General features: G+C 37.3%; 2 long non-coding RNA genes across 4 annotated transcripts, besides 2 other annotated features; one reads left to right on the top strand and one right to left on the bottom strand.

Moving 5' to 3' along the window:
* Window positions 21,436–21,936: an enhancer, noted in NCBI's record as "H3K4me1 hESC enhancer chr10:85461639-85462139 (GRCh37/hg19 assembly coordinates)". NCBI's record gives its function as "activates a minimal SCP1, AML or CMV promoter by ChIP-STARR-seq in naive H9 embryonic stem cells {active_cell/tissue: H9 hESC(naive)}" and the evidence as "EXISTENCE:reporter gene assay evidence [ECO:0000049][PMID:30033119]".
* Window positions 21,937–22,437: an enhancer, noted in NCBI's record as "H3K4me1 hESC enhancer chr10:85461138-85461638 (GRCh37/hg19 assembly coordinates)". NCBI's record gives its function as "activates a minimal SCP1, AML or CMV promoter by ChIP-STARR-seq in naive H9 embryonic stem cells {active_cell/tissue: H9 hESC(naive)}" and the evidence as "EXISTENCE:reporter gene assay evidence [ECO:0000049][PMID:30033119]".
* On the top strand, window positions 46,730–51,413 carry LINC02650 (long intergenic non-protein coding RNA 2650). Its single transcript, NR_134317.1, has 5 exons — window positions 46,730–46,789; window positions 47,145–47,237; window positions 48,374–48,469; window positions 50,580–50,680; window positions 51,254–51,413. It is a non-coding gene; the product is annotated as a long intergenic non-protein coding RNA 2650 (long non-coding RNA).
* A 21,450-nt stretch (window positions 51,414–72,863) lies between these two features.
* Window positions 72,864–139,060, bottom strand: LOC105378396 (uncharacterized). 3 transcript variants are annotated; one of them, NR_172928.1, is made up of 4 exons: window positions 138,984–139,060; window positions 127,483–127,594; window positions 91,279–91,424; window positions 72,864–74,501 (listed from the first exon to the last, which is right to left on the bottom strand). It is a non-coding gene; the product is annotated as an uncharacterized LOC105378396 (long non-coding RNA). The 3 variants fall into 3 exon arrangements; NR_172929.1 differs by lacking the exon at window positions 72,864–74,501 and adding an exon at window positions 91,004–91,184; NR_172930.1 differs by lacking the exons at window positions 72,864–74,501; window positions 91,279–91,424; window positions 127,483–127,594 and adding an exon at window positions 134,907–135,123 and having other exon boundaries at window positions 138,984–139,017.
* Between the last annotated feature and the right edge of the window lie 5,119 nt (window positions 139,061–144,179).

The following is a 144,179-nucleotide window of genomic DNA, read 5'->3' as shown; positions in this document are numbered from 1 at the left end:
GTTATTAAGTATACCGGAGCCTAAATGAATGTACCGGGGACTGGGTAGGGAAGGGGACAAGAGACTGATTTGGACCATGGTTCTAGGACAAAAATAAATGTTTGGGCTCTAAGCCATCCCACATGACAGATGTAGTATTGCCCAAATGACAATATCTGAGAGACTTTGATGAATCCACTTTATTGTTTGATTTCAGGTTTCTAAGAGGAGCTCAATAAATATCTCTTCTTCATCTCCTCTTTTAAGGTCAAGGGAGAAGATAAATTAGTAGATCCTGATTGTAAGATTTTAAACTTTTATGTAATAAACAAAGGTATAAGCCTAACCTGGCATGAGGGATTTTCTGTGATCTCACCCACAGTAAAAGTCAAAGTCCTTAATATAACCTAAGACATCTTACCTGATATTGTCCATATCTCCTTTTTCCTTACCCCTTTAACTCTCTGGCCTCAAATTTTCCTACTGTTTTCCTCCCTTTTTCTACTCTAGCTGTTGTTTCTTCAGTAAGCTGGACATAGGCATGTTTCCAATTGGGGTTTTTGTATCCTTTGCCAAGAACGCGTTTCTCCAGATGGCTCCATGGCTCCCTTCCTTCCTTCTTTTAGCTTATTAATTGAAACCCATTTTTTTCAGACATCTTCCCTCTTCATCCTCCCTAAAAATGGAAAACTCTTTGTTATTTAGCACTATTTCATGCTTTATCTTTTTCTTTTATACACTTATTATATAAAAACTAGAATTCCATATCAGTTTATTCAGGACCAGCTTCATGGACTCATACTTGGTTTTATGCTCTGTTATCACCAACTTGAAATTCTTAATAACTTTGAACTACAGGTCCTGCATTTTCAGTTGGCACTAGGCGTTGTAGATTACATAGTAAGTCGTGAGTCTAATTTTAATATTAGCTGTCTGTCCTTTAAAATATAAGCTACCTGTGGGTTATAATTTTTATCTTTTTTGAGCATGATATGCACATTTGAAAAATATTAGTGTAATCAGTAAATTAATGAGCAGAGCAATGGGCATGGTAGATATAAATTAAGTAGGATTTCTTGCTTTTTTTCACCTTTTTTTGGCTAGGCATGAAAACCAAACATTGTGAGGTCTGAAGAATATGAATTGTAAGTCTTTGCATCACATTTTGGGTCTCTAAAGGTGCAGGCTCAGGGAGTACCTACAGAAGTACCTATAGGGACTTAAGAAGTTCTTGTGCTTTAAAAGCCCATATGCCACTCCAATCTACCCCATGAAGGAAGCTTTCTCACTCCTAGCACTAAGTTCAAAGGTTTAGAATCTGAGATACTGACAGTGGTGGGCTTCCTGGCAAGCCTGGAAGGAAGCTGCTTTCATCCTTTGCTCACTCTCTCTTTTAAATAAAGAATATATGTATACAATTTTTATATATGTACATGAAAATAGATAATATATACACAACATAAAATTTTCCATTTTAACTATTTTTAAGTGTACAATTCAGTGGCATTAAATACATTCCCATTGTTGAGCAACCCTTACCACTAGCCATCTCCAGAACCTATCTTTTTAATTGAAACTCTGTACCCATTAACGATTCTCCATCATCCTCTTCCTCTTGCTCCTGAAAAATACCATTCTATATTTTGTTTCTATAAATTTGACTATTCTAGGGACATCATATGATTGGAATCATATGTGCCCGTTTGAGACTTATTTAACCAAGCATAATGTCTTCAAGGTCTATCCATGGATTTCCTTACTTTTTAAGGATGAATAATATTTCTGTATATGTATATGCCACGTTTCGTTTATCAATTAATCCATCATTCAACCTTAGTGATAGACACTAAGGTTAATTCTACCTTTGGGCCATTATGAATAATGCTGCTATGAATAAGAGTGTATAAATATCTGTTCCAGACCATTCTTACAATGCTTTTGGGTTACATTCAGGTATGGGATTGCAAGATCATATGGTAATTTTACACTTAATTTTGTGAATAACTTCCACACTATTTTCCACAGAAGCTGATCAATTTTACATTTCCACCAATACTATGCAGGCCTTCGATTTCTCTACAATCTCACCAACATTTGTTTTGTTTTATAATAGGCATTCTAATAATGGTTTTGATTTGCATTTCTGTAATGATTAGTAATATTGAGCATCTTTTCATGTGCTTAATAATCATTTCTATATCTTCTTTAAAGAAATTTATATTTAAGATTTTTGTCCATTTTTAAGGCCTGGCGCAGTGGCTCATGACTGTAATCCTAACACTTTGAGAGGCTGAGGTGGGAGGATCACCTGAGGTCAGGAATTCAAGACTGGCCTGGCCAACATGGTGAAATCCCGTCTCTAGTAAAAATACAAAAATTAGCTGTGGGTGTGGTGGCACGTGCCTGTAATCCCAGCTACCTGGGAGGCTGAGGCAAGAGAAATGCTAGAATCCCGGAGGTGGAGGCCGCAGTGAGCCAAGATCACACCACCACACTCCAGCCTGGGTGACAGAGTGAGACTCTGTCTCAAAAAATCCAACATCATTCGTTTGCATGTGGCTATCCAGTTTTCCCAACACCATTTGTTGAAAAGACTGCTCCTTTCCCACTGAATGGTCTTGGAATCTTTGCTGAAAATCATTTGAGTATGTGTGTGTGGGCTGTCTATTCTATTGCCTTGGTCTATGCGTCTGTCTGTCTTTATGTCAGTACCACACTGTTTTGATTATTGTAGCTTAGTAGTAAGTTTTAAAATCAGAAAGTGTGAGGCCTCCGACTTTGTTCTTTTTCAAGATTGTTTTGGCTATTTGTGGTCCCTTGAGAGTTCGTATAAATTTTAGGATAAACTTTTCTATTTCTGCAAAAAAAGTCTGAAATTTTGATAGGGATTGCATTAAATCTGTGAAATGCTTTGGGTAGTATCAACATTTGAAAAATATTAAGTTTTCCAATCCTTGATCATGAGATGTCATTCAACTTATTTGTGCTATATTTAATTATGTTCAGCAGCATTTTGTAGTTTTCAATGTGTAAGTTTTTCGTCACTTCTTTGGTTAAGTTTATTCTTAAGTATTTTGTTCTTTACGATGCCATTGTAAATCAAATTGCTTTCTTAATTTCTTTTTTGGAGTTTTTATTGTTAGTGTATGAAAACAAATAATTTTTGTGAGTAACTTTGCAGAATTATTTTATTTAGTTTTAGCAGTTGTGTGGGTATGAACAGAGATAACTACTTAATCTTTTCCAAATTTGATGCCTTTTATTTCTTATTTCCTTTGCCTAATTGCCCTGGCAGTACTACATTGAATAGAAGTGGTAAAAACAGGCATTTATTTTGTTCTCTTTGTTTCACCTTTCCCACCATTACAGTCTTGTGACATATGACTGGATATGACTGGAAATATCCTGTCATTTAACAAACCTAGTGCTTTACTAAGTGTCTTGGTTCTAGGTCCATAGTTTTGTGGGTCTCAGATAAATATGGGATAATCTTATCTATCTTGTTGATACATTAAAAAGTGAGACTCAGATGTGAGATTGGAGTGATTTAGATTTGTTCAAGGATCTAACTCATTGTAGCAAATTCTGAGATTTAACTCATTATAACAAATTCTTATAAATTGCCAAATTTATAAGAAAATGTGTTTAACTTTGGATTTTTATTTCACTAGAAACCTGATAATTAGCATATTGAATATTGCCTATTTTTCTGGACTAATTTAAATGCCTTCTATTGAATTTGGGCCATGCTCCTATGAGGTATTCACTGTGATGCCTGTTGATAAACTCATTTGGACAATACATCTAGGTATAATTTTAGCTGTAAAATAGAAAAAGACATGAATTATTGTTCTGGGGCACATGGGTCCTTGGAGTAAACTTACTTAATTTTTGGCTCTAAGTTTATTTTAGAGATTTTTAAAGACAGCATTTGAACTGCACAAGTCACGGGTCCAGGAAGATACAAGGGGTCCTGATAGTTATGGGGCGGGTACAGTTACACAAAGACAGAAGTCCCTGGAACTGGGCAGAGGGCTGCCATTTCTCTTATTATCTATAAATCCTGGAGTATCTAGGGCAGGGAATGCTTCCGAGTCTCTTAGCATTCTTTTGTCTCTTTCTATAGACAGAAGACAACTTCCTCTCAACAATCATTTCCCTTTGTCATCCTTTTCCTGGCTTCTGTTAAGGAAGGGGAAATTGAAGTCATCCAGCTGACAATCACAGGTATGGATGTTTATCTGACTTTCTTGGTTTATATTATGCTTTTTAGTTTGTCTTAACTATTGTAAGTTGTGTGTTGGTCTCTTGGAGATGCTATATTTTGCTTAGTTCCCCTAATAACTAATGAATGACAATCCAGGAATATAAAATATGCTGCAGGTTGACACACACTGGCTATCTTGCCCATAGGAGACGTTGCTAACCGCATAAATCATTTCTCTCAGTTCAGACTTGGCATTATTTGGAGTGTTCACCTTAGAGCAACTCTAAGCACCAGCCACCATTTGAATTGGAATCTGCCACAGGGAGAAAACTTATTGCTGCTCAAATATGAAGTGTATCATTAGAAATAATCTTTCAATACAAAAAATTAGCAAGGCATGGTGGCATACACCTGTAGTCCTAGCTACTCAGGAGGCTAAGGTAGGAGAATCATCTGAGCCTGGGAAGTTAAAACTGCAGCGAGCAGAGATTGTGCCACTGAACTTCAGCTGGGGTGACAGAGTGAGACCCTGTCTCAAAAAAAGAGAAATATTTCCTGAATACGTGTATATAAACTATATTTAGAAATATAAGAAAAAGTCTAGTAATATAGCTTTTCCAGGGAAGGAAACAGACCTGAGATAGGGATGGGAGAGAGATGTTTTACTACGTACTTCTTTCTACCTGAATTTTGAACCATGGTGATTGCTTTAGTTACTCAGAAATACATAGAATACAATGTGAAAATATTGAAAATACTCTCTTCTCATTCTGATCCAACTTATTCCTTTTACTTAACTTATACATTGGCTAGGATTTCTAGTATAATGCTGTTCCAGAGTAATGGTGAAAGTAGACGTCTTTGTCTTGCATGATGCTGAAAATATTCCCTAAGGCTTCTATTTAATATTTTTTTTTAATGTTTTTTTTTTTTGTTATTATACTCTAAGTTTTAGGGTACATGTGCACATTGTGCAGGTTAGTTACATATGTATACATGTGCCATGCTGGTGCGCTGCACCCACTAACGTGTCATCTAGCATTAGGTATATCTCCCAATGCTATCCCTCCCCCCTCCCCCGACCCCACCACAGTCCCCAGAGTGTGATATTCCCCTTCCTGTGTCCATGTGATCTCATTGTTCAATTCCCACCTATGAGTGAGAATATGCGGTGTTTGGTTTTTTGTTCTTGCGATAGTTTACTGAGAATGATGGTTTCCAATTTCATCCATGTCCCTACAAAGGACATGAACTCATCATTTTTTATGGCTGCATAGTATTCCATGGTGTATATGTGCCACATTTTCTTAATCCAGTCTAGAGTTTTACTTTGATAAATTCTCTATTGCCTATAATGGCTTCTGCTTGAAAATTTCCAAATGCTTTATTATTGCTAAAAGTAAATTGAGTAAGTCAAATAAAGTGTTGACAGTCATTTCCTCCAACAACTTTCTTTGGGAAAAATATATTAATAGTTCTGGTTTGTTTACCTAATTAATCTTAGATAATGAGAATAAAAAGATTGTTTAGTATTAAACAATTAAACACCTAAGAGAACAAGTTAATGACCTTTTTAGCTGCAATTTTGGTAAGTTCTCATATTAAGCCAGTTTCATTGCTTCTTCAAGGTGAGCACTACCATCCTAGCATCTTGGTTATGGCTTATCCAGCTCTGGTAGATGTATTTGTAAGATCATGCTCTTTCTGAAGGGCCTAGGTGGGAGAAGCAAGAGGCATGACTGAGGTATTTTGGTCTCTACCATGTTTCACTGAGGGGCTTTTATAACAGAGCACTGACTGGGGTGTGAAGTGCTTTTCCAATGCTGAAAAAGGTAGCACTTTGTTTTTCACTGGCCATTACTGTTTGTGGGTATCTTCCCCAAGGCTTCTGAAGAGAAGGAGACATGAGGGATAGATTTGGGTACCAACACTCATCACAAATCCTTACCAGTTAAGCCCTACTTTATCAGGAAAATAAATTATACATTGTGGAAGTCAGTGTGGCGATTCCTCAGGGATCTAGAGCTAGAAATACCATGTGACCCAGCCATCCCATTACTGGGTATATACCCAAAGGATTATAAATCATGATGCTATAAAGACACATGCACATGTATGTTTATAGCAGCACTATTCACAATAGCAAAGACTTGGAACCAACCTAAATGTCCAACAACGATAGACTGGATTAAGAAAATGTGGCACATATACACCGTGGAATACTATGCAGCCATAAAAATGATGAGTTCATGTCCTTTGTAGGGACATGGATGAAACTGGAAACCATCATTCTCAGCAAACTATCGCAAGGACAAAAAAACAAACACTGCATGTTCTCATTCATAGGTGGGAACTGAACAATGAGAACACATGGACACAGAAAGGGGAACATCACACACTGGGGACTGTTGTGGGGTGGGGGGAGGGGGGAGGGATAGCATTAGGAGATATACCTAATGCTAAATGACAAGTTAATGGGTGCAGCACACCAACATGGCACATGTATACATATGTAACAAACCTGCACATTGTGCACATGTACCCTAAAACTTAAAGTATAATAATAATAAAATTTAAAAAAAACAAAAGAAAATAACTTTTTTAATACTTTCATTAAGGTCGTAAATGTTAAGGCCTAGAGAATTAAAAAAACTGAAGAATGCAGGCTTCTGGGGAACAGTACTTGGAAGATTATAATGCTTCTCTTTGGGTTCCTGAAGACTTGAGTATCATTAGAGATAAAGAAATACATGATAAAGAAAAGTATAGGGATTTGTGGAACCATTTCGCAGGAAATATTGGTGTCTGTGAACTGAGAGAGAGAGAGCCTACATTTCTTCAATAAGCACTGGGTTACCAGGAAAAATGAAAAGAAAAATTTTAATATTATACAAAGATGTTATGAGTACAAAAGGAAAAAAAATTTGAAATTAAGAAAATCTGGAACATAGCATATTATTGCAAATCTTATATGATACATATCTGAATGCCTCTCTGCAAGAGAGAGGAAGTGTATATGAGAGATAGTTCCATTCCTGGGTCTAATCTTAGAGAGATAAGGAAAAATTTAATATTACAATTAACTTCTTGATTATTATTTTCTGCTAATTAAAGTTTTAAAAAAGTTTAATAAAAATTAAACTTTTTATTTTGAGATAATATTAGGTTCATATAGCTATTAAAAATAATACAGATGATCTTTTGTACCCTTTACCCAGTTTCTACCAATAATAACATTTTGCAAAACTATAGTCCAATACCATGGCCAGGGTATTGACATTGATATAGTCAATATTCAGAACACTCCATCATTAAAAGGATCCTTCATGTTGCTCTTCTATGGTCATCCCCACTTTCCTCTTACCTCACCTCTCTTTAACCCATAGCAACCAATAAATTGTTCTCCATTTTATAATTTTGTGAGGTATTTCATATACAAAATAGTATGATTTTGTATATGTATGTATATGTGTACACATACACACACAAAATTTACTGTGGTATGTAAACATTTGGAATTGGCTTTTTTTTCACTCAGCATAATTCAATTTTCTGGTAATTCTCCAGTTTGTTGCATATTTTAATAACTTGCTCCTTTTTATTAGTGGGTAGTATTTCATAGTATGGATATACCACAGTTTATTTAACCAGTCATCTGTTGAAGAACATCAGGGATGATATTTATAGTTTTGAGCTATTACAAAGAAAGCTGCTATAAACATTCACATACAAGTATTTGTGTGAACATACGTTTTCATTTTTCTAGTATAAATTGCCCAAGAGTGCATTTACTGGGTTGCGTGGTAGTTGCATGTTTAATTTTATAAGACCGCCAAGATTTTTTTTTTCCTAGAGTGGCTATACCTTCTTCCATTCCCACCATAAATGTATGAGTGATTGTTTCTCCACATCCTTGCTGGCATTTGGTGTTGTCATTATTATTATTATTATTGAAATGGAGTTTCTTGTCACCCAGGCTGGAGTGCAATGGCGTGATCTTGGCTCACTGCAACCTCTGCCTCCTGGGTTCAAGCAATTCTCCTGTCTCAGCCTCCCAAGTAGCGGGATTACAGGTGCCCACCACCACACCCAGCTAATTTTCATATTTTTAGTAGAGACAGGGTTTCACCATGTTGGCCAGGATGGTCTCAAATTTCTAACCTCAAACAATCCGCCTGCCTCGGCCTCCCAAAATGCTGGGATTATAAGAGTGAGCCACCACGCCCAGCCATTATTTTTTATTTAAGTCATTTTGAGAGGTATGTAGTAATATTTGTTTGGTTTTTATTTTCATTTCCTTAATGATTAATAAAGTTGAACATTTCTTTATGTACTTTTTTGCATCTGTATATCTTTTTCAGTGAAATATCTCAATTTTTTTGCTTATGTTCTAATTGGATTTTTTTTTACTGTTGAGTTTTGAGAGTTATTTATATACTCCAGATGTGAGTCTTTGTCACTTATGTGGTGTGTAAATATTTCTCCCCACTCTGTAGCTTAATTTATAATCATCTTAATATAATTTCACAGAACAAATTTTTAAAAATTTAATAAAGTGCAGTTTATCAATTTAATAAAGTTTATCAGTTTAAAAAAGTGTAATTTTTAATTTTATAAATCACACTTTGGATTTCAAGTTGAAGAATGCTTTAGGTAGATCTAGATCTCCAAAATTTTCTCTTTTCTTTTTCTAAAAGTTTTGTAGTTTTAGGTTTTAAGTTTAAATCTGTGATTAATTTTGAGCTAATTTTTTTTTAGGTGTGAGATTTAAGTCAAGCTTTGTATTGCATATACTGGTGCATTTTGTCCAACACCAGTGGATGAAGCAATAAAATTCCCTTTGCACTTTTTTCAAGAACATTTAGGCATATATGTGTGTGTGTGTTTACGAGTTTTCTATCCTTTTCTATTGATTTATGTGGCCATGCCTCTGCCAGTTTCATATAGTCTTGACTGCCATAGTTATACAATGTCTTGAAATTGGACAGGCTGATTACCTTCAATTTATTATTCTTTACACAATTATTTTAACTGTTGTAGTTCCTGATCTTTTCCATATAAATTTTAGAAGAAGTTTGTGTATATATAGAAAAATCATGCTGTAAGTTTGATAGGGAGTTCATCAAACCTACCTATCAATTTGAGGAAGAACTGACATCTGTACTGCGTGGTGTTCCAATACATGGACCCAGTATGTCTCTTTATTTATTTAGACATTTGGTGATTTTGTTTTCAAATCAGTGCTTTGTAGTTTTAAGCATGTAAGTCCTGGAGATGTCTTGTTAGATTTACATCTAAATATTTCACATTTTTAAGAAATTGTAAATGGTATCAAATTTGTAATTTCAATGACGACATGTCTATTGATGGTATATAAAAATACAATTGATTTTTGTATGCTTATTTTATATCCCATGACCTTAGTGAACTCACTTATTATTTCTATTTTTTTTGGTAGAATCCTTGAGATTTTCTATGTATGTAATAATGGCATCTGCTAACAGAAATAGTTTCATTTCTTCCTTTCTAACTTGTACCTCTTTTATTTCTTTTTATTTTACTATTGCACTCACTAGAAATTCAAGCATTAGGTTGACTAACAGTGGTGAAAGCAGGTATCCTTGACTTTTTCCCAGGCTTAGGGAGGAAACATTCAGTCTCTTACCATTAAATATAATGATAGGACAGCTTTTGTGTAGATCTTCTTTATGAAATTGAGGTGGTTCCCCTGTATCCCTATTTTTTTGAGAGATTTTATCATGAATGGGTGTTAAATTTTGTCAGATGCTTTTTTCTGCATTGATTGATGTGTTTTTTTTTTCTTCTTTAGCCTGTTAATATGGTGGATTAAATTAATTGATATTGGCATATTGAACCGCCTTGGCATTCTTAAAATAAACCCCACTTAGTCTTTATATATATTTCACTGAATTCTGCTTTGTTAAAGTTATTTACTTCTACATTTGTGAGAGTTATTGGTCTGTAGTTTTGTATTTATTTATTTATTTATTTATTTATTTATTTATTTATTTATATTGTCCTTGTCTGGTGGTGATATTAGAATAATGTTAGCTTCATAAAATCAATTGGAAAGTCTTCTCATCTCTCTATTTTTGGCAGAGTTTGTACAGAATTGGTGTTAATTTTTCCTTAAACATTTGGTTGAATTCTCCAATGAACCTATCTGATCTTGGAGATTTTTTGGGGGAGATTTTTAGTTACAAATTCAGTTTTCATAGTTGCTATAGGTTATCAAATTATCTATTTTATGTTGTATTAGCTTGATTTTTCAAGGAATTGGTTCATTTTTCTATGTTGTCGAAGTAAAATATGCAGAGGTTGTGTTGGGGTGCTTCATCGCAGAAGTCTAGGCTCCCCACTTAGTCTTTGCTGGCAAAGGTGGGAGTGTGCCGCAGATTTTTCTTTGGGGTTTTTTAGGGTAGAACAATTATTGTTGAAAAGGTTTCTGCCTGTCTGTGCTGTTCCTTCCTTTGTGCTTTAGGTAGAGAAAGTAGGTTTTCTTTTTTTTCTCATTGCCTGTTGGTGTTTCTGGGCTCCAAGTGTAGGCTATAGGAGACAAACGAAAACAAAACATACAGTGAGAACCACCATGTTGGTCTTTGGATCCTGAGGTCCCGAAGTCTGCATTTTTTTTTTTTTTTTTTTTTTTACAGTTGGAGTCTTGCTCTGTCACCCAGGCTGAAGCGCAATGGCAGGATCTCGGCTCACTACAACCTTCGCCTCCCAGGTTCAAGCAATTCTCCTGCCTCAGCCTCCCGAGTAGCTGGGATTACAGGCACTTGCTGCCATGCCCAGCTAATTTTTGTATTTTTAGTAGAGATGGGGTTTCAACATGTTGGCCAGGCTGGTCTCGAACTCCTGACCTCAAGTTATCTGCCCACCTCAGCCACCCAAAGTGCTAGGATTACAGGTGTGAGCCACTAGGATTACAGGTGCATCCAGCCAGTCTGCATTCTTTCCATCTTTCAGAGTCTTCTTATGTTGTGTTATATCTATATAATATCCAGGATTTTTAGCTGTAATAATGGGAGAATTGGGAAAAGTATATTTACTTTTTCTTCCCACCAGCACAAGTCCATGATACATTTTAAAATAAAAAAATAACATTAGGGAACCTTATCTATGTTGTGAGACTCTTTTTGTGTAATAAAAACAGAAAAAAATTAGCATATTATATATGGAACATACATCAGTTATACTGTATAAAATGTAAATTTATCCTATGCAAGTTAAACATATTAATATCCAATTATTACACAATTGTTCTTTCGAGGTAGAGGTGAGGTAAAGTTGTGACATACTTTGAGTTTCTGCTTTGATACTTCTATATTGTAATGTTTTTCTTATGAGCTGTCTTTCCTGCCTCCTTCCTTCTTTTCTTTTTATTCCCCAAGTTAATTAAATATTAATTGGAAAATTTTATACCAAATGAGACTTCTTTGCCTTTGCTACAAAATGTAAAGATTAACAATTGTAGCCATGTCATTCTGATTGTCTTCTTCCCCTGTAAGAAAAACATTTTTCAATTAGCCTTTCACAGTCCTTTACACAGACTTGCTCTCATAAATTGAAAAATTTCAATTTTGTCTAGTTTTCTGCACTCTTCAATCATAGCATCCAGTTTCTCATTTTCAACTATTTTCTTGGCAACCTGAAAGATCTTTTAAATTGTGTCTCAATAATCAGAGCAATTTTGGTGTTTTTCTTAGATATAAGGTTTAAATGTAGCATATAATTGTGTCTCTTTGGACAAAATATACATAGTCTGTTTAAAAGTTCTTTCGACTTGAAGATTAATGTAATTCTTACAACTTCTTCAGCATTACTGGGGCATGGGGCCATGACTGATAACCAGCCAGATCTGACCTCGACCACCAGCTGTGTTAGATCTCCACACAGTTTCCTTCTGGATATTAGTTATATGTTAATAAAGACCCTCAGTTCTTTTGCATCGAATGCAACTTGAGTTTGTTCATTGCTTTTACTAGTAATGTTTCTCTTAACTCTAGATATTTCATAGATCCTAGGAACTCACAAACTGTGGAACAACTTTTGCTTTCTGGTCTATTTCAATTTGTTTGTTTAGGCCATCGTTATTGTAGATATTACCAGGTATGTATTTGCAAAAGATGAAGAAAGAAGAAAACATGAAATTCATTCTTACATATACAAAAATTAAGGAGAAGAAAACCCTGCTTACCTGTTTTTAACGGGGGATTAGTAATCTTGTCACAATAAACATTTTTACATGCCCAGGTAAGACTATAACCATATTCTAAAGATGCTGTATAAGGAAATGCAAGCAAAGGTGATAGGGAATACATTGACACATAACCAAGTCATAAGCTAAGCTATTACCTGCACTATTCCCTAGAGGCCTTTTTTTTCCCCATTACAGTGAGTTTGAGGAGATGGTGACAGAATAGAGGATGTTGTTATAGCACCTTCCAGGACTCTGTTTAATGATCTGGATGTAGCTTTGGTAAATGTCTAAACACATGTAAGTAGAATAATACCACAGATGATTCTGCCTGGAACCTACATACATTTTAGAATCAAACTAGTCTAGTTTTTACCTTCAATGGAGAGAGTGGTGGTGATATTTTCCTCAGAAAGAAGTTTACTAGTAGCTTGGGTAACTTGGAGTTGGCCTTGCCAGTGGCAAAATAGTATCACCAGGAAAAGTGCTCATCTTTCTCCTGTCAATATTTGGTTATCCCTCTGGACTTTTCTCAGTTCCACAGATACCTCAATGGGCTGCTGCCTCTACCTGCATAGTCTTCTTCTGGTACTGGAACCACTCTATATAAATTGTTGATGAATAAGTATCCTGCTTGTAGAAACTCAGGCACCAACTGGAAGACCCAGAGGCTGTGGGTCAACCCACCTGCATCTGTGACATCACAGCTCTATAAACAATGTTTGTATGTTTTTATTCAGAAAACAAAGATATTTCTAATTTAAAAAAATTTAAAAAAACTTAAAGAATGCTGTCTTTTAAAAAATATTTATTTATTGGCATGAGTTAAGAATCACCCAAATTTCTTTTACATGCCTATAAAAATGATATAATTTGTTTTCTTTAAGTTACTGATTTACTGTGTAATATTTATGAATTGTTAAATATTGCATTGGGGTTGGATTCCCAATTTGATTTATTACTTTCCTATTATATTGCTTAATTTAGAGTAGTTTATTTAGATTGTCATATCTACAGCTAACTACAATCAATTCACTTCTAATTTTGTAAAAACTTCAGCAGCTCTAAGGATTGAGTTAGCCATTGCCTTGTAATTATAACGGGTAACTATCTTTTTGATCCTTGACTTGGAATGAATAGTTGACACTGAAATTGCTAAAGAATAATGTGGAAAATCCCTCTCACACTGTTCACCTTCATTGCTGTGGATAATCTTTAACAACTTTATTTTCTCAGTTGCTCTGTTCAGGTTTTTTACCTCTTACTATGTTAATTTTGATGTTAGTTTTGCTGTTATTCTAGTACTTGTTGGTCTGTTTTACAGAATATGATCCCTTTCATTGCTATTTCTAAATTTATCACAAAACTGTGAGAGAAATCCATTATAATTTAATCATTTTATCCATTACGATGTATGATATACCCTTTGTAATGGTGATGTCTTATTTTGATTAAACTTAATTATATATTTTTTTATTTTGACTTCATAAAAACCATATTTTGGATTATTCATTACTTTTACTAATTTTTAGCCCTGTATTTTTTTCTGAATTTTGAAATTTATTTTGAAATAAATAATTTCCTTTTCTCAAATGTTCTTTGGATTGATATTCTCATTTTCTGAAATCATAGCTAATTTGTATTTCAGACAATAAGGTTTTAATGAGCATTCTCCATTGTGGAATTTCGTATATTTGTTTAAAAAGTGTTCACTTCACCTGGGAATCTGAATTTGATTAAGAGACGAGTGGATAGAAATAGTGTGGCTGAACCTGCCATGCTCCTTATAATGCAGGAGATTCCAGTGGACGACCCTGGCTGGCCATTGCTGCATGGTTACAATGTGACCAGACATGTGTGATGAGTGGTTACTAAATAGAACCCCAAGACAGTACAGCAAGAGGATACCAGAAGTTACATAGTCAGAAGCTACCAGAACTTCATCCTAGCCCAGGGAGATGGCTTAGCAAAAAAGTTGCAGGTGATAGGATCACTCACCCTGGCATTCTTGCATTCCGGCAGGACTTTGTCCTGGAAAGGCAGGACACCTGAATAGCCACTACCTGAGTACCTCTCCTGTGAGGAAACCAGGGTGACCCGGGAAACCATGGTTCTTTGCTTTCCGATCCTGGTGCATTTTGTTGTCCTTTGCTACAATGGATTTTTGAATTGATTACAGTAAAATTTAACTAGTGGTGGTACATTTATGCCACAGAGTGATCATGTGCACCACGTTTTAAGCCTAGTTCTCTCAAGACAATTTCAAATGGGTTATTCAGTGAAGAGTGTTAAAGTATAATTTTCAGATACGCCAAATCATGACTCTCAGGCAAATATAAAATGAGCACACGTCAAAGACTTTAAAATTTATTAACTAATGAGGGAAACAGCAAGATGTGGCTAGTTCTAAAAAAATTTAAAAACTAGGAGTGTTTATAGGCAATTTAACAAGTGTTAAAAATTGTTACTCTTAAATAAACTGTTTACTGTCCAGTAGACTATAAATTTTAGGGATAATCTATTCCTTTGGATGAAAATTATTTGCATCTCTTCTGGACAAAAATACATGTTTACAAATAACTTCATTGAATCTGTAATTTTTAACGACTATTAAACTATGAGATGAACTAATTATATTCTCCTGTAGAATCTTTGAATGATCTTCACTTCTATAAGATATTGAAAGGATATGACACCAGCATTTTTATTTTCAAATTTCAGATTTTTTTTGTCCCCCATATAATGGACAGCCCATGGTAGAGCCTCTGATGATTAAATCTTATCATTTCTGGCATTAGAAACTGATGGAAGTTAAAAGCATGTTTCCTTTAAAAGCCTGAAAAATCACTTAAATCCATTTGGTGAGAAACATTCTTTTCCAATTTTTACCAAGTCATGTGGAAAATTATTTAGGCAACTAAGCAAGAAAGGGCCTGAGGAGAAACAGATAAATCAATTTTTCCTGGAGGCAGGGGAAAGGAAAATTTTGATGCCACTGTGACCTAAAGATTTAGAGACATACTGAGATGAACCAGGCAACAAGGAGTAAGTGTATTAGCTTTACTAATCTTTAGAGCAGTTCTCAAACTTGAGCTTATAATGAAAGTCACATGGAGGCTTGTTAGAGCACAGCTTCTAGGGTCCACACCCCAGCAGTGGTTCTCAAAATGTGGCCCCCCAGCCCAGCAGAATCAGCCTCACCTGGGAACACTTTAGGAATGCAAATTCTTGGGCTCCACCATATATCAAGAATGCTGGGATTGAGGCTGGCCAATATGTTTTACAAGCCCTCAGGATAATTCTGATGCACATTCGAGTTTGAGAACTTTGCTCTTGGTGCGAGCCAGGAGTCACTGCAGACTGAGAACAATCAGGGATAATTAAGAAAATCCACGTGGTAATGCCAGGCAAGGTGCTAAGCACTTTCCAGGCTCTACATCAGTTAACTTCTAATAAAAAGCTGATTAGAAAGATATTATCATCATATTGATTCATGAATAAATTGGGTCTCAAAGAGGTTAAATCATGAGCACAAGGCTTAAGTGGTATAACCAGTATCAGGTCAGATGGGCCCCAAAAATCTATTTCTAATCACTGCTCTATAGTTCCATATAGACAATGGAACGTTTCTTTCAGATTTGCTCCAACACACATTACATTTAAATATAACATTTTTTTTTTGCATCTGGCTTAATGCCTCTCTTTCTAATACTATTCATGACATATTTCTTGAGGATTTCAGCAGCTACCCATAGGACTCTATAATGTATTAAACTTTTCGTTCTTTAACCTGCTCTCCTTAATATTCTGTCTTTTAGCCCTTATCAGCCACCAACTCATGTGCTCATGCTCTGAAATTTAGCATTACCAGGAATTGTACCCACTCCACAATCTCAGTTCCACGTACACTAAAATCTGATCACCATCTTCTACTTTTCCAGCTCACTCCTTCTAGTACAGCAGCTCCAGAAATTTTACCTCATAGGAGCCTACAGACTTATCCTGCTGACTTGTTACTGTCACGGGCAAGTCCTTTCTTTCCCAGCCAACAGCCCAGATTTCATCATATTCATCAATTTTTTACCATACACCTGAGCTCTCTTGTCTTCCTCTCTGTCCATCATCTTTATCTAGTTAAACTCAACCATGGTTAAATATAAGCCACAGTCCACTCTATACCTACATACATGCCACTGAAACTGGTGAGAAAAAAATGACCATGTTGACTGGTCTCACATTAAAGTCATGACCTCTAACCTCTGTGTTGCCAAACTGTCATGCTTCTTTTCCACAGTCCAGTGATTGCCAAACTTCTCTGCACATTAATGTCAACTGTGGAGCTTCAAAAATTGCTCATGCCTGTGTTTCACTCCTTGTGATTGTGATTTAATTGGTCTGGGATACAGCCTGGGCAAGAATTTTTAAAAGACTCCTATGACTTAGTCCATTTACACTTCAACTCTCCTAGATACTTTATCACATCTTTTCTTTCCTAAAACCTCCAACTCCTTTTTAATATCCTTCCTCTGAGCTTGCTTCATTTTCACTGAGAAAATAAACCAACAGAACAGAACTCCTGTGTGTTCCATCCACTGCGTCTGCAATCCTACACTTCTCTGTACCCACTGATTTTGCCTCTCAGGCTGGTATTATGGATGCACTGCCCATGTCCCTATTTAAGGCCACCACATCTCTTGAGCATTAGATCCCATCACCTCTTCCTCCTCCCTACTCAAAGGCATCACTTCAGCAGTGTGCCTTCTTTTTCCAAAATCATCTTTCTCATTTCTTTATAGCATTTACATCAGTAAATATGTTATAATATCTATAAATATACATATCTATTGGTTGTCTCTGCCTACTAGAAATTAAAGACAAAAGCTCTATTGTTCTAGTTTACTATGCTCCTTCAATGTTGAGAATTGAGCCTTGCAAATAGTGGACATTAAAAAAAATTTGTTGAATGAACAAATTTACATCACTATTTGTTGTGCTGGTTATTTGCTGTTTGGCCTAAAATCGATCTGTGCCCTTCTTTGCCTTGCTCTATGCCCAAAGAGGCTGGCTTCCAAAGACTGCTTTGTGTGGATTTGCTGGTCTGCTGGCCTCCTGTTAGGTTCAGCCAAAGTTAGGCAAGAAATCTGGGGGGCAGGAAGAGAGGTCAGGACATGCTCTCCCAGTTGCAATCTGCAGTAGCTATGTCTTTCCCTGATCCCTGCTCCCACCACAACACTCCTTCTTTTCCAGCTGTGCCACTCACTGGGCTCTGGTCAGGTGATATTTTCCCCTTCTGCTTCAGCTTTGGGGATGTCCATGGCTCCCACGTTGTCTTACCCCTAGGTGTGTCCACAACCTTTGTTGGCTTCTTTACTGCTGCTCTCACCTCTAGCACTAATCTCTTCATTAAAGTCCCTTTGCATGAACCATCTGGAGGGAATTAACTCTTTACTAAGACTTGGATGGATCAAGTTGATTTAATAATCAGCTATACTCTTATTTTAAAAAATATAATTACTAACCTGGATGAATCTTCAGGGGATTATTTTGGGTTTAAACTAAAAATAGAACTACTATATAACTCAGTAATCTAACTTTTGGGTATATATCCAAAGGAATTGAAATTAGGGTTTCCAAGAGACAGCTGCACTCTCACATTCACTGCAGTACTAGTCACAATAGACAAGATATGGAATTAACCTAAGTGTTCATCCGCAGATGAATGGATAAATGTCTGCAAAAGGCAGACATTCTTTTTCGTTTAATTAGCTTTAAAAATAGTTTTATTTACATATCATGGATATATATACCATATATCCATGTGGAATCCCTATCACATATATATTCCATTGTGTGCATATATCACACAGCTTTACAAAAGGAGAAAATTCTGCTATTTGTAACAACATGGATGAACCTAGAAGACATTAGGCTAAGTGAAATAAGCCAAACACAGAAGAACAATACTATGTGATCCCACTCGTATGAGGAACGTAAAATAGTCAAACTCAGAGCAGCAGAGTTAATAGTGGTTTCCAGGGATCCAGGGGAGGGGGCAATGGGGAAGCGATTAGTTAAAGGATAAAAACTTTCAATTATGTGACACAAATAAGACTTAGAGATCTACTGCATAGCATAATTTCTATAGTTAGCAATAGTGTGTTATATACTTAAAAATTTTCTAAGAGAATGTATTTTATATTAAGTATTATCACACATAAAAACAATAATAATAAATACAGTGGGAGGAAACTTTTAGAGGTGATGGATATGTTAATGACAAAGATTCTGGTGACGCTTTCATCATTGTATACTTACGTCCTAACTCATCAAGTTGTACATATATTATATATGCAGCTATGTGTATGTTAATAATACCTCAATAAAGTTGTGAAAAGCATGAATCTCCAAAGATTACATACTATATGATTTCATCTATATAATATTCCCAAAATGAAAAAATTAAGGGAATGGAGAACAGATTAGTGATTTCCAGGAGTTAGGAATTACACCATCATTACTCTCATTTTTTAAAAGGAGGAAAATAAGGCTCAGGGTGGCTAAATGACTTTCATAGTTTTGTCCAGTTGGTAAATGATAAAATCCGGATTTTCATTTGTGCCTCTTTTGCTCCAAAGCTCAATTACAGCATATTAAACTCGCTCCACAAACAGACCAGGCAAAGGACAGTCTTTCTTTTTTTTTTTTTTTTTTGGTTTAATTAGCTTTAAAAATAAAAATCATGTATCTATTTATACATGGAGATCTACTTATAATATACATGCGTTTCCACAGCTTCTTCATTTTGAGATTTTCCTCTTAAGGAAAGACTGGCACAGTTCTTGATGATACAGAGAAGCCCAGCTGTTTAAATATTTAGGTAACCATATTGTAAAATGTATGCCTAGCCAAGAAGCCTTTTTTGCATGGAGACATAATTAAACAGGCAGATGAGCCCATGAAATATGTAAGGCTCCTTACAAATTCTCAAAGGAATCCTTTATAAACCAATAAGAAGATGTTAAGAGAAACCCCATCCTCCATGTGAGACAGAAAGGTCTGGGAGGATTTGAATGCTCCCAGAAAGAGCCACTGCGGTCACATTAGCAGGAGTCTGAGTACACATGGAGAACCAGAAGCACAACCCTCAGAGAGTTGGCATCTCTTTAGTCCCACAAAGGAGTCTCCAGCCTCTATACTCCAGTGGCCTGTTCTCATTTAGATTGCAAATCACTTTGCATGGGTTCCAGGGAATGCATTGAATGAACTCATGTTCGAAAGTTAGTTTAAGATCTGACTGGTATGTCCTTTGTTTGGTCAAATGCTTCCAGTGCCACTGGCTCTCTCCTGCATGGTAGTGAGGTCACATTAAGATTAATTACACACTTGATTTTTTGCTAAAGGCTTTGCTATAGACTCTGGTTAGTTGCATTTAGTTGCAAAATAGATAATAAAATTGCTTTAATAAAAGCAAAGCCTAGAATGCAGTAATAACAACAACAAAAATGAATCAGAATAATACTTTTGACTGCTATTATTAGACTCTTAAAATGTGCCTGGTACCATGCTATCTTCCTTTATACAAGTTGCATCTATGATCTTCACAACCTCCCTGGCAAAGGAACCATTTTAATCCCAATTTTCCTATGAAGAAATTGAGGCTCAATGACAATATCAAATTTTATCTGAGCCTGTGCTCCTGGAAAACAGCAAAAACTAAGAAATCTTCCCACACTTTGTGTTTCAGCCTTATTGTGAAGGATCATCCTTCCTGATATGACTTAGGCCAGACTCAGATGCCCGACCTTGTTCACTTATGAAAATGCCAGACACAGGCTCTCCAAATTTCTATTCTTTGCCCCATAAATGACTAGCTAGCTAAACTGTACCAACTGACAAGTGTAGACTAAAATACCTGTTACTATGACTTGAACAAACTTTATTCAATCTTTATTTCTTTCCCAACATCCCTGAACTTTGATTTACCCTTAACCTGAGCCAGCATACAGCCCCTCTTCCTGGCCCCTCCTGAGACTGTGCTACTCTGGGTAAAACCTCTCCGATTACCTGTCAGATCATGACAGCTGCCACCTCTATCCATTCATCCTGTTTCTTTCTATCTTTGTTTATTCCTCCGTATGCAGGAAAAGCCCTTTTCTGCCTAACCTTTCAGGCACTTGCAGATCTCACGGTGGGAGCCTTCTCCCTACTGCAGTAGTTGCTGTCCCGCAGTTGCAATAATATGTCTCCCCCTAATTCAATAATCCTTTGGAATAAAATCCTTCCTTATTTACGACCTGATTTGTTTTATTTTCTGTAAGTGATAGAACAGTGATTTAACCATATGCTTGCCTGAATCAAGATATCATACACAGCACTGCATAGGAATTAAAACTCTAGAAAGCGTATGCAGACTTCTCTCATCCCCAGAACTAGTTTTTCCATGGCACTCTGTCAATACATACATCACATCTTAGTTGCTTTCTATCCCCCCAACTGCACTGTGAGCTCCTCAATGGCAGGGTTTGCTTTTGAATCTATATCAAGAATCTGTCAAAACAAGTGTTTTCTGAAAGAATATGTAGTAAATATCATTTAGAATTAAATGACTGCTATCGTAGAGAAGGGGAAAAAAACCCACTTTTTTTCTACTTTTCTAAGTTTTCCAGCTATGAATTTGCAAATCAGACTGACAAAAGACAGATTAACAGGAAAATCAGAACATTAACACATGCAGCACACCTACACAGGAGAAACTCAGTGATGAGTCCCTCAGAAGGGTGGCCAGAACCTGGACTGATGTATTAATAGCATCTTAACTAAAAACAATGCATTTGCAGAGAAATGATAAGAACAAAAGAAAAGATTTTGGGATTCCAACGGTGGCAAACTCTGGGAAGGTACATATATGGGGGGACAAATGGAGTAAGACTTGTTTGCAAAGGTCCATCTCAAGGCTGACTTTCATCTTCTTCATGGTCATAAAACTTCCCCAGGAGAGAGGATTGGTGGCTGCCTTCATATTTCAAAAGTTTATGCTTTCAGTCAGATAAGAGAAGCCATGGGAAGACTTTTTACTGCATTTATTGAATCTTAAATATTTTCAGCTCAAAATAATCCTTATGCCAAAGTGGCAGGTTTGGGGGTGGCATATTTTAATCTCTAATGCTATGCTGAGAATGTCTTTTTTTGATCCTCAGATTCTTATTCCTATAATAAGCCCCAGATTCCAGGTGGTCAGTCCTCATTGTTCTCATAGTGCTGTGTAAGTTAGCCCTCAAAAGTGCCCTCTGGATACTGGCAAATTTGACCACATCTTCTAGATAAAAAGGGGTGCGGAAGTGTGCCAACATGCTGCTGTTCCTGCCAGCAAATCTAAGAGACTGTTGACACTGTTGCACTGGGCTGTCCAAAGAAATGTTTGTGATCATGCACCTGCCACCGGAGTTGGGAAATGCTGTGACCCACGTGCCATGCTCAAAGAACCAGGTTTGGTGATTCTTTTTCTTACAGTCAGAATACAGATCCCTGTGCTTACTTCTAGCTGGAGAATTCCTCAACTGACTGATTCATCCCCAAATTGGCTCCAATGCCCAATGCTATGGTACTTTACTGCCACTACAGTACTTTAGTGCCACTGACCAGAAGAGGCTTGGGATGGGCAAGGAGACCGCAGAGTGTTGGAGTATCATGGCTGAAGACAATGGCAATATCTGTAGTCATCAGAAGTGCACGTAGCATGACATTCAACAGCCTGGAAAAACACAGATTGACCTGAATATACACTAGTACAGAAAGCCTGGTCATCAGGCAGAACAAGAGGCTGAGAGGCCAGTGAGGACCTTGAGGGCAGCTGGGGACAAGTCAGTGAAGTGGCGTCATTGTCTGGGGTAAATACTGGAGGATTGTTGTCTCACACCAAGGGAATCAACGACGTGGACGCACAAGTAGTGACTTTGAAAGTGGAGGCATAATAGGCGAAAGAAAGAGAACAAAGAATAGCTCTCTCTCCTACAGAGAGAGAGGAGCTCCCAAGTGGGTCTTCCAGTTTCATGGTGGAATGCATGGGGTTTTACAGACAAGCTTGAAGAAGTAATGTCTGATTTATATAGGGCCTGAGAAATTGGTTGGACCAGTTGTGACATTTGCATAGCATGTGAAGAAGCTGGCCATCCCACCATAATCTTTTACTATGCAAATGGGATCTCTACCTTTCCTGGGCCATGTTGTCTTCCTTACTGTACACGTGGTTGACAAAGAAAAGGGAAGATGGAGCCATCAGGTTGAACATGCTGGCCCCCAGGTAGCCTTCTATGGGCACAGCTGCCAGTTTTCATCCGTACAAGCTTCCAACTATGTCTGCAGCTTGATTTTTAAGGCTGCTTTTAAACTCCATCTTTACTAAAAATACAAAAATTAGCTGGGCATGGTGGCATGTGCCTGTAATCCCAGCTACTCAGGGGGCTGAGGCAGGAGAATTGCTTGAACCCGGGAGGTGGAGGTTGCAGTGAGCTGAGATCACGCCACTGCACTCCAGCCTGGGCAACAAGAGTGAAACTCTGTCTCAAGAAAAAGAAATAATAATAATAACAAAATAATTTGGGGGCTACTTTTCACTAAAAGTAAAACCTTACCGAGGACTTTCTTACACTCATTATCTGCCTAAATAATTTCTTTTTAACTCCATTAACATCACCTTTTGGGTTTCTTTGTTCCTTGGGGACATGTAAACCTTCTTCTACCTCTAAACACCTTATTAGGTAGGGCTGGGGGAGGGGGAATACATTTAAGAGAGAAGAAAAAGACCTAATAAAAACTTACATAATTTGAATGTCATCCAAAAGATGAGCAGGATAGGTAAATAGCAGAAAAGAGCTTTATTGGTGATATTAGTTTGCAGGCTGGGAAGGGACAGTTTCCATTGTATATCAAAGGTACTCTGTCTTCAAAGAAGGGAAGGAGTTTGGGTTTTATGGCTCACAAGTTGGTATTAAATATATTTAGTTGGTTTGGGGGAAAAGCTGTACATATTTATGAGGGGAGTCGAACACAGGCACAGTGAGTAAACATGCATGTAACATATATCCTATGTTTACTTTGGAGCAGGGTTTTGCTTAAAATAGGGTGGAATTCTTTATGACACAAAGATCATTTGTGCACAGCCTCTATACGCTGCTGAAACTGGTTTAAAGTCTGCAATTGCTTATCAGAAAAGAATGTTTCTAAGGCTGGTCCTCTGTCCAGTTAGAATTGTAGTGACCTGGGTTGTAAGTCAGAGTTAGGACGGGTCTGATAATTCCTATTGTTAGGGAATTTAAAACCCTAAGAATGTAGAAATTTGCCTTGCCAGCTGGGCCCTGAACCCTCGACCTATAGGAACCTTGTTTTCTCAACCTTAGGGTCCATCTTAGTTGACAAAGGGTTATCTGTTTTGGTCTTTCAGATCATGTGATTTTGAGTTTATCAAAAAGAGAATGTTCAAAACTTAAAGGAACCAAGACAATTTTAGTCACATTTTAAACTCCACCTTCAATCAGCTAGAATGAGATCTTCAGCACAAGAAAATAAAGAAGCTCATACATGTAAAGAAGCTGTATACATCTGAATATCAGTCCAGAAATTCTGATATCATCACACCACAAATGAGTGAGTTCTCTGCAGGAGGATGTGTGCTAAAGAAATGTGCAGAGGTCAATAGTCAGCTAAAAAAGGAGAATGAGGAGATAATTCCAGGCAGATGGAAGAGTGACAGCAAGGCCCCTGAGAAAGGAGGGTGCAGGACATATCTATGGAGTAGAAAAAAGACCAGTGTGGCCCAGAGCACTGATGAGTATGTGCCTGTGGGTGTGTAGGGTGGAGGCAGGGAGGAGAAAGAGGCAGGGAGATGCAAAAATGCGTCTCAGAGAGCAGTTGTGGGTAAGCTTACATTTATAATTGTTTGTGATCAGACATTTTATGTTTTCTCATTACATTTTATTTAAAAAATGTATTTATACATTTAAATAGAGACAATTTCTAGTTTTCCGGATTTGTGAATTTTCAGCTGATTTGATATTTCAGCTGGCTTTTCCTGGAAATGTCCATAGCTTTTTGATTTTAACATTCATGCTGAACAAAGAAAATCAGGGTATGTCTTCAGGGTCTCTCTAAAGTTTGAACTAGGGAAGTGAACTACAGTTGCTGCATCCACTGCCCCTTAAGTGACTCCAAACATGTGTCCAGAAAGAATTGAAATGAGTCTTGCTGAGGCACACAGAGGACGTAAGTGTGTCTGAGAGGTTGCTTTCCCTTTCTCCCCACATCCACCAGCGAGTGGGATAAAGTGCTGCCAAACAACTTGAAAAATATTTGTTTTTCACTCACTGTCCCTTGGTGACCCTTGCAAATGCCAGGATGCTGGCAATTTTCTAATCTCCCACCATCTCTTGAATCACCAGTAATTGCTTCTGATGTGTTTCTTTCTGTCCTACAAGTACTTTCTGAACCAGCTTCCTGCATTTCAGGTGTTGGTGCCACAAGCTTCCCAAGGAGCTTCTCCAAGATTGACCAAGTCATGTTGATGAAAAGTTGGTCAAGGGTTCACCCACTCACTCTGTCTTCCCTACCTCTGCACATGGGCACACAAACACACTCTTATGTACGTGTGCTCACATGTATGCACTCAGACACACATGTACTTTTACACATGCACACATTACACATGCATGCGTGCATGCATGCATCCATATAACATACACACGCATACACACATGCTTGCATACGTATACACATATACATGAACACACTGGTAGAATGACTGCCTTGAAGAGAGCCGTAAAGGTCAGAAACCCTTGTTCCTATGACCGGACACACCGTAGGGGTCCTTTTAGCGAGGTTGCTTCAGGGAAGTCAGTGCTTCTTACCAAAGTTTGGCAATAGATTATGCCCAAACACAAGTAGCGGGGGAGAAATCCATGGAGACCAGCATAGAAAAGAGAGAGCTGAGGGATGGGAAGTAAAGGGCCAGCCTCCTGCCTACAGTGAGCTTGTCATGAATTAATGCTAAAAAGTCCAGCCATAGAAAGAAAGAAATGGTAATTTAAAGGGCCAGTCTGAAGGTGTTACAGAGAAAAACAGGCAGCAAGGAGTTAGCAAGGAATAGGCAGCTATGTAGACCTGAGGAAGCAGAGGAGCTGAGGTCTTAGGAAGGACCTAGGTAAGGTGTAAAGGACCTAGGCACTCCCCAGGCCTGTCTTAGGGGAACCGAGCATTCCTCAGGGTGATCTTAAGGTGGAGTTGACAGCTACTCTGGAAAAGAAGGGACATTAGCAGATATTGTAAAGTTGAACAGAGGGCTCACAGGATCTTAGTTGGTCTGAATCAAGTTTGACATTCTCCTTTTTTTGCTTTTCTCTACAGGGATTCTTTTAGCAAAAAGCATTCCATTCACAATACATATCCATTTACTACTCAGCCTTCTGTGGTCAATGGAGCCTCTACAGCTTATGAAATTGCAAAGACTGAGAAAACCCCCAAACTTAATGGTCTGCACAATAATTCCAGAATAAATGCCTACAAGAACTGAGAGTGTACACTAGCATTTCAGCCCAGAAGGAGGGATTTTAACCAGTCAGAGCACAACGACACAATTTTCCATTCATTTTTCAAGTTACCAGCCAGTCCCATTTCAGAGCAAGAAGTACAGTAATAAATAGCAAACCTAAACAGGTTTATCTGGAGATCTTAATAAATAAAAGTTGCCTGCTTCAAAATATATTAGTGCAGGGTTGGAGTTAGTTATGAGAGATTGTTTTTTTCATGAATTATAAGATGTGCATTAGAATCTTGAAACTGCTGAAAACAGCAAAGAATAACCGTGGCTTAGTGCTCAAATTCATCTGGATTCAAATCCCGGCTCTATCCTTTGTGAGATGTGTGACTTTGAAAAAATCATTTAATCTATTTATTCCTCAGTGTATTGATTTGTAAAGTGCATACAGTAATGATACTTATATCTCAGAATGGCTTTACAAGGGAAAGTCTATGTCCCTGGGTGAAGAGCAAGTCCTGCCTGTAGAGAGAGCTCATTCAAGGAATCTGGGTCCTGGCGAAAAGGCATGTCCTTACAACCAGAAGTGGGATTTGAAGGGGAGGCTCTAGGGTGAATTGGACATCAGGATTGGAATGTTCTTTTGGCTATGAGGGAAGTCAGAATGCTAGGAAAACAACCTCATGTGTTAGCTGGGTGTCCGCACATGCAAGTTAGGCTGGAAGCTGGAGGGAAAGAACACAGGAAGTACAGGTGATTCTGGGGGTCAATATTTACATTTTAAGAGACAGAATAAATTAACCACGACTGTGAGCCTCGGGTAGAAGCAAGATGAGACAATACCGAGGGGCTTTGTGTGATGAACCAGAGGGTTGGAGCACCTTGTCCCTTCTCCTTTATTGATCACCTCCAGAATTCAAGAAAGCCTTGTGAAAACAACAGGTCATCTCATCTATGCTAACGAGTTCCCAAGTCCCTGAGTCAGAGCTCTGGAGACAAAGCAGCGTATTCAGGAAGCAAAGGGTGGTGGGGAGCCTTACTTTGTAGGAAGAGACCCTTCCTCACAAGCAGAAGGTAAGAACCATAAAGATGGACAAAGATCATCCCTCACTTCTTCCCCAGAGATTCTCTTTCTAGGCTTCGACATGGACGTTCTGAAGTTTATTCACCGGAAAACATTTACACAGAGCAGAAAATCAGGAAGTTTCTAATGAGGGCCTTCATCTGCAAATCACACTGCATGCCTCCATTGAATCAACTCTGTTATTGTCCTTCAATTCTAGGATGCTCTTTAGAAAACCAAAACAAAATTAAAACCAAAACCAACCTTCCACCCACAACAAAACCTTTCTTCCAAAATGGGAGTTGGGGCGGCCTCTTTTCTGTTGCTCTAGATCATGCAAATACTTCTAATGGTAGACTGATTAGGCAGTCCTCAAACAACTCTTGATAAGGGTGATTTAAACAACTCAATCAAGTAACTTGTTCCGAACTGGCATTTTTCACAATTAATCCGAACTGAATTTGCCAGGCCAACAAATAATGATTCCCAGCTCCAATTGAAAGATGTCATATTACCTCCAGTCTATTCCTCAGAAATGTTAAACTGTTTCATTATTCTCATTTTTTTTTCACTTTCTTCTTTCTTGATTCTCAGATAATTGTTGAATCAGAGGAGTCTTAATTTCAGGAGATCCCAAGTCTCCCCAAACCACCTGCCCATGAAAAATAAAATCTAGGGATTTCCAGTTGTTTTATTAGGGGGTTAAAACACCATGGGCAAGTATTGGGAAAAACCAGTAACTACCAGAACTATCTAATGATCAACGTGAGTTGTAAAAGACATGTATTTAGGCACCCAATGCTTTGAGAAACCTTAGTAAGTATTCTAAGGAATCTGGGCTGAGATAAACTAGCTGAGGAGTGATGCTCTTCAGAAAACCAAACCAAAATTAAGAAATGGGGGAAAGGCTGAGGTGAGGGAAGAGAGAAGAAATTGAGAACAAACCATAGAACATTCTGCCCTAGGAGAGAATTTAGGCTGAAGGATGCATGACAGAAGCAAAGCCACTCGGGTATATTTATCATCCCACAGCTAAGGACTGGGCAGGGGCAGCCTTTGGGGTAGCAAGAATATAGCCGTGGCCTATGAAGTGGTCACTCTCCCCTGTCCAAGAAATTCTCCAAAAGGGACAGTTTACAAAGCTTTTGGCAGATGCTAAATCATCTGTGATGGGATGATGCTGGGAACTGTGGTCAAAAGATTCTGAGATTTGGAGCCCAAACCAGTGTTAGCTCTGCCCCTTCTCCTTGGATTCATTCATGGCTATGAATGCAGTCAAAATAGAGATTCCTCCTCTCGCATAGAAAAGAGGCTCAGAAAGCCATGAGGCCTGGACAGGGACACAGAGTGGCACAGAGGAAGGGCACCATGGGCTCTGACGCAGGCCAGTGCTCCCTCTGCAGTAGATGCACTGATGTGATGATGCTTCACTCCTCCTGCTGTCTGGGAAAGCCCTGGTGCCTGAGTACCTTTCCTGCACACAGAGCTAGCACTGCAGATGTTCTTATGCACCCATGCCTGGCCCATGCATTCCTTGTTGGGGCTTGGACACATTTGCTTTCCATGATCTCAGCCGACCATGAACTGAGCTGTTCTATTTGTTGTTCCTGCCTACTGACCATGTTTGTCCACATGCTGTCCCTTATGCCAGGTCTCCTTTCTACTCCTCAGGTTACACTTGGTTGTGTGGTTCTCTGACAGCCTTTGCCTAGACCTCAGGGTTGAAAACTTGGCAGGTGCCTCATAGTCTGAAGAATGATTAAAAAAACAGTTCACATTGTGCTCTCAAACTCTGAGCACTGGAATCAGACTGCCTGTGTTAGGTCCTAGTTCTGACACGTGAGACTCTGCAACTTAACTTTCCTGAATTGCAGTTTGCTCATCAATAAGATAAGATGATAATAATGATGCCTTTCCTTATAGTTGTACTAATTATAAATACAGCACCATGCTTGGCACACATTAAGTGAAAAAATGCTCACTGACTTATATTAAGGTTACTATTATTTATGACAGGTTCCACCTCTTTTCCTGCTTAAACTAAACTACAGAAATTAAGATCTCAAAACACTTGCAGATGCCATGTGGCCCAGGATCCATCTATAATCTTCTGGCCAACCATGTGTTTCCCGAAAAAGATTTTCTGAGGAACATACATGTCTACATCTATTTGCATTTCCCCGGAAAAGAGCCTGAAGGGATTTACTCCACTCCTAACTATTTTGCTGAGGTCAATGTAAATTTAGCTGCATCGATTCCCCCGTGAATGTGTAATTGCTGCCTGGCAGATCGACCTCCATCACATCAGCATGGTTTGGAAGGCAAGTCTGCACATCATGTGCCCACTTCCTCCACTGCTGTCTGCAATGCCCACAAAAGTGTCTTCTGCTTCCTTCTGCCAAGGGAAGGTGGCCCAGAATGCTTGCTCTTTTGAGAATAAGAATTACTGGAAGATCTTCACAGGCAATACTAGAAAAATGACTTGGTGCTGCTTTCTCTCCCCATCTGTAGCGTAAGATGTAGTCAAGTGAAAACGTTAACAAATTGCAAGAAGATAAAAGTCAATAAGCCAAATTACAATTTTCAACATCTTGAAGGACAGTTATGAAACAAAACTAAATAACTGCCTTTGTCTCCTTTGGTCTCAGAGGGAAACTGCAAAACAGAGATGATAAGCTAGTCTTAAAGTTTTCATGTAAGAAAAAGAGATCTTTGAGATGGGGAAAAAAACTCTACTTGAACCTAAGCTATAGATTTAAAGGAGCAGATATTTTGAATCAGCATAGGTAATGCTCATGCTGAGAATACCTACCTACTTGTTTTTCAGTGTGATAATATTTCTATTTATTAGCTCTCTTTTATAACAAATAAAAATATCTCACACTACCTCAATCAGCATAAATGAGATAATTTGTTCAATAATGAAAGAGGGGTGTCTCTTGAAACCCAAGGGCAGGAATGTAGTACTAGAATTGAGGCTTGCAGTTTTTCTGTATATATATTTCTTATTTATCTCCTCTGCAGACCAAGTTTCTTCACTTCCAAGTCTGCATCATTAAAAAAAAAGAAGAGTGGCCCACACTTTCTGCATTTTAAATATCAGTATTATCTAAACACAGAGGCATGACATCTCACTTAGCCTTAAATTTCAATACTCACAGATAAGCTTCCGATTGGCCCATCTTGGTTATGAGGACTCGAAACTAAAAATAAAATCCTAAGCCCTCATCGACTGAATGGATGCCCTGTGGCCAAGGGGACCCTAGAAAAACCTGAAAACTGAGTTCCTAGCTATGACAGGATGGGAGGTCAGGCACAGCTCATTATACCTCCTCCTTTTATGGTTTAGACACAAAAACTGACCAGCGTTAATGTTAAACCAGAGATCATAAGACTGACAAAACGGACTCATTGTAGCATTAAGATACCAAAATTAGAGACAAGACCTAAGGCCATGGCAGGCGAGGGTTAAGTCACTCACTCCTACACTTAAAGGATAAACTATGTTCTAACTGCCACACATTTTTTTCTTTTTTTTCTTTTTTTCCCCCTAGCAGCTAAATAAGTATTGTCCTTGAGATAGGCAATATTAAAACAATTACAACTCATCCAGCTCATAGACACCAGCTAACTGATGCCCTGGCCCACCAGCCATAACTGCAGCTTTGATTGGAGAAGAGACTGATTTTAGTAACTTTCTCCAGGTTAGAAGACTACTGACCATGGCTGGTTGTGGCTAGTTTACAGAGGTTGTACATTGCATGCCTTCTTGTCCTGAAAATGCCTTTGGATGTAGAGGGCCTAATTGTAACACATTTAAATATTAAGTCTCCCCCCTAAAATGGACATGGGTTGTATGTTATATGCATGTTTTTTCAATACACATGTGTCAGGACTACTTTCATGAATTCATAGTTCCTCTCGTTACCTGTTGAATATGTACGTTTAGTCAACCCATTCAGCCTAAAGCTGTAAGCCCTCATCTTTTGAACCCAACACCTTCTCTTTTGAAGTGCTTGTCTCTGTTCTTGGCTGGAGGCTGTGCTTCCCAGCCTGGGAGATGGCCAACTTGCAGGTTGTAACCTCTTATATGAAATAAAGTCTCCTCTCCTTTTCTACCTTTATACTTCTCTCTTTTTTCAAATTGACAAGCCCAGTTAACAGCAGACAGGGGCAGGACTGGGACATGGTTACATTGCACAAAATGCCTGCCAGTAATTCATTATTGAACTAGAAATGGAGGAAAGGAGGATACAGCTAAAGTGGTAACACTCTGCACTGGGAAGATGCTATGATACTATCCATGATAATTCCACTACAGAGCCAAGACATTCAAGGAGGGGCATTTTTCATACAATCTTGTGGTTAAATCAAGCAATGTATGAGTCAAAGTTGATGAGGTCAAGAAGAGCATTTATTAGTACTTGCAACACTTTAGGTTGACCTGTGGTTCATTTCATTCTAGCATGAGAAAAATGAGTCTCAGAAAGGAATCTCCAGTTTCTGATATTTAGGTCTCCAGGCCACCTGGAGAAGTGACTCAGATCCCTGAAGGCATCTACATAGAAAAAGACAACCTGGTCAGGTCAACATCTCCATAGGTATTCTTTCTATAGGTCTTGCAGTCTTCCTGTGGAAATCTCTCCTCCTCACCTAGATTTGCTGCTTTCCAAGTGGTCACACTTAACCCTTTGGGAATTAAGAGCTATTACTATGGGAGGCTGCACCTCTCTACTTTCCTGCCCTAGGAAACTGAGATGGACACAGCACAAGCAATCTCATGATCAAAGTAAATACCAGTGGCAGAGTCACTCTGCGGCTAGCCTTACTCCCTTTCCTCAGGGCTTATCTTAGGCTTCCTTTAATTATCAAAGAGCTAATAGATCTCCCAAGTAAAAGGTGCCCCTGGGCCAGTGAAGCCCTCCTCAAGTCTGACTACCCAAGCTGTCACTGCAGAAGGGGGAGGGTAACGTCTAGAGTTCCTTCACCCCCATAGTTCCACTCTGTAATTCTATAAAATATTTCCCTACAGAAAGAGGCCAAGAGCTGACTGGTGGAGAGTAGTCACAGAGAGTAGGACATTGTAGTTTTCCATGTGAGCTTGGCACTCAACAGGGTAAAACCAAGAGGAAAGGGAAGAGTGGGGAGAAGGGTGGGTTTAAGTTGGTCCCCAAATCCCCAAATCTCCCGTCATTTATCAGAACATCACTTGAAGAAAGAATTTAGAAATACATAAAAATTACTGAAAAAATTTTATCAAGTCACATGTAAGTTGGCCTAAGTATTTTTCCTTTATAAACTTTTAAATTATACATACAGAAAAATACACAAAACATGAATGTATAGCTAAATTAATTTTCATAAATAAAATCATGGATGCCTCTCTCAGTAGCTTCCCGTCCAAAGGTCATTACTATTCTAACACTATTAGGTAGTTTTGCCTGTTAACTGAAATTTGTACAGTATGTACTCTCTTAGGTCTGTTTTATTTTACTCAGAATTATCCAGGGCCAATTTGTGTTATTTGTATGTTTGCTATATAAATTTAATTGATTTGCAATTCTGTATAGGATCACAGTATGAATATCACACAATATATTTATTCATTCAAAAATTGATGGACATTTGTGTTGTTACCATTACAAGATTATTACAAATAATGCTGCTAAAATGTACATAGATTTATATTGAGAATATACTAAAGAGTAGACTTGCTGTGACAGGAATATATATGTGAAATGAACTTTAAGATACTTCCAATGTACCCAAGTGGTTGCACGGACATAACATATACTTCTAACAGAAAACTATGAAACTTTCCATTGTTCCACACCTCCCCAACAAATATTATTGTGATTTTTAAAAACCTGACAATTATATTTTATATTGGTTTTTATTTGCATGTCTGATAATTGATGAGATAAGCACCTTTTCAAATGTTTATTGGACTTTTGGATATGTTAATTGTGATATGCCAGTTCAGGCATTTTACCATTTTCTATTCGGTTCTTCCTGTTTGGGGGAGCCCTTCTTACATAAAATATTTTGTTAGCTATGTATACAGCAAGTATCTTTCATACTGTAACTTGGCTTAATAGTGTCTCTTGATGAACATGTGTTAATTTAACATAGTTCAAATTATTAATCACCTATTCCTATTTATTAACTTTTTGTGTTCTTTTTAATATATCTTTTTTTTTTTTTTTTTTGAGACAGAGTCTCAAGTGCAGTGGCATGACCTTGGTTCATTGTGGCCTCCATCTCTCGGGTTCAAGTGAACCTGGTGCCTCAGCCTCCCACATAGCTGGGATTATAGTCACGTGCCACCACTGGCTAATTTTTGCAAAGACATCTTTCCTACCATAAGTTTATGGAAATATCTTCCTATGTTATTGTGTAAAAGCTTTACTACTTGCCTTTCACATTTTCATTTATAACTCACCTGTACTGAATTTTTGCATATTATGTGAATTAAGGATAAAGATTAATTTTTACATGGCTATCTAAATGCCTCACGTTGATTTAAAAAAAACCTTTCTCCATTGCTCTGAAGTCTCCTTTATCATAAAGCAAGTAATCATCTATATGTGGATCTATTTCTGAGCTTTCCATTCTGTTTCAATTTTTTCTGCTTGGTACATATACAACACTAGCTTTAGCATTATAAAAATCTTGGTATTCAGTAGAACCTTTTGTCCAATTTTGTTCTTCATTGTTAATTTTAAGATGTATGAAAATTTCAATTGTCCATTTGTTATCACTCTCTAGCTAAATTCCACTGTTCTCAGGGAATATATAAATGATTTTAATTCTTTTGAATTTCTTCATGATATAGTATTAATAAATATCAGTGAATACTCATAATTGAAAAAGATGCTTACTCTGGTACTGTTTTTATGCAATATTGTATACATATCAATTAAGTCAAGTTTGAAAAGATATTCCATCTAGATCCTTTTTGATACTTTGTCTTCTTGCTATATCAGTTTCTGAGGGAGATGTGTTATTGTATCCCACAATAATTGGATGTTGTTTATTGCTCCGTTATAGTTTTTGCTTTGTATAATCTTGAGGATGTACTATTAGGCATACACATTTAGAAATGGGAAATTGTCTTTGTAGGTTTTATCCTTTAGTCATTTTGAAACATTCCCCTTTAACTCTTGTAATGCTTCCTATTTTAATAACTACTTTTAAATAACATTAGTGTAGTTATGCCTGATTTTTTTAGTTAGTTTGCATTGTACACCTTTTCTATTCAATTACTCTCAGTAATTTTTGTTCTAACAATTAAGATTTATCCCTTTTAAGATAATATAGTTTTAATGGTCTAATATTTTTTCTTTTAATTAAAATGGTTAGTTCACTTCAATTTAGATTAATTCACGATATGTTACAGTTTAAATATCTCATTATATGTTCTTTCAGTTTGTCACAACTGATGTACTTGTTGTTAGCATTCTTTTCTAGTATTTTTTTAGTAATCAAGTTTTTTAAAAATTGCACATTCTCTTCCTTTAGACATTATTTTGTTAAACATGCTTTTACTATTTTGTTTGTGGTTAGCTGAGAGAGCACAAAGTCTTTAAAAAAATTTACTTGAGCCTAATTAAAAGTATTACTTTTACCACTTTCCAGACAATGGGAACATTAGAACATTTTTTTATATTTATATGCCACCATATTCTTTGCTATTTTTGTCATATATTTTAGTTTTACATATTTTTTAAAACCTTTCAGATATTATTATGGTTTTATAATATTAAAATGTTAGTATTCATTGACAGTTACTAACATGCAAACCCATTAAATTGTTCGTCATTTCTTTCTGTATTTATATGTGTTATTCTGGGATTATTTTCCTTCTTTGATAACTCTATTATCTTTTTTTAAATGATGGTTTTCTAGAAATTTTCTTTCTCTCCCTCTGGGGGTGTGTGTGTGTGTGTGTATGTGTATGTATGGCAAATATTTCCATCTCATCTTCTTTTTTTTTTTTTTTTTTTTGAGATGGAGTTTTGTTTTTGTCGCCCAGGCTGGAGTGCAATTGTGCGATCTCTGCTCACTGCAACCTCCGCCTCCCGGGTTCAAGTGACTCTCCTGCCTCAGCTTCCCGGGTAGCTGGCATTACAGGAACGTGCCATCAAGTCCAGCTAATTTTTGTATTTTTAGTAGAGACGGGGTTTCACCATGTTGGCCAGGCTGGTCTCAAACTCCTGACCTCAGGTGATCCACCCGCCTTGTCCTCCCAAAGTTCAGGGATTAAAGGCGTGAGCCACCATGCCTGGCTTCTCATCTTCTCTTTTAAAGGATGAGTCCACTGTGAATCAAATTCTAGTTTGACAATTATATTTATTCAGTTCTTTATAGATACCTTTTCAATATCTTCTGCCTTCCATCACTTCTTTTGAGAAGTCAGTCATCTGTTTTATTTTTGGCCTTTTGAATTTAATGTGCCTTTTGAATGGACTGATTTTAAATGTTTCCCATTCTCAAAATGTTTTGGATTCACTTTTGGGTGTGTTTTTGGTCCATACTTTCTAGCCTCCAACTTTCTAGACTTCAACTACAGGACAAGCCAATTAAATAATTCTATATACTGCAGATGACCCCCTAGAAGCAATTTCAAGTGATGACTTGTTGTCACATGATAACTTAATTCTGACCAAATGCATAGTTAACTTCTGCTCATTCTTCTGTAATAGGCTCATAGCTTTTCTCTGACACCCTTGCGAAAAATAGAAGTGAAGAATCGTGTGCTTAAACAAATGAATCTGGGTTCCAATTCTGGCCAGTGTGTAACACAAATGTTTTAACTGATTCCTTGTGGAAACACAAAGGAAGGGTCTTGTCTGAATCATGATTCAGAGGAATGAATGCCATTTAAGAAATGATACATAGCAAGATTTTTAAATGTCAGGTGCTGTTATTTTGTGTTTTACTTTTATTATTTATTTTATTTTTAAAAGATTTTTGTGAAGTTGCTTACATTACAGATGACAAAACTGAAATTCAAAATCATAAAGTCACTTATAATTGTATAAGGATAACTAAACATCAAGTGATGAAATTAGGATGTCCACAGTGGTCTTATTTGAATCACCATGGTTTTTATTTCCTTTTGTAAAGTGTACAGAACCTAGTAGAGCAGATCGTTCATGAATAAACAAGAAATATACATGAGGTACAAACCAATCATGACAAGATGCTATTTGGAAATATTAGCCAATTCCTTTTTTTAGATTTATTCCCTAAAACTCCCATCTCCAACTTCCCTTCTAATATTTTAATATCTTAAGTTATCTTGAGGCCTGTCCATTGTTTCCACTACCTCAGAGATGGGCTGTTGCAGTGGACACAGGAGACAACTGAGTCTATTTTTTATTTGATAATTTTTTGATAATTAAATGTCTAGTTCCTTAGGAGAAAGGAAGGTATTTATGACTTAGTCAAAAGATTTAGGTGGATATATTGAGAATAAAACTTCCCTCAGTGTATAACAGGTTACTCCAAGTGGAATCAAAGAAGAAATGATTATACGATAGGTATCCGTAAATCCCAACCACAAACGATCCCAATCTTCCATTCACAACCAATCAGGCCAGAAAGGAAACAAAATCCCCAGAAAAGCTGGTGAGGTATAGAGCAAGGGACAAAGTTAAACAAGTGTGAGAAGTAAACAGTCCTCCTAAGAGATAATGTCTGTACTACTGTGTCTAAGCATTTAGGACCTTAGAAAACCTCCATATGTTCTTTATTGCCAAGAGGTAGTTTTAGAATGTTTATATGCTCAGTAGAGTTAAAACTACTAGAGAATGCTACTGAACTAAAGGAAGCTTGATATCAAAACGGGAGCAAACTTTTTCTGGATCTGCTTGGCTTTTCAATGAAAGACATCATAAGAAATGTCATGGTGCACATTATGGGATAAATGGCTTCACTATTATCCCCCAACCTAGGGCACAATAACACTACTCGAGGGAATGTAGGTAAAAACCTCAAAGATTTTTATTAACCCAGCCGGTATCTGTATATATGCACCTACCCACCCACCCCCCCCCCCCACACACACATACACACATACACATATATCATATATACACACACACAATGTAGAGAGAAAAACTTTTTAGAAAATGGTTTACTATATAAAAATTGTTCATAATCCTGGTATGCAAAAATAATTTTCTAGTTAACTATGAATATAAACTACACACATATATAGGCATATAAATAAGTAAATGTGTATACATTTATGTGGACATATATATACACACACTCACATAGGTGTATACTATTTTCCCAAAGGTTATTCTGCCTACTGTGTGGAGCTTCTGTCAACAAAATTGTTGACAGAATTTTAAATTTAAATTTTAAATTTTAAATTTAGATAATTTTAAACTGTATACATTTTATTAGGATAAAAAGCTGCTTTAAACACAAAATCAAATAATTTAGTGGTTCTCCATAGTTTGTATGTGTTTGTTCACATTTATCATTCTTTAAATAAGAGAAAGAATTGCCCCTCCAGAAAAAGGGGCCAGTGACTGTCAAAAGAACCACCACCCTCTCAAGGATAAAGTGGAGGCTCTCTCTAATTTAAGGTTACAGACATTCCATCTCAGGGCAGAGTCCAGAGTCATTTCTGTTGTTGGGTGTCCAAAAGGCACTTAATAACCCATTCTCTGTTACAGGTTCTACAGATATTTTTCATAAGATGCCATCATGATTTTGAGTGGCTGAGCAAATGCCAAGTGAACCAGAGATGGGCTGCCACCTTCTTTCCAGCTCTTCCAAACTGCAGATTAGTGAGCAAAATGAATGTGGCAGTTACTTTAAGCCATTAAGTTTGGGAGTGGTTTGTTACTCTCTACTAGATAACCAAAACACTCTCCTATTTTGATTATTTTAACTTACACTCTGACTCCCTGTCCTCATCTGTTAACAAGGTGAGCATGTCAGAGTTAGAATAATTTGTAGATTTCATTTTGTCTGTATTTAGCTCATATATAAAGTTGGATGTGGCTGCTTAAATGAGTCGGACAGGTCTGGCCAAGAGCTAGACGTGAACAGTGAGACAGTAGTGTTATTATGTTTGTGCTGACCTCAAGGCATGGCCCAATTCTGAGGTATGGAGCGTTGTTCAGCATAATTTCCCAACAGTGACCTACATTTGTGCTCCTTCAGCTGTTTAAAAAACTGCCAGACTCTGAAATAAACAATGTTGTTAACGGGGATTGCAGCCATTTGGACTCTTCAATGACACTGAAGTTGTGGCTTGAAGAGCAATATGCATTCCTTTCTGATGGTTTATTTGCTTAAAATCTTAATTGTATTTCTTCGTGGTGGACAGCAAATGGTGTATATGACCTGTTGAGTAATATTAACCTTGCATTTCATGGCATCACAATAAAATACTCCCCTGAACACTAGGGGCAAATGAAAGACAGACCTAATACTTACCAGCCACCACATATGAATCATGAGTAGAAGCAACACATATGAATATAAGGGAAATTTTCTACAGAATTAAATTGTAGGAAAAGAGTTAATCTTCCTTTGGCAATTTAATACTGCCTAAAGTGTATGATCCCATAACAATCCTATATATTTTGGAGGCAATGACTGGAAGTGTCATTCAACAAACTGATGTCTTAAGCAATAAATAACTCTAAAAATATATTAAAAAGATAAAGAGAGAATAGAAGAAAGTTAATGATGCTTGTAATTTGATGGTCAGGCACATATAATGTTTGTTTCTAACTTTTCATTGAAAGCTTTTCCCCTAGATAGGAATTTGACTTTATTGGAAAATGATGTGCAGTGAGAAGTATGAACCAATGTCAACAAGCATGACCTGTATGGCACCCAAATATCATCAAGAGTGAGGGTAGGAAATGAAATACAAAGGAGGGAGAGAAAGCACAGAAAGATAGAGAAGGAAATAAAAAAGGAAGGTAAGAGAAACAAAGAGAGGAACTGCTAATCTTGTCATTTCAGGAGGTGCAGTATGGTAGAATAAAAAAATCTTGTAAGTTTTTTTCAGAGTCATGAGTTTGAATCTGATCTCCACCATTTACCAGCTCAGTAACCTTGGGAAAGTTACTTTAACTCCATGATCCTAATCTCTGCAGCTGCTCAATAGAGTTAATGATGTCTAGCACTGTTGGAGATAAGCACACAGAAGAGTGTTTGACCCCAGATGTGGGCTGAATGAATGTTTACTCCTTTTTTTTTGTTTTCCAATGTTTGTTTTCTCTAAACTTCAGACAGTGGAGAGGAAACACAAACTAGCCAAGATGCCTCTTATTTTCAGCAGAGATTCCTAAGGGAAAACATTGCCTGGGTGTCTCTAGTAGCACAGAACTCCCCTTATGGAGAGCCTTCCTTCTTGGAAGACTCTGAGGAAGCCTCTGGAAGTGAAGGTGAATCGTCCTTTCCTCTGAAAGTTGAGGTAGACTGTTGGGGCAGCCTGCTCAGCCCAATACTTAACTCATAAGTTTAAGTTAGCTGGGTTTCTCAAATGACTCAGAGATTTGTCTAATTTCTATCTTAAACTGGACCATGTCAATGCAGTTTAAGAGTATAGGTGAAGCTTCTCTGCTCCCATGTGTTACACAGAGATCCTAATGCTCACATCTAATACTGAAATACAATTCACTAGGAACTAATATTTTTAATCAGCTAACTCCTGGAAATGGTTGTCTTTGGTTGCAGCCTGTAGAGAGCAAGGTGATTGCTGCCAGGCTTCCCTGGTAAAGATTTGGTCCTATCTTTAGGGGTAGAGGGTTTATATCATCTTGAAACCTAGAAGAACTACAGGTCTTTAACTCTTGTGGAGAGTTCAATTCCATCATCATCTCTTCACTTGGCCTGGGGTCAGAGAGACTTCCCACACTCTTTATGACTCTGGGGTTCTAATCTGGAGTCCCCCAGTCAGATGCAGCATTTCTTATCCCACATTCTCCACTCTTTCTTGGGTCATTCTGTCCCCAGCCAGGCTGTGAGTTTTTCAAAGGCCAAGTCCCTGATTTGTTCTATTTGCTCCCTTTCATATACAGTGGGTGTTTGTAAGCTTATTAAATAATTAAACCCCACAGGGAAATGATATCAGAGTGTCATTTTGTTGAGTAAATGCTGATTTTCCTGAACTTCTCACAGAGCTATTGCCTGTGGATAATGGATTTGTCAAAAAAACAAGAGTAGCCTGTACCCAAACCAGAGAAGTGAATTGTTCTCCTTTTTGAAATGGAAAAGGACAAGGACAAGGAAATTCATTCTGTTGAGCATCTACTCTGTGCCAGATAAATTACTAGGAACTTTAAATATGCATTTTCCCTGAATTTTTTAATAGTAATAGGGTTATGTGGTTGGAAATAGGGATTAGACTGAAAATAGAGACAAAAATACTAGAAAAAATGAATTTGTGCTTGAGACTCCAGAACATAATTATTGCCTTTTTGGATGAGCATGATATTACAGACAGCATATTATGTAGGGCGGTCCTGATACGCACAGACATCCCTTCACAAGCATGACTTCTACCCTTGCGAGGAGAGAGCCATGGCCGCCTCTTATAAAGTTAAATAATTGCATGAGGTTGCTGAAAGTATCAGGATTCATACCCTGATTATTCATGGTCTAAAGGACATTTTTTTTTCTATCATAGCTTTGCCTCCTAATTTCATAATGGAAAAGTAGAGCATTAGATTGGAAAAGGATAACATGTACATTTTCTCAGTTATGTGAATAGTAACCAAATCTTCTAAGAAGTGAGAGAAAGACAGGAATTCATTTTCTGGGAGCTGAGGAGTACAGTACTATGCATTAGATATGAAATGCCATAGGCAACATCAGTTCTTTCCTTTCCTCTGCTTCCCTAGATACATATTTTTCAAAGACTAGCAATTCTGAAAATAGGTTACAGTGATGAATACTGTACTGACTTAAAAAAATTCTTAGACACATTACTGGCCAGTTAGAACTGGTAGCTTTTAATGCTGCGTATACTTTCACATAGGTGCAATGTTTTGTGCTGAATGTAACATGTCTATGTCACTATAAGGCAACTAAGCAGAAAGAATGAGGGCTGGCTTTGCAATTATATAGTATCAGGCACTATATCAGTATATAGTGACTCAGATACTTACTGACTCTGTGACCTTAGGCAAAGTACTTATCTCTGTAAAATGAGGAAATGTCAGCTATTCCGTAGAATAGCTAGGAAGATAAAATGATATAGCATATGTTAAATGACAAGTCCAGAGCTTGGAGAGGTAATTCTGCATAATTTTTGCCTTTCATGTTGAGGATTTTGACTGGACTGATAAGTACATTCTGTTCAAACTGTGGACTGATGTGATCTCAGGTTAGAATGGCAATGGCAATGGCCATGATAACAAGTGCGAGGTAATATCTCAATGTAGTTTTGAATTGCATTTCCCCAAAGATGCGGAGAAAAGGAACCCTTATATGTTGTAGGTGGGAATGTAAATTGGTATGGCCATTATGGAAAATGGTACGGACGTTCCTCAAAAAATTAAAAATAGAATTATCATATGATCCAGTCATCCCCCTTCTAGGCATATATCCAAGGGAAATGAAAACAGTATCTTGAGGAGACATCTGCACTCCTAAGTTCATTGCAGCATTAGTTACAACAGCTAAGATTTGAAAATAACCTAAGTGTCCATTGACAGGTAAATGGATAAATAAACGGTGTGTATAGGCCGGACGGTGGCTCACGCCTGTAATCCCAGCAATTTGGGAGGCCGGGGTGGGTGGATCACGAGGTCAGGAGATCAAGACCATCCTGGCTAACATGGTGAAACCCCGTCTCTACTAAAAATACAAAAAAAAAAAAAATTAGCCGTGCATGGTGGTGGGCGCCTGTAGTCCCAGCTACTTGGGACGCTGAGACAGGAGAATGGCGTGAACCTGGAATGGGAGGTGGAGCTTGCAGTGAGCCCAGACCGGGCCACTGCACTCCAGCCTGGGAGACAGAGGGAAACTCCGTCTAAAAAAAAAAAAAAAAAAAAACCAAAAGCTTTGGTGTGTATATTCACAATAGAATACTACTCAATCTTCGAAAAGAAGGAAGTCCTACCATTTGTGACAACACAGATGAACCCAGAAGACGTTAAGTGAAATAAGTTAGACACAGAAAGACAAATACTGCATGATATCACTTACATGGGGAATGTAAAAAAGCTGAACTCATAGGAACAGTAAACCAGTGGTTATCAGGGGTCGAGGAGTGATGTTGGTCAAAGAGTACAAACTTTCAGTTCTAAGATAAATAAATTCTGGAGACTTAATGTATAGCATGGTGACTATAGTTAATAATAATGTTTTGTATACTTGAAATTTACTAAGAGAGTAGCTCTTGAGTATTCTCATCACACATGCAAAAATTGGTAACTATGTGAGGTGATAGATATGTTAATTAGCTCAATTGTGGAAATCATTTCACAGTGTGTATATATATATATATCAAAACATCGCATTGTACACCTCAAATATGCACACTTTTTATTTGTCAATTATACCTTAGTAAAGCTAAAAAAAAAGAAAAAATGCCAAAGATATCTGGACAGAAAGGGAGGGATCGATACCTCATGATGGTGTGGGAGAAAAGCAATGTTTCTGGATGTTGCTGCCTTCTATAAACTGAATCAATTCAATAAGCAAGTTTAGTTAAAGGAAAAAGGGCGTTTACCTTTTTTTTCCTGAGGGTAAAATCAGGGAGAATCTGTTTTAAAGGAAGGAAGAAAAGGATATCTGGTTGGAAATAGAAAAGAGATTGAGAAAAGAGACAAAAATACAGGGAAATGTGAATTTGTGTTTGAGTCTCTGGAGTGAGGCACTTGCTCATTTGCAGGGGGCCTGGTGTTGCAGGGAGGATGTTGTCTGCATCTGACATGCCCAGACCTCACATCGCAGGTGTGACTCCAACCCTTGCCCACTGCATATACAAAATTTCATACCCAAGCACCTTCACAAGGCTCACCCTTCCTTCTCTGCAGTTTTGAAGACATTTGCATGAAAGCACAGACTCTGCCTCCTGCAGCTTTCTCACCACCCGAAGTCACAGTATAGTGGTAGCCATAGCAACACTTTCGGTATTGCTAACCTGGGGTTACAAACTCTGAGGTAGGAAACAGGATACAGACACATATTGAATAAAAAAAAAAACTATGGAAAAAATGACTTCAAAAGTAACGTTTCCTCAACGCCAGACCCCACTAGATTGTAAATCAGCAGCAAGGGAGAAGAGACGCGGGAACAGTGCTTATCAAGTATCTCCTGTGCTTCAGCACCAGGGGCTTGCCTAGATTTTTAATAATGAGTAGTAGTTCTGAAAATAATCCAGTGAAGAAGGTATGCTTACCAAACCTCATCACTTATGCACAAATAAAGGTAACAAGTTGTCAGGTGACTTGCTCAGGTGTACAAGTCTGGGCAGTGGTGAAGTAGGAATTTGTACCAGCTCTGACAGATTGTCTGCACCGTAAAAGTTTGGTCTCCAGACTGTGAACACTTTTCTGATGGCATTTTGTTTCGTTAACTGCTATTCCTCTATTCTGCAGTGTAGTCCTCCCTCACTGAGCCTTTTGTCTGTGCCTGCCTGCTTCCTTCTCAAGAACCTCGTCTGGAAAACTCACCTCATGGCCATTTTGCTTCAATGCCATGGAGGAAATCAAAGGCCCTTACTTTGTCCTGCAATGACTATCTAAAGCGTCTTCATCCAACAAGCACATTAAAAAAATTTCAACTCATCCCTTATATATGCAGAAAAAACATGGGGGTTGAGATGTTAAGCCAGAAGTTAAAAGTTAAGAGATCAGATTTAAAATTATTGAATTTTGGCTTAAACTTAGGAAGAGTTGAATGCATTACAGAGAAGTGAGAAAGATCAAAGGACACAAAAACATGGGGATACGTAGTGACCCTCATCTCCTCTTCCTGTTTCTCATCAAAATAGTGAATTTCTGTACTTGGAGACCTCTCAAATGAAATTCTGTTCAAGGTGGGACTTTAATCTTCTCTTTTTGTTGTTCTATATTTCTTTAAGTGTTTATGATCGTGATACACTATCTTTATAATTGTAGAAAAAAGTTATATTTAAAAAGAACAAAATGTTAAATTTCTAATAAAATTGGGCACACACACACACACACACACGTAAATGCTTAGCAAACCAGCCCCATGATTGGTTTCAGTTTAAATAAGCAGCAGAGAGGGCTTTACTGGCATTTTTAATTAGTTATCCCTGAGATCCTTATCAACATTGGACAGGTCGACATGATTTCAATGTGATTTATTTTCAAGACATGTAGCGAGGAAGGCTAACTCTGGAACTTGGCACATTCAAGATTTTCTTCACCCATGGGACCCTCTGTGGGGCAGCTGAGATTTCTCCATTCATCACTTCATAACACCTGTTCCTATGCAGAACAAAGCTTGGGACTGATGGTACTTCCTGCTTCTAGGGCCCTTGGCAGCTCCAATCAGAACATCATCTGCAATATGCAGGTGACAATATGGAGTTCTAGCAGAGGAATTAAAAAACGCATTCAGTATACACTGCTTCCGTTTACCATGTCTGTGCTTCTCCGTGCTCTAAAGTCAAATTGCCAAAATACTAGGCCCTGTTTTCCCTATCCTTATGAAACAAGGGACTGTGGCACTGATGATACTTTTCTATGCCTGTTTAAGGAAGGTGACTGAACAACTAATATGGAAAGCAGGATATCTTTCATAAGAAGCAATAAGGAAATACACTCAGTTATTTTCAGTTCTGTTTGATGTCAGCTATTGCTTCTAACTTTGAAACTCTAGCTTCTCAATGTTTCAGCTTTTTCCCTTCCATTCTCTGTCCATGTCATTTTTATCCTTCCTCGTTATCTTGATAATGAGTTTATGTAAAAATTAAAGTCATAAACAAGAATTTAAAGAAAAAATATCTAAACCCATTGCACATTTGTCTTCATTGGCTCTGTGGGCCCCTCCAGAGTTTTCTCAGGTGTCTGGGGACTTAATTCTTCCTCAGATTTGCAGAGCCCCACAGTGTTTGCAAATAACATTGGCCCAGTGGAACTGCAGCCTGGAGACTATAATGCTTTGCCTAACTTCCTTAGTCAGCACCTGCTCTGTGTCCATCCACACTGGATATGATGATGCGTTCCATTTTACCTAAAGTAAACATGGTTTAGTGAATTTCTCTCTATTTTAGAGTCTGTGGAATCAAAGAATACTAAGGAAGTGTCTGGAGAAAACTATTCCAAGGTGAGAGACCCACAGCTGGAGTCCAGTTCCAGTGGTAAGACAAGAACATGAGAGGAAGACGGAGTACAGGTTGGAAATCAGGGGAAAACCCAGATGCTGCTTGGGCCTGTTTCCCACAGTGGGGGCTTTGGGGACAACACACACAGAACAATTGATGTGTACAGTAACAGCAATTTCCACAAACATTCTGCAATCCCTTTGTTCCCCAGGCAGAAGAACATAGGAATAGTCAGACATGCTGTCTCCCTCGAGGAGCTTATGCTGTTATCAGTTTATGGCATCTCAGCTTCTAATTCACTCTTTTAGCTTGTTCTATGAAAGTGGATCTGGGGCCTTTAAATATTTTTTCTCTACTAGCAAACACAATGCTAAATTTTGATAGTAGCGAGTGCTTGAGAGAAATTTCAGAAGAAAGGAAAGAGTTTTGCTTCCTGCTTCCAGTGTGCTCCTTGTGCAGACTCCTGCTGAATTATGTGGTTTCTCTAGGTCGAGCTCCTGTCACACACAGGACTTCCCCAGCAGGGCCTGCACTTTCTCTGGTGTCCAGGTTCTGCAGTGCACAGCAGCCAGCAACTCCTGGTGGCCAGCAGCTGCCTCCAACGACCTCCTCAAGCGGTTTTGTAGCAGAGTGCTTCTGATGAGACATTTCTCTGTGAACAGCTTTCTAGCAATTTCTGTAATTCCAGCAAGTCCTTTGGGTGTGTCAACAAAGAGAACTTGCTGTCCTTCAGTGAACTATGGCCATGCATCCCCAGCAAAAGAAGCAATAAGGTACTCTAATTCTTTGCCATCTCTGCTTTTAAGATAAAAACCAGGCACTTGAGTTGTTTCATTTAAAAAAAAATGAAAATTTTTTTTTAAAAAAATCAAAATTTAAATGAAGGAAAATATATTAAAAATTAATGTCATTTTTCCATCTTGGAATCAAGACATGGCACTTCCTTCTTGGGGAAAAAATAGATGTGTGGAAGAGAACAGAATTGTAGAACATCTGAGCTAAAAGGAAGCTTTGAGATCATTTATTCCAGTGACTTTATTTTGTAATAAGAAACTGGAATGAAGTGGCTTATACAAGGGCACACCGTGGAGAAGGTCAAGTCCTCCAGACTCATCACAGTGCTCTTTGGGTGGTTATATAAAACTCCTAGGTGTTTCTAATATGCACCCGGGATTAGAAACCATAGGCCTAGGTGGAAAAATGAAACCACATATACAAGTGCACAGAAGAGGGAATGTTCACAGGATTCCATGTATCTCATTAAGTCTAGTGTCCAATTTCTTTGGGTTTTAAAAAAAAATCCACCTTTCTTGGGCTTCACAGACCAGGAGATACTCACATGGAATGAGGCTGTAGTCATGGTAATAAACAGTATTGTTTGGTAACTACCCTTTTAGCAAAATCACTGAAACTCTGGCCCCCAGATTCCTCCTCCTGTTTGTGAGCTCCTAAGGTGACCCTTTGGCTCCTGAGCAACCATGACACCCTTGGCTACACCAAAGCTCATTGTAAGGCCCATGATCATTCTTTCTTGGCCTTACCTGTGGCTTCTGTATGGCTTCCTGGTTCAGCACATGGTTATTTTTCCAGCAAGTCTTGATTCTACTTCAGTAGTCTCTATGCTGAATTTTTTAGTAAAATTTAAAATGTACATTTGGATTAACATATGGTGGCCAGTATTTTACCAGGCCAAGATGAGATCTTGAGAAAGAAACACTATTTAATATTATCTTTTCACAAAAGAAAGAATATTCAAACTCCAGAATATAGAAAGGAGGAGATATTTACATGAAGAACATATTTTTAAATTTAATAAATTTTTTTATATAAAATTAACTACAGAATTTTTTTTCTCATTTCTAGGAAAATCATTACAGATGGACTCCATGAACCAGTGTTTAGAAAGCGCTGCTATATGTTTTTAGGAATACATAGGGAATTTGGTAGGAAGATTACGTAAGTACACCTGCGCCATAGTACTTTATCATCCACACCCTTCTGATCCTCAGCCAGGTCGGGTGAGGGTCTCCCAAAAGCAAGAGAATTCCATACACTCCTGTCAATGTTAAGGATAATAAGGATTTCTCAGTTTACTAGGACATGTTTTAGTTTCATTCTTTGGTTGTGAGAAAGAAGTCATCTGCATTTTTTTCCCAAAAGAGGATGTTGATTTTAAGGAAACATGTGGGCTAAAACTAAAATTGATCTAGGAATCAGAAACTCTGTTTATTTCTTGGGCCCTTACTCATGATCTTTGTACTAAAAAAAGTAAACAAAAAAAATTTTAGCATGAAAATAAAAATAAAATATGTTTACCTGAAATGTTTGCTATAGAAGGGGTCCATCCATCAGATGAACTGGGCTTTCAGAATAAAAAGTACACTGTTATTCCAATGAAAAAGAAAGTTATAAATGGCCTAATCATTGGTAGAAAAATAGAAGTTGTGACTTATAATTATAATTATTATATCTATAAGGATTGTTATGTATTATATTTCTGATTAGGGAATCAGAAATATATAGGAAAGGGGCTCAAGACACTATTTATTTGGGGGGATAGTATTAGATAGCGTGTTCTTGTATTTTGAGGTTTATTCCTGAATTCAAAGTATATTTTTTACGATTACACTAAATAATAAACATATTCATATGGAAGAGGGCAAGGTGTCAGTCTTGTATTTTCATATGTTTGTTGATCTCCCTACATGTGAACTAATTCTTTCAAAATTTTTTACTTCAAATTTCTGGAAGAAAACTGTGATTAACCATACTTACTTCTTCATGTCAAGTCAAAAATCACCATCCAGGCTTTATTTTACTACTTTTACATGAAGTGCTCATCTTTGGTTCAAATAGCTATAAAAAGTGAAGGACATGGGTTACATAGTAAAAGAAAGGCCATCTACGGGCTGAAGGACTGGTAGATTCCTTAGAAGCGGGTGTGATGAGGAAAGTAGCTTAAATACTATAGTCCAGTACAATGGTCTTAGCCTTTGTTTTCAGCCATTGGCCTAAACTCATTCAGTCGTTAAGTATTCATGAAATCCATTATACCCTTAAGCAAATAAAAAATCTGTTAACCTACACTTCAGTCTGCCTCAGGCATATTCGGAGTCTCATGGGGGTATCTGTGAAGAAGACGAGCACAAGAAAGCCTAAGTTCAGTACACACAGTAGGACTGAATCAGGTATGCTTGACAGATTACGTCAGAAAGACTTTTAACTAATCAATTTCCTTAAAGCAATTTTGATTAACCTAGGCTAATCAAGGTAGTGAATGGTAAATGAAGACATAAATAACCTCAGTAAATGAGATTTTCAAAGAATATGTAAATTGAGAAGGATGTGCTAATGATGTGATGTCGTTCATTCATGTGTCAGTAGTTGTTGAAAATATACTTTTATGCTTTTTAAAATTAGGATAGTAATTATTTTATGAGGCATCACAATAAAATCTCTCCCTTGTAAGTGTTGAAACTAGTTGCCATAATGTCCCACCAGTGAAATTGTGTGAGCTCCTCTTTTAAAATTTTAGAAGTTTGAAGAAGCGAATACTAAAGATTTTTATGAGTTTATGTAGGTATTGAAGAAAAAACAGTGCTGTCATGCTACCAATAATATGAAGGTCATGGCCCACAAGTGTTAACTATATTGAAAGAAAATGGGCTGGGCGTGGTAGCTCAAGCCTGTAATCCCAACACTTTAGGAGGCTGAGGTGGATGGATTGCTTGAACCCAGAAGTTTGAGATCAGCCTGGGCAACAAGGCATACTCCTGGCTCTACAAAAAATACAAAAATTAGCTGGGCCTGGTGGCATGCGACTGTAGTCCCAGCTTCTTGGGAGGCTGAGGTGGAAAGATTGCTTGAACCAGAAAGGTTGAGGCTGCAGTGAGCCATGATTACGCCACTGCACTCCAGCCTGGGTGACAGAGCCAGACTGTCTCAAAAAAAAAAAAAAAAAAAAAAAAAAAAAAAACAGAAAGAAACAAGAAAAGATAAAGTGTTATGGTCATAAGTAAAGAAATATTTGAGACTGACAGCAAAGAAAGCTTTAACATGTTTCTGGATAGCTGTGTAAACTTAGCCAAGACACTTATCCTTAGTTTCCATTTTACAAGCACTGGAAACAGAAAAAACAAACCAACAAAGCTTTTTCAGATTGAACGCATTGTATAAAGAATATTCTTACACATTCTTAAAGGGGAGAAAATGAGCAAAGTACATAAATAGACAGAGAATGGGAAAATTATTAAATTATGAATTGAATTGGATAATAAAGAAATGAAAGAGGAACAAAAACAAAAGGAAAGAAGAGAAAAATAGAGAACTGGTACTTTATATGTATTTGACTTTTACCTGACACAAAAGAGTGGGGAAACTCAAGTCCAGGCATCATGGGGCAGATCCAGGCTTCTGTACTTGTCAGCTTTGTGACCACAACCAAGTTCCACTGGTGCCCCTGAGACGTCAGTCATCTCATTTATAAAAATAGTAGATGAGATGATTTGCAGGGTACCTTCCTGATTTATAACTTGGCTTTATATAATTGTAAAAGGAAAGGATTTCATTTTGCTTGTCTTAAACCACCAGATACCAACTGTGCCTCTGCTGTACCGAGAGACAAATAAACCCAAAATGCTTTCATGACACAAATATGCATATGCTCATGGATTGCCTTCAATATCTCGTGCAAGCTCATTCATTAATAAAATATCAAAAATCCTGTAATTACCCAGAATTTGCTTAACTGAAAATTACATTTGCCGTGAAGGTACTGCCTGGACCTAGACATCAGGTGGACTCTGTAGGCAGCCCCTAAGTTCATCCTGACCAAAGCTAGACCATTGCCCCAGCTGCTCATGGCTGAAGTGTTAAAGCAAGTTCAGTGGAGTCACATGGCTGTGCCTCCTAGAGCTTTGGGGACTTTTGTGCCATATGGAAGGTCCTCCCTGTTGCTCCTAGTGCCTGGGGCAGGCGAGCAGACTATGCATCAGCAGCAGCGCTGAGACAGCAATTTGGCACTCATAGACAGATCTGGCTCAGCCTCCGGCAAACAACATCTGTCCTGCTGTTCAGTTTTATGGGGGTTACCACCTTCATGTTTGAATATCTAACATGCTCCTTATATAGCACATGGCAGAATGGAATGGGAGCTCATTTAGGCAAAATGACTGGGTTCAAACCTTAGTCATCACTCATGAGCTAGGGTACTATGAACTAATCTCTAGATATCTCCAAACTCTTTTCTTCATCTATCAAGTGGGAGTAACAATTTTAATTGCTTGATTTGCCTTTCAGAATTCTTATGGTCACAAAAGCCTCTTCTGAGGGTAAGAAATCAGCAAAAACTCCAAATCAGCAAAGGAAACAGACTTAAAATACATGCTCATTTCCAAAAGGTTTGTACAGAATCGACAATCCAGCCATGGCTGACTCTGTGAACACTAACGTTAACATTTATGCATTATGTTCCTTTTCTCTCTATACTTCCAGTTTTTCATTCCAGTGCTTCTTTTAGTGTCTTCAAATCCACATTTACTCTTTTGTAATTTCTATTGCCTTAAGGCCTGTGTCAGGTATGGCTGAATGTTAACTGTGCAGAAGGTGTCTGTGACCTACCCAACACCATCATTATAATATAATAATAGCTGACCTCGACCAGGTCTACTCTCTGTCTGCCATTGTGGCAAATGTTCATGTGGATGGTTCCTTATTTAATTTTATTGTCATTCCCAGGAGCAGTGTTTTATTAATCAAATTTATCCATTTATAGGTGAGGAAACTTGCCTACAATCACAAGTGCCTGACAATTTCCTCAGACCTTTATCTATTTCTCCATTCCTGTTCACTATTATTCTTTATCTCCATGGTTCCCAGACTCCTGACTGTATTCCAGCTCTATTACTTTTTCTTCTTTTCTTTGGGTTGGTTAATATCCACAGTCTTATTTGGTTTCTTGCCTTTTCTTTCAGGTCTGACTCCATTCTTCTTTTTGCCAATTTTTAGATCCCATATAATCTTGGATAGAAAAATGATCTATACTGCATCAGAATCATGGAACCTATTGGCAAAGGGCATTCTGTCCCTTCAATTGTAGCTTCAACCTCATTGTCTAATAAATAATAACTACCACTTTTTGAGGGATCAATGTATATCAGGCAATTTTCTGAGAGGACTTAAGGCTGCACCATTTCATTCAGACATTATAATAGCGATTCAACATTGCTAGCTCCATTAGCAAGGTACTATTATTTTACTGAAGCCCCTTAACTCCAGTACATCCAGTATACGACAGAGCCAGAACCTTAATCAAAGTCCATTTGTTGACACCAGATTCTAACTATAACCTTTACAATATGTTAACTTTAACTGTGCTTATTCCGATTGCTTATTTTATACCATCCCATGGTTCCTTGATTTTATTCTAGATCCCATCTAGAATTGAAGCCAGGCAAAAAGTTGCTCCTATTTGTTGAAGTTATAGTTTGTTCATTTAATACCTTCATACTAATCCTTCCACTTATGCATATTAAAACCCTAAAAAGTGCAGCTCCAAAAAGTGCCTAGTAACAAGAACAACTATTTTCTAATATTCTGCAATATGAATGATGTCCCCTTGAGTTGTGCAGCAACTCGAAGGGGCAGAGCTGAGAGCATAAGCAGTGTGTCTGAAGTGACACATCATAATACAGTGCCATCTTAGTGTACTAGGAATAGGGGAAAACTACAAAAAAAGCTTTTATTAGGAAAATTCTCAAGGTTAGGCAGCTGCCTTTCTTCATAGAGTGAAGGAACCATCTGCTACTGCTCATGCCACTGTGTTGCCTGATGAATTCTTATTGCCCACTGGTTGAGACCCCTGGTGTTTCTGTCGTGATAGAACAAGTAAACATGATATATAATTTATAAAGTCTTTTAATTTGGGATAAATCCAATGGATATTTTGTATTACAATGTTGCCAAAGCCAAATTTTAACTTTTTGAACTTTTGACCTCTGAATGTTGAAGATTTGATAAAAATTTTACAACCACCTATTAGAAAAGATGAACAAACCCCAGACGTAGGGAATATGAACTAACCTATACCCAGAAACATAATAATTAAAGTGCTTAAAACCAGTGATAAAGATAAAATCTTAAGATAAGATAGAAAAAAAAGACATTTGTACACAGAGGAACAGATATAAGGATTACTGCAGATTTCTTGTCAGAAAAAAAGTGCAAGCAAGAAGACTGGGTAACGTTATTTTTAAATTATCTTTATTATCCTTTTTAGCATCATGTTTTAAAAACATCACTTTTTAAACATCGTCTTTCAAAACATCCTTAAAAAAATGAACATAGAATTCTATATCCAGTGAAGATGCCTTATTTTTTTTATTCTTTGAGACAGAGTCTTTCTCTGTCGCCCAGGCTGGAGTGCAGTGGCATCATCTCAGCTCACTGCAAGCTCCGCCTCTCGGGTTCACGCCATTCTCCTGCCTCAGCCTCCCGAGTAGCTGGGACTACAGGCGACTGCCACCACACCCGGCTAATTTTTTGTATTTTTACTAGAGATGGGGTTTCACCATGTTAGCCAGGAAGGTCTCGATCTCCTGACCTTGTGATCTGCCTGCCTCAGCCTCCCAAAGTCCTGGGATTACAGGGAAGATGACTTTTAAAAACAAAGATGATTATTACACACCTATTAGAATGACTGAAATCCAAAATACTGACAATGTCAATTTTGGGTCACAATGTGGAGCAATGGATGAGACCTTCATTCATTGCTGGTGCAAATGCAAATAGAGTTTGCCAGTCTTTTACAAAGCTAAACATAGTCTTGCAATATGATCCAATATCTAGGTATTTACCCAACTGATTTGAACACTTAAGTTTACCAAAAAATCTTCATGGAGATGTTGAACTTTCATAGCTCTAAAAACTGGAAACAACCAAGACTGGAAACAACCAAGATGTCCTTCATTAGGTGAATGGATAAATAGTTTCACATGCCTACAATATAATATGATTCAGGGATAAATAGAAATAAGTTTTCTAGCCACACAGAGACATAGATGAATCTTAAATGCACATTGCTGGCTGGGCATGGTGGCTTCTGCCTGTAATCTCAGCGTTTTGGGAGTCTGAGGCAGGAGAATCTCTTAATGCCACGAGTTTGAGACCAGCATGGACAACAGTGAGACCATGTTCCTCTAAAAACAGTTAAAAGAAAAAGCATATTCCTAAGTGAAATAAGCCAGTATGAAAAGGCTACATACTATATGATTGAATTTGTATGACATTCTGGAAGAAGCGTAATTATAGAGATGGCAAATAGCCAGGGGTATGAGGGAAGAGTTGAACAGGTAGGACACAGGATTTTAGGAAAGTAAAACTATTGTGTATAATACTGTAATGGTATATACATGATGATACACACTTTGTCAAAACCCATAGATCTTTACAACAAAAAATTTAATGTACATCATTAAAATGTTAATGTGAAAAAATTGATATTTCCCAATCAAATTTTATTTTTTATTTTTGATGGAATTAGCAACAAAGAAATGTGTGTCCCTGCAAAAAACATGATCTCATTCCTTTTTATGGCAGCATAGTATTCCATGGTGTATATGTATGACATTTTCTTTATCCAGTCTATGACTCATGGGCATTTAGATTGATTCCATGTCTTTGCTATTGTGAATAGTGCTTCAGTGAATACACATATGCATGTATCTTTATAATAAAATGATTTATATTCCTTTCGGTATATACTCAGTAATGGGGTTGCTGGGTCAAGTGGTATTTCTGCCTCTAGGTCTTGAGGAATCACCACACTGTCTTCCACAATGGTTGAATTTATACCTTGAGCAACAGTGCAAAACATTCCTCTTTCTCTGCAACCTTGCCAGCATCTGTTGTCCTCAACAAACTAAAACAGGAACAGAAAACGAAATACTGCATGTTTTCACTTATAAATGGGAGCCGAATGTTGAGAACACATGGACACATGGGTGGAGGGGAACAACACACACTGGGGTGGGAGGAGGGAGAGCATCAGGAAGAATAGCGAATGGATGCTGGGCTTAATGGTGATGGGATGATCTATGCAGCAAACCACCGTGGCACAGATTTACCTATGTAACAAACCTGCACATTCTGCACATGTACCGCTGAACTTAAAATAAAAGTTGGAAAAAAATCCAACAACAACAACAACAAGGAAATGTCTTTCGAGAGCCTATCCTAAGAATATCCCTGACCTAAGAATATCCATTATGTCAAGCACTACATCAGAATTGGATTTGGCATGCAGCGTTTTCTTTTTATGAGCTCATTACAAACTTATCAGTTGACTTTAAGTTTCAACAAATGAAGATGATCCTGGGTGGGTCTGGCCTAATTAAGTGAGTCATTTCTTCTGTATCTACCACAGAACTTAGCAAATTGATAAATTTAAATGGTTTGCAGTATGAATAAAAAATGAATGAGCATAATTCATTATTTATTAAGGATGAATTAGGTGAGTCCTTTAAAAGAAGAAGAAGCCTCAGAAAGAAATTCCCATGCTTGCATGAAGGATGAAGTAATTACCCTGTTGTGAACAGAGGGTAGCACATGGCAAGGGCCTAAGGGCAGCCTGTAGGCCCCAAGAGCAAACCCTGGTGGACAGTTAGCCTGAAAATAATAACAGCAGTCATACAGACATAATTAAGTTCTAGACTATTTAAATAGTCATCTTGCTATGCATATCATAATTAATATATAGTGTTCCTTCTAAGCCGGATCTGGTTCAAAATCTTCTTACTCCCAGAAACTATTATTGATTTTGCCAATTCGAAAAGTATTTTTCCCTCTGAAACCCCAAAGCACTATCTATTCTTTTATTATTTAAAAAAAATAGCTAACAAAAGATAAATGCTTGAGGTGATGGATGCCCCATTAACTTTGATGTGATTATTACACATTGAATGCCTGTATCAAAATATCTCAGATACCCCATAATTATATACACCCACTATGTACCCCCCAAAGTTAAAAATTTTTTAAATTTTAAAAGTTGCTAAGTTACTTTAGGTGAAGTCACTTAAACTTCAGTTCAAATGGCAATTCCTCCATTGTGTGAATTTACTCAATTTACTAGCTTCTTTGAGCCTACTTTACTCAAAGAGTGGAAGGATGTGGAAGGGTGCAGTGAGGTAATATATGAACCATGTGACAGCCATGTTGTCTTAGTCAGCTAGGACCACTATAACAAAATACCATAAAGTGGGTGGCTTATAAAGAACAGAGATTTATTTATCATAGCTCTGGAAGCTGGGAAGATCAAGATCAAGGTGCTGGCAGATGCAGTGTCCAGTGAGGGCCAACTGGTTCATAGATGGTCATCTTCTCGCTATTATCTCAAATGGTGGAAGGGAGGAGGGAGCTCTTTGAGGTCTTTTTTTATAAGGGCACTTATGAAAAAGTGCTCTAATAAATAAATAAAAATCCTATTTATGAGGGCTCCCTCTCATGACAAAATCTCTTATCAAAGGCCTCACTTCCTAATACCATCACATAGAGGGTTAGAATTTCAACATACAAATTTTGGGAGGGGGCACAATCATTCAGTCTATGGCATAGGACTATCAGAGCAAGTGTTCAGTACACATTAGTTGTTATTACCTTTCCAAAGTGGATTTTAAATGCCTGTGGGCCAGCACATTATCTTCTACTTCTGTTTCTACCACAGCGCTTAGCCAATTGAGGAACTTAAATGACTCTCAATATGAATAAAATAATGAATGAACACAAGTGTATTAGTTTCCTTTCTTAGCTGTTAATAATTATCACACAGTAACTTAATACAACACAAGCTTTTTATCTTACAGTTCTGGAAGTCAGAAGTCCAAAATGGATCACACAGGGTTAAAAATCAAGACATTGGCAGGGTTATATTCTTTCTGGAGTCCCTAGGAAAGACTCCATTTTTTCGCCTTTTTAGCTTCTGGAGGCTGTTCATATTCTTGGGCTTATGACCTCTTTCATCTTCAAAGCCACAATGGCCGATTGTGTGTTTTCACATTGTATCACTGACCTTCTGCCTCCCTCTTCCATGTTAAAGGACGTTTGTGATTACATAAGGCCCTCCGGATAATCCAGGATAATATCAAGGGCAACTGTATTCCTGAGCAACTTTAATTCCTTCTGCAACCTTAATTCTCCCTCACCATATAACAACATATTCATAGGTTCTGAAAATTAGGTTGTGGACATCTTTGAGGGTCATTATTCTACCTACCACAATAAGTAATGGGACTGGGGTTTAAAGGCATTGGAGACAGGAAAGTTTAGGAAGGCCACTGCTGCAAGTGGGAATGCCAAAGATTCATTTAGCAATGGTGGGTAGTATAATTATGGAGCTTGCCCAGGGGTCAGAGAGGGTATTGGCCAGAGATGAAGCTGGACCAACAAATCAGAGCTGGAGCATAGGCAGTTGGTAAGGTGGCCATCAATGGTTTTTGTAGAAGGATCAGATCCATGAAATAAATACGTTGTTGGTGTTGTAGAAAAACCATGAGTCATGGACATGTGGGCAGGGAATGTTGAAATATTTTCACACTAAGAAATGATGAGACACAGCCTTCGGATGATGATAGCGAAAAGGGAGACAAGAAAAAGAATTTGAAAGCCTTTTTGTAGATGAATGAGCAGACACTGCTGATCCTCTCTTTATGCTTTTCATATATCTAGCTACCAAGCAACATGACTGAGATTTCCAGGAGAAGTCATTGAAGGCAGGAGCTGAGGGATGAGAAGGCTGGGACACTGAGCAGGCAGTAAGATAGCTAGCTGGTGATTGTAACAATCAGGGCTATTCTCAACTCCCACCACATCACACCTCTCCAAGCTCCACAGACAGTTCCAGAGACAACTGTCTGTTTCCTTGATTAAACCTTTAAAGTAAGGTGCTTGTCTTTTAACATATCAGAATATTGTGCTAAATGTCCATTGCATTCTGCATTCAACTGCTTTATTCCACTGTCAGATAAAAACTAAAATTAATTTTTCAGGGGCAAGAACTTAGAAAGAAGATTTTAGACATAGCCCTAATGGTCACTTTCTTAGTCTGCTCAGGCTGCCATAACAAAATATCACAATAGACATTTATTTCTTAGAATTCTGGAGGGTGAAAGACCAAGGTCAAGGTTCTGGCAGGGTAGATCTGATGCGTCATCTCTTGATTTGTAGGTGACTGCCATCCCACTCTGTGCTCACATGACCTCTTCTCTGTGTGTGCATGGGGGCAGAGAGAGAATCTCTGGTGTCTCTTCTTCTAAGGGCACTAATCACATCATAAGAACCCCCACCCTCATGACCTCATCTAACCTCAACTACCTTCTAAAGACTCCATCTCCAAATACAATCATATCGGGAGTTAAGGCTTCAACATATGAATTTTTGGGGGAACATAAGCATGCAGTTCATAAGTCACATTATTTTCTCATGGATCTCAAAAATTCAGAAAATGTCTCTAATTATTATCCTCACTCCCTTCCCATATATATTCACAATTTATTGTCCTGATAATTCATCATGACCAGCTAGTTGGCAGTGGAGAGTGTGCATAGACAATTTCTTTATTTGCAAGACTCTTTCATAGTGAATCCAAAGCTTTGAATAGGCCTCTCTGCATCCTCAGCTTTCTTTGTGATCAACTGATCCATCAGTTATCCAGCAGAGGCAGAATATTTCTGGTCTTAGTGACCTTGTGAGGCCTTTCATAAAGACATCAACTTTCTTGCAACAAGATGCAACTGAAGTTTAAGTACTGCAAGGCTCTCCTTTGTTGAAATGCCTGCTTGAATTTCTGATATAATGTTAGGAAGATAAACCACTCCGTTTCTCAAAAATTATTATCTCAAAACTTTATGATGTCCTTGGATACAGAATAGAATGTATCCAGAAAGGGGACAGTTTAGCATCTTTCTATGACCATAATAATCATATTTGTTTTTAAAGTTATTTTGTAATTAATTAATTTTTAGAGATAGGGTCTTACTCTGTCACCCAGGCTAGAGTGCAGTGGTGATCATAGTTCACTGCAGCCTCAAACTCCTGGATTCAAGCCACCTTCCTGCCTCAGCCTCCCAAGTAGCTGGGACTATAGGCAGGCACACCATGCCCAACTAATTATTTTTTTAATTTTTTAGAGACAGGGTCTTGCTATGTTGCCCAGGCTGACCTTGAACTCCTTAGTAAAGGAGAAGAATTACTGGGATTACAGGTGTGAGCTGCTGCAACTGGCTCCAATAGCCATATCTCTTAATGGACAACTGTGGCGCTATTAGACAAGATAAAATTATGAGCCAACCATTGCAGCTTTACTCACAGTCAGAGAGGTTGATTTGTGTTCATCTCCTCTCCTGGCACAGTTTGGACATTTTATGGTCTCTAGCCCTTTAATTACTCCTGTTTGATGCATCTATGGTCCACATTGGCATGAACTCAAATGGATTTCTTACCATATATTTTCTTCCAACACCCAGTATTTCTACATCAAATCATCAAATTTGTGATCTTATGTAAATACCATGTGACTTATAGGTAGAATATATCTTTATGTAACCTGCTTGCCAATAATGTTATTAAAACAATCCAGAAACTTCATGTTTGGTTGAAGAAATTGAAGGATAATGGAGGTTATTTACATGTGGTAATGGTCCTAGACAGTGACTGAAACCTAGCAGGTGTGCGGTTCATGCTGGTCTCCTTTTTCTCTGGTATTATCATCTATGTTTTCTTCAGCTAGACCCGCTTGTCAATTACTATATGAAAAATAAAGTTGCACAATCTCTTGATAGAGAATCTATTCCTATTTTTCTGGTGCTTTGATTGATTCATTAGTACAGATTCACTTTTTCATCACTTCTTACCTGACCACTGTGGCCAAATAATACTAAATACATAGTAGTAAACACAAAATGAGCAATTCTCCCAGTTTACAGAACAAAGCCAGCTTCTGCTATAGATATTTTTGTCTGCATTTGTCATATAAGAAATTCACTTAGAGAGGCCAACTAAATTGTCAAGGTCACACAGCTCCTAAGTGTTGAAGCCTCCAGGATTCAGTTTTCAGGTGAAATAGTTACAATTAAAATTTCTCTCCAAAACTTACCATTTTAATAGCCACCCCTTCAAGGTGGCCCAAATGACTCACATGACACCTAGAGAAATCAAAAAGTGCCTCAGTGCTGAGCTGCAAGGAAGAAGGCGGGTATAGATTAAAGTCATTGATCAACATCATAGAATAAGTCTGCTGGTTGCCTCCACAATGAGGAAAGAGAAATTTGCATTTCTTATTTCTAGGACAATAATTGTCCTGCTATCAGAATGCTGTCGCATGCCTGGTACTGATTTATAATGCTGAAGCAATGTGACTCTTCGGCAGCTTCTCTGCAGAGCAGAGGGTAGCCTGCCATGTGTCCACCTTTGGAGGGAAGTGAATGCCACCAAGTTGGCCATGATTTATGGCCCAGAGTCAATGCTGTGTTTCTGAAAAACTGCATATTGGAAACAGCAAGGGGGGAGAGGTCAAAGAAGCTGGTGTTCAGTGAGGGGATGTGGCCACTGTTACACTTGGAATGCATGATCTGCACACCTAGTAAGGACTATCAAAAACACAGCAGTTAGGGAGAGGCTTCAGGCCACACGTGGGCTACCCAAATGCAATGTGCAGAGAGGAAACTTCAAACACAGGGCCACTGAGAACCATGCAATTGAACAGACCGGAGCATCAACTGATCCTTTAATTGCTGCAGCTGTGTTCTATGCAGGAATCCACACCCCTTAGGAAATGGTCATGCTATAGATGCATTTGTCACTATGCTACTTTCTGTGTATATCTCTGACCAGCTTTGCCTTTAGACCTGGTTTCACTATTAAATGGGAAAAAATGAGGTGTTCCTCATACCTAACAGTAGAGACACAGTAGAAAGTGAACAGAGCCTTCCAGTATCTGAATCCTAGCCACATGGCTTCCTCTGCTGTGTAATCTTGGGTACATTCAAAAAGTTTTGGTGCCCCCATTTATATGTACAGCAAAGATTCATGTAATTATTAGAAAAGAAAGTAAAGGAAAGAGCACATTCCAACTACTTTCGTTTCAGGATTAGCAGTTATTTCAACAGTTTCAATCCTAAAGAGCCAGGGACATATCTCATTTCTCTGTTGTTTCTTCTGGAACACTTATTTGCAGCAGAGTGACCACCAAAGAGTGGACAGTCCATCAGTATTAGCATGGAGGGTGACCAGGAAGCAGGCAGTAGAAGGAGCACACAGCCACACCTATTCGGCAGATCACTGCTAGCTTTTCTGTGACCATCATGGATCTTACCACGAAGCTGGGATGGGATTCTTTATTTCACCTGTTCTATGATTCAGAACATTGGTTGATTCAAAGAAATTGATACTGTTGTTTATCAGACTAAGATTGACAACATGAATCATCTTAGTAAAGCAGGACTAGAAGATAAGAAAGAAGTAATCACTTAAATAAGCACATGACAGTATTACGTAGTCAAAGAAGAATACATTCGAAGTCCAGCTTCAATAATCTGTGAACTTTTGAGTAAGCCCAGGTAACTTCTCACCAAGTCTGTGTCCTACCTAAAAATATTATAGCCCTTTTACAATCATGTAATAATATAGGTAACAAAAGTAGATGCTAAATATAGGGTAGTATTGATATCTGTTGTTATTGTTAATATCATTATCTTGATGACTAATTGTCAAGAATCAATCTAAACATTTTGTGTACATTAGACTTCCACCTGATTGTCACTGACTCTCAACTATGATATATTATTCTCTGTCAGCAACATTTCCTAAATCTTCATGGCAATCTCCCAACCTTCCATCCATCTATCCACCCATTTATCAAAAAATTATTAAACTCCTACATTATCCTGGGGGTGTTATCAGAGCTGGATGCCATGGCATCCAACACTAATAATAATATCAGACTTCCTCAAGTGCTTACTATGTGCCAGGCACTGTGCTGAGTGCTTTGTACCTGCTAACTCATTTAGTCCTAAAGCAACCCTATGAGTTCTATTCTAGTTTTATTAAAACTTTATAAATAAGGCAACGAAAGTCCATTAAGTTAAATAGCATTCCCAGTGTCACAGAGCTGACCAGCGTTGGTGCCAGAATTATAATGCAGGAGGCACCTGGACTAACACATCTGTGTTCTTAACCACTACACGTATTCTCATGAACCTACAGTCTGGAGAAAACAAGCAATAAACAAGTTAACAAATGTATACCTAATGCAATTTCAGTGACCATTAAATCTTAGTAGAAAATAATGGAAGAGAATAGTCTATGAATAAGGAGTAGTTGCCTAAAAATCTGAATAACAAAAAGTAAAAACGTGTGTGGATCAAATGGGAGAGTTCCCTAGGCAGCATAAACCATCGGTGCATCAGTGTATTTGACACAATGAGAGGGCCAGTGTGAATATCATGGTCCAATTAGCTTTGCTGCAGAGGTAAAAACAACCCCAAATCTCCGAGGCTTACAGAATGTAACGTGGATTCCCTGCTAATGTTACATTTTGTTGGCTGCCCCGTATTGTGGGAGAAGGAAAAGAGCACAAATCACCAGAACCATAAAACGTCTCATGAAACCTCTGCTGTGACATGGTTGTCATCACATCTGCTCCCTTTCTGCTGGTCCAAGAATGTCTAGTGGCCAAACCTAACGAAGGGGTGGGCCGAGGCTTCAGGCTAAGCCATGTGGCCGCAGCAGAGGTGAGGTTCTAGTGGGCCAGTTCCTATTCTCAGACACAGCAGAGATTGTCTCTGGGTTTGGAAAGAACGGATCCTAGTGTAACAGACAAGTCTTCCTCAAGCATTGGAAAAGCCAGAGGCCTGACACTAGGCTGTGTTGATACCTGTCTGTAGGAGTTTTCAAACCTGGGTCCCCAAACAAAAGGCACTCCTTAGCTTTCTCTGGTGTCCAAAGACTGAGAGAGGTGGTTCTCTGATAAAGAGAGTTCTGGCTACCTGTGAATTGTGGAGGAAGCAGGGTGAGAAAGGGTAAGAATATGCTGTAAATACAAGGCTACCTTTCTCTGCACTTGAATTCTAGCCCTGGTATTGCAGAAAAATTACTTAACATTGGTGAGGTTCATACATTTTATCCATAGAATGGGGACATCAAAGCAACCTCAGTGATGATTGTTTTAACAGGCACTAGGAATGACAATACTATTTGTATTAGTTTGGTGGGGCTGTAATAACAAAATACCACAGACTGCATGGCTTCAGCAACAGACATTTATTCATTCACAGTCTGGAGGCTGGAAGTCCAAGATCAAGGTGTTGGCAGAGCTCATTTCTTCTGAGGCCTCTCTTCTTGGCTCGCAGATGGCCATCTTTTCTCTGTGTTCTCATATGAGCTTTTCTTTGTGCACATTCTTAGTGTCTGTTTTTGTGTATGCATTTTCTTTTCTTATAAGAAAACCCATCAGATTGAATTAGAGTCCCCATTTTAATGGCCTCATATAGTCACATTCTGAGATACTTGGGGTTAGGACTTCAACTTGTGAATTTTGGGGAGACACAGTCCAGTTCATAACATTAGGAACACAAAAAATGATCAGTAGATTTTCCTTTCTGATTATAGGATTCTCCTTTCTCTGATGTCAGATTTTTTTCTTTCTCTAAGAGAGGTAGAGCATTAGGGTGTGTGATTTGATCTTACAGAAGTTTAAGGAAGTATAAAGATAAATGATTCAGGGTAAGTTGCATTTTTCCCATGTTGTGGTTTTCCAGGCATACCCACCAGTCTAGACTTTATCACAAGTGGCACTGGCTGTGTGGTGGTCTCTCATTACATCATGAAGAAAATGGGTCTCTCACCTTTCCACTATCAGGGAATCCTGGGGTTAGCATAGCTTTCATGTAAATCAAAACAGTGAAAAAGAGGCCCAGAGAAAGAGAGGCCCAAGAAGAGAACTCTTCTTGTAATAAAATGCAGGATTCCCTAATAGAAACCTGAGAGGATACCAGCAGTGATCACATTAGAAACTCACCAGGCTCACCTCTAATATGAACTTTAAATTTTCTTAACATCCTAGCATCTGGCCAAGGGTTGTCGCAGCCCCTGCAGATACAGAAACCTCAGCAGAAAGGACATCAGAAAGGACAAAATTGCCACTGAGTAAAGAAAACTGCTCTGCTTTGGAGAAAGACAAAACGTTATAAAAAGAAGAGGTTCAAATGGATTTCTCCCCTAAGGCTTTAAGAGACTTGAAAATGAAAGCTAGTAGAATTATCAGGTGAGGGGGACAGAGACTATTGATCTAGAGAAGAGAGAAGGAGAAAAAACACCCATTGAAGTCACATTAAAGAAAAAAAAAAAAAACACTGGTATAAGACAAGAGAGCAGGCAATTTTAGAAGTCCAGAGAAAGAAGGAAGATAATAAAAGATAATGAATGTCTTTTGCATCACAGAGAAGAGGAATATTTAAAAAAAACAGTAGAGTAAAAAGTGGTGAAGAGAAATGTAGATGCTTATAGCAGAACACTCTTCCTTATTCGTGGTGATACAGCTGGCCAGAGAGATGTTTCCATGTGCTGATGAAATCCTAGTTATCAATAGTAAAACAGACAGCCATCAAAACTCTGGTCTATACTATGTGACACATCTTGAATTGTCTGCCCACATTCAGTTTTATTTCCTTACTTAAATATTGATAATTCTGTTATCTATTCAACACATTTTTTGGGAAGAGTCTATTTTGTGCTAGGCAGTGTGTGATGGAACCATAACAATATGTAAGTTATCAGAGTAACAGGATTAAAAGACGTAGAGACTGCTGTGCATTGACACAGAATCATAACTGAGTCATCAAGTCTATACTATATTTTGAGCATTGTTACATTTACCTTATAGTATAATCTGATTTTTACACAAAAGCACATGAAATAGGTAAATATTTTGACCCCATTACACAGATGAGAAAAGAAGAGGCTATGTAATTTGCCCAAGGTCATGTGGTTAATATCAGAGCTAGGATTTGAAATAATGCAGTTTTGCTCCTGAATCCACACTCCAATCTGCACTCTGCAATCCCCCATGCCACACCATCTATGAAAGGACACAGAGGTGGAACTTTAGACTCAGAATTCTCAATAATAGCATAAGAAATGTTAGTTACTTTATTTACTATTCTTCATGACCTGACGGAACATGTGGCATTCAATATAGGCTAGATCTTAACATCAGATAGCCCAACCTGGAGTGCAAAGCCAAAACACTTTTTCTCAATGAGGAGGTTAAGTAGATCAGAAAAATCTGACTTCATTCTAAATATGTAAAAAATGAATGCAAAACAATTATTTAAAACAACGTATCTGAGCACTAAAGCAAAAAATAAATAAATAAAAAGAAATGCTCAATGCTACATGAAATGGAAACTCAAATCTAAAATAATGATCAGAAAGTGGAACTTAGCTGTGCACAGAAGTAAGAGGACCAAATGTATCCTAGAAGCTGAAGTTTTGGTGCCTAATAAATACCAACCATGTATAAGCCAGAGATGGAACCAAGTTCCCTTCTTAAAGGTAGGAACCTGGATATGACATTTAATTATTGAAGGGAGACACAAAAAATCTACCCTGGCCAAGTGCAGCGGCTCACACTTGTAATCCAAGCTCTTTAGGGGGCTGAGGCAAGAGGATTCTTTGAGCCTAGGAGTTTGAGACCAGCCTGGGCAACATAGTGAGACCCCATCTTTACAAAACAAAATAAAAACATATTAGATGGATATGGTGGTGTGGGCCTGTAGTCCCAGCTACTTTGGAGTCTGAGGCAGGAGAATTGCTTGAGCCCAGGAGTGGGAGGCTGCAGTGAGCTGTGATGGCAGCACTGCACACTAGCCTGGGTGACAGAATAAGAAGCACTGTTTCTAAAGAAAAAAGAAAAAAACCCAACACACACAAAAAAACACCCACAACTTGGGAACTCAGCAGGAAAATAAGCAACCTGCCCAGAGCATGAACAATGCACTATATGTGTGTTTACCAGAAGAAGATAGGTCAAGTTTGCATCCTGTTAGGAGGAGAAATTGGCATAAAAATTGTCCCCACGTTTGCCAAATGTTTAGGGTTCCAGCACAGGCAAAAATGAAATCTTAGAGTCATTTCTCTAAACCTTCCACTCAAAGAGCAGGGATTGTACTTTCTTTTCAAGAATAAATGAAACATTTTCAAAACTAAGCATACATTAGGTCATAAAAGAAATAAAAATAAAAATTTATAGCAAAAAATCATTAAATATTAACAAAACACACCTCTAGATTATAACAGGTTAAACCAAAAATGAAAACAAAGCTTTTAAAGATGTTCTCTGGCAAAAAGATGTTGGAATAGGACTTTCTAGTGCCCATCTCCTTACAGAAACATCAATTTGAACAACTGTCCACATCCGAAAATACCTTTGCAAAAGGCAAGGAATCCAGGTGAGTGGTTAAAGCACCTGGGTGGAGCACAGGAATAAGATTCATTGAAGAGGGTAGGAAAGAGTTTCATAAGGCCTGTATCACCTGCTCCCCAATCCCAGTGTGAAGAGAGACACTCTCTGCTTAGGGAAAAAAGAGGGAAGTAAGCACTATACTTCTCCAGGGATCCCAGCTCCAGGACCACCCCAGTCAACCCTGGTACTAGGCCAGCCCCAGTGGTCCCAAGCTCCAGGCAGGCATCTGTGGACTCAGCCTCCAGGCCCACACTAGCACCAGGCCAGCCCCTGCAGACTTAGGCCCCAGGCCTGTACCAGTGCCAGGCTGCCCCAGTAGCAGGTTGACCCTCAAATCCCCAGGCTCCAGGCACACCAAAGCCAGAATAGCCCCTCTGGCCCCAGGACCTAGGCTTGCCTGTGCAGACCCAAGCTCCAGGCTCAGCTCTGTGAACCCAGTCTCCATGCCCACCTTAGCATCAGGCCAGATGCTGTGGCTGCAGGCACAAGATCAGCAGCCATAAAACCAGGCATCAGGCCAGCCCCTGAGGCCCTAGGCTCTGGTGGGCCCAGGGTTCAGGCCCACTCCAGCAGATTCAAGGTAAAGGCCTATTCCAGTATATCTCAGTGCTGGGCCAGTCCCTGTGAATCAGGCTTCAGAACCACCTCTACAGATCTAGGCCAGCACCTGAGAACACAGGACACAAGCCTGTTCCTGTGGACTCAGGTTTCTGGCCCTCCCCAGCACCAAGCTGGCTTTGCAGACCCAGAATTCAGGACCATCCCCCAGACCCAGGTGCCAAGGCCACCCTGGCACCTAGTAAGCCCCTGCAGAACCAGGATCCAGGACTGACCTTAACAACCCAAGATCCAGGCCCACCACTTTGCACTCAGGCTCCAGTCCTATCTTGGTGGACCCAGGCACCAGGCCCACCCACCTGCTCACCCAGGAACCAGGCCAGCCTGCCCAAAGACTCCAGCAGCAACCACCAGCCAGCCCACCCAGAATCTCTGGATTAGTTGACCAATGAAGTGCTTTCCTTGCCAAATCCAATCTATAAAGGCTAGAAGAGATGCCTACTTCTTCTTCACTAGCCAGTAACAAGCATACACCCTGTTCCCTTAATGGTGTAGCAGAAACTACATGAGGAATCCGTCCTTTCACCCCAACCAGAAATATACTCCTTCCTATTTCTGTTATTGAGCTTTCAGAAGAGTCCTGTTGGAGAGTCAGGACGTTCATCATTGCTAGCAGTAAGAAGCTCCCACCCCTTATAGTGTCAGTGGAGACCATGTGGGGAGCTAGAACTCCCATCCCTATCAAGAAGTAAGGAAAAGTCCCCTGATTTCCTGTTTATGGAGGCTGAGTAGGGTGCCTGGACTTCAGCTTCCACCTGGCATTAATGAAGTGACCTACTTTCTTTTCCTGTTGGGCTGACATCAAGGAAATGCAGCTAAAGTAGAAATCTTACATATGATTCACAGTCTCATATAACATAAAACAAAATGTCCAGGTTTCAATCAAGTATCATTCGTCATATTAAATATCAGGAAGATCTTAGACTTAATGAAAAAAAGAAATACAGAGATGTCAACAATGAGATGACAGAACTGTAAGAATAATCTGGTGACGATTTTTGAAGAAATCATGCTAAAATTGCTTAAGTGAGCAATATAAATACATTTGAAACAAATGAAAAACAGAAAGCCCAACAGAAAGAGTGTAGAAGGTGGTTACCAAGGGTAGGAAAATAAGAGAAATGGGAGATGTATATTAAAGGGCACAAAGTTGCAGTTATGTGGGACAAATAAGTCTGGAGAGTCAATGAACAGTATAAAGACTAAAGTTAATAATATTGTATTGTATACTGTAAATTTGCTAAAAGAGTAGATTTAAGGCTGGGTGCAGTGGCTCACACCTGTAATCCCAGCAATTTGGGGGGCCGAGGCGGGCGGATCATGAGGTCAGAAGATCGAGACCATCTTGGCTAACATGGTGAAACCCTGTCTCTACTAAAAATACAAAAAATTAGCCGGGCATTGTGGTGGGCACCTGTAGTCCCAGCTACTCTGGAGGCTGAGGCAGGAGAATGGTGTGAATCGGACCAGGAGGCAGAGCTTGCAGTGAGCCAAGATCTTGCCACTGCACTCCAGCCTGGGAGACAGAGCAAGACTCTGTCTCCCAAAAAAAAAAAAAAAAAAAAAAAAAAAGATTTAAGGTGGTTTCACCATAATTGTGTGAGATGATGGGTATGTTATTTGGCATGACTGTCATAATCATATTCCTAGGTATATAAAAAATCACTTGTACACCTTAAATATATTTAATAAAAGCCACTGAATTACCAAAAAGTTATAGTTACATCAAAATGGAATTTTAAAAAAGTTCAAGTAACCCGCAGAAAACGAGAAAATAAAATGGAGAAATAAAGACAGAATAAAAAGAAAGCAGAAAATTAAATAGCAAACTTCTGGTTTTCAGTCCAGTATGTAAGGAGTTCAAAAGTGGTTACCAGAGGCTGGTAAGGATGGGGAAAGAGGGAGATGAAGAGAGGCTGATTATAAACATGCAGTTAGATAAAAGCAGTAAAACCCAGTGTTCAATAGATCAGTAGGGTGACTATAGTTTATTGTAATCTATTTTATATTTTGAAATAGCTAGAAGAGAGTAATTTGAATGTTTCTAGCGTAAAAAAGACAAATATTTAAGGCAATGGGTTTTTCAATTACACTGAATTACAAATTATATGAACATATGAAATTATCACATGTACCTTCCAAATATGTACATCCATTATATATCAATTTTACAAAATTTAAAAACTGAAAAATCATCAGCTCTTCTTAGGTCCAGAAAAAAAGTGAGACCAATAAAATCAATAAGTCTACAGCCAGACTAAGAAAAAAAGAGAAGACAAATTAAAATAATCAGAAATGAAAGAGGAGGCATTATTACAGACACGATGGACATTAAAATAATAATAAAGGAATATTTTATACAATTATATGCTCACCAGTTAGATAAACTAAATGAAATGGACCAACTCCTTGAAAGATACAATCTGCCAAAACTCAGATAAGAACAAATAAACAATTCTAGTAGGCCTATAACTATTAATAACCTTCAGCCACAGAGTACACACCAGGCTCACATGGGATTACTGGGAATTCTACCAAACATTTAAGAAAGCCTTTTTACCAATTCTCCATAACATTTCCCAGAACATAGAAGCAGAGGGCTACTTCCTAACTGAATCTGTGTGGTTCACATTACCCTAACACTAAAACCAAAGACATTACAAGAAAAGAAAACTACAGACCAATGTCGCTCATGAACATAGATACAAAAATCCTCATCAAAATATTAGCAAACTGAATACTTTAAGCTATAAAAAGTGTACACACCATGACTCGGTGTGATTTATCCAGGTATGTAAGGCTGGTTCAACATTAGAAAAATCAATTAGCATAATTAATGTAATCCATCATATCAGCAGACTAAAGAATAATCATGCTCATATCACTAGATGAAAAACATTTGACAAAATCCAAAATGCATTCATGATAAAAAACTCTCATCTAACTAGGAATAGATAGGAACTTCATCAACTTGATAAACATCTACAAAAACCCCACAGTTAACATCATACTTAATGTTAAGAAACTGGAAGCTTTACTGCTAAGATCAGAACAAGGCAAAGATGTCCCTCTCACCAGTGGATTTCAAAGTCATGCTAAAAATCCTGACTAATGCCTAAGACAAGAAAGGTAAATAAAGGCTTTCAGATTGGGAAAAATAACATAAAACTGTTTTTATTAACAGATGACATACATTAAAATGTGTATAGAAAATGATCATCTGTACAGAAAATCCAAAAGAACTGACAAAAAATAAACAAACAACAAATTTCTGGTACTAATAAGCAGTTATAGTAAGATTGCAGGATACCAGGGTAATATACAAAATGTTAATTATTTCCCTGTACACCAATGATAAATGAATAGAATTTGAAAGTAAAAACACATTACCATTTAGATCAGCATCCCTAAACATTAAATACTTAGGTATAAATCTAACAAAATATTATAGGATTTACATGAGAAAAACTAAAAAATCTGATATCTGATAAAAGGTATCAAAGAAGAACCAAATATATGGGATGAAATTCTATGTTTATGGATAGGTAGACTCATTATGGTCAATATGTCAGTCTTTCCAACTTGATTTATAGATTCAATACAGTTCCAACCAAAATCCCATCAAGCTATTTTGTGGATGTTGACAGTGGATTCTAAAGTTTAAACAGAGGCAAAATATACAGAATAATCAACTCAATACTGAAGAATAACAAAGTTTGAGGGCTGATGCTACTCTACATCAAGAGTTTTTATAAAGCTACAGTAATTAAGGTGGTGTTATTGTTGAACAACTAGACAAATAGATCAATAGAACAGAATAGAGCCTAGAAATAGACCCACATAATGTAGGGTCTAAACTTTGACAAAGAAACAAAGACAGTACAATCGAGCAAAGATACTGTTTTCAATAAATGGTACCAGAATATCTGTACACCACACTCCAGAAAAAAATCTAGACACAAATGTACATTCTTCATAAAAATGAATTCATAAAGTGTTATAGACCTACATGTAAAATTTGAAACTATAAAACTCCTGGGAAATAACAGGACAAACCCTACAAGTCCGAGGGTATGGTGATACATTTTTAGATATAACACCAAAGGTATGATCTATGGAAGAAAGATTTGATAAGCTGGACTTCATTAAATTTTTTGGAAGTCCCCTCTGTGAAGGACAAAGTCAAGAGAATTAGAAGACAAGTCATCAACAGAGAAAATATTTGCAAAAGACACATCTGATAAAGAACTGTTATCCAAAATACACAAAGAACTCTTAAAACTCAACAATAAGAGACTTCTAGTTCCAAAATGGCAGCATAGAAGCTAGCTGACTTCCTTTTTCCTTCAAGAAAATTATAAAGAAACACACAATGCCAAGATGATCACCAGTATTTTCCCAGAGAAGGCCTCACTGATAATGTGATATGTAAGGAAATGCAACAAAGAGGAGAGAGAATGAGATGTAGATTTGGGGGAAATAATTTTCTAGACTGAGGGAATGGCCAGGACAAAGGCCCTAAGTCAGGAACATAGCTGGTATATTCAAGAATCTTTAGAAGATCTCATGTGGCTAAGAAGAATAGAGAAGTAGTGGTGTTCTTTAGGATATTTATGATTTTTTTGTTTGTTTTATAAAAATGCTGCAATGGACATATCTTTGTATGTTTTCTCTTTAAAAAAGGACTGTCTTTTTTTTTTTAAGAAAGGTGAATCTGTAGAATTAAAGTTCCTGAGTTTCAAGGTGTGCACATTTAAAATGTTGATACATATTCACAAACTGGCCCTCCAGAATGAATGTAACAATTTTACTCACTGTCACTGTTTTCCTATCTTTGTCATTACAGAATAATATCAATTTTCTCATTTTTTCCAAAAATAAGAATCACGATGATAACAACAACAGTTGGCATTTGTTAAGCACAGATTATATGCCAGGCAAGTCAACAGGGGCATTATGAATATTAACGAAGTCCTTACATAAATACTATATGTTATCAGTGTTATTTCCCCAGTTCATATCTATAAAGACATTGAGTCATAGCAAGGAGTGAGTCAGTATAACTCCAGAGCCTGGACCATTAACTAATTAGCTATAATCAATTTAACAGGTAAAACAATTTCCTATTTGAATTTGTTTCTTGGGTTATTAGTGAGATTATATGAACACATTTGTAATATTTCAGTCGAATATTTGAAGCTTTTAATAAATGACACTTTCAAGACATTTCTCATTAAGATGTTTTGTTCATTTTATACTGACTTCTAAGCTCTATACTATTTTGATGATATTAAATGGTACAAATATGAAATCCTAGTTGTTCATTTGCCTTTTAAGTTTGTTACAATATTCTTTGTTAAAGAGGAATATTGTTTAATATAACAAATTATACATTTTCTATCGAAAGTTATTTTATGGTCAATATTGGTAGATATGTGCCTTTACAAATGAAACAAAAGGCAGTATTTAAAAATTTCTGGTAAATAGAATTAAGGATATAAATAAAATTAAAACTAATACAGAGTATTATTATTGTACACCAGGAAAATTCAAAAGGATTAATTCAAAATAATTTGTTAACTTAAAGATGCTTTCATTGAGATAAAAAATACATGAGTATACAAAACTGCTATGTCCAGCTTTTACCCGTAATGACTCTCAAATATCCAACAGCCAGATCACCACCCCAGAAGTTTCCTTCCCAGTAACTTCCCAGTAAATGCCCTTCCCAGTAAATGCCATCCTCTTTTTAATTGTATCACCATTAGATTAGTTCTGCAGGTTGTGTGTATATGTGTTTTAATTAGGTATAACTTTCATATAGCAAAATGGACAAAAATGTATAGCTTATATGCATACACCCATGTAAACATTATTCAACTCAAGATACAGAACATTTCCATCTACCCAGAAATCTCCTTTTGTCCCTTCTCAGTCAAGACTTCTTTGCAGATAACCAATATTTTGATTTCTATCGGCCTAGATTAGTTTTGCCTGTTTTTGACCTTCATGTGAGTAGACTCATAAAGGATCTTTTATTATTCAGCATCTTTCACTCAACATGTAGTTGAGTGATAACTAGTTACTTCTCTTTGTCAATTGCAGTATTCCATTGTATGAATATGCTAATTATTTATTTCTCTTTTGATTTACATTTGAATCGTTTCCAGTTTTGTACTATTACAAATACCGCTGCTATGAGCATTTGTAATAGTAAGTTCATGGGGTTGGATTCCACCAATCTAGTAGGGATTTAGCTTAATTAAAATGTTTGATTTGCATTCAAGTTTATGACTTTAATAAAGGAGCCAAAATAAAATAGATATAACAAAGATAAAAGCATCCCATTAAACCAGCAACAACAATAATGAAGATTCCATTTATAATAAAATTAAATTATCTAAAATAATTAGGGCTAAACCTAATATGAGGTACACTAGATCTTTGTAAATGGAACTATAACATTTTATTGGGATAAATAAAGAGGCAGAATTGATGGAGACAAACCACATACTTGAATATTTCAGCTAAATATTATATAAATGTTTAATATTTCTAATTTACCTTATAAAATTAGCACAACTGCAACTTAAATCCCAATATAGTTTTGAATTAAATAATTCTAAAATTAATTTGGGACAAAAGTAATGAGAGATAAAGAAGGGTATTTTATCAATAATAGTGACAATTGAAGGAGGCCGATGTTACTGAATCTGAAATGTATAAAACAGTGGTAGAAAACTGAGAATTGATTTAAAAAAAACCAAAATTCTTGATACATGATAAGGTAAGCCTTTCCAAAATTGATTAAGAAAGGGATATTTAACAAACAATATTGCTTATACCTTTGGAAATTGAACAGGTTGGTCCTCCGTTTTAGCTGATAATTGGTCTCTACCTGGTAAACAAATGGTATTTACAAAGATCCATGAAGATGATGAGGCTGATGGGGTTTACAATGAAATTATCTATTTTTGCTCCACGATTCTGAAGTACCAACTGTAAAAAGCAGATCCGTTGGATAGATTCATTAGAAGCAGGAGAATCTTGATAAATATAGCACCATGAAGTTGCTACATATATTAATCAGGATAGATTATGCTACAGGAACAAAACCACATATTTGGGTGGCTTGATGCAATAACAGCTTTCTTCCCTTGTACTCAAACTCTGCTGCAGGTCTGAGAGGCATTCCAGAGTTTCTGTCTTTCACATGGTACATACATTTCAAGATGCTTTGATCTTGCAGCGTCTCCGTCTAAACACAAGCTTCTGCAATCCCTGCCGCAGAGAAAAGGAACATGAAAAAAAATACACCAGCTAGTACCTGCCTAGGCTCACATTTCATTGGCCAGAAGTACTTATGTGACTTTGCTTCATTTTGTTTGTTTTCTATCATCCTATCACCCGGTATGTGGCCAGGAGAAGACAATTGGGTATTGATGAAAATTCCAGCACACTGGCCTACCAAATAAAGGGATACTGTACTAAACGCATGCTTCTTGACTTTGTTCTTTCCAGACTTTGCGTTATAATGCCAGAGCTAAGATGGAGCCCTGTGGCTTCAATGGGAAGATCTTCCATCTTTGTCTATAGCTCCACAGAGTCTCCTCAGGGATTTGTAAAACCATTCATCTTCTCTCCGCTGAGGAAGAGAAAAGCCTTCCATGGCTTACAGAAATCTTCTGATGATATTCTAATCTGCAGCGAGAGGTCGATCTCAGGTTTTTATGAACACTTGATAAAAGTTTTCCTGAGTGAGTGCCTCAGAGCAGGCTTAGAGATCAGAAAGAATCAGCCATAGAGGGTGGATGGATACATTCCCAAGAGGAATTGGCTGTCAGTCTCTGGGCCATAAAATTTTATGGTGCTTAGCATGAGTTAAATGTATCACAAAAATATAGCCCAAAAAGAACACTGATTCCTGCAGACTATGCCAGCTCAAAACAACATTATCTTTTAGGGTGTCTTCTATGCTTCCAAGTTAATGCATATGAAACAACTCTTTTTTTCTGTCACTCAACAAGAATACACACAGATACGGAAGTCTTCTGATCCTAGGGGATGTGTTCCAAAGTCCCAGTTGATGCCTGAAATCACAGATAGCACCAAGCCATATATATGTTATACTTTTGTTTTATACATACATACTTATGATGAAGTTTAATTTATTAATTAGGCACATTAAGAGATTAACAGTATCTGTTAATAAAACGGAACAACTATAACAATATGCTGTAATAAAATGAGCATGTGGTCTGTGTCTCTCTGAAATTATCTGATTACACAGTACTTATCCTTCTTCTTGTAATGATGTGAGATGATATAATGCCTATGTGATGAGATGAAGGGAGGTGAATGATGTAGGTATTATGATGTAAATAAAAGAATTCTGGAAATAGAGAATTTATAAGTTTTAAATTGTGCACCCTTCTGAGTAGCATAATGAAATATGACACCAACACCATCCTGTCTGTCCTGCCTGGATTGCTGTTAGTCACTTAGTAACCGTCTCAGTTATCAGATCAATGGTGGCAGTATCACAGTGCTTGTTCAAGTAACACGTATTTTACCTAATAATGGCCCCAAAGTTCAATGGTAGTGATGTAATATTTTCCATTCTTTGTTGACCACCAGTAACTAAAACTGTGGAAAATAAAACTATGAATAAGGGAGACTATTGTATATCTTATTTATTTGCTGAAATTTTTTTATTTTGTCCATACATTCTGAAGACAAATTGGCTCGAGACTATTGTATATCTTATTTATTTGCTGAAATTTTTTTTATTTTGTCCATACATTCTGAAGACAAATTGGCTCATGAATGAAATCTAACAGTAGTATCTAAACTTTTAGATCCCTTATTACATAAAAATGTATTACATATAAATGTATGTATTAAATACAGTACAGCTGAAAATTAGCCAAATATAGACATAAGATAGTTATGTGCAGAAGGAATTAAGCCTTAATGCCAGTTATATCATGCTCTGATTCTAAGGAACTCTCAGTGTCTCACTTCCTTCCTCCGTATAACTAACAGGCAAAGTGAGAAAGATACTTTAGCTGAAGTGATTTTATTTAAGATCCACTTCAGCTAATCCTTAAAGACATAGACAGACTTTAGAATTTGGTAGATAGAACTAAGTTTGAATTCAAGCTCTGCTTATTACTAATCAAGGAATAATCATGGGACCTTGAGAAAATTATTTGACTTGTCCAAATGAGTTTCATTATTAGTAAAACAGGGATAACAATACCTCCTTCATAAGACTATTTGAAGAGAAATAAAATAATGCATTCCATGGTACCACAGAGATCCTGGAAAATGGGAGGTTTTTAATACATATTTGTTCCCTTCTCTTTAATAAGATATATGTAATGGGGGCTTTTATATATTGCTGTTCCATTTATGTTTGGTATCTGATCTTCTATGTTTAAGCCAATAAAGCTATTATAAGAATTCTTATGAAATGTACTTTGTGTATGAATGTATACAAATAAACACATGCATACACACACAGACAGACATATGTGATTCCTTGATTCTCATTTTTCTCCTAATTTTCCAAATTCAGCTTTGTGCAATTTATTTAACTGATTGCTCTGATAGTTTAGTGCTATGTAACAGATCACTGTAAAACTTAGTGGCCTGAAATAGGATGTAGTAAACTATTGCTCATGGCCCAAATCCAGCCTACATCCTGTTTTTGTGTGTCAATATGCTAGGAATATTTTGTTGTTTTTTTACTATTCTTGAACTTTTGTAAAAAAAAAAAAATACAACAGAGCCAGCATGTGGCCTGCAAAGCTTGGAAAATTTGCTATTTGGCCTTTGCAGGGAAAGTTTGTTAATCCTTGGCTTACAACAACAATGAACATTTATTTTGTTCACAAATTGGCAACTTGGGTATGGCTTGGTGGGGAAAGCTCATTGCTTCTCCACTTAATGTCAGTGGGGAAGGTTTGACTGAAGCTAGAGGATCTGCTTCCAGGATGGCTCATGCACATGACTGGTGAGTTGGTGCTGGCTATTGACTGGGATCCCTGCTGTGCTGGAGGGCCAGGGACTTTAGTTGGTCTCCATATGGTCTGGACTTCATAGCATAGTGGCTGGATTCTAAGGGCAAGCGTTCTGAGAGCCAGGCAGGAGCTGTATTGAATTTGTGATCTAGCTTCAATGGTCACACAGGTTCAGTTTCTCCATAAGCTATAAGTCAAGCAGGCACAAAGGCCCACCAGCAGATGGTCCCAGTCTATTACCAGATGCCTAGTTGCAGATGCATACAGGCAATAGTTACATAGGAACTCACTTCCCATCATCACCTACGCATCATCCCCTCATCATCCCCCACTGGCAGCTGGTCACATGTGGCTTCTTTGATTCTCTCAGGCTCTAACTTACCTCCTCACATCAATGCTTCAGGAGGACTGATTCATGTCTTATTCCTCTGATCCCTCAACTCTGCCTTCTAGACTATCATTGCCCCACCTCCTCTCAAAATTTTGTAAGATCTAATTCCTATGATAGTTCTCTTATCCCATAGCACTTATAGTGGCTTTGATTCTCTGATCTCTACTTGATTCATTTATTAGTAGCAGAAGGCGTTTGAGAGAGACAGAACCTTTGTAAACCAAAAATAAAATTCTAAGCCCCCCAACTGACAGAATGTACCCCTCCCCCTCAGCCAACGGGGGGATTTCTTTCAGGATTCCAAAGAAACCTGAAAAATTAATTCAGACCATGATGGGAAGATGGCCTGAGACAAGTTTCATTATACCCTCTCCTTTTTGTTTTTTAGATAAAACTGACCAGCATTAACATTGATCCTAAGACTGAGAGAACAGACTCTTTGTAGCAATAAGATACCAATTCCAACCTAACTCTGGAATAACATCACATGACAGGTAACATGCCCTAAAGGAAATCAAAGTATTTTACCCCAAAATATATTTATTTGACATATTTTAGAATAATCTTGCAAAGCCATCTCTTGTGGGGAAAATTTATATTCTATAGAGAACCCCTTTCTCTTTCCAGATCGTTTCCTGATGCAGGAAAGATTTAACTAAGAGTCTGATACCTTTTAAGCTCTGGTAAGTGACATTTACAATCTATTCTCTCTGAAGCCTGCTACCTGGAGGCTTCATCTGTGTAACAAGAATCTTGGCTACCACAACCCCCCTTATCTTAATCCCAAGCATTTCTTTCTGCTGACTTTAACTTTTTTGGCAAAGCTTAATTCTTTCAACCAATTGTCAGTCAGGAAATTTTTGCATCCACATATAACCTGGAAGCTCCTATTTTGAGATATCCTGTGTTTCTGGGCTGAACCAACGTATACCTTACATGTATTGATTTATGTCTTTTCCTGTAACTTCAGTCTCCCTAAAATGTATAAAATCAAGCTGTAAACAAACCATCTTGAGCACATGCTCTTAGGACCTCCTGAGGCTGTGTCACACACAGGTCGTGGTCCTCACATTTGGCTCAGAAAGCCTCTTGAAATGTTTTACAATGTTTGAGTTTTTTCATCAACATCTTAGAGATACAAATCTGGATTGGTTCTCTTTTCTGACTAGATCTAGAGGCATTAATAACCCTGATGCTGGTAGTAAATGCATTGGCAGCCCATGCCATGCTATGGCAAGCACTTATTTAAACTGTCATCTGTGGTCACCAGGAATTAAGTGTCAATAAAGCTTTGAATGGCCAAATATTTAATGCCATAGGACATTTTATGGAAATGGAGTATTGGAACTGTGGATTGTTTGTTTGCCTCTACATTACTGAAAAATGTGCTGAAAGAAAATTTTGAGCTCAAGACTTTTTAACTCAAGTTCTAGGCAGCAAACCAGAAAAAAAAAAAATGTCCTATCTCTATTAGCAACAGGATTGCAGTTTCTAAAAAGCACACACAAAGGTTAAACCTGTGGGTGGGTGGATTGCAATGTAAATGAATTCACAATCTTTGAAGGTCTCTTTTGGTAAAGTTAGGGCATTGATTATAAAGTATTGGGGCTCTGTCACCCAGGCTAGAGTGCAGTGTGCCATCACAGCTCACTGCAGCCTCAACTTCCTGGGCTTAAGCGATCCTCCCACCTTAGCCTCCTAAATATCTGAAACTACAGGTGTGTACCTCCACACCCAGGTAATTTTATTTTATGTAGAATCAGGGTCTCTCTTTGTCACCCAGGCTGGTTTCAAACTCCTGGTCTCAAGCAATCTTCCTGCCTCAGCCTTTCAAAGTGCTGGGATTACAGGTGTGAACATCTGCACCCAGCTTCTGGGCAGATTTTTATGCTAAGAACTTTGATCTTCCAAATATTGCTGAGCTGTCTTTGCCAATAGAAACAGCAGCCCCTCACCCCATCAACACTCCTTTGACAAGAAAGCAAATGGTCTCTTCTAAGTTTGTCTTAAAGGAAACTAGTGATATTTCTTAACACCTACGCCAAAGACTTCTACCAGAGGTCTTGCTCTTAGATTTATAAACAGGTTTAATTCCAAACAGATCCTGAGAGTCAAGAACAAAGTGTGACTCATAAGTGCATGCCATAATTTCCTCTGCCCAATGTTTCGCAAAATTTATCTAATTTATATTTATACAAATCTAAAGAAGGTGTCTGGAAAACAATTCTAAGGACATAGAGTAAAGGTAGAAGAAATGTAGTTATCATGGGATGAATTTGTTGACTTGGGTACTCTAAGCAGAGATTCTTAATTGATTGTATAAATTGATATTGGCTTTAAAAGTATGCTTTGTTAGTTGGCTGAAACATGAACTTAAAAGTGGCCTACAATTATTGAAGAGAAAATACGAAAATTTGCTTAGTCTAGTACAGACAAGTATCCAATTTAAAGGAAGTTGAAATGCTAGACTGAAATATTATGTTAGACCTGCTCATTTACTCCCTGTGTCTCACACGATGGTGTAGGAGACACTTTTTTCATCAAGACTTTAAAAGTACATTAGTGAGGTGAGTACTGTCATTCTTTTGCTTAATTTTTGTGGGTCTATAGTGGCTATTACCTAAGCCAAAAATGACAGTGGGAGATGTTGCTATTGAATTTGGCTTCCTGAATTCAATGAGGATGATGGTAACTCAGAGTGGCAGGGGTCAAATGGTTTCACATAAACACCAGAGACCTTACCTACAAAAGTATTAAGCAAACAAGTAGCAAAATTATGGACCTAGACTAAACATATATATAATTATATTAAGTGTAAATGTACTAAAAAGGCAAATAGAGAGAATTTTTCAGATAAGATTAAAAAAAAAGCAAAGTCCTTCAACAACATATTCTCAACAGAGGAGAGGAGATATGGTTTAATGATACAGGCCAGAAAAGTTCAAAGTAAAAGAGGAAAAAGATGCACTATAAAAATGTATGCATAATAAAATTTGAGTGGCTAGATTAATATTAAATGAAATAAACTTCAAAAAAGAAGTACTTTCAAACTTTAAAAAGATACTACACAATAATAAAAGAGGCAAGCTTCAGTCTAAGCACAGTGGCTCACACCTGTAATCCCAGCACTTTGGGAGGTTGAGGTGGAAGGATCACTTGAACCCAGGATTTTGAGGCTACAGTGAGCTATGATTGCACCACTGAACTCCAGCCTCGGTGACAGAGTGAGAATTTTCTCTTAAAAAAAAAAAAAAAAAGAAGAGGCAAACTTTAAATGCCTGAAGCAAAAATAGCAAAAGAGAAGAGAGATAAGTCTATACTTATTGTTGTTGATATTAACTCTCCTCTTTTAACACTGATTTAAATATTAAATAAAAAACATTAGGAATATATAAAATCTGTAAAAGAATATGAACAGCAACATCCCTTTCAAATACACATGGAACCTGCACAAAGAAAGTGATATAATGATGACTGAATTCATCTCAATAATTTTTAGAATTCAAAATCCTATGATTTCTTTTCTTATTCTAATATAATAAAACTTTTAAAAAAGTAAGAAACCCAGAAAAATTACATATTTTGTCATATTATTACCCTTCTAAATAACATGTGTATCAGAAAAGAAATATAAGAAAATTAAGACATATTTTGAACTCACTAAAAATAACGACACAATATTTAAAAATTGGTGGATATGAATAAAACAATGTTTAGAAGAAAATTCACAGACTAAAATGATTATCTTGGAAAAATAGAACTGTTTAAAATTAGCGAACTAAGTTTCCCCTTAAGAATATAGAAAAAAATGGGCAACTTAAACGTAAAATACAGAAAATGAAGTAAATAAGATGAAAGCAAAAAGATAAAATAGAAAATTCATGACAATAGAGAAAATTAAGAAAGTCCAAGCTGGTCTCTAGAAAAATTAATGCAATTGATATAACCCTAGCAAGACTAATCAAAAGAGAGAGACATGCATGTCTGCGCACACACACACACACACACACACACACACACACACTTAGACATACACAGAGAGCAATAGAAAGAGAGAGATAGAAGAGAGAGGAAGAGAAAGAGACAAAGACAGAATTATCAATATCAGAAATGAAAAAAGGGGCTACCATTAGAGATCCTACAGATATTACAAGTACAATAAGTGACTCCCACAAACAATTTTATGTTAAGATCCTAAAAATTTAGATGAAATAGCCAAATTCTGAAAACAAAAAGAAGGCACAGTCTATTAGGTATGCTAATCCCAGGAAGTTCAATTTAGTGGTTGCCCATCAATAAATGTATTTCCTCTTTGCAAAGATTACAACAGTAATGGATAATTGAAAAGACCTACAAATCCATAGAACATATCTATATAAAGCAAAAATTAGGGTACAGCCGAATAAAGAGGAGAAAAAGTGGGCAGAAGGGAAGAACAAGAGAAAGACTGGGCAGACAAGCAAGAGATTTCCAGGCACAGCTCCCTAGGGTCTTTCTTATTTGCACAGGGTTGTCCTTCACCTCTGGATTCAACCACTAAAAATTGAGCAGTAACACTTTGCTTCAGGAGAGTTCCCTAAATTTTCCAGCAGTTTTGGTGCCCCTCTGGCTATATGGCCAAAGAAGACTATCTATATGATTATGCCAAGTATAAATCATTCATGTATGCTGCCAGGGGAGTTTCAAATATTAAACATCACACGATAAACATTGTTTATCACACTGTCTATATCTTAGTCAAGAGTCAGTGCCAAACTTCCAAGCATCTATGCATGTAATTATATTATCCTAATCCAGCTGTAAACTCACTTTATCCTTTATACCCATATTAACATAATGAAGAAAAACAACATTATCTTATTAATGGAGGCATAGAAAGCATTTGGAGAATGACTTTTTATCCAAAATATATAAAGAATGTCTACGAATCAATAATTTGAAAACATGCAAAAAATTGCAGTGGACGTGAACATAAGCTTTCATAAAATATGAATAAATGCCCCAAATCACATTAAAAGGGATCAATACTGTTAGTTACGGAAAAATCCAAATTAAAACCACTGTAAGATAATACTTCCTACCACTATAATTTCTAAAATTTAATAAGCTGACAATCCCCAGTGTTGAATAATATGTGGAATAAATTGAACACCCACACATGTCACTGATTTAGGTCAGTAAAGTGATCCAATCACTTTAAAAAACTATGTGTTTTTTATAAGAGTAAATCTACATCTATCTGTTTACCTAGTAATTCTAGAAATTTATTCAAGAGAAATGAAGACCTATATCCACAAACAGACTTACATAAAAAAGTTTAAAGTAACTTTATTCATAATGATCAACTACTAAAGAGAAAATCCTAATGTCCATTAATGGTAGCTAAATAATAAACATAATTTTGCATAAACATTTTGCATAAACAATTTTTGCACAAAGAAATTATGATATATTGGTACTTGGAATACTTCTTAGCACTATGAAAGATTACACCCTTGATACATGCTATAACATTGATGAATCTACAAAATATTATGCCAAGTGAAAGAGGCTATACACTAAAAAATACATACTGTACAATTCCATTTATATGAAGCTAAAGAAGAGGCAAAAGTAATCTGCATAATGTAATTGAGAGAAGTAGTTGCCTAATGTTACATTAGGGATCTTCCTGGGGTGACAGATTATTCTATGTCTCGATTGAGAAGACTGGTTACACATTTGACAAAATTTATTGAAATTATACATTTAAGATCTGTGCATTTCACTGGTTGCAAAATTTATCTCAATACTAAGAAGAAAACATTTTAAAGATACTAAATTGTAATATGTTAAAAGAAATAAGACAGATACAAATAATACCTTTATGGTTCTATTCATGTAAAGAAATACAAGAAAAGATCATGGGGGAAACTTTCTGGAATGATAGAAAAAATGTTCTATATTTTGATTTTTATGGTGGCTCTATGGGTAAATATATCTGCCAATACTCCATCATAATGTCCATTTAATATATGTAGCTTTTACTTATGTTAATTTTACCACAATAAAAAGAAGAAAACCTTAACCCTAAATGTATATTGGAAAAGAGAGACTTAGAAACACTGTTTTGTGTATTGATATCAAGAAGTTAAAGAGCAGCAAATTAAATTCAAATGATATAGAAGGAAGAAAGTAAAGGAGATAAGAACAGAAATTAATGATGTAGAAAACAACTTGTGGTAGAGAGAATGAACAAAATCAATAGTTCTTTTTTTTAAGTGAAAAAAGCCATTAAAATGACAAACCCCTGCCAAAAGTAATCAAGAAATAACAAGAAAAAGAAAACGATCAGTATCAGGAAAAAAGAGGTATATTAATATTGATCCTTCAGATATAAAAAAGGATCATAACAGCGTTATCCCAATACATTTTAAATGACTCGGTGTGCTATGTCCATGTCTTGAAAAATCAAACAATTAAACTGCAGGTTCAGTACACTCTTCCCTTGTATAGCAGCAGATGTTTAAAAAAGTACATTCTGGCTAGAGTATACTGAATACAACTGGGGACTTATAATTCACTGATACTTTTGTATTGTTTTTATTTGTAAAACTGTTTTATTGAAATATAGCATGTACATAGAAAAAAGGCACATTTTATCATCATATTACAAGATGAATTTTTACAAAATGATCACACCCACCTTGCTGGAGATACAGTAATGAATAAGTTATGAATATTATTCTCCTGTCTGTGATACATTATTTAAATCTGTTTTTCCCCATAAATACTTTCTTGTTCCAATGTTCTCAAGGCTTATACTCTGGTCTTTCCTTCTGATTCTTGTGAACTCATCTGCTCTAAATAAAACACAATTTTCTAGCTATCTTCCTTTTTCTATGCAATTGAAGAAAATCAGTTGGTACCACTACATTAATGACCATTTTTCTCTACTCAATGATCTCTCCTAAGATTATTTGAAGTCTTCATATTTCTCAAAATCTTGATTCTCCTGTGTTCACCTTAATTCTCAGATGGAGGCTTGAGGTGGGAGATCTTTAAATGGGACCCTCATTAATGTAAGCCATCAATCTGTAAACCAACCTCTACTGGTCATCTGCACCAGTTTCTCTCTCTCTCTCTCTCTCTCTCTCTCTCTCTCTCTCTCTCTCTCTCTTTCTATGTGTGTCTCTCTCAGCCTCTCTCTCTCTCAGGAAATATCCATCCTTCTGCCTGTGGCTAGTTCATTATGCACCTTTGTTCTGAGTCTTACTCTCTTTCTTCTCAGGAAACATACCTATATTATCCCTTCTGTTTCTTTTATTTTCATTTTGCCACATCATGTCAGATTGCAACATAAAACCAAATCAAAGCAAATATCTCTAGACTCCACTCCTTACTTTAGCTGCAGTTCTATCTCTCTCCTTCTATTCACAGATGTCTTAAAATACAGAGGAATGCGTTTTCTGTTTCCTCTCACACTTAAATAGCTTGTATTTTATTGAAACAAATATATGCCTGCACTTCACCAATTTTTTACTTACTAAGGACATCAGTGACCTCTGTGCCTTGATGCTAGTAGATATATTTTAGTTCTCATCTTACTTAACCACTCATAGACTTTCATAAATTGAATATGATCCATTTATTTAAATTTGTTTCTCTTAACTCGAATAACTACTTTTTAGTCTTTCTTAAATTACTGTGGATCCTCCCCAGAAACTTAAACCAGCAGATAGGAGTTTTGAAGATTAGAGTTATTCAGGGTTAGTTTTAGGGTCTATTTTCTTGTCAGTCTACTTCCTTTCCCCAAGATTAAAGGTTTCAATTGGTAACTTATATGGTGTTATTTCCAAGTTTTTATCACTAGACTAAGATTTTTTTGCTCTGAACCACTAACTCATATACCCAAATATTTTCATGACATCTTCACTTAGAAATTTAACAAGAATCTCAAAATCAACATGTTCAAAACTGAACTCAAGATCTCATGTCCCAACTTTGGTCAATCTCCTGCATCTCCTTTCTTAGTGAATTCCATCAGTCGATCCTCCTTTCTCTCACCTCCAATATGCAAAATCTGAACAACTTTACCTCCTAAGTATCTTTGGTAGTCGCTGAATAAATGACTCCAGTAAAACATGGCACCAAAAGAGCCTGTAAGATGTTTGGGGCTGAAACAGGGGAATAGAATGTTGTGAACTCTGGCTTTGATATAAGTAAACATAGATGTTTTAAACTTTATTTTAAAGATCAGCTTTGGAAATGCTTACATTTTTGTCACTTTTTTGGTGTTTGGTTTTGTTTTCTTATTGGCAATGAGGTGGTTTAGCTCCTGAATCATGATCCAGTCTTCTGAATTGCTTGGCAGCTCTGGGGGTCAGTTCTGTGGCATTGTCTTTGATTGCACTTACCGAAATTTTAGATTTTCTCATCCTGTTGAAATACATGATATTTGACCCATATATAGAATTCTGGATCAGAAACTTCATGAACTCAAAGATAGATTGTGGTTTCCAGGCAACCACAGCATATACTTACTTTAAAAAGTAATGGTTCAATGACAACTTGAATCATCTGATAGTTGAGTAGCTTATAGAGTTCTAAAGCTCTATACTTCTAAAAGTTCTCTCAAAAGAACTATACTCTTTGATCTAAATGCTTACACAGTTGAATCCTGCTTAATGAGGCTTTCAGGGACATCAAAATTATGTTATATTTAAATCTTATAATGGAAACCAATTGCAACAGTTTACTAAATATGTGCACCATGACTATTTTTATTCCAACTTCAAGTAACATATTTGAGGCATTATCTTTGTACACTCGTGTGTGTGTATATACATATGGCATATGACATATATGACAAGATAATTAGAATTATGTTTAAAACTATGCATAAGGTTGTAAAACTCCTGCTTCTGTTCTGCTCTTCATAGAAAAATGTCTCAAAACCTTATTAATAGAAATAATAATAGCTAACATTTATTCAAATCCTACTAGATACAAGGTACTTTGCTAAGGGATTCCCATATATTACTTCATTTAGTTTTCACAAAACACCTGTGAAATAGGTGCTATTCATAACTGTATTTTCCAGAAGAGAAAACTGAGGCTTAGCAAAGTGAAATAATGCTGCAACATTCAAAGGCTAATACATAAGTAGAGCCATGATTTAAGTTTAGGAAAATACTCTGACTTCACAGTTTACAATCTTTACCTTTAGCCTATCTTACACGCAAAGAATTGCCCATTCAAGGTGCTGCTTCCTCATCATACTTTCTTTCTTTCTCTCCTCTCTGGTTCATATTCATATACCTCCACTAAATCTGCTGTTTTAATGTTATCAATGAACCCCGTGTTGCCAAAATGCAATGGCTTCCTCAAATTCCTCAACTTTAAGGTAATTTATAATAAAATTCAAGATCTCCATTTATAAAAAGTACTCTTGCTTGACTTCTGTGATACAGCATACTATTTCGTTGTTCTTTCTTCTTTGCCTACATTTCTTCCTCCTTTACCTAAATTCTAAATGTTGTAATGGCTTTCTTCTTTTTAATTCGACACTCTCTTTTGGTGACTTTAACTCATATTGCTTACATAACATCTGTATTCTGATAGATCCCAATCTATACCTCAGCCTTTACCTCATCTAGACTTTCTATGGAAGTCTAAATGTGTATATCCAAGTGCCTACGTGACCTTTCCACTCAGAAAAGATAGAGATCTCAAACGTGACATACGTAAGCAGAACTTTGAATTCTGCTCCCGGTCTCACCTTCACATCTGCTTCACCTGCAGCCTTCTCCATCTCAATTCGTGGTAACATTTTCTTTCAAGTTTCTCAGGCGAAAACCTAGAATCTTCCTTGACTGCTATCTTTCATTTACACCCCACATCCAAAGTGTCAAGGAATCTTACTGGATTTACATTCAGAATGTATTCAGCATCTGACAACTTATTAGCACCTCCTCTGCTATCACTCTGACCCAAGCCAACATTATCGTTGGCCTGAATTTCTGCAGTTAGTGTGTAAATTGGTTTCATGCCTCCAACCTTTCCAACACAAGATCTATTCTAAACATAGCAACTGGAGTGAATTTTGTAAAAAGTCAGTCAAATAAAGTTATTCCCTGCTCAAATTCTCCTGACATTTTTCTGTCTTACTCAGAGTATGTGACAAAGTCTTTACAATAACGCTGTAGACTTGCAACCCTCAGACTTCACTGAACTTATCATTATTCTCTCCTTCTGACTCTCTTCAGCCACATACACGTGCTTCCATGCTACTTATCGAATATGTCAAGCATGCTCGTACCTTACGTTCTTTGCACTGACTGTTCACTCTTCCTGGAAGTCTCCTCCAAATCCAAATAGTTTTCTCTCTCTTCCTTAGAGTATTCGCTCAGATCTCATCCTGTCAAAGAGGCCTACCCAGCCACCCTAATTAAAAGTGAAGCTTGCACCCCCACTCATATCTCTTCAGCCCCATGCTGCCCTATATTCCATAACACTTTTCAATTCCTAACATATCCTATAATTTATCATTTTTATTATTTATTTTCTAATGCCCTCTGCAAAAAAAGTAAGCTCCACAGGGGCAGAAAATTATGTCTGTTTTGTTCACTACCGTACTCCAAGTGCCTGGAATAGTGTCTGGCATATAGTAGTGTGATATACAGCTGACCCTTAAACAACACAAGTTTGAGCTGTGCAGGTCCACTTACATGTCAATTTTCTTGTGCCCCTACCATCGCTGAGATAGCAAGACCAACCATTCTTCTTCCTCCTCTCAGCCTACTCAAAGTGAAGACGGCTAGGATGAAGACCATTATTATGACCCACTTAATTAATAGTAAATATATTTTTTCTTCTTATGGTTTTCATAGTTACATTTTCTTTTGTCTAGCTTGCTTTATTGTAGAAACACAGTATATAATACATATAACATATAAAATATATTAATCAACTATTTATGTTATTAGTAAGGCTTCCAGTCAACAGTACTCCATGTTGTTCAAGGGCCAACTGTATTCACGTACACATATACATATACATAAATGTACATGTATATATGCAAAAATTATAATTTACACCCTTGTTTCCTTATGCTCTTCCAATCATGTACATATATATATACTAAATAAATAACTGAATGAACTCATAAAGTAGAAGGAGAAAAAAGTCAGGGCCAAGAAAAATAAAAGAAAAATACAAATGTATCAATATTATAGGCTCAAAGAACATATTTTACCAGTTCTAAAGCAGTGGCACTGAAGATCTCAGGTACTCATGTGTGCATTTATCCTTTGTCTGTTATCAAGATGTAGCTAAAGGACCATTGGAGCTTTGGTTTGAGTAACAGTCTACCACAGTGCTGAAGCAGAGTTTGGCCTAAGAGTAGGTGGATCCAGGGTGTGAATATGCTGGTAGTATTAATAAATAAGTCACCTGCTGGGAAACACACACACACACACACACACACACACACACTGCACAGGTTCCCACTCATATTCATAGTTCAAATGAAGTCTCGTAGTACACCTCTAGTGAGCAGTGAGTCATGTCTCATTTGACTTGGCAATAAACTAGCACAAGCAAGTTCAGTGTTAGAAGAGAATTTGGATAACGTTTTAACTATCCTGAGCTTCAACTTTCTCAGTATTATTATAAAAGGGCAATAGCAGTGATACCAGAACCATTAGAGGTTAGGAAGATTAAAGTAAATAACATGTAGGAAACAATATTTATGATATCTTAATATGAGGAATTCTCTTTAGGCTTAGGGTATCAGGCCAGTTAAAGGCTGAAAATACACACTTCGCTTGCACTGTCATCTTCCAAGTCACCCCGAATCTCTGGAGCCCGGTGCTGTTCTTACAATGCTTCTTAATACAGTGGAGATAAACTCTGGAAACAATATACTATTTATTTTACAATGTTTTCAAAAGCTGATTCTGATATAGGTATGTAATTATGAACATTAAATAGCAATTTATGCTCTCTTTTCCTTATTCTCTAGTAATAGATCAAATCATTTAGTGTCCCATCAAATCAGGAAAAAAAATGAGAACATTAAGTCCAGTCAAGTAAAATGGAAGGTTTTTAAGATCATGTCTTTTGTGGGAATATGGATGGAGCTGGAGGCTATTATCCTCAGCAAGTTAACGCAGGAAGAGAAAACCAAATACCACATGTTCTCACTTATAAGCAGGAGGTAAATGATGAGAACTTGTGAACATGAAGAAGGAAATAATAGACATTGAGGTTTATTGGAGGGTGGGAGGAGAGAGAGGAGCAGAAAAAATAACTATTGGGTACTAGGCTTAATTTCTGGGGGATGAACTAATCTGTACAACAAACCCCTGTGACATGAGTTTACCTATGTAACACACCTTCACATATATCCTTGAACCTAAAATAGAAGTTAAAAAAATGGAAGACTTTTTATGTAAACTTCCACATTGTTCTGCTATGATGATAAAGCTGATGAAGGTGAACCATGAATCTCCTGGTATCAGAGAGACGAGGGTTCTATTCCTGGCTCTCTGGTTATCATCTATCTGATTTATGTAGGCTGCTTCACTTCTCAGATTTTCAGCAATTTGTTGTCCTTTCTCAAAATGAGTTTTAATAATATCTGTTTCACAAAAATTGTGGATATTAAATGAACTGTTTTATGTGAAAGTGCTCAGCACCTACTGTGAGACTATGAAGTGTTGAGTCTTTCCTTCCTCTCTTCGTCTCTATTCTTTTTTCACTGCCTAGTCCTTCATATTTTAATGTACCTATGCCGACGATTGTGTTTCTTATTCAGAACGTGCTTTGGAGTATTTGCCTTCTGGTTTGATTCTCTGTTACAGTTCTAGCCTCTGCTTTGTTGTGGGGATTGAGGAAAGCTCAGTCTTCCAGCCGCCCTGGATGTTAGGCTCCCTTTATTATCCGTCAACACTGATGAGACAGAGACCCCTCAGATACAAATTCAGCTTTTCTGCCTTCTTTCACCCCAGGCTTTAATTGGGTCTCAGTTTTATTGTCCAGTCTTTGTAAGTAAATGTCTAGCATCAAAGTGCACCTTTATCTGGCAAATGGGAAAAGATGAAGTCTTAATTTCCCACTCCGTTTTGTTTTCTAGATTCCGTGGAGACAGTTATTTCATAGCGATCTGAATCTGTCCTCTGAGTAGGTGAATTTCTGTGCTACCTTGAGCTGGACTATTGATGTATACTTAATTTTGAAAGAACACAAATATGGAAGGAGGATATGAAACTGAAAATTATGTATGAACGTTAAGGCCCACCAAGCTGGAGGTTGAGAGATTGAACAGAATCATACAGGTTCAGGGAAAAATCTTGAAGTTGGCAAAGAAAACCAGAATTTAGGGGCCAGGTATTAATATTTCATGTATGAAAAGGTATGGAAAAATAACCTTGAAAAACTGTTTTATCCTTTAGGTTACTTTCACTAGTTGCCCAGGTTGTGCTGTAAGCCTGGCTTAGAGGGCCAGATATGATTTAGATGGCAATGGGATTAGCAACCTCTTGTGAAGACAAAGATCATGTACATTCACTCATTCACCCCTTTGTTCATTCAGTGAAAGGAACATAATCTAAGCCCCAAGAGATCAAGGACTTGCCCTGCTTTGTTTTCTCCTATCTCCCCAGCTTCTACAAGAGTGCTGGGCATGTTATAAATATGTGTTTAAGAAAAGAATACTTGTCCCAGAGGATTGATATTTTGGGGTTTCATCCTAAGTACAGGGAGAACCTTCCGTTTAGGACTTTACCCTCCCTACTATGTCTATTCCAAAATCACACATCCTGACAAGGTTGTGCCCCTCTCAGCACCTGCCACATCTTAGACAAAAGTCTTGACTGGGAAGACAAGCACATCATCCTCATTGAAAAGGGCTGGATGCTCTGATTAAGCACAGTTTTGTGACATTCTGGGGATAATGAAAGGCCAGGACCTCATGACCACTGTTCAGCCAAAGGAAAAGGGCCTTGCAGACCCTTTGTGTGTCATTGACAGTGTGGTTGAATGCTACAAATCAGAATGAAGGGTTGCAAAGCACAGCTCAGAAATTTACAGGGTCTGCCTGGAAATGAGACAGACATTCAACAATTTATCATGGCACTCACTATGCTTGCTTCAAGGCAGAAGGAACCATAAATACAGAGGATGAGAGTGAATCTGAAGTTTGAGCATTTTAATTCAGAACAAATAAGCATGTGGGCCTTATAGAGGCCATTGTCTCCTGGTGATTTCTTTGATTGTCATTTGTCATCTTTCTGGCAGCTAGTGTGGAGGCACAGCGCCAAGTCTGTATAGGGGTACAGAAGCAACCTTGCTCTTAAATTTCAATTGTACAAGACCTAGGAAAAAAGATTTTTGAGGTCAACTTGCCTAGCCCCTGTTTTATTCAGGTAAAATTAAATCACCAAGGATATTTGGTTTTCTGCTACTCACATGACTCAAAATTCTCCGTATTCTTTATTCCACTGTAGTTTTGTTATGCTGTGCAGCAAGTTGAATTTGATAGTTAATCATGGTTTCTCTTGTTTCATTATAAAGATAGTTTTTGAAGGACATCAAATAAATTGCTTAACATCTTCCTGGGAATAGAGGTAGAAAGCATACACTTTTAAAGTTAGCAGTGATGCCATCTCTTATTTTTTGGCTTTTTTTTTTAAACTTCTATTCAGTAAACATAAAACATTATCATTTTCCAGGTTGTATTTAGAAGACAGAGTTCCATAATGAATCCATACAGCCTGTGGGTTCATAGTTTAGCTAGCCTAACCTTTTAGGAGAAATATACACATAATCCAATAATACCACAACATAAAAGGGTCATAAACAGGGATCTATGGAAGGTCAGAGAAGTAAACCTTCGACCACTAATCCCTGGGGGGCTAGGAAGTGGTGGAAAAGTAGCACATTTCTATACAGCCACTTTGATATAGTTGAATTAATGGGGTTGTTTTGACCTTGTGACTATTTGATTGGCCAGCCTGATGCTTCAAAATGTAAACATATTATTAAAATATTACCAAGAGTAGTTACAATAGATGTTGCTAAATCTCATATTTCCTGAGTCTATCCATGACCATATCTTCACATTCCTCCTTCAGTGGTGGATAGTGGCAAGGTTATGGGGTAGAGTTTGAGGATGGGCTGCCAGTCCCACAAAGAGTAAGGATTTTTGTGGCTCACGCCTGTAATCCCAGCACTTTGGAAGGCAGAGGTGGGCAGATCACGAGGTCAGGAGATCGAGACCTTCCTGGCTAACATGGTGAAACCCCTTCTCTACTAAAAATACAAAAAAATTAGCCGGGCAAGGTAGCAGGCGCCTGTAGTCCCAGCTACTCAGGAGGCTGAGGCAGGAGGATGGCATGAACCTGGGAGGCCAAGCTTGCACTCAGCCGAGATCGCACCACTGCACTCCAGCCTGGGTGACAGAGTGAGACTCCATCTCAGAAAAAAAAGAGTAAGGATTTTTGTGTTTCAAGCTCTCTCTCTCTCTCTCTCTCTCTGTATATATGTCTATATGTGTATGTACACAGTTTTTTGAGAAATAATTTACCTATCATGAAGTTCACCCATTTAAAGTGTTCAATTCAGTTGTATTTAATATATTTATAAAGGTGTAAAACCAACACCATAGTCTTTTACCATAATTTTAGAACATTTTTATCACTCCAAAAAAAAATCATACCCATTAATAGTCACTCCCCTATCCCTCCCACCCTACACACACACACACATACACACACACACACCCCTATCCCTCGCTAGCCAGTAATCTCCTTTCTGTCTCCATAGGTTTCCCTATTCTGGACATACTATATAATGTGTTCTTTTTCAACTGGCTTTTTTTTCACCTAGCAGAATGTTTTTGAAGTTTTTCTATGTTGTTGCATGTATCAGTATGTTATTTCTTTTTATTAGCAAATAATATTCCATTTTTTGAGTATATGACATTCGTTTATCCATTACTTGGTTAGTGGATGATTTGTTTCTAGTGTTTGTCTATTATGAATATGAATAATAATGAGTAATGCTGCTAACTAAAATTTATATGCAAGTTTTTGTAAAGATAGTTTTTATATTGGGAATATACCTAAGAGTCAAATTTGTAGATCATATGTGAACTCTATGTTTAACATTTGAGGAAATAAGGTTGCTGTATATATAATTTTAATGCTGAAAGTATACAGGTTTTTGTTTTTAGGGTTTACTGAAATGTCCATGTAATGCAGCCAAGTAAAGAAGCTATATGCTCATTGTATTGGGTCTTACAAATGAGTAAGAATCACGTTATTCAAAGGATGAATAAGACACAGTGCTTCCAACAGAAAGTTCGTGGCTCAGAAGGGGAGACAGATCTTGATGTTGCAAGGTGCGAGGAAGCATAAGAGAGAAGGCAGAGGGGGTGTGGACAGGAAGGCCAAGAAAAACATCTTGAGATGGAATATTGTCAGCAGTCAGAAACTGATGGGGAAGGGGAAGGAAGCAAGAGATCATCATATGCCAAGACATGAATTCAGTGTAAAGGTGTGGTGTATTCACAGGAAGTCAAAAAGCACAACACGAACGGGAGACTAATGTAGAAAGAGGTGGCAGCCAATGAGTCTGAATAATCTCAGACCTAGAAACATGCCTCAAGGGAACTATTTTCCACTTTTTTTCCCTTTTATCCATGAAAGGAATAAGAAATGAAAACAACTACAAAGCACTTTGAAAAAAAGAACTGCCTATGAAAAAGTTTATTATTATTAAAGCGTTAATGGAAAAAGCAATACTGTATTTTCAATTCAAACAATATTCCTTTACTTTTTATTCTTAAAAGTCATAAATGCCTATTGTAGGAAAATCGGAAAATACTGGAGTATAAAATAAAAATCAATAGTAACCTTACAATCCAGAAACAACCAATTTTAACATTTTAGAATCTATCTATATTTATTTTTATATTATAGCAGCTTATACAGTGAGAACTTTAAATGCAGTTACATTTATAGAGATTAAATTATAAAAATTGTTTTAGTTGCTGTTTACAATTAATACTAGTTTATAAGCATTTTTCTGATTTACATATTATCCAAGAACAAGATTATTAAGACAACATAGAATTTCACTACAAGAAAAACTAGTTGATGAAATCTCTTATATACGGTCATTTATGACATTTTTTATCTCAACATAATCTATAAATGTTTTGATATCAGAAATAATTTCTTGACATAGTTAATTATTCAGTAAAATGATTTCTAACTATATTAATTAAAAGAAGTATTAAAAAATAAAACTATTCTTCAAAAAGAGAAAAATATTTTCTATATTTATTTGGACCTTGCAGGAAAGAGACTTTCTAGGTATACATAAAAACAGTGAAGACAGTTGCAAAGTCAATAAATAATGACTTTGATTACATTAAAAAATGTAACAACGAAACATTCAAAGAAAAATTAAAAATAAAGAAAACCCAAGGAAAGTATTCACAAAATATTCTGAAGAAGTACTGGAATGAAGTGTTGCTATTCTTAGTGTATACAGAACTCATACGTATTGTAAGTAGTGGTAGAGAGCCACTAATATAGTAATAAAGTGGGCAAAGGGTATGAATCGCCATTTCTCAAAGAAAGTCAAAGAACTAATAAATATATATATTTATTATTATTATTGTTATTATTATACTTTAAGTTTTAGGGTACATGTGCACAATGTGCAGGTTACATATGTATACATATGACATGCTGGTGCGCTGCACCCACTAACTCGTCATCTAGCATTAGGTATATCTCCCAGTGCTATCCCTCCCCCCTCCCCCCACCCCACAACAGTCCCCAGAGTGTCATGTTCCCCTTCCTGTGCCCATGTGTTCTCATTGTTCAATTCCCATCTATAAGTGAGAATATGCGGTGTTTGGTTTTTTGTTCTTGCGATAGTTTACTGAGAATGATGATTTCCAACTTCATCCATGTCCCTACAAAGGACATGAACTCATCATTTTTATGGCTGCATAGTATTCCATGGTGTATATGTGCCACATTTTCTTAATCCAGTCTATCATTGTTGGACATTTGGGTTGGTTCCAAGTCTTTGCTATTGTGAATAGTGCCGCAATAAACATACGTGTGCATGTGTCTTTATAGCAGCATGATTTATAATCCTTTGGGTATATACCCAGCAATGGGATGGCTGGGTCAAATGGTATTTCCAGTTCTAGATCCCTGAGGAATCGCCACACTGACTTCCACAATGGTTGAACTAGTTTACAGTCCCACCAACAGTGTAAAAGTGTTCCTATTTCTCCACATCCTCTCCAGCACCTGTTGTTTCCTGACTTTTTAATGATTGCCATTCTAACTGGTGTGAGATGATATCTCATAGTGGTTTTGATTTGCATTTCTCTGATGGCCAGTGATGGTGAGCATTTTTTCATGTGTTTTTTGGCTGCATAAATGTCTTCTTTTGAGAAGTGTCTGTTCATGTCCTTCACCCACTTTTTGATGGGGTTGTTTGTTTTTTTCTTGTAAATTTGTTGGAGTTCATTGTAGATTCTGGATATTAGCCCTTTGTCAGATGAGTAGGTTGCGAAAATTTTCTCCCATTTTGTAGGTTGCCTGTTCACTCTGATGGTAGTTTCTTTTGCTGTGCAGAAGCTCTTTAGTTTAATTCGATCCCATTTGTCAATTTTGGCTTTTGTTGCCATTGCTTTTGGTGTTTTAGACATGAAGTCCTTGCCCGTGCCTGTGTCCTGAATGGTAATGCTTAGGTTTTCTTCTAGGTTTTTATGGTTTTAGGTCTAATGTTTAAGTCTTTAATCCATCTTGAATTGATTTTTGTATAAGGTGTAAGGAAGGGATCCAGTTTCAGCTTTGTACATATGGCTAGCCAGTTTTCCCAGCACCATTTATTAAATAGGGAATCTTTTCCCCATTGCTTGTTTTTCACATGTTTGTCAAAGATCAGATAGTTGTAGATATGTGGCATTATTTCTGAGGGCTCTGTTCTGTTCCATTGATCTATATCTCTGTTTTGGTACCAGTACCATGGTGTTTTGGTTACTGTAGCCTTGTAGTATAGTTTGAAGTCAGGTAGCGTGATGCCTCCAGCTTTGTTCTTTTGGCTTAGGATTGACTTGGCGATGCAGGCTATTTTTTGGTTCCATATGAACTTTAGTTTTTTCCAATTCTGTGAAGAAAGTCATTGGTAGCTTGATGGGGATGGCATTGAATCTATAAATTACCTTGGGGAGTATGGCCATTTTCACGATATTGATTCTTCCTACCCATGAGCATGGAATGTTCTTCCATTTGTTTGTATCCTCTTTTATTTCATTGAGCAGTGGTTTGTAGTTCTTGAAGAGGTCCTTCACGTCTCTTGTAAGTTGGATTCCTAGGTATTTTATTCTCTTTGAAGCAATTGTGAATGGGAGGAAAAGAGAACTAATAAATATTTTAAAAATTGTTTTTTACTTGGTATCAAAGCAAGCATATCAATAGAAGTGGGATCTTATTATTTTGTATATGTAATTAGCAAATTTAAAATCCAATAATTTTTTACTCAACAAGGCGTCGCTAAAATGTGTATTTCCTGCTCTCTTAGTATAATTGCAATGGTCCAGACTTTCTTGTAAGCAGTTTGACGACATGCAGTACATGTCTTTGAATTGTTTATGCTAATTGATGCAATCTAAGGATGTTTTTAGCATCTGAAACAAAGATTGATGACCAAAGATATTCATGTCTGGCATTTGTATACTATATCATGTATTTTCATTATCACAAAATAATTACTATAAAGAATACAAAACAAATCATGAAATGTATACATACATATATATAATGCTATGTTGTTTTTATATTAAAAGTGATACTTGAAAGAATATTTTCTAACATGGGCTAATTCACATTATATATTTGAAAAGACAAAATACAAAACTACTTATAAAGTGTTATACCAACTTTAAAAACATAAGCAGAGAAAAAGACTTAAATGAAACATATTTGTGATGTTAATATTGGTTTCTTCAAGGAATTAAGCTACTGTTAACTTAGCTTTCTTTTCTCTATTTCTTAAATCCTGTTCTTCATCCTGGAAAGGTAAGAAGAGTGTATACCTTGGAAGCCTTGTGCAAGGAGATGCCCGTAGAATATGTCTGGAAATATATCAGGAATGTCTCCTTAATTCTTTGCTTTTCAGTGTCTGGCAGGTCCTGAATTTGCCATGCATCCTAAATGCGAGGATTATACTTTTGTCCTGTGTTGATCCCTGCTTGATGGGGCATCCTGTCTACTTCATGGCAGTGTATCACCTAGGGTCGGAGCTTGTCCCCATAGTTTCAGTTGACACAATCCTGCTTATTATGGATAAGTTCCTTAAGACTGGGGATAGCCCCACAAAGTGGTCTGCTATCTTCATTTGCTGCTTCAGAGTGATTGTGTAATTGGGGGATGGGAGTTGTTGTGTCATATATCTTCCTGGATTTTAATTTTCATATATCTAAAGTGAATATTTTGGGAGACGTTTCAGGGCATTGAAAAGTGTAGTGAACTGTGAGGTAATAAAAATGGGGCGGGACTGTATTACAAAAAAACTTCTTTGTGTCACACATAATACTAAGGCTTTTTAATTTGAGGTGATAATCCTGCTAATAGGTATTATGTCCATAGAGAACACTGCACTTTTCATATGAGCTGTCATTCAATGATCATTGTAACCCTGGAGGTAAATGCTAGTTTCCCAAATTGCTTCTCAGTCCCCTAATGGCAGAATCTATTTCGTAATTATCTGTATCTCTATCACCCGGCTAATGCTTAGCCCTAAGTATCTGTGAAAAGTCCCAGGGATAGTAAGTGACAGGCTGTAAATTTAATGGTAGTCTGTATAATTTCGAAAGTAGAATGTTTAGACTTTTCTGTTTGGCCAAGGGGAAGTCATTTCTCAAAAACTACCTCCTCATTGAAGAGCAAAGGACACTGGCTTTCTAACCTAATTGTGAATTAAAATCTGAGATCTCGCCACCAACTGGATGAGTTGGAGTTCTTAGGCGGTGGAATGAAGACAAGCAGAGGAAGGAGATCAAAGGTCTGAACTTTTAAAACCTTCCCTGGTGAGGTGGGAGCAGCTGATGAAACCACTGGCAGGCAAACCTCCTTGCACTTAACTGCAAAGTGCTCTGATTTGGTGATCTGAAGGAAGACCTTCTGCTATAATTGACACATAACCAGATGGAAAATAGTATCTATGTGATTTCAGGAAAATGTAGGGACACATTTTACCTTTAGAGTTGTGCTGTATAATACAAATAGAATATGTGCCACATATGTAATTGTAAATTTTCTAGTAGCCACATTAAAAAGGTGAAAATAAAAAAGCAGGTGAAATAATTATTTTTAATAGCATATTTTATTTAACTCAATACATCTAAAATTTTATCATTTCAGCATGTAGTTGGTATAAAAAATATTAATGAACAATTTAACATTTTTTTCAGAGGAAGTCTTTGGAATCTGGTGTGTGTTTGACACGGTGCATCTCACTTTGAACTAGGCACATTTTGGGTGCTCCCACGTGGCAAGTGGCTCCTGTATTGTATGGTACAGATCCAGATTCCATGCTTTGCTCTTGAAATCTAAAGCCTGGGGCTCAGACTTGCTTGGGAACACAATATAATTTGGGCTGTGCAAAAGGCCTCTATGGATGATGTACATTTTTGTGCTTTTAAACTTTGAAGTTCAAAAAGCTTTTTCATATACACTACGTCATTTAATCATCAGTCATCTAATCAACCATCAACTAAGTTGTATTAGTTTCCTGGGGCTGCTGTAAAAAAGTTCCACAAACTGAATTGCTTAAACAACAGCAATATAGTGTCTCGTAGTTCTGGAGGTCAGGAGTCTAAGATCAAGGTGTTCACAGAGCCATCCTTTCTCTGAAGGTATAAATTCCATCCCACGCTCCAATCAAACAATCACTCTGGAGTAGGAGATAGAGACTTGCTTCAGGTCTCTCTCCTAGCTTCTGGTAGTTTCTTGGCTTGTGGCAGCATGATTGTTATCTGCAAGTGGTGTTTTTGCTGTATGTGTGTCTGTGTCCAAATTTTCCTGTGCTATAAGGACAATAGCCATATTGGATTAGGGGCCTACCCCACCCCAGTATAATCTCATCTTAACCTAACTAATTACGTCTACTGAAAACCTATTACCAAATAAGGCACATTCTGAAGTACTGGGGTCCGAACTTAAACATGTGAATTTTGAAGGAACACATTCAACCCATAACACAGGCTTGAAGAAGCAATCACCAATTACTCTGCCTTAGTCTGACTGATTTTGCGCTACTAGCTGCACATGGTGTGTGTGTCCATGTACATCTGGGTCTGAGTTTGTGTATATATATTTCTTCTCATTTTCTCGGGGACCTTCTCATGACTACAGCTTCTATGCATTCTTCAGCACATAGTAGGCACTGAATACATGTTTGCTGAAAAACAGAATGAAAAAGCAGATTTGTGGCAAACTAAGACCCATGCTTGTGGTGCTATTACCACATTAGGGAGGTGTGTACCTTTTATGACATGTCTTTGCTTTGGCTGGAATCCCCTGTTTTCAGTGCTTTATAACATTTATTATAAATTCCATCTGGATGGAAACTTGGCTAAGCTTCTTGACCTTGAGCTTTTAATTGATAGTATGCTTATTGGAGAATGCAAAATATGAGTTCTAGTCTTTGTGATGCTCTTTTATGCCCGTATAATTTACAAATAGTGATGCCACAAAAGGCTCTTTCTGACTTCGTTATCAGTTTTTACAGAAATAAAATATAGATGCCCTAATGATAGACCTATAAAGTAAAAGCCAGACAGAGTAAAGCTGTGTGGTGGCAGTGTCTTGAACAACCAGTTGTCTTATTGTGGAAATGTGTTTTTTCAGGTACTCCTAACGAGAGCTTGCCTCCTGCCACAGGCTAAGCTAAAGACAGTTCACATCTACCTTCACAGGGCCTCTTTCTCATAAAGGGGATGCAGGCCACCCTCGAGCTGAGCACCACCTGTTTGTCCATATATATACTTCCAAATCTCAATCCAGCTGCTTGGATTTTATTTCAGATTCTACAGTGCGGATTACACATTACTGGTGTTAGAGATGCTAATGTGTGTTTTGTGAGTTTACTATATAATGTATCTAAATTCATCTGTTTATTGAACTAATGTTTGTTGAGTACCTGTTGTGTGCTCAGTGCTGGGGTATACACACATAAATGAGACTATATGTCTGTCCTTGAAGACTCACAGTCTAATCAGTGAGAGATAGTGGACATAAACAGTTCACACTGCAATGAGGAGAGGTCAATAGTACAGTTAGGACAGGACACTTAGAGGACACAGAGAAGGAATTTTTCACTGTGAGCATTAAGTGAGGTGGAAGGCAACTCATCCTAGCTCTACATGAATTTCATACAGAGTAAGCTCACTGCTTTTTGCAAATGTTGGAAAATTAGTAAAGATTAACACGTTCTGTGAAGAGGGAGCTGCAACAACAACAATAACAAAAAAGAAAAGGAAAAAAGATTAACATGAAGCAGAAAGTACCACAGAAAAATAATAATGACTTTTCTTGGATCTAATGGTGCACATTGAGAAAGCACTCTTTAAACCACATGTAATGGCTTCCCAGTAACTGAGCCAGACCCTGTGTGGGCCAAACAGCTCCCATGTTGACATCTAGAAGTCCCTCCTGCTTTCTCTCTTCTTCGTCATGAAAATGATAACCAATGTGTGCATGCTGTACACTGAACTTTAAAGCAATTTTCTGATTTTCTCATGTAATCTTCATGACCCTATGTTGTTGTTGTTGTTGTTCCATATTCATCCTACAGACCAGAAAACTGAAGCTTGGGGAGATTACAAGACTTACCCAATATCATGTGGTGTTTTGTAGTTGTATTTGCCATCTTTCTTGCTTTTGAAAATGATAGAAATCAAAATTGTAATTACCCTAAACAGACTAGACAACTTATTGGTCAATTATCTAGAGAATGCAAGGGTAGATGTGGTGGTAGGATTGGAAACAGGGGTGACAATGGCATTGGAATTTTCTCCACACTGAATCTGTCACTTTATAAATGTTGGCTTCATTTTCTCAAGTAAGTCTCTGTGTGTGGTAGTGTACCCTTTCCCTGGCAATTTCAAGGGCACGTTCTAGTAGATTTACTGGTAGGAAGTCACAGGAGTCTTTCCAACCACTGTCAGATACAAAATCCCACAGGAGGACTCTGATTGGCTCATTTTGGGTAAGCCCACAGGTAACCTCTCACTACAAATGGGCCAAGGGTCACCATCAACAAAGCCATGTGTTTTGAAGCATTTCTTGAAGGAAAGATGATGTTGTTTAAGGTAGTAAGAGTAACCAAAGTTTACCACAATGGTGAAGTTGGAACTGAAATCCATACTTTATGACTCCACATGTTCTGACATTCAGAATGCCATAGTAATTTTCAAGTTGTATATCTAAAGGACTTTCTGTCACTTGCACTTGGATGTTTCGCAGGTACCTTGAACTCAACTGATGTCAGAGCCAACTTGCCCTGTGCTGCCATAGCCTCCAGCCCCATGCCCACCTGGTCTTCATCCAGTTTTGTTATATCACTGACAGTTGCTCCAGGGCTGCATTATGACTTCCACGGGCCCTGGGCACTTTTGTTTCCTCCATAAGAATATTAAAAGTTATATTTTATTGCATTGGTATAAAGAAGAATATATTAATATTATATGTTTAAGCATTGTCTTTGCTAAAGTTCATTTTGCTCTTTGGATTAAAAGAAAATCAAAAAATTTCTTGACAACCCCTCTAAAAATTCTGTGGGCCCCAGGCACCGTGTCTGCTGAGCCTAATGAGTAAGTTGACCCTGAATTGGTCTGAATGGGACTGAATCACGCAAGATACAAATTAGAGATTTATCTTTAACATTTTCTCACCCCATCCCCACATCTTAATCACCATCTGTCATCAAATTTACAACCTAATTTTCTTCCCAACTCCAAATCCTCTTTATTATTATTTTTTTCTATCTTCACTTTCACCCTCCATGCTCTTGCCTCTTGACTGGTTTCCTCACATGCACTGTTACATTTCTCTAAGCTATTATCATTAGTACAGCCACAATTATATTTTAAAAACAAATCTATGGCTAAAACCCTTCGAGTGCTTCTCCTTCTTCTTGGGACAATGAAAAAAAATAACCTTAACATAACCTGTAAGTTCTTGGAACAGCCAGTCCCTGCCTGCCTCATTAAACTGATCCCACAGGACTCTGGTTCACTTTTCCTGCCTTGGCCACATTGAGCTTCCCTCAGTCCTTTGAATGCAGCTTTAGCCTTTGCATCTCAGGACCTTGAAGTGTATTCTTTCCTCTGGAATGCCCTTTCTTCTTCGAGACACGTCACATTAATTACCAATAATTCCTTACATCTTGCCTCAAGTGTCACTTTATCGGGGAATCCTTCCCTAAACTACCTCACACAGCTTAGATCAAATAATATGTTTCCTTGGCAAACTGTATTTCTTATTTGTAGTGCTTTTCAAAATTGTAATTAAATATCTAATTATATAAATAATAATTTAATGTCCATCTCACCCACCAGAGGGTAAGTTTCATATCTAATTTCTTTATCATTGCATCCCCATTGTGCCATCTACACAAGACCTCAAAATCTGTTGATTGAATGAATGAATTAAAAATGTGCTGTTATATCCACAAATATTTCATATTTTTAAATTCACAACAAAGGTTTTTTGAGGCCTACCCAATGCCAGGGACTCTAGTAGGCTCTGAAGACATAAGACATTCAAATCATTCTCCGTATGGAGTTTTCTTCTACATGGTGAGACATGTAAAAATTAGGTCAATAACAAATTAGTTACATTCTCTCTAGTTGTATTTAGTGTTCTAAAGGAATGAGCAGAATGCTGACTTAGCCTTTGAAAACTGCCTAATCTTAGATGCTAGAACAACATGGTTCTTAACTTTGGGAACAGTTTTTTTTTTTTTCTCTGCCTTGAATTCACTGTGAGATGTGCAGAGCATAGAAGGGTTGAGGATTCTGTGGGCTCACTCTGTTGCCTACATTGACTCATACCTGCTGATTAGGACACTTAGTTGCACTGAAAAAAAGGCCAGGTGGGAGTTTGAAGCTTTTTAATATTTATACTGATATTCTTCTGTTTTGTTGTTTTAGATTTTACCCTGATGGTGATTTAGCACTGATTGGGTTAGGCGGTTATTGAGAATGAAGCTCTGGAAAAGATAAATTGGATTCCTAAAAACAAATACAAGTATTGATAAATATATTACATGGTAAAACTAGTATGGAAAGTCAACAACTGACATGCTCTTTATTACTGATAGCATGGGCCTATCATCTCCCAGAACTTATAAACCAGAAAGTATCTATATATACTATACATATGTTTGGGAAATTGGGTACAATCACAGGAACATGAGCCAGTCCAAAAACTTTTGATGGTGAATGAACAAGTACACAGGGAAATTTATTAATACTGGCCTCTCATGTAATAGTGACCATTCTTTATTTTATATACTGATTTATGGCATAAAGCATTGAATTAAAACCTTATTTTATGGTTGATGCGTCAGAGACTCAATGAAATGTAATTTGCCTAATACTGCAAAATCTTAGTGATGCTACTTAGTCTAGGGATTGACTAGATATTGTAATGTTCCTGCTTTAACACATTGCTTTGCCTCTTCCTTTATCAATTGACTCACAATCAACTCTTAACTAATTTGCACATGTGCTGAGCACATTGTAGTTTGAATAGACCAAACCATTTATCACAAAATTATGTTATACTTACTTACTAGCATACCTCCTTTTCCTCGCTGTCAATTCCTCTGTGTTCAGAACTTTACATAATAATAACAGTCTGAGACAAACAAGAGTAGGAAAATAAGTAGGTGAAAAATATCTCCACTCAAGTACCGAGGCAGACCTATCATGTGCCATAAGATGGAGAGCCAAACATAATCAGTGAACATCCTTAAAACTATCACAGAGAAGCAAGGTTTTTGCAGTGAAGAGTTTATTCTTTAGAGTTAGAAAGAATTAGAAATGTAACCACTACTTATTTTGTTTGATGACCTTGGACAATTTAATTTACTACTTTAAGTCTTGTGTGTTTCTCCTTTAAACATGAGATAATAAAACCTACTAGCATAGTCATTGTGTGAGTTTATTCTTCTCTATCCAAAAGCTGCTTGGAGGGGAAATGGGAATCTGCAGCATTGCCTCTTCACTCATCCATCCCCCCCTAATTTCCTTTGCAAAAAGGTAGCCATTTATAAAATGATCACTTAGCTCGTGAGATAATTATTGGGCCAGGAAGAAATCAGTGTGCACTAAAATGCCCTAGAGTGTATTTCAGCATATTTGCCACTGCACAGAGCTCGTTGGAGAATGGTACCATTCCAAGATGCAGATACAGGATTCAGAGATGTGGGACTCAGAAGCTTAGGCTCAGAACCTAAACCCTAGGCTCCAACCCAGATTCACTAAATTGTCCTGCATTGCAGCATTAGTCACTGCCCAGCTTTTAATAATGTGATGCTTTTTCACATTTTCCCATCTGTAAAATATGAATAATAATAGTACAATAGTTTCCTCTTATCTGCAGTTTTACTTTCCATGATTTCAGTTACCTGTGGTCAACTGTGTTCCAAAAATATTAAATATAAAATTCCAGAAATGAACAATCCAAAAGTTTTAAATTGCAGGCCATTCTGATGAACTCTCATGCCATCCAGAGGGACATGAATCCTCCATTTTTCCAGCATGTCCACATGGCATATTCCACCCACCCGAGTCATTTAGTGACCTTCTTTGGTTATCAGATCAACTGTCACAGTGTTGCAGTACTTAAGTTGAAGTAATGTTTATTTTACTTTAAAATGATCCCAAAGTACAAGAGTAGTGGTACTGGCATACTTTTGTAATTGTCCTGTTTTATTATTAGTTATTGTTGTTCATCTCTTACTGTGCTTAATTTATAAATTAAGCTTTATTATAGGTATGTATGTACAGGAAGAAAAAAACGTCTAGTATCCTTGGTTTCAGGTACTCACTAGGGGTCTTGGAATGTATCCCCTGTGGATAAAGGGGGAGTATTGTAACTGTATCAAAAGTAGCTGTTGGATAAACTGAGTTAAAGCAGGTAAGAGGCCTAAAGGAATGCCTGACTAGAGTCAGTGCTCAATAAGCATAGACTGAATGAACTATCTTATGAAGCGGATTATTACAATTCCTGTTTTAAAGATGAGGACACTGGAAGCCAGAGAGATTTTGTCACCAGTAGAAGGTACTAGAGCCAGCATTTGAACAGGGCCAAGTGACTATAAATTGCATTAGCAAATGTTATGCACTTTTGAATAGGGAGGGTACAGAAAAAATAGGCTTTTGAACATTTCCTTCCTCAATTCTCTGTTGCACAAATAAGAGGGGAGAAAAGGGGTGGCTTAACTTTCAGTAGCACAGTGTGGCACATGCAGATTCATTTCTACATTCCGGTGAAATCAGTTGTCAAAAGACACAAAGAATTGAATGGGATTTAGAGTGAAAACTGAGCCTGAAAGACTGGTAATGTTTATCTCTTATCTAGATAGTCACTGGCTGTTTCTCCCCAACTCCAGTTATATCAATAAAACAGTTAATTTGCTCTTCTTTGAAAGTGAGGAGGAGGAAATGAGTTTGGGAGCTTAAGAATTATGAAAGAAGCTACTAAGCCACTGTGGAGAGAAATCAAAGATTGCTTGGAATTTTGCAGAACATCCATGTCATCATTCATTGTGCAGACTCCAGTGAAAGGAAAAACATATAAAGAGGGACAAGAGAGAAAAGATGAGGGTGTGTGTGGGGGGGTGGAGAGAGAGAGAGAGATTATGCAAAAAAGCCGTAAAATGTTGTTATGAAAACCTGCTTCCATTTCAGGAAAATGCATCAGATAAAAGATAAGCACTGAAGAGAATCTAAGCTCCGTGTTTTCATTTTGTGTCCAGGGTTATACTTTAACTACTGACTGACAATTTGCCATGAGCTCAGACACAGGACGCAGGTCAGCCTTCAGAGAGGCATTTTCTCCCAACTCCCCCCACCTGAGGGATGCACTCACTTCCCTGTCTCCTGGCTTGGAGATATAAATAATTGTGGCTAAATAATTGTGATTATTTAGCCCAGCCAAAGCAGAACTGTACTTGACATTTTTCTAAAAGCCAATTCCTGTATAACTCGGTTATCCTTTTCTACAATTTAAAAGTATAATATGGCCATGCCAAGGGAGAATTTTTAATTCCAACAATAGCACTTGATTCACATATAACACATGATTTTTTTGTACATAAGTCAGGACTTTTGACTTAAAATAAGACCATCTTCCTCACTACCCTTCTAGCAGAAAACTCCAGTGTCTTGAAATATGGTAATAGTGGGAAAGAGATGCAAGTGTGACCTATACCATGAAGCTATCTTCAGGAATAGGTCCTGCTACTATAGAGTAGCAAAGCTCATACAGGCTTTCATTTAAAGACAGTATGAGAAAATTTATGTACATAATGTTAAACAGGCTCTGCTTATTCTGCCAGATGGAAGGGTAGTTCAAAGTAAATTCCAAGTTCCAGCCTGTAGATTTTACAGGAGATTTCTTCTGGTATAAGCCATTACACTTTTCCATTCTTTGTTCTTGCATGGTATACTGCTGCAGCAGCATATAGCACCAAAGAAACACACACGAATGCTGTTGAAATAAAGAAGGAAAGAAAGAAAGAAAGAAAGAAAGAAAGAAAGAAAGAAAGAAAGAAAGAAAGAAAGAAAGAAAGAAAGGAAGGAAGGAAGGATACTGTTTTTCTTTGGTTCTATGAATGAAAAAAGAAACACTTAAAACATATCTGTGATGCTGAATCAAGCAAGATTCCAGGTAGCAGTAGTAGAAAGGCACTGGCTGAGGTCCTTATCAGAGAGGTGCCAAAATGAGACAACTGTGGTTTATGGTCAGGGCCTTACATTTTTGGCTCCAAAATTCATTTTTTTGTCAGCACACAGAGATCAGCATTGTTAATTACTTGAGGCACACTCACCAAACTCACGTGGGACTTCTGTATAAATTGGTTACTGACTTCACTGAAAAATAGAATGATATGAAAAGTTTATGCCCATATTAGCATGTTTGCCTGCTAGAAAACTACATGTGAAACCAATTCATTCATTTTCTGCTTGGGGAACACCTAAAGAAAGCAAGAAAGGTGAATTTTCCTTACAACCACTGTCAGAAAATAATGGTAGCATACACATTCTTTGATAATTAGCTATTAGTAATACTATGGATAACAAGAATAATGATAGTGATTAATACTATATACTATATAATAATAGTTATTTTTGTTAATTTTAGTATTATTCCTAGATAATTATAGTATGAAATAAGACTCCTTGCTTATTTCATTAACGTTTTAAAGAAAGGACTGTAAAATATCTATGTCAGTTGATGGAGTGTTTTCTTCCTTGGACATTCCTGAAGATAGTGACAAATCTTTGTTCTCTGGACATCCCTTTATCTGGACTTCTAGTTTTATTCTTCCCTTATATATATTAATTTTGTTAATGATGCAGGACTTTGCTATATTTCCTTGGTTGGATCCCAAATCTTCTTTATCACTTTGACCATAGAGGTGACCGATCCCTGAAAAAAAATGTTGATTATTAAATTCACCTTTGGTGTTTTACATCCTAGCTTTACTCTCAGAAGCCATCTTGTTTTCTGGGCCCCTAGTTATTGACTTCATCTGACTAAAAGTTTTTTCATCAAAAAATTTAAAAAGCTCTAGCTGCTCCACAGAAAATACACAGACTGGAAAAAAATAAGGAGAAAATATTAGTTATTTATAATCTTAAATACTTTGGCTTTGAAAATGAAAAACAGATACAATGTTCTTTTTTTGTCAAGTATATAATGAGAAAGGTTACATTAGTTATGCATACTGTTAATTCGTACCTTGTTAATTCTTCACCACAGTAAAATGTAAAAGGCATTGGTAAATAAGTTTTGTCTTGATAATGAGTATTGGTAATAAATTTTTAATTCCTAAGGAGAGTAAAGTCAGCAAGGTGGTAGAATAGGAGCTTTCTACCTTATCCTCCTGCAAAAGCATCAATTTTGACAAACACCCAGGAACAAGAGTACCTTGGCAGGAATCTATGAGTCAATGGAGAAGTTCCAGTATACCACTGAAGTAAAAAATCTAAGAGAGATCCATTGAAGGGGGTATAAAGGACATTTTCACTTGACCCATGTTTCCCTTCTCCTAATGTGGCACAGCTCTGTGCCAAGATAGACTCCCCTTGGCCCATGATTTCTCCCTCAGGGGAGAATAAAAATGTGGTGAATAAGTGTCTGGTTTTCCCATCCATGCAAGATGCTGCCAATAGGCCCACTTCTTTCTTGCTCCACCCAGGATACTGAAGTGATGGACATAGCTAAGTGGTTGGAAGAAGCTGGGAACAGAAGAGAGGCCATGGACTCTACTAACTGCTCAGTAGACTCAATCAGGCAGCTCATCCATGAGTGGCTTAAAATATCTCACCTGTGGACTCCCACACAACCGGCCCATAGGCAACTCGAATGCTCTATGCACCTCACCACTCTCCTCAGGCCAGCTGTCCAAGCATGCCCTTGCAGATGATGAGCGCAAGACAGCTCTTGTAAAGACAGCTGGTTCGACTCTGTGAGACTGGGACAAGGCACACAAACTTATGCATTTCAGGGCACTGTCCTAGGGAAAACACATGGGAGGCTCTCAGCACCTGACCTGGCTTTGCAGGATGGAGGAAAGGCATACGATCTTAAGAAACCCCACACCCCAAGAAGGAACAAGAGATGTGGAGTGGGTATACCCATAGAAAAGTTCTGAGAGCCTCAGAATTCCTAGCTGAGATATTTGGTGAAGACGTTTCTCTCCTGAAGCCAGTCAGTATAAACTAGAGGAAGTTACTGCTTCTTCAAATATAAAGACAGCAACACAAGACTTCAAGAAACTGAAATGATTAAAGAAACATGACACGACAAAAGAAATACAATAATATTTCAAGAACTAGCCCTAAATAAATGAAGATCTGTGAACAGCCTGACAAGAAATTTAAAATAATTGTTTCAAAAATCAGTGAGCTATAAGAGAACACAGACAACTCAACAGGATCAAATAAAACATACATGAAGAAAATAAAATGTTCAGTAAAGAGACAGAAAAAAAAGAATTACTGGAGCTAAATAATACAATGAGTGAAATGCAAAAATACAACCGAGAGAGAATCAACAGCAGACTTGATTAAGCAAAAGAAAGAATCTGTGAACTCAAAGACAGGACATTTGAAAATATGCAAAGAAAAAAAAGTACGTGAAGAAATGCCTACAAGATTTATTGGACACCAGCATAAGAGCTAACTTTCACATTATGAGATTTCTAGAAGCAAGAGAGGGAGAGAAAGAGGCAGAAAGCTTATTTAAATAAATAATGGCTGAAAACTCTCCAAATCTGGGAAGAGATGTGGACATCAAGGTACCTAAGCTTGAAAGTCTCTAATAACATTCAACCCAAAGAAGACTTCACTAAGTCCTAAGTAATAAGACCAATTGTTCTTAAATCCTCAATTCAAATCCCAGCCCTGATACTTAGTAGCCATGTAACAATGGTCAAGTAACTTATTCTTTTTTCCTGTTATTTATTTTTATTTTTAATTGTGACAAAATATACATGACATAAAATTTAACATTTTAACCATTTTTAAGTGTACAATTCAGTATTATTAATTATATTTACATTGTAACATTATTCTCTTTGCCTTGGTTTTATTATTTAAAATAATTGGCATACTAATGATATCCTACTTCATTTGTGCTGCCATAACAAAATATATGAAACTGGGCAATTTGTAAAGATCAGAAATTTATTTTCTCACAATTCTGTAGGCTGGGAAGCCCAAGATCAATGCATTGGCAGGTTCATCGGTGAGTGCTTCTTTCTCTTCTTCTAATATGGTGCCTTCTTGCTATGAGAGGATGAAAGTTGTGTCTTCATATGGCAGAAAAGGTGGAAGGGCAACAAAGGGGCCTAGCTAGTTTTCTCCAGCCCTTTTCTAAGGTCACTAATCTCATCTATGAACATGGAGCCCTCATGGTCTAAATATCTCCAAAAGGCCCCTCCTCTTAATACTATCACACTGGCAATTAAGTTAACACATATATTTTGGAGGACATTCAGGTCAGAGTAAATGATGAGTTATTGTACTTGGTTGAACTTGGACACTTGATTTGTGATCTAGAGATTAAGGGAGATGCAGAACTAGCTGTTCCCTTCATTATACTTATGAACACTCTTGCAGATGCTTTCTGTTACCACAACTTTGCCTTCTGCTAGTTAGTTTAGTACTGAAAAGAAGAAAATTCCCATTCAACATGAAGTTGCCCAGAAAAAGATTCTGGGATTGTTTTCACTTAGAGATGATACCATGATTTTTGGGAATTTGAATTGCTTATTTTGGCAGAGAAGGTGAGACTGTCTTTTATTTGGTTGAATGATATTTGCAACTTGTTAAGCATAACAGTGTTAGTGTTTTAGTGTGGAAATTTACACGTATCTACAGAGGTATAAATGGATGCTGAGTAGGAAAATGTTGGACCATAACAGTGATTAATTTGTCTCTCAGTTCCAAATCTTCTCATATATATTTGCTTTTGTGATGTTGAATCTAAGACTCTGGAAACTGTTTCTCTTTTGCCATCTGTGTTAGTTATCTATTGCTGTGTAATAAATTACTCCCAAATTGATGGCTTAAAACAGATTTATTATCTGACAGTTTCTGTGGGTCATGGATGTGGGTGCAGCTTAGCAAGGTGTTTCTGTCTCAAGGTCTTTTAAAGTTTTAATCAACATTTCAGCCAAGCCGCATTCTTATCTGAATGCTTGACTGAAAGAGGATCTCTTTCAAGCCCACTTACATGGTTGTTGGCAATTTTTCACGGGCTGTTTGATATGACCCTCTCTATAGGCTGCTTGCATTGTCTTCTGACATGGGAGGTAACTTCCTCCAGAATGTTTGTTTCAAGAGGGAGAGCAAGGAAAAATCTATAGTACCTTTTATGACCTAGTCTTTAGGGTTGCATATTGTTCCCTATAGTTTATTCTATTTGTAAGACATGAGTCACTAAGTCCAGCCCACCACAAGGGGAGTAATCTTAGACTCCACTTCATGAAGAAATGTATATTTAAAAATTTGAGGTTCAAAAATAAAACTACCATAGTGTACACTCTGGCTATTTACATTCCCCTCATGTACAAAATACACACACCCCCTTCTCAGGTCCCCAACATTCTAATATCAAAATCTTACTATCTAAACCAGATCCAGGTATGCTTGAGGCTCTTTTTTGCTTGAGAGGTAGTTTTTAAAATAGAGATTCTTGAGTGCACTTTCTCCAAGCCTTAAGACCTCTGAGAGGCAAATTTTCTACCTCATGTGTTCAACATGCAACAGTGACGCAGGCATAGAAGAGCTGCTGTACACATTCTTGTTCAAGAAGGGGAAGAATGCAAGGTTCAAAAGAGTCATTGGCTCGTAGAAAATCTGAAATTCAGCTGGGCTAATAATAAAAGTTTTTCTTAGCCTGATCTTGCCCAAGAATACTTCTCCATGACTTTTGGTTCTGCCCTCTGAGTCAGCCTTTCTTTTCTGTGAAAAGTATTCAAAGTTGCACAGCGTCATTTTCAGTTTATTTTATTTGTTAGAAGTGAGTCACTAAGCTCAGTCTACAGTGAAACAGAGGAGAATTAGCTTTCACGTTTTGAAGTAATTTCTGGTATATTTACAAATCACCACACTTCTTGTTTCTATTCCACCAATAAGGAGCACTGGAGGACAATTGGAAGGCAGAGGAATAACAAGGATTTTTTTGTTTGCTTCTTGTCTGATTTCCATGCCCGTTAGCATTGTCCCAGTAGCAGCAGTTGGTTCCAGTCTCCAGCTACTTTCAGTACTTCCAGAATCAGCTTTATTTTTCTCTTTAATTGTACCAGCAGCAAATGATTAAAATTCTCTCCACAGTGATCAGAGGCCTGGGTCTGCAGGGCTCCTCCATCGTGCTCCTGGAGTACCAACACCAGTTTGGGGAAGAAGTTCTGAGAATCCTAGCCCCTACTCTTCGTCCTCCTTCCCTGGGTCATAAATGGCTTCCTGGAATTATTATCTCTTTTAGTTCCTCAACACCTGTGCAACCAATTTTGTATTTATTCGTTACACTCTGTTGAAACACCTAGTGTGGTTTCTTTTTGGACACCAAGAAATTTATCTTGTGTCTTTTCCTTATTTGTTATTTGCAAAATGTCTCTAATAGCTCAGATAATAGGCTTGGCTTGGCTGCTTCCCATTGGCTGGCCATTGGATAGGTCATTTTCTGTCTACTCCCAGAAGGGTCACTGGGCTAGGTCTGGGTTAGGAGGTCCTAAAGTTATACAAAAGCACATGTGAATGTCATATAATAAGAGGATCATAGTATTATGCCATTTTCAAAGATATCTGTAATTCCAAGATTAAGAGCCCTTAGTTTAGGTTCCCCAAACTAACTATCATGAGAAATATTTGGGGATCTTTAGAAAACATTGGTTTCCTGAGCCCATATTGAACCAGAATGAGTCTGTGAATCTTTACTTTTAAAAAAGTTCCCCAGGTGGTTCTGATGAATTGAATCTATGAAACACTAGACAAGCATATTGCTGACACTCCTTCTCTCTTTTCCTGTGATAACACTACTTCTGCTTATCTTGACAGGCAGTCATGAGGATGGCTGCACAAGGCCCTTTTGGTTCAAAAGAACAGGAGCTTATTCCAGATAACTCATGAAATAACTGCCTTAGTGGTTATTAGAAGGATGCTAGTGACATTTTACTGAATTCCAAAGACAGGAACAGCTTTATAAGACACAGCAGTTGGGAAGTTGCCTTATTTCTGTCTCCCATTCAGGGTCCTCACTGACTCATCTTTGCTTTTCTCTGAGCACCTGTTGTGATTTCCTTTTCCTGCTCCTGCTTGCTTTCTGTCTCCCAGACATATCAACTTTACAGCCAATTCTAATTTGCTCTTTTACTTCTCAGTTAAAATTCTGTATGAGGAATATGATTGGCGAAATAATAGCTATCATTTGAACGAGAGTATTCTGCGGTCCAAGTTCAGCATAAAGCTTACCTGAATTTATAATATATGCTCAAGTGAACTTAGTCTCTAAGAAGGTAGAGTCACATGAAAGTGAACACAAGGTTGAGGCTTGCTACAAGGGTGATTCAGCAGAGCAGATAAGATGAATAAATTGTCCTGAGTAAATAAGACACAATAAAGCTTAGGAAAGTATTAAAAAAACTTCAAAATCATATAAAATTCATTTCTTTAACTTCTAACTCACCCTAGAATTGTGAGTGTTGCAAAATGTCCATCTCATCTTTGACTTCTGTAAGGGCTAAGATGAGCTCTGAGAATCATTATTTTATCCATGAAACATTATATTTATTCTTACACAAATTTAAAGAACTGTTTTTTATTACATTAGGGAAATAGCCTTCTGTTCTGTCATTCCCTTGGTCTTCTGTTGTAGGAGCACAGGGCTCTAGGGTGCTTCGACTGGTTGATAATCCTCCTTGAGTAGTAACATTGGTCAATCCATCTGACACTTATGCCCATCTCTTCTCCATCTGAATTATGCATGACTCAAGAAAAAATCCTTAGCAACCTATAAAATCAATGGTTCTCTAACAAAAGGTTCTTCAAACTGTGAAAAATAATTCTCTACAGTGATATGCTGGCTTTTTCTTTCATTAAAAAATATCACCAGACATGAGTAGGTTTTATAAATAAGGATAAAATTTCAATCCACAAAAAGGTTTAGTAAATGGCATAGTTTGGGTAACAGAATTTTCAGGAAAATTGGAATTAACAAGAAAAGCATATTTTTCCCTCGTTAAAATGTTTTTGGAGGAGGACTAAAGGCTCCGATTCCCAGGCATTTGGCTACCCTAACAAACATTCAGTCTTCTCTAAAATAAGGCTCATAGAACTAACCATTCTTTTCTCCCTTCTGATAGCCATACTGGCCAATAGGAGCAAAGACTGAGAAGGAGTTTTTTTGGAAATAAAGAAGTAACCAGTTCATCCCTTCTTCATTCTTTCATTCCCACCACTGCCTCACCCTACTTACCTAAGCTATTTGAGAGTTTTTAATCTCTGAGCCTTTTGACCCCCTCTGGATTTTACATTCTGGTTTTCACAAAAGTGTATGATTTGGGTTCAGGCTAGAAACTCTAACCCTATTCCATGAAATATACCCTTTGCGTTGCCAAGGACTAATATTTTTTCAAGTATTTGGGTGATTCACCATAGTTAATTGGCTTACATTCATTTACTTATTTATGTTTAAAATTGCTCCATAACTAGGTAGGCTGAGAGGGAGAAGACTTTTCATTTGGGGGACAGCTGGGAGTCCAAAGTCCTAGCTGGAAAAAAATACAGAAAAATCATCAGCCTGAAAAGTGATTATGATGGAAATGATGGAAATTAAGGAGCTGCAGACCAAAATAAACAAGTGTTCAAAATACTATCTTTGTTCCTTTGTCAAATATCATTTGACTGTATTTGTGGGAGTCTATTTCTGTGCTCTCTATTCTGTTCCCTTGTTTTGTCTGTTCTTTTGCTATACTTCACTGTCTTCATTACTGTAGCTTCTTTTGTTATAAAAAACTTATTTTCATAGGTTTTTTGGGGGACAGGTGGTACTTTGAACAAATGGTGCCAGAACCATGGGACTTTGCATGCAAAAATAATGAATCTAGACACAGATCTTACACCCTTCACAAAAATTAACTCCAATGGACCACAGACCTAAATGTGTAAAATGCAAAATTATAAAACTCTTAGAAGATAACATAGGAGAAAATTTAGGTGACCCTGGGTTTGGGGATGACTTTTTATACAGAATGCCCCAAAGCAGGATCTATGAAAAAAAAATAAGTTGGACTTCATTAAAATTAAAACTTCTATCCTGCAAAGGATAGTTAAGAGAATGAAAAGACAAACCACCAACTGGGAAAAAATATTTATAAAACACTTATCTGATAAATGACTCATATCCAAAATATACTAAGAACTCTTAAAATTCAAAAATAAACAACCCAGTTTTAAAATGAGCAAAAGATCTGAACAGATATCTCAGCCCCTCCAAAAAAAATGATAGCTAGATAGATAGCAAGTAAGCATATGAAAAGATGATCAACATGGTATGTCATTAAAGAATTGCAAATTGAAACAATTAAAACAAAAATACTACGGCACACCTATTAGAATGGATAAAATCCAAAACACTATCACCACCAACTGCTGGCAAGGATGTCGAACAACAGGAACCCTGATTCATTGCTGGTGGGAATGCATCATGATACAGCCACTTTGGAAGACAATTAAGAGTTTCTTACAGAACTAAACATGCTCTTACCATCTGAACCACAATCATACTCCTTGGTATTTACACAAATGAGTTGAAAACATATTTACACAAAAACCTGTGCATGAATATTTAGAAGAGCTTTATTCATAATTATCAAAACTTGGAAGAAAACATGTTCTTTAGTAGGTGAATGGATAAATAAATAATGATACATCCAGAGAATGGACTATCATTCAGCGCTAAAAAGCAATGATCTATCAAGCCATAGAAAGACAGAGAAGAACCTTAAATGCATATTATTAAGTGAAAAAAGCCAACCTCTACAGGCCGCATGCTGTATTACTCCAAACATGACATCCTGGAAAAGGCAAAACTATGCAGCATAAGAAATTTTTAGGGCAGTGAAAAATTCTGTATGATTCTGTAATGGTGGATATACGTCATTATGCATTTGCAAAACCTATAAAACATACGACCCAAGGAGTGAACCGTAACATAAATAATGGATTTTGGTGAATGATAATGTACCAATATTGGCTTATTAATTCTAACATGTACCACACTAATGAAAGGTGTTCATGCCAGAGAAATCTATGAGGGCAAGGGGTATGTGGAAACTGTACTTTCAGCTCAATTTTTCTATAAACCTAAAACTTGTCAAAAAAGGTATATTAATATTTTTTAATATCCTAACAGAGGATCAGAGGATGGGCAAACAAAGCCTGGGCAAAACATTGCAGAAAAAGAACAAAGTACAACAAGAAAATGATTTTTTTTAAAAGAAGAAACAAGTGATTAGGAGAGTCTTGTTCTATTATGACTTAAACATGTTTATACACTGAAGAAGGCACAAGCAGAGAAGTTGCTAAGAGAGAAGATTGGAATGTAGTAAGATTTCCAAGGAGGATGTGAACTAAGGAAAGATGAAGGGGTTCACCTTGAACAAAAGGAGAGACAGCTAATTTCCTGAAACTACAGGGTGAAAGGAGAGAAGATTGGCAGTATAAAGCATGGAAGTGTGTAGGGGCAGGAAATTGGAGATGGTCAACTGGATGGACGCACTTTTCTCAGAGGAAAATTGGGGCAGAGTAAGAATCATGGAAGACAAAATGTTTTTATGCCCATCCTGCCTGGAGTTGCTCAGTTTTCAATGGTCAGGTGAAAAAGAAGGACAAGAAAATGATCGTACTCAAAAAATATTTGTTGTGTAATAAATTCTTATTTAGGACACTGAAGCAATTTACAAATAGTATCTTATCTCATTTAATACTTACAACTACTCTAGGTTGTAAGGTACCATTGTTAACTCCACTTTATAGGTGAAGAAGCTAAGGCACAAAGAGAATAAGTAACTGGCTCAAAGTCACACAGCCAGTAGATGTAAAACCAGAATTCCAACCCAAGCAGACTGATTTTATAGTTCCATTAAGTTGTGTAGTAGTAAAGTAAAAATAATGCTGCAATATGTTATCAGAGGTTTTACTAGGACGAGGTGCAAGGTTTGGACCTTTACGTGAGTTGCATCTTAAAACTCTTTTTTCCGTTCTTTACATAAGTCAGCCCCTTTTTAGTTGACATTACATGGAACAGAAAGAATCAAAATATGCCAGACACTCCCAGAGTTTTCATTCAAAACACTTAGTAATGTATTCACTTCTTGAATGATGTCTTAATCTGCTACTGCATTTTAATAAATAAATTCATCTTTCTTTATCCAAAATTATAAATCAGCTTTTTAAAACTTCACTTGCCCTCCCACACTCTTTCCATCCACCTCCAAATATTATGATTTTACAGAGCCATCAATTTCAGGAGTGTGCTCATGGGCTTCTGCAGCTGGAAACCTGGAAAAACTAGTTCCTTTCCTTTGCTAAAAGAACAGAGTAACTTGACACCTTTTCTCCTCCCTGAAATGAAATCCCAGAAACTGGAGAAGGCTCTGGTGGCAATTGTATCTTGGATGGGTTTTAAAGGGCCTTTTGCCCAAGTTCTTTCCTGATCCCCATCTGGTTCACAGCCAGGCTGAGCCTGAATCCCTGGCTGGACATTGCTGGCCCTCAGGCTCCATAAGACACTGCTGGGCAGTAGTATCAGCTGCAATCTTTGTTTGGGAAGCATGAAAGAGAAAACAGGACTAACTGGCATTTAGGGAACTAATTTTCTCCAGCCTAATTGTGCTTGTTAATTAAAATTGCTCAAACTGTCACTATGGGCAATTCCAGGAAGGTCCTGGTTGCCAAGAAGGGGGAAATATTGCAGCATGATTGACTGATGTGCTGAGACATATTTGACAGGAACAATCTTCTGAAGTGGTTGTGGTTAAAAAAAAAAAGATTTTGGATTATGTTTTGTAATTAGCAAGAGCCAAATTACTTTGAGCCCTTTGTCTCTCTTTTGCCAAAGTGGCTTATATAAATATTCTGAGTTGTACAAGTGATGAAATATGACACACACAGTTTGGAATTGTCACTCTATTTCTGTTGAAACCATTCAGTTGTTGCCTGCTACGGTGTAAAATATGGACTGGGAATCCGATACTCCTGGGTTAAAAAAGTCTGTCTATGAAGATTTCTAGACACATGGCTTAGAACAACCTATTCAGACTTTTCAAAATTTTGCACTTGAAATGCTAAAAATTGGGGGCATAATATTACATATCTCAGAATTTCTAGGACTCAATAAGATAAGGTATATGATAAGCTTGTTTTGTAGTAGATATTTGATAATTGTTCCTTCTTTTTATCCTTCTTTTTTAGAGTGGGTTATATTTTGGAGAAAGAAAAAGCATTTAAAGTCAAGACTGATAAATTAGAAAAATTTTCTTTTTACTTCCAAAACAAATAGTAGCTATAGTACGAGTAAGCACATACAATTTGACACATTCATATAACAGAATATTTTGCAACCATTAAATAGCACATTTTAATAAATATTTAATAAAAAATGCTTATGTGAAAGTGTAAAAAATTTAAACTATCAAATTGTATGTTTTTATTTTTAAAAGAACATCAAAAAAGCCTGTAATTACTATAAACAGCATTAATACTTCTTAATCCTTGCTGACGGGTTTGTAGAAAATGTTTATTTTCTTCACATATTCTCTTGTGTTTTAAATCAAAATTTATAATTTTTAAAAAAGGGAAGTAAAAAACAAAAATGAGTCAACGATGAAAATGCGACCAAACACCAGTGCAATAACTTTGAGAAAGAACTTGTCCAAAGTTATTTAAGCAATGACAGTGCTATTTAAGCAAAGTAACTGCCATGAAAGAGTAGGTCATTTACACACAGCAGTTCTGATAGTTTTGATATAAAAATCCATCTTGTTATTTTATAATGGCCATTTACAAAACTCAAAGCAATGTGCAAAAAGGGGGAGAGTGTGTTCTGGAAAGGAGGACACATACATTTTCATTGGAAATTTCCTCCAGCTCTGCACTGTGCTGGGTAATTGACTTACTTTTCTACCTTATCCTTCCAGTTCTTGAGAAGAATCTATTGTCATACCAGTTTTAAAAGATGAGGAAACTCAGATTCAGCAACGTTCTGTAACTTGCCTAAGTAGCTAGGATGAGGAAGAGTGGGGATGGAAAGGCCTCTCTAAGACTGTCCAAACCATTACCACGCCATTGCCAGTTGGTGCTCCAGCTGCATTAGCCAATGCAGTAGCCATTGATCACATATAGTTATTTAAATTTAAATTAATTTGAAACAAAATTAAAAATGTGTTTCTCAGGCATATGGCTAGTGACTGCATTATTCATAAATATTATATGATTTAGAGTGTGCATCATCTCATAAGAGCCCTTTGTTCAGCACTGAAACCTGAGAGCTTCATAGACCAAAGAGATAATGAAGGGTTGATGATGATGTTCAGAGAAAGCTCCGTGATTGAGGAAGCAAGAATCAGCCAGGGTCCAGGTGAGTAAGCTTTATTTTTTATTATTCCTGCCTCTTCTTTCAGATTCCTTCTCTAATCCTCATTCCTCACCAAGTACTCCAAGTCCTGATATTCACCACTGCCTTCTTTCCATGATTGCCTGCCCTGAGTTCTGCATTAGAGGCCCATACCCTGCTCCATTAATCTCAATTTTCCCTTTCAGGGAATCACAGGTTATTACAGATCTTGCCATAGAGTTCCATTGATAAAGCTGAGTGAAGATCATCTTCAAAGTTAATGAAAACCAGATAATGCATAGAATTGTCTCAATTATCAAACTCTGCCACCTATATGTGTCCTTAAACATTGATTCTTACCCCTAATTTTCTGTTAGGAGTACTTGTAGTATGCAAAAGGAATAAATATTTAAAGATTTCTCTTTGAACCAGGGTAAAGACTAAATCCTCTGTGTTTGTTCTCAGATCACTGTTCTTCCCACCCTCCGTTTCAAGGACTGCATTTCCCAGGCTTTCAACACTGGGCTTCCAGCTAGGGTTTACCAATGGGAGATACCTTTAAGACTAAAGAGTAGTGGAAGGGTACTTATCTCTTTCTCTTCCTGCCTGTTGAGTCATTTCTGGTAGCAGCTGTGTGGTTCCAGCTCTTGCTAAAGAGGGCTTTTGCTGTGGTTTCTAATTTTATCACCTGATCTGAGCTCTGGGACTCCTGTAATATCACCTTTTCCATTTGCTTCTGCAACCTACAAGGCAGAGAATCTGCCTGCTATTGCTAAGCTCTAGGGTCCCCTCTGTCTGCTATTTGGTTCAGAGCCCTTCATCTCCAGTGAAATAAATTCCCTGTATTACTTTCTGTCACTTTTGGATTATTTAGAGTGGTTTCTGTTGTCTTGAATGGATGTCATTGAAGTACTTCATGGTCTGTTTCCTGCTGCCCTCCCTGGCTTCATGTGCCACCTTTTCTCTACAAATTTCTGAGCTATAATCATATTACTCTTTGCTATAGTTCCTAAATTTGTTCTCCTTCCCTTCATCTGGATAATTCCTACTGATCCACAAGAGCTTAACTTTTCCTCCAAAACAGCCATTTAACCCTCCTGGACTATCCTAGGTGCCTTGCAATTTTTCCCATGGAAGCCTCTCCCACCACCTGCCATATTTTAACATAGCTGCTGAATAAGAAAAGCAGCTCCATGAGGGTGTGTGCCATAACTCCTTTTCATCACTGTTCTCACAGCTTCTGGGGCAATGCCTGATACAGAAAGGATAGTCAAAAATATTTGAATGAATAAATAAGTGGAAAATATCAAGTGAATTTCAATGTAAACTGCTATGGTCTGTCTGAATGTTTATGTCTCTCCAAAACCCAAATGTTGAAAATTAATCACCAAGGTGATGGTCATAAGAAGTGGGAGCCTTTGGGATTTGATTAGTTCATAAGCGTGGAGTTCTCATTAATGGAATTTATGCCCTAATAAAAGAGATTCAGAGAGCTGCCATGCCTTTACTACATGTGAGGACAAAGCTAGAAGACACCACCTAGAACCAGAAAGAGATCTGCAACAGACACTGAATCTGCTGGCACTTGATCTTGGACTTCCCAGCCTCCAGAACTGTGAGAAGTAAATTTCTGTTCTTTATATGCTACTCAGTTTACGGTATTTTGGTATGGGACTAATGCAGAAACCAATCCATGTTGGAGGCTGTAATTTTTTCTGTAAAAACAAAGGTTTTGTTTTAAACTTCTAAAATTATTCTTTGTATGGTGGATTAAAATTTGTAAATTTCATTTCATGGTATCCTACAGTGTACCGTGATCCACATGTTCTGGCACCCATGGATGCCTCAGGACTACTGCTGTCATTCATTTTTTATTTCTTCATTCCCTGTCTTGGGCTTTGTTTTACTGATCCTTACTTTGGTGACCCTTTTTTTTTCCTTTTTCTCCCACTGGAAAGTATGCAGAGCAAATGGTAATCCATTTCTAATGGACCTTACATTAATGAACTATTGAGCAGATGTGCAAAAGAACAAGGCACTTTTGGAGACCATTCCTAATTCAAAAGTACCTGAGAAAGTAATGGGACTTGCAGGAACCAAAACACCAGCACTACTGAGAGTATATTTTGGGATAAAGAAAGCCTCTTGATCTCCCTTATCATATCATATAGATTACTCTTTCTGAACTGCTCCAGTGCTGTCTGTGTGCATGTGACAGACAGAGCTAGAGACCAAAACAAAGGCAGAGAGACTGAGAGAGAGAGAAAGGGTTATTATTATTATTATTTTACTGAATCTTATTCTTTAGATTTAGTATGCTCCTCTCTTGTGAAAAGAGATAGAGATAGTATAGTAGAGTGCGAAGACTCTGAATTTTGGAAGTAGGCAAAATGTTTTTAAATTTTATCTCCCTGCTAAACAATTAAGTGAACTGGTGTAAGTTACTAAACTGTGACGCATTTTTTATTCATATGTAAAATGGGAAGTGTAATAACCAACAGGGTTGTTATTAAACCATACAAAAGTTGTAGGCTGGGCACAGTGGCTGTAATCGCAGCACTTTGGGAGGCTGAGGAAGGCAGATTACCTGAGGTCAGGAGTTCAAGATCAGCTTGCCCAACGTGGTGAAACCCCACCTCTCTACTGAAAATACAACAATTAGCCAGGCATGGTGGTGGGCCCGGTAATCCCAGCTACTTGCGAGACTGAGGCAAGAGAATCACTTGAACCAGGGAGGCAAAGGTTGCAGTGAGCTGAGACCGCACCATTGCACTCCAGCCTGGGTAACAAGAGCAAAACTCTGCTCAAAAAATAAAAGGTTGTGATAAGTGATATCACACTTTAAAATGCCCTACAACATTAGTATGACTAAAAGAGGCTCATTTAGAAAATAGTCCCATTTAAAGACTCAAGATGAGTAGCATGGAGAAAAGGCTGAATAGGCATTTCATTTACTGGCTGTCAAGGAATGAATGAAATTGGAATAGCACCCAGCAAAGGACTTTCCACCTATGAGTCTTCAGACCATAATAACTTATACTACTGAAATTTATCTCAGGTGACAAATGTGCAAGTAACTTTACAGCATCTTTCATAGATGTAGAAGAAGGATTGGGCTTGGTCTGTATGGCTTTAAGAGGTAGTACTGGATCTGGGATATTTGGTGCAAGTGCAGATTCCAGAGGAACATGAGTAGAAGCTGGCAAAAGCATGATGGGGATGTTTTCTGTATGCTTAGAGCCCCTGTAAAGTTTAAGCTCTCAGGAGCACTTCTAGCCCTGGGTTTCTGTCAGTCTGTGCCCTTCCCACAGCAGCCACATGCTATGCTCTAATGTATGGATGGCATAGGATCCCCATGTTCTGGCTCAGAAAATCAGTGGTGGCTTGTCTGGGACAGAATGAGCCACTCATAACATTTCTACGTCCCAGAGTCTAAATTAATTATTTTATATTAATTTTCTGAGTGAAATCTTACTGTTATAAGGCATAGTTTTGGGTCTTGACTCAAACTAAATTTTCTCCTCTGAAAATTTGCTAGTGGAAGAAGCATTTCATATTACATGCATACTGCCATTTTTCTAAAGCAGTGATATGAAGTTGGAGATAAGAGTTATCCCTTTATGAAAAGACATGCTGCCTTTTTTTTTTCAGCTATGGCAGTAGTTCATATTTTGATGTCTGATTCACTGCCTGGTATCATATCCCTGAGATTCTTTAGTTTTGGGATGCTCAGCCTCAATCTCCTTTCTTAGAGATAATTTTTTTCTTCTGAGGATTAATTATTTCTTTCTGAGGCAGGGCCATTTTGCTTATAAAGTATCCCATAGAGTTTATATTCATCTGCTATGGAGAAGGAGCCTAATAAAGCCTTGTTCTTGTACAGAGAGCAAGAAGAGGCAGGCACATAAACCTCTCCCCTACCATGTGCTCACAAAGTTTGAAGTCTCCATCTAACCAACTTACAAGGCAGCTAGACAAGATCAAAAGAGGAGCTTAATTGAAACTTTTTAAGAATAATCACTCTTCCACTATGGCTAGATGGTATATGCATTGGCATCTCACAGTCCAGGCGTGCCATTCAGGGCTGGAGGAAGGCCCCAGCCTTTCTAAAAGGAAATCTATCTATTAACATTGGCCACACAATTGTTACAAGATGGTAACAGAAATGATCTTAATGGTGCATTAAGTCTCAAATTATTTAAGGTTACTTATCAGAGCTCAGTTGTATGACTTTCACAGTGCAAGTTTCAGATTTCACACTCTCTGGGTTGGAGTGCCATTTAGAATTCAAATTGTCTTACAGAAAATGCAAAAACCAAAGCAGATTCACACATGGCAATTTACCAGTTAACCCTTTTCATTTCAGATTTCCAATTTGCTTTCTGCTCAATTCTCTGACAAACAAGGCCACTTGGAATGGAACCTGTAGTGATAACATCATTATTGTCATCATCATCACCACCACCACTGAATATTTTTATTATTGTCATCATTACTATTGTTATTTAGCCCAGGAATTAGCACTGCAAAAGGTTCATTCTAAAATGATAACCAGTCCACGAGGTAGGTAGAAATGCCAGGACTCTGAAATGCACAGTTTGAAGCACTGTATTATAGGTTAGGTCTTAGCAATCTACAGCTTAACCATAAGGCTATACCTAGGAACTTAAGCTGTCTGAAGGCAGAGTACACTTTGCGGTGGGCATATAGAGGCCTTCGTTCTTATTCCTGCTCAATAATAAAATGTGTGCATGCTCTACAAATCCTGATTTCCTCCTTTTATAGGCAGATGAATGTTGTAGTTAAAGACACAGGCCTTAGACTCAGATTCAGAAGTTTGTGTCTTGCTCCACCATTGACTTGAATTTTCTAATGTTCACTTTTCTTATCTGTCAAATGTAAATAATAAATGACATTGTTGGGAAGCTTGAAGGAGGCAAAATATGCAAAAGTTCTTGACATATTTCAGAGTAAATGCTTAATATATGCTGGGTCTTGGCTTTATTAAACTCATTGAGTGTGAGTGAGTGATATTGAACATTCTGTGATGATTGGATGTATATTCTTATTGAATGTACTTAGTGTGTATGTATCTCATAGATAGGATTTAACTTGTAATCAGATAAATTAAGATATAATATTCTCTTGATATTTAAAGCTGAGATCCTTAAAAATATATCAGCTGTGAATATCATGAGGGCAAAGAGAAAACATACCAGGATTCTTGTCCATTAGTTTTCTTAAGATTTTGTGTGTGAGAAAACTGGAGTGAGTAGATTTTGAGAACTATAGCAGCCTGATATATTGAAGAGTCAGTCTGGTTCGGTGGTTTGATGTAGGTCATACATTTATATTCTGTTCTGTTATTTACTAGCTCCATGACCCTGGGCAAATCATTTGGACTTTCTGAGCCTGTGCATTCTCGCGAAAAAAAAAAAAAATACCTGCTTCATAGGAATTGGGATGACAAATAAATTAGGTATTTGAATCCTGAGCACCTGATGCAATGCTACACATCTTGTAGATGTACAAAAATATTCATGAACGAAGTCAAGGTTATTAGGAAGTGGGATATGGGAAATAACCTTTAAAAAACATCCTTAAGACAAATGGGGTTTAGAATCAGAGTGTGGGAAGGTAATAAGACAGATGCAGAAAACAAAGCTGTGCTGTCATTTGTGATTTTCTACTCAGTTCTTAATCCCACTAAATTGCCTTTCTCAACAACAGCAATAACAACTAAACAATTGCATCTTTGGTTTACATAATATATTTTGTTTTAATCTTTCATTTTTATTTGTTTAAGTAAGCCTGGTCTTTAAAGTTTTTTAAATCTAAAAACATTGTATTATTTTAATCCTCTGACCCTTTAAAAAAATTCGAAACAAGCAAGTTTGAGACATTCCTTTAACTCCAAATATTACTTAGAGTAATTTCTTGAGATCAGATGAGATGGTTGCAGAAAGACAAATGCTTAATATAAGACAGAAAAATGAGAATGTGTGTGGAATATTATCGAGAGGAGAATTCTGGAGTTGAGAACTCTAGCTGTGTCTCAATTGAATCATAAGCAAAAATACCTACTGACCAATGGGAATTCAAACTCTCACCCACCATGAAATTCTAGGGTGCAGAACTGGGAATCGTCTATCACAGACATCATTTAAAACATGCTTGCTGAACCATGAATATACCTCAAACCATGCCAGAAATTCAGCACAGTCCCATGAATTTCTGTTTCCTCTAGAAGCCAGAAAGTTAAGATGCCCAACCCAGATCACCCATAGAAATCATAGAAGCTGGTGATGAGATAGCTAAGGGGAAGGATGTGGGGAACCAGCCCTTGATCTGCCCCCTGAGCAAGACCTTAGAATTTGCCCAATATTTCAGAGGGTAATTCTTTTAAATATACTTTATTTTTTAGAGTAGTTTTAGGTCCAAAGCAAAATTGAGTGGAAGATACAGAGATTTTTCATATATTCCCAGTGCCACACACACACAGCCTCCTCCATCATCAACATTCCCCAGAAGAGTGGTTCATTTGTGATAATTGATGAGGCTACATTGATACATCATTAGAGCATGATGTGTTGATATTGGAAACTCATGGGACACCAGACCTAAGTCACTATATTGCTGTGTGAACTTGGGGAATCTATTTATCTTCTCTGAATGCTACTCTTCATCTGGAAAATGTAGCTAAATATTATTTAAACACAGCATTGTTATTAAGTGGACTTGAATTATAAGTGATAAAGGACATATGTATTTGTTATTTTTAAACAGCCCTATCAGTAGAGTGGGTGTATGTAAAAGAGGGAATGTTGGTGGGTGTTTGTTGGTTTTCTGTTGCTTTGTTGGTTGCTGTGGATCCTGTGAGGGTGGGTGTGGGGTACTAGGTAAGGTCAGCGCTCTTGCAGTGTGGGGACATATGTGAGTGAAAAGCTGTCGGGTCTGGCTTCCCAGGAGCCCTAGTGTGTGATGGGGTTGAGGAGGAGCTTAGAGGAGCAATGGCCCAAGATGCAAGCACCCATGATGATTAATTTTATGTGTCAATTGAGCACTCTGTGATAATTAATTTTATGTGTCAATGTCTAGCCAGATTTGACTAAACATTATTTCTGGGTGTCTTTGAGGGTGTTCTTAGTGAGCTTAGCATTGGAATTGGTGGCCTGAGTGAAGCAGAGGGCACTCCCCGGTGTGGGTGGGCATCATCCAGTTTGGTCAGGTCACAAATAGAACACAAAGGCTGAAGAAGGGAGAATTTACTCGTTTCCTCTGCCTAACTGATTGAGGCAGGCTGTCAGTCTTCTCCTGCCCTTGGATTAGAACTCACATCATAGGCTGTTGAGTTCTCAGGTATTTAGACCTAGACTGGAACTATAGCAACTACTCTCCTGAGTCTCCAGCTTACCACCTGCAGATTATGGGACCTGTCAGTTTCCACAACTGTGTGAGCCAATTTATTTACACACACACACACACACACACACACACACACACCCTTGCTGTCAATATTACTAGTACCACTGACGCTACTTTTAAAAATCAAGTAAATTCTTGAAGACTATATACCATAGTATTTATACTAGAGATCATATACCATATTTTTTACACTAGTGTCTAGAAGACACAATAGTGTAAAGCATAGTACATTCTTATATAACTTCAAGTGTCTCCCTATGTTAAGTAAGATGCTGCCATTTTACTGAAATATTCTGTACATTCATAATTCTTCATGTACATGTGTCTTCCACTCTGTATCTGCTTTGTATTCTGAATAAGTTAGGGATAATGTCTCAGAAATTTCCTCTGACTTAACACTTATCACGATGTCATTTCCTTTTTTCTTCATATATATATACATGTTTTTGAATTCAATCTTGATTTTGCCCTTTTAGGCCTGCTTCTTCTATTACTCTGAGGTGTGTGTGCAATATGAGAACAGAAATCATGTTTGTCTCCTCCCCTCTATCTGCATGGCCCCAGCGACCATATGGGACATAAGGAAGGCCCACAGGGAGTGTGTGTCAACTTGCTTTCCATAATGGGTGTATTAGGGTTCTCCAGAGGAACAGGACCAATTAAAAATATATTTAACATGTAATTATATATCACTATATATTATATATATATATCATATATACTACATACTATATTATATATAATGATTATATATTATTTATAGATAAGAGAAGACTTATTACACTAATTGGCTCACATGATTATAGACTGAGAAGTCCCACAGTCTGCTATCTGCAAGCTGCAGACCCAGAAAAGCCGGTGGTGTGATTCAGTCTGAGTCTCAAGGCTTAAGAACCAAAGGAGACAATCTGAGGGTAAGATGAGATGATATGAGATGTTCCAGCTCAAGCAGAGAGGCAGAGAAAAAGGGGCAAACTCCTCCCTCTTCCACCTTTTGTTCTATGTAGGCCTTCAATGAATTGGATGATGCCATTCCACGCTGGGGAGGGCAATCTGCTTTCCTGGGTCTACCAATTCAAATGCTCATTCCCTTTGGGAAACACCATCACAGATACACTGAGAAAGGATATTTAATCTGGGCACCCTGTGATACCCATGTAAACCTATAAAATTAACTACTGCTGCTGTAGCCACTGCTTCTGAAGGTGAGGCATGGTTAAAGGCATCAGCCTCAGTCCATAGAGGAAGGGTTATTCAGAACCATAAAGCACCAAGGGCCGATAACGACAACTCAGGTAACACTTCTTCCATTACACAGCTCAAGAAGGATGTGAAGCAGGACTAATTTTTATTTACATTGCCTGTTTTGGGAGTGCTTTTTTTGATGGGGCCACTGATAAGTACAATCCAGTGGCTAAAGCTGCCTCCATCCCAAGCCAGCCGTAAGAACTGCCACTGTTTACATCCTGCAGAGGCAATTGTGAGCAGCAAACAAATAAGTAAGATTTGATTAGAGGGCAAGACAGAGAGATAGTGTGGACTGAAGCATTATTATACTAAAATTTAAGAAACAAATGATATTTTCAAAAGTGTTAAATTTTTAATTATAAAATATTAAACTACATATATATTAAAATTACTTAGACTCTAAAATTAATTGTTCTAAGAAATATTTCACTCATTCAACATTTATTAACTTCCAATGTGCTAGGTTTTGGTGGTTTCACAATGGGCAAAAAAAGGCAAGACTATGCAATATTGTGAAAAAAAATCATTATACAATAGTAAGTGGTTCATTAGCATAATTAAAATTGGCAGGTAGCACAGATAGAATCAACAAAAAAGCTTTTAATATTAAATCTATGACAGTCTTTGGAAGGGTGTAGTGGAACAGAAAGTGTGACCTTAATACACCAGATATTGTGAGAATTACTCAAAAAACAGTAGGCAGATAAGATTCTATTAAAGAAAAAAATAGCCTGTAACGGACTCAAGGAAGAATTAGCTAAAAAGAATACAAAGGCAGTCAAGGCTTTGCAAGTGAAGAAATGGAAGGATCACAGGGGCCAGAAAGGAATCATGAAACTACTCAGGGCTGGGTGGTTACGATATCACATCTGCTTGTTGAGGCTACTTGATCTCTTGCCTTTCATGCCTTTTGTGCAAAGCTCAGGGTATCAGAAGCATCTGTACCAGACAATCAGAGAAAATGAAGATGTGAGGCCTGAAAGACAGTGCAGTGCCCTGGAAGGCTGGAAATTCCAGGTGGTATGGTCATCACTATCTACTGAAAATAAGTATTTCTGAGCATTGCTGATTACTGCCTTCTACTGCTTCTCCATGGTTGGTGGCATAAAGGAGGGTGGCAATATTAAATTATAGCATTCACACAAATGCTTACAGGGATCTAGAAACACAGATGACAACCCATACAAAGGACTAGAAAACACCTGAGAAAAACTTATAGAATTAAAAAGAGGCATCATCAATCCTAACAAGCAGATTTAATACAATAATAAAGAGGCTTTCAATAACAGATCTTTAAGAAATGATACTGTGTCATAAATCTATCTTATCATTAACCAAATAGTCACTTAAAAATACTAATTGTATAGATTAAAAAATTAATAATAGAATATATAGCAAAAACACCACTGAAGAGCAAATTGGAGAATCTGGAAACCTTAAATTAAAAAAATGGAAAAACATGGTGTTCTACATCCATTTATTAGAAGTTCCAGAAGGAAAGACTAGAGACACAGGAAGGAAATAAATAATCAGTAAAATATTTCATAGATGGCTCCCCTGCCCAAAAAAGATCTTTAAATTGACAGCCCTCACTGAATGATAAGCAGGGTAAAGAAAAATGTAACCTCACATTGGGAAATTTAAACAACTGTAGAATAAGCCTGAAGGAACTTTCTAGATAACAAAATTAAAAATTAAATTAAATTAAAAAAACATAAATCTCAAAGAAACACAAAATAGTTTCACATACCACAACACTGATGCATGAAGCAAATGAAATAATAGTTTCATATTGCTGTTCTGACAGGTTTATAGGTGTGGTAGTTTTACCAGGGCCAGGAAAGCTGCGAAAAACAGCAGATATGTTTTTGAAGGTTGACTTCCTTTGGAGCAGAGTCAGCAATATGCTATGTTTCTGGGTATGAAACAGTGGTGATCTCAATGGCAAAAGAATAGGTGAGGCCAACATTGCAACCTAAAGTTGCAATATTAGTTGAGTTAAGCAAGATTGACAGACAAACCATAAATTTAACAAGGAAATCAGAGGATTGAGATAGCCATAGTATGCCTTCTCAAGTTCTGACATAGTCCTGGCAGACTAGAAGGCAGTATTCACTTGCAAGACTGTTTATATGCACAGGATAGAATGACAGCCCTCTCTGTTTATACTCCCTTGGATAAATGTGAAGTCTTCCATACATGCAGAGGAGACATGAGGAGGCCCGGGGGAAAACAAAACAAAACTGAGGTATATCTGTAAACTTTTAAAACTTTGAATATATTGCATAGCATATATTCATTGCAAACAAATGCGGAAAGACTTACCAGCTCAAGGTTTCAGGGCAAAACACCTGGCCAGCCAGTGGCTCTTTATTAATATATGCTGACTTAGGTGTGAGCTTTAGGAAGCTATGCTTAAAAATAAAAACAGGAAAAAATTAGAATGAGCAGGTATCTCGGGAGCTGTACACTGTGGAGTAACAGACAGGAGAATGAGACCAGGCAGGTCACAGAAAAAGAAACAAACAAAAAGAACAGAACAGAACAGAACAGAACAGTAAAAAAAAGCCTTGTAGGAAAACCAGAATCAATGATTTCTTTAATATATTATCTAACAAGATGCCTGGTTTTCCACAAAATAATGTATGAGACATGTCAAGTAACAAGAAAGTAACAAGTGTAACTCATACATAGGAAAAATTCAATCAATAAAAAGTATCTCCGATGGAGAGCAGATACTGTGCCTAGCAGATACAAATGATTACTACATATGTTTCAAAAACTTAAGAAAATCATGACTAAAGAATTTTTAAAAACATATGACAATAATGAGTGGGAGAATATCAATAAGGAGTTAGAGATTTCAGAAAAAGAATTCAGTGGAAATTTTGGAGTTAAAATATATTATAACTTAAATTTTTAAAGTGTATTAGAGAAAATTTATCATGAGAAAAATACAGTGAAGAAACAAACAGTGAACTTAAAAATAGATCAATAGAAATTATACAATCTGAAGAAGAGTAAGTAAAGAATATGAGGAAAAAAGGATTGAACCTCAGAGACCTGTGAAACAACATCAAATTTATTAGCATATGTGCAAGGAGAGTCCCAGAAAAAGAAGAGTAGGAATGAGACAGAAAAATTACTTGAAAATAAAATGGCTTTAAACTTCCCAAATTAGTTGCAAAATATTTATTTTTTGCACTCAAGAATTTCAAGGAAACGCAAGTTGGATAAATTAAGAGATACATACTTAGACATTATATTCAAACTATTGAAAGACAAAGACAAAGATAAAATATTAAATGAAGCAATAGAAGAAAAACAAAAGGCTCATCACACACAGACAACAACAATGTGATTAACAGCTGACTTCTCATCAGTGACAATGGAGGGCAGAAAACAATGGATGACATATTCAAAGTGCCAAAAGAAAAAAATTCAACCAAGATACACACATACACATCCATAAAAACTACCTTTCAAAAGTGAAGGTGACAAAGACATTTTCTGAAAAACAAAAACTGATAGCATGTATTCCTAGTAGACCTTCCTTAGGAGAAATAATAGTCTTTCAGGCTAAAAAGAAGTCAAAGCAGATATTATCTCCAATTCACATGAATAAATAGAGATCACTAGAAAACACAATTATATAGGCAAATATAAAACCTGTGTAAATATATATTTTTCCCTTTTTCTTAACTGATTTAATAGATGATCACATGTAACAATAAGTATGAAATTGTATAAAGATTTCATATGCTATAAAATATGTCATATGCATGTAAATATAGCACAAAGAAGGGATAAGAAATTGAGTTATATTGAGGCAAATATTTTGTATTTTAATGAAATTAAGTACTAATCTGAAATTAACTGTGAAAAGAGACAGTGTATATTGTAATTCCTAGAGCAATACTAAGAATACTAAGAAAATAACTTAAAAATATGCAAAATTTTTTACCAACCTGATACTTTTGAAAACAATAAATACATTAATTAAAGGATGCAATAAAATAAAACAACAAACAAATTAAAATGATACAACATAAAATATCTATTTAACATAAGACAAAGTAGCAAATGAGGACCAAAAGTATAAAAAGAAATGACAAATCTTTGGATAGATTCACCAAAAAATAAACTAAGAAAACACATGTTTTAAAAATCATTCATAAAATAGAGGACATCACTACTAATCCTATAAAAATTAGAAGTATTATTAATGGACACTATTAAATTTATGCCAACAAATTAGGCATCTTAGTTGAAATAGACAAATTCTTAGAAATATAGAAATTATCAAAAATGACTCAAGATAAAATACACAATCTGAATAGACATATAATGTGCAAAGAATTTGAATCAATAATCACAAATCTTCCCACACACAAAATTCCATGTTTGATGTGTTCACTGGAAAAATCTATGAAATAGAGAAGAAATAATGGTACTCCTTCACAACTCATCCACAAGAAGTGTAAGTTGAAAAAAAAGGGAAAAACAGAAGGAAAGGGAATATGCCCAACTCATTCTAAGGGGACAGTATTTGTGTTATATACCAGAGTAAAAGACATTGTAAGAAAGGAAAACTATAGACCAATATCCTTCAGGAATACAAATACAAAAATTCTCAACAAAGTATTAGCAACCAAATCCAGCTATAGATAAATGGGATTATACACCATAAAGAAATGAGGTTTATCCCAGGAATAGAAGCTTGATTTAATATAAAAATATCAATTAACATAATTTACAATATTAATAAGCTAAAAGGCAATATTACATAATTATCTCAACAGATTAAAAAATGAGACAAAGCCAAAATAATAAAATTTTTCAACAAATAATGATAGAATAGAATGGTACTCTTAGAAAGTCATCTATGAAAAATCTACATCTAACCTAGTGAAAGACTGCATTTCCTCTAAGGTTGGAAAAAAAGGCAAGGATGTCCTTTCTTTCCATTTTGATTCAACCTCATAGTAGACGTTGTAGCCTATGCAATAAAGAGAAGAAATGGAACTCAGGATGAAAGGTAAGAAGTAGAACTGACTTTATTCATAGATAGCATGATCTTGTAAGTAGAAAATCCTGAGGAATTCTTAATGCACTTACTAGAACTAATAAATATATTCAGCAAAGTTACAGTGTCAAAATACAAAATTCAGTAGTTTATTTCTACATGCAATGAATAGTCAAAGATGAAATTATAAAAACAATTTCAAATATAATAGCATCAATAAGATAAAAATATTTTAAAAATTTAAATTCAATGCAATCCATATAAAATTCACTTCAGGCTTTTTTTTTTTTTTTTGCAGAAATTAACAAGGAGATGTTAAAATGTATGTGAGTATGCAAAGGACCTAGAACAGCCAAACAGGTTTGAAAAAGATAAACCAAGTCATGGAACTTACACTTTTTTATTTCAAAGGGTTTGGCCCATAATCCCAAAAGACACAATCCCTAATGCCATAATTCCAAAAGATCAAAATCTCTAGAGTTTAAAATTCTGAAAACCATAATCCTGGAAGATCAAAATCCTGAAAATATAATTCTAAAAATGTTTTAAAGATATTTACTTACATTTTTAAAGGGGTATTTATTTGAGAAACATAAAAAAATCATAGAACACTTCATAGGTCACTTTACATGATAAAATAGGCAGTAATTACATATTTTATAAACATAACCACTCAGTTATACTAATTACAATTACATGGATATAACCGTTATGGGCAAATAAACTGTACTCATGAAGAAACAGGTCAAAAAGCAAAATGTATAAATGAATATCACTATGGTTGGTAATTGTGTGCACCCAGCGTTATAACTGCAGTTATTTGAAATACTGTGGACAACCTAAGTCTTTTTTTGTTTTTTTTGTTTTGTTTTGTTTTGTTTTTGAGACAGAGTCTTGCTCTGTTTCCCAGGCAGGAGGGCAGTGGAGCAATCTTGGCTCACTGCAACCTCTGCCCCGCACCGGGTTCAAGCGATTCTCCTGCCTTAGCCTCCCAAGTAGTTGGGATTACAGGCATGCACCACCGCGCCCGGCTAATTTTTCTATTTTTAGTAGAGATAGGGTTTTGCCATGTTGGCCAGGCTGGTTTCTAACTGCTGACCTCAAGTGATCTGCCTGCCTTGGTCTCCCAAAGTGCTGGGATTACAGGCGTGAGCCACTGCACCTGGCCGACAACCTATGTCTTTTGATGAGATGGATCAAAAACACAATGGGTCACCACTATGTATGCAGTCACCCAAAGAGCTGAAATCTCAAGAAATTTTATCATTAACAAATGTTATGCAGATGTATAAAAAGGACATCCTTTTATTTAGTGAGGAAGTGTCCACATTTTTACATGCATACACAATGCTTACACACAGTGTCCATGTTGTGGTAATGCACTTTCGTTGAGTCAAATTTGCAAAAAGTGCACAAAATGAATTAGAGTGCTCTAAAAGTCTTTCTGCACTTTATATCTTCAGTATTGAAAATTATGTGAAGATAAAATGCATAGCATAGCAAATTGGTGCTATGGGTGAAGGGGCAGATGTCGTACATGATTGAACAATTTCGCAGGGAAAATTTCTTGTATTTTTTGCACGTGTTTTTACTTCTATGATCTTTGAAACACTCATTGCATTTGTATTTGGGGAGTCATTGTGATGTACAAATTGTGTAAGCATATGCCACTCTTTTAAAAGTTTGATTATTGCTGGACCATTGCAAGTAAGCAATTTTCTGCTTTTGTAGAACCAATAATAATTAGCTTTTAAACTTTTATCTTTCACCATTAAGTAGCCTTGTACCCTTAACTTATCAAAGCCATTTTGTGAGGGAACAATTTCACAGATCTCGTCCACTGTGTTGTAAGGAATACAGTAAGAGGAAATGATATTCAGCTTCCCCAGTACCAAACCTGTGTTAGTCAGGGTTCTTCAGAGATACAGAGCCAATAGGACATGTAGATAGATATATCAGAGGAGGTTTATTAGGGGAATTGGCTTACACAGTTATGGAGGCTGAGATGTCCCACAGCAGGCTGTCAGCAAGCTGGAGACCTTGAGATGCCAGTTGAGTGGCTCAGTCCAAGTCTGAAGGCCTCAGAACCAGGAAAGCTGATGATGTAGCTCTAAGTTTGCACACCAAATCCTCAGGACCTGGGAGGTAGCTGGGGTGGAAGTCCTGGAATCCAAAGGCCAGCAAGCCTAGAGTTATGATGCCCAAGGCAGCAGAAGAAAAGTCTGTCCCAGCTCTCAGAAAGAGATCAAATTGGCTTATGTATTTGTTCTCTTCAGGACCCTGTCCATTAGATGGAGCCTGCCAACACTGAGGGCAGATCTTCCCCACCTAGTCCTCTCAGACTTATACACTAGTCTTCTCTGAAAACACCATCACAGACACACCTTAAATAATGCTTTACTGGGTTTCTAGGTATCCCTTAATCCAGTCGACACCTAAAATTAAGTCGATAAATCTATCCTTTGTCAACCTGTCACCCATTCACATCTTCTTAAGTTATACTTAATTTCCAAGTAAATACAATAACAAGGTGATAGTTCCACTTAACATGATGCAACTATACTGTGCACAACTAAGAATGTACCAAAACCTTCCCCAGAATTTGGCTTTAAGAATTTCAACATTTGGGATTTTAATCTTTCAGAATTATCATTTTTGGGATTTTAGATGTTAGGAATTTTTAGACTTTAAGGAGTTTGATTTTTAGAGATTGTGATCTTCTGAGATTTCAGTATTTGAGATCATGGTGTTTGGGATTGTATCTTATGAGATTATGATCTGCACCAGCTTTCAAAATGTCCTATAAAGCTAGAGTAATAAAGACACTGTGGCATGGCATAAGAACAGACATACAATCAATGGAACAGTATTAAAAGTTCAAAACTAAGCCCTAACATTTATGGTCAACTGATTTTTTAAAAAACATTCGCTAACACAATTCAAAGGGGAAAGGACATTCTCTTCATCAAATGGATATTCTCAAGAAAATAAAGCTGTTTTAAAGACTTTAGAAATTGAACAAGATGTATAAATACAAAGCTAACTAAAAACAGAAAAAGAACAAATAGAGATATTTCCAAAACTAACTACAGGTAGATAAAAGAACGAAGAGAGACATTTTATGGTGACAAAATATACAATCTATCAAGGCTACCTTATAACCATAATATCATAATGATAAAATACGTACTACAGAATCTGTTAGAAATGTAAAAGTAAGCTTACAAGTCAATAATCAGAGTAAGTTTTTTAACACACTTCTCTCAAAATTAGTAGGTTATATAGATAAAAATAAGGCAGAATATTGAGGACTTGAATAATGTTGTTAAGATTTATCTAATAGATAAAATAGTATTTTACAGCTAGGACATAGAGAATAAATTTTTTCCAAACATTTCAGAAATTCACTAAAATTCAGCATATTTTAGGTCACAAAGGAAGTCTCACAATTTTTAAAAATTATGTTTATATATGGCTGCAAAATATTATATATAGCTGCATTTATTGCATAAAGTCAACAAGATTTAGAATTATAAAATTATTGTACTCAGGGCTGGGTGCTGTGGCTCACGCCTGTAATCCCAGCACTTTGGGAGGCCAAGGTGGGTGGATCACCTGAGGACAGGAGCTGGAGACCAGCCTGATCAATATGGTGAAAGCCCGTCTCTACTAAAAATACAAAAACTAGCCGCGCGTCTTGGCAGGCGCCTTGTAGTCCCAGCTACCCAGGAGGCTATGACAGGACAATTGCTTGAAGCTGGGAGGTGGAGGTTGTAGTGAGCCGAGATCATGCCACTGCACTCCAGCCTGAGTGACAGAGTGAGACTCGGTCTCCAAAAAAAAATAAAAAAGTATCATACTCAGATCTATACACTTCAGTATTAAACAACCAACCACAGACCATCTGTGCCCAGTGCTTCTAACGAATTATTTTTCACAAATATATATACGAGATGAAGAGCTGAATGACATGTTTGGCATCATTTTCTCAAAGAACCTCACCAAAATAACAATAAGTTGAGTTTTAATTTTATCATTTGAGAAATAAAGCCACAGGACAAAGATAAGTAGAAAGAAGACATGGGGATGGAGGAAGAAATTGGAAAACACACTCCTTCCACGTAATATGTGGAAAGCCATAGTAGAATGTCTCCCTTACTTTAGTAATTATAACTAACCAGATGATAGACAAAATGACAATTATTTTATGTCCATGAGAAAGCTGAGATCACAAGGTAACCTAATGAAAAAAAATCCAGAAATTACCAGCCTTTTCTTGCCAGGTTGGGATTCTGCTTTCATCTTTGGCAGAGTAACATGAGAAGGTGGAAGTCACCACAGACACAAGTGAATGTGGCTGTAATTGAATTTTTAATAAAAATTTAAAGGCTTACTGTGGTCTGGACTGATTGGTATCTTGGAGGGCCCCAGACACAAAGGAACCTATAACTACCTATTATCTCTTTTCCAAGGACCTTATTAAGTGCTCTCTTGAAAGAGTAAAGGTAGGGACCCCTATCTGAGATACAGGTATGCTGGGTCTGCTATTGTCTGAGGTCAGAGGAGAACTAGATAAACCCACTTGAGCTCTGGCACTTATATAGTTTAGGAGACAGATACAGTCTGTCATAGGCAGCTTCTAAGATGTTCTTAGTGATCCCTGCTTCATGATATTCATGCCTTTGAGTGATCTTCTCCCCTTGAGTTTGGGCCGGGCATATTAACTAGATTGTAATGAATGGAAGGTGGCAAAAGTGACATTACTTCTGATGTTAATATGAAAGTCTTTCTTCTTTGCCATCGCTCTCTCTCACTCTCTCCAGGTTGCTAATGAGACTGCACTGTAGAGAGACCCATGTAAATGAACTTGGAAGTTCTTTTGAGAGATTAGAAGTCTCTTTCCTCAGTCATATCCCGAGATGTCTCCCAACTCAGCCATATCTTGATTGCAGTCCTGTGAGAGACTCTAAAGCCAGACTGTCTAGCTAGGTGGCTCCCAGACTTCTGACTCAGAGAAATTCTCAGAAAATGAATCTTTGATGTTTTAAGCCATTAAGTTTTGGAGAGTGTTGTGCAGCAATAGCTAAGCAATACATAGACCTTTGCTGGAGGGAAGACATCAGAGAGAAATCTATTTATCTGCCTAAATGTGGGGAAGAGATAGAGAACCAGTACTCTGGGTCTTATGCGAAAACCGAAAATAAAGAGAAAGCCTTGAAAGTAGCCAGGGAAAACAAAACATATTAAATAGAGAAAACAATAGTAAGAATGGCTGACTTCTCATCAGAAAACAGCAACGGAGACTATAAGACAATGGAATAACATATTTAAAGCCCATTTTTTTTTAAAGAAAAAAAAAAGTCAAACTAGAATCCTATATCCTGCAAGTCAACACATAGAAAATGAGATGACAATGGGAGAGAAAAGATAAATTACAGAACCCATCTAGGAGGTCCAGTAACCTAATATTTAACCCTAGAAATGAGTTTCTGAGAGAAGAGAGAAAAGGGAGGAAAGGAAATTATTGATCAAATAATGGAAAATATTTTCCCAGAAATTAAAAAGAAGTGTTTAAAAAGTGAACAGGCTGTAGTCACCTAATACATTGAGTGAAAAGAGACCTACATGAAAATATCTTATGTGATTATGGGGACAGAATATATATATATATATACTATATAGTATATATATATATAGTATATATATAGTATATATATAGTATATATATACTATATATATACTATATATATAGTATATATATATACTATATATATATACTATATATATACATATATAGTATATATATATGTATATGTATAATGCACACACACACACAGAGAGAGAAAGAATCAAGAATCAGAGGTTCAATAGTCATTATATACCTTAATCACACCCTTGGAAACTAGAAAACATGTAGAAATTTCTTCAAAATTAATTATTTCTAACTGAGAATCTATTCCCAATCAAATTAATTGTGGGAGTTAATTAAGAAATTATCAAAACTGAATATTTTAAAACTTTACCTATAACACGCTCTTTCTCGGGAAACCACTACAGGATATGTCCTGCCAAATCGATGGAGTAAATCAAGGAGAACAATAAGGAATCCAAGAAATAGAGGATCCAATGCAACAGAAGCAAATGGAATCCTCAGGATGATGGTAAGATTCTAAAAGGACAGGTACCCAGCAGGCCAGGAATCCCTTCTGTCCAGCCTGAGGCATCTAAGAAAAGCTGTAAGGGTCTCATCAAGCAGGTAACAGTGGCAGCATACCTAATGTGTCTCAACTTCTTGTAATGAGAATTTCACCGCTGAAAAAGTTTGGTTGTGAAGTAATGATGAGCTCACAGAAAATAAGCTATAAGAAAATAGTATGTTGTTCAGGCAACAATATAATCAATGGTGGCTAATATTTATGGACATACTGAAGTAGGCATGACTACCTATCTAGCCAAAATTAAAGTATATTGGGAAAAGTGTGGGGGTGTTAGGATGGGTTGGAGTGGTGTTGCAAAGAATCAGTAAAAAACAGCTAAGAATCCATATTATATTTGGAGAAATCAATATATAATTTTTAAGACTAGAGGTTTTTAACAATCTAAGTATATTCTTTAGATACATTAAGTCAAATAACAGAAGATGTGGTTCACTGACTTTAAATTAGTTACTTAAAAGGAATGAGAAATATGGTGAGGTTTCTATAACAAACTTTGTAAAACTATTTGATCTTTTAAATTATGGAACATAAGACTAGAAATATATGAGATCAAAAAGAACAAAGAATAAAAAACCAATATTAAAAATTCTTTAGAGTTAAATGACAATTACAGTACCACATATGTTTTTAGTAAAAGTACACACACATATGCAGGCATACAAACACAAACATGAATGCACATATACACATATCCAGACACAAGTGTACACATACCTATATTTGAATATATAAAGACTCATGCACACATACTGATAAACACATAAAATCTTCTCTATTTGTACATGCCCTATGTACATGGCTTTATAAGAAGAGGAGAAGAGTTCTGAGCTAACATATGTCATGTACAAATATATAAATGATTATACACATGTGCATATAAAACATACATATATACACATGCACACATGTGCATATGACACACATACATGCACAGATGTGCACACCTGTCTGAATGTATATGCACATATACTCAAATATACACATCTTTACACATATATATACACAGATGCTCACAGAAACATATACAAACTTACATAAAATTCTAAACTTATAAAATTAAATGTATTTAAATGTGCCTATATATAGAAAAATTACTGGATGGAAATAATAAAAATATTAGCTATAGTGTTACAAAAATCTCATCTAAGTGCTGTGAGACTGGGATGTACTTATTTTCTAAATTATTTGTTCGTATTTTCTATAATTGTATTTAGAAAAATATTTTGAGTAGAAATCATGTAGCAATATAATTTATTCTTCTAGCACAATGATTTGATCTACATCACTGTTTCTTAATCTTAAGTAGAAAACCTTAGTTTTCTACAAATATTATTCTACAAATGTAATTACACAGAATGGCTTTTTATAGTCTCTACATTCTCTGCCTTTCTCCATAGTGTCTTTGAACATTTCTCTCTTTGAAAGGAAATATACATTTTCTTTTCAATTTTTTAATCTATTAAAGAATAAATTCAAAGAGTGTTGTAAAAAATGAAGCTAAGGGATTAGGTACAAATAATTCAAATCATGTTTTTTGTAATTTTGAACTTTTTTCTGTTAAAAAATTTTTGACTATATTACTTGTAATTTAATTTTAAAATTGGACTTAACTGGTTCAATATCTTCATCAATTATTCACAGAAGCGTCTGAGGGAAGGGATCTTTAGGAAGAAAGGGAGTCAGAATAAAAAGGGAAAGTTTTGAGTGTGGTGTAGGCCCTCTGCCTTCTTCATCTCACCTAATTTAAATTATAAAGAGACCTCATTGAGTGATGTAGAAAGAAATGTGGCTTATATACATACGTATGTTTAACTTAGAGGCTGCTCTGCAAACTCTCTCCAAGGAATTATTTAACTTTAGAAAACTATTTTCTGTATTCATCTACAAAACCCAAGTGTATTTTGAGAGAAAATCGATTTTAAAATGTGTTTTCTTAGTTAAATGAAACATGAGTTCTATAAAGAGTGGTGGCTCAATCCCCCAGGGTGATAAGACCTTGAGCTTGTTGGTGTTTGCCTCTGGGGAAGGCAGCTTGGCCCAAGTGATCACCTGTATGCCCTGGGCCTGGGTGACCTATTAGAGAGGCTGGCACAGAGATCCACCATATGTGATGTATTAACCAGCCAAAGACAAGCAAGGCAGCAGGGTGATGTGGCTGCCTGCCTCCTTCTCTAAGTGTCTAAAAGGCTCTGCCAGCATATTAGTATCTGTATTTCTTAGTCTGTTGTTGCTTATAACAGAATACCTGAAATTGGGTAATTTATTTGAAAAAATTGTTTCTTACAGTTATGAAGAAAGAGAGGTTTTACGTTGAGGGAGCTGCATTTTGTTAGTGCCTTCTTGCTGGTGGGGACTCTCTGAAGAGTCCAGAGGCAGCACAGGGTGTCTGTTGGTGAGGGGTCTGAACTTGTTAGCTCAGGACTCTACTACTCTTCTTTTAAAGCCACCAGTCCCACTCCTGTGATAACTCATTAATCCATTAACCATTTAATCAATTAATCCACGAGTGGATTAATCCATTCAAGAAGACAGAGCTTTCATGACCCAATCACCTCTTAAAGATCCCACCTCTCAATATAGCCACATAGGGGATTAAGTTCCAACAGAGTTTTGGAGGGGACATTCAAGCCATAGCAATATCTTGGAGGTAAAGTTAGAAATGGATTTCAAAGTGTGTGCCACTTCCTATCAATTGACTGGTGACTACTGAGACAGCTCTATGTTTGTGTTGCATACTCAATGTGGAGAGGGAGTTCTCAAAGCATTCCAGCCTTGGCACAAGAGTCTATTGGTTAATTAGCTATGTTTTATGGATGCAAAGTACAGGGGCTTTGATATCAGAAGCACTAATCGTCATTAGTTCACTGAGTACTTGGTCAAGACATTTGACTTTCTTCAGCCCCAATTTCATCAAAAAAGCCTTATCTCGTAAGGTTGCTGGAAAGATAAAATGAGATAATGAATATAAAACAATGCTGTCTGATTATTGTTCAATAAGCATACTTTTTCCTTCATTGGATTTATTTATTTGTTTTTAAGTGATTTGCTATATGCAACAGTCCCCCTTTATCCATGAGGAATATACCAAGACTCCTGTGGAAGCCTGAAATTTGAATAGTACTCACTCCTATGTACAACATGTTTTGTCCTATACGTACACACCTATGATAAAGTTTTATTTATAGATTAGGCACAGTAAGAGATTAACAATAATAACTAACAATAGAAAGAAGCACCAAGATGGCTGACCAGCAGCAGCTAGTGTGCCATGCTCTGACAGAGAAGAGACAGGGTGCCGGGTAAACACTAGCTCTTCAAGTGGATTATCTACGAAGGCAAACTGGGATTCATCCAGGAAGCAACAGCAATCCATGGAAAGCAGAGAGGACTGAGGCAGGACAACAGCCCACCCGGGATTGGCCCAAGGCCAGGGGAGGCTCTCTACCATGAGGAAAAGGTGAGTGAGTGAGAGCCCCTGGGACTCATACTTCTGCCACAAACCTTTGCAATCCTAGGGAACACAAGAGATAATCTCTGGATAGCCCCCAACCCCCGGGGCCTGCAGACTGACACAGCGAGTTGCCTGGAATCTGGGAAGAGCCACACTCAGGCCCATGGGGAGCCCTATGGGTCTTAGATCCTTGAACACCCCATTGTCAGCTGCTGTAGCCCCACCAGTGAGGGAAGCCAAGCTCTTTCATGAACCCCCAGGATAGGGGCTGTGTCCACTGTGCTGAGGAGCAGATGGATTGCAGACCCCGTCACTGCCGCTTGTTACCAAGCAAAGCCCACTGGCCTGGGACCCCAGTGCAGCCACCCCACTTCTGCCTGAGCACTCTGGCAGGTCACAGAACTCCCAGAGGTAATCCCCAGGCCCACAACAATTGCCTCTGCTATTATCCTTGCCCCTGCTGCCTTCAGGATGGGAAGGGAGTGAAGAGCCTGAGAACTGTCAGGGGCCTCTAGCATGCTGCCGCTGCCATATGGAAAAGTAGCAAGACTGTTTTCCACGTGGATCCCTGACCCTGCTACTATTCACTGGACAGGGCTTGCTGGCCTGGGCTCCCAGCACAGCTGCCCTACCCCTGCCTAATCAGTTCAATCAGTGGCAGCCATGCATTTCTCTGGGGTAGAGCTCCTGGAGACTGTCAGCAGGCTCTCTGCCACTGCCACCACAGCAGTAACCACCCTTGCTCCCCTAGGCTAGGGAGGAAGCAAAGAACCTGATTGCTTGTCTGTCTGCTTCTACAGCATACAGCAGCCATGCTATGGAGAAGAGGACAAGCTGTCTTCCCTGTGAGACCCCAACCCCCTGCTCTTCACCAGAAGCCCCCATACTCTCTGGCGTGGGCCTTCGGCATAGCTACCTGACTCTAAGTTGAACATTCTGATTGGAAGTGGCTCTGCATTTCTTTCGAGTGGTGCTCCCAGAGGCAACTGACAGCTCCTCTGACACTGCCACCATCCCCAGGGTTAGGGAGGAGGAACAGATCTGATTGCTCTGTTCCTACGTCCAGCATGCCATGGCCACATTACAGAGAGGAGGCCAGACAGTCTTCCCTGTGACTGTCTTCCCAGTGAGCCCCACTCCCACTCTTCTCTAGGAAGCCCCCCTTCCCAACTGTGGCACAGAGTGCCAGGGCAGCTACTCCACCCCTCGCTAATCATTCCAATTGACAGGAGCTCTGTGTTTCTCTGGGGTGGAGCTCACAGAGACAAGTGACAGGTCCTCTGCCATTGCCACTGCCTAGGTCTGTGCCCCTGCTGACCCTAAGCTGGGGAGGGAACAAAAACCCTGAGCTCTCCCAGGGGCTGCAGTGCACACAATGCTTAGGAGTGCCAACCTGAGATTGGTGCCTGACACTCAAGCAGGAGCAAAGCTCACACTCTCTGATGTGGTTTGGCTCTGTGTTTCCACCCAAATATCATTGTGAATTATAATCTCCATGTGTCGAAGGAGGGACCTAGTGGGAAGTGATTGGATCACAGGGGCAGTTTTCC

This window comes from Homo sapiens, chromosome 10, assembly GCF_000001405.40.
Source record: "Homo sapiens chromosome 10, GRCh38.p14 Primary Assembly".
Classification (NCBI taxonomy): domain Eukaryota; kingdom Metazoa; phylum Chordata; class Mammalia; order Primates; family Hominidae; genus Homo; species Homo sapiens.
Note: the sequence above shows the minus strand (reverse complement) of the source record. Positions and strands in the feature narration are given on the sequence as shown.